The following is a 144,179-nucleotide window of genomic DNA, read 5'->3' as shown; positions in this document are numbered from 1 at the left end:
GTGCCCTGACCAATCCAGTTACTGGGAACTTAATGACCGACATGTGGAAAATTGCTTGCGGCCAGGGACACTACATTTTCTTCATGGCACACTAGGTGAACATTATGGAGGTTGTGACAGACTCTGACTTTGGGACGGCACATGTACTACCAGTGCTGAGGATTGCAGGCCCTAGTTCCATCAGGGTTTCTTCTACCTCCTACATTGGTTCCTGAAAAAAAACCCTATAGCAATTAGCGGGGTTTGCCATGGTCGCACAGGCATCATAAGACAATTTTTGTTACAAGGTGGTTAATAAAGAGTTAATGTTTTTGAATGTTTACAGGCGGTATGAGGTAATGCGAACAGCTGGTGCGAACTGGTTTATTCCAGCTGTTGCGCGCTCTTTTTCTGCAATTTGATAGGTTATTTGAAAATGTGTGCGGGAATAAAGAGTATTTAAGGCTGTCAGAGCAGTCAGCTGTCAGTCCAGCTGATGAAGACTGAAGAAACACCCACCCGCCCGCCCCTTTGTATGGTATTTTTCGTCGTGATGTTTTATTAGAGGGAAAAATCACCCAGGTCTTCTGGGTGGATTTGGTTGAAGTTTTTAGTTTGTTTTATAATGGACTATTATTATATGTGTCTGTTTAATGAATTTTTCTACAATTTGATTGGTATACTTGGAATTAATTATAATTTATTGGTAACTCTTAATAAACCATCACGGCCACTTTTCATCCACACACTGCCTATGTGTCATTATTTAATTTTGGGTAAATGTTTAGTTTTATGTATGCCTTGTGCTACCATGCATCCTCTCCTCCTCTATTTCTGAACTATCATCTTGGAGTATGTCGTACATACCAGTCACAAGCTGAAAGCATTGTAGCACAGCCCCGGTGAAGCAGCAAACGGCTCTGCTGAAACTAATTTCTTTAGGTGACAGACAGCACACCGCCACAGAGTTGTTGAAAGGTCTAACAAGGTCTAACAGCCCAGACAGATTTGTGGCTGCTGAACCTACAACCAGGCATGGTTGTGTGTGATAATAGTCGTAACCTGGTGGTGGCTCTGAAGCTTGGCAAGCTCGCACACATACTATGCCTTGCCAATGTGCTCAACTTAGTGGTTCAGTGCTTTCTAAAAACCTATCCAGATTTGCTGGAGCTACTTGTGAAGGTACACTGTATGTGTGCTTATTTCTGCAAGTCAACTACAGCTGCCACTGGTCTGGCAGTACTGCAGCAGCGCTTGCAAGTGCCAGCTCACTAACTGGTGTGCGACGTGACCATGTGTACTGCCCCGGGCTCGGCTGCAACCGAGCTGCTCGGATCCGGGCTTGCTGATGGGTGGCTCGAGCGTCTCCGGATCCGGGGGCCCAGTGGTCCACTTCGATCTGAAAGGGGGGCTGGCGCTTTTTAGGGGGACGTAGGTGTACGGCCGGAGCCGTGTTTGAGTTCGTGACGCCACCCACGGGATGTGGTGAAGGTAGGCACCACGGCTGCAGTTATAGGGCACCCAGGCGAGATGGTATCCAGCAAGTCGTTAACCCCTCCGTGGGCAGGGATGGTGGCCCCGGGACCCGTTGGGGAAGCTTTGGTGGTGCAGGGAGATGGGCGGCCGGAGGCCACTGGTGTACTCACTATTGGAATGAAACACTCGAGTTTCTGGTAAACCAAGATGATGGTGGTCGGTGCCTGCAGCCGGCTGCAGTCTGGTCCCACACCCGGTTGGTGGTCTCTGCCTTTTTCCTGCACCGTGTTGTGTATCTGTGGACTGCCTGCGCTTCAGCGACGGGTGTCCGCTCCCCGGCTTCGTGGATGTCGGAAGAGCCCTTTTGCCCGCAGACGCTGGCCCGTGGGATCTCTCTGCCTGTGCGGTGGCTTTCTATCCCCCTCGTTGGGCTGTTGTCTTCAGTCAGGACTTTGGGTGGGAAAGGACCTATAGTCCAGACCGCAATCAGTTAATTAACTCGGTCCAGTGGCTTCTGGACCTCGTGTCAGGGTCTGAGTACCCCCATTTTTGCTCCGGTTTCCGAGTCGGTTCCCCGGGTCGGTACCGGCAGGCCACTACCCTGTCCCGGTCCACCACGGTTCCACCAAGCCATCTTCCCGGCTCCTGCAGGCTGAGGCCACCACTTGCCTCCTAGCCAAAGGTGCCCGGGCTCCAACCCTGGCACCTGTCAGTCTGTCACAGGCCTGTCACACCGGCCTGACCTCCTCTACTGCACTCTCAAACTCCCAGACTAAACTGCTCTGTGTTTCCTGACTCAGGCTCCCTGAACTCCTTGGTGGGAGTGACCAACCGCCTGGCTCCACCCACTGGTGTGTCCATCAAGCACTGAGAGAGGTGACTAGGGTTTAATGGTTGGCTGATGACACCTTTTTAGGGGATTGGTGTTGTGCGGGGCACTATCTGTGTCTACCTGGCTAGTCCAGGGCATCACACTCCCCCTTGGTTAACTACAGACCGTCTGCGGGCTGTCCGACCACCACCGTTTATTTTTCTGAACTGCAAAAGATAAAAGAGAACATGTATACAAGTATACTAACATATTTACAATTACGAAAGCTTTTGTTTCATCCCTTGACGGGAGGCATTATACTTGAACGTTGTCAACATAAAACATTTTTAATAACCGGGAATGGGACCGGGTCCTTTAATTTTCACACATGCATTAGTGCCACATTACCCATGTTAGCAACGCTTTGTGAGCAGCTGCATTGAATACCAGCTACAACTTGCACGTTGCTATTCTGGTCAATGTGTACACGTAAGAACGAACAGATGTGCATGGATGTCTGACAACTTTGAGATTCTACAAACTTTGAGGAATCGACCAAGATGGAGAGTGGCTATGACACTATAATCAATGTAACTACCCCCCTTCTCTGTCTACTCAAATGCACGCTGCGCACAATTAATGAGGGAGCTTTGCATGTGGACCAGATGGCAGTCCGTTTTGCTTATATGAAAAGACCAATACTATTAAAGACTAGCAATAATCGGAGGCCCTGTTGAAGCTTTTACATTGGGGCCCATGATCATGATCAAGTTACGCGACTGTTTACCAAAGTCTATACCAGGTCTCCCATTGCTTGCATGATACAGTGGAACCTTGGTTAACGAGAACAATCCATTCTATGAGTGTGCTTGTTAACCAAGGCAGGAGCCGCTTGCCTCTGATTGGCCAGCGCGCTGCCTTTGAGTAGCGGCTGACAGGGGAAGGTCCACCCTCGTCGCGATGCTTGTGTGCCGCCCCCGTGCCGAGCTGCTCGGATACGGGTGCTTGGTGGCTCGAGGGTCTCCGGACCCGGGGATCGTGCTGCCACTAAAATGAAGGGGGGGTATTTACAAGGGAGATTATAGAGTTTGTAACGCCACCCGTGGTATGTGGTAATTAGGAGTACCACCGCTGCAGTTGGGAGTACCCGGGGATGATGGAATGGGGAAGCCAAGTGTTAAGTGTTATGACCCTACACGGGTAGGGGGATACCCCGGGGCTCGGTGATGGTGGGAGAGCGCCGTTCGGAGCAATGGGGTCACTTGCGTACTCACTCAGTCCATTAAGCTGACACTGACAACTGGATAAACCAAAGCCACAGGGATCCGACTTCCAAAGGGCATAAAGGAAAGCCTACAACGTACCTGTCAAAGAAACATTCCTCCTTGCTACCAGGCTGACTAGACCATGGTAACATCGGGACTGCAACCTGTTACCATTATAGGCAAAGGAAACTACCAGTCTGTGTCATCTGGGTACTGTCGGCGCCCTCAATCCTGCACCCCAATACACCACTACTCCTCTCATCATCCTCCCTGGGGCCCGCTCCACCAGTGGTGAGCGAAACCATCTTTGCTGCTACTACCATCCGCCTCGGAGGACAGCGTCAGCAGCGGCGGCTAATGCCTGGCCGCGTACTGCAGGTGGCGTCACAAATTCTTCACCTCCTATCCCCTTTTATTGTGGACACCTCGGGGCACGAAACCGGGCAGGCCACCTGTGACATCCCAGACCCTCCACACCGGCCCGGTGATGAGTAACAGGTACAAGAGCAGACCTGAACCCCCCTGCCCCCTGGATGCCACACACGTTGTAAAACAATCAGTGGCCGCTGATGGAGTACAACCCAGTACAGCAAACTACAAGGTTTCCATAACTTGGGAGTTATATGAATCACTGAACTGGGACAAACCCTGTAATGGTTTACTTTGAACTAAAAGTATATGCGTAATAGCATTGCCTCTTCCAATATGCAAATTGAGAAAATGTTCCTCAAGATTAAAAACATTTTGGAATGTATAGCTAAGCTAGCATGTAAAATATGGCAAAACCATAGGGGTTTTTTTTCCCAATCACACACAGCCTCAACAAAATCTATGGGAATGTGTGTTGCAAACAATGAAAGAGCTCACTGGAGCTTTGTAGCCACTTCTGCTAGCTGATCTATGTTCATCTATTACTGATATGGATAGAAATCAAGGTTGCAGACCTCTTTGGGTATTGTATGCCAAAAGGCCCCAAGTAAAATAAGTAGTCATTGGTAGGTAGTCCAAGACACTGATAGCCGGAGTTTTACAATGGTCAAAATCACTTCGTAGTACGTAAGCGGTGTGGAAATGGCACATAAAACATCTGACTTAGAGCTTATTCACATGAACATATTAAAACATCCATGTGTTGTCCATTAGCAAAACTTTAGCAAAACTGACACTTACACTTCTGGACCCCGAGAGTGTCGCGGGCGGAGGAGGGGACGCTGCGCTCTCCCACTGCTCGGGTCCGGCCGCTGCTGCTGCTGCTCGGTGGTGGCTCAAGCGGTGGGCCGGATCCCGGGGACTCGAGCGGCGCTCCTCGCCCGTGAGTGAAAAGGGGGATTTGACTGTGGGGGGGTTGATTGTTATTGTCCGTGACGCCACCCACGGTTGTGGTGATTTAGGTGACACCACCGCTGCTCTGTACGGGGATCCCGGGAGCGGTGACAGGGAGCAGCTGAGTTGTTAGTTCTCCCCTCCATGGGTAGGGGGCTGGTTGTCCCGGGGCCCGGTGATGGGGTAGGGATGGATAATGGCAGGCGGGTTGCGGGGCCTGGTGAGGTGCAGGGTCGCAGGGGCAGCGCTGTGCCGCACGGCACGGTGGTACTCACTCAGCCTGAGACGATGACACTGTGACGCCCTGGGCAAGCCAGGGGTCACAGGTCATCACACCACCACACCCTACACCCCAGTTAGGAACACCCAAGCTACCAAAATCCTTGTTGCCTTCCTCCAGGGGCTGATGTTCACACCAGGGGGTGGGCCAGGCGGTTGGCTCCGCCCACCGAGGAGTACACAGCCCTGGAGGCGGGAGGAACGAGGCAGATAGAGTTTGGAGGAGGAAGTGGAAGGAGTAAAGAGTGGAGTTCAAGTTAGAGTTGAAAGTAGAAGGAAGTAGTAGTGGAGCTAAAGAGAGAAGCTGAAGGGACAGTAGTAAAGCCTGAAGCTGGTCCGGGTGTGTGCCCCGGACTGAGAGACAGCAAGGTCAGCAGACGGCGGTGATAGTTTGCAGGGGTGACTGCTCGGAGGTTGCTGGAAGGACCGCGGACGGGTAGTGGCCCGGCAGTCTGAAGCAGTATACGAAGAACAGTCAGCACCAGGGCAGGGGCCTTTCGCATCCCGGCAAGACTAGGAGTCGCCATAATTTGCCAAATCCGTCAGTGAAGAGGACGTCTGTCTCCAAACAACCAAGTCCCGATTGAAGGCAACAGTCCAACCGTAACGGAGAGACACCGCCACCGCCAGGGCACCAGTTTCTCAGGGCCAGCGCCTGCGGGCAAAGTAGGACTCCTCCGGCCCATATCCAAGCCGGGGAGCGGGTTACCGGTGGGAACCCATCGCAACCATCATCAACTTAGGTGCAGGACAGAGGGACCGTCACCGTCACCTACTGGGGAAAGCAAGTGCACCCGTCTGTGGGAACCGTCTTTCCAGCCGTGTGTTTTACCGAAAACTGTGTCAACGTCTCAGGCTGAGTGAGTACCACAGTGCCGCAAGGCACAGCGCTGCCCCCGCGTCCCTGCGCCCACCAAGCCCTTCATCTCCCACCTCATCACTGGGCCCCGGGATCACCAACCCCTACCCACGGAGGGGCAAGACAACAACTGGCTGCTCCATACCATGCTTCCCGGGATCCCCATACAGAGCAGCGGTGGTGTCAACAAATCACCACAACCGTGGGTGGCGTCACGGACAATAACCAATCCCCACACCCAAAAATCCCCTTTCACTCATGGGCGAGGAGCGCCGCTAGAGTCCCCGGGATCCGGCCCAACGATCGAGCCACCGAGCAGCAGCAGGCCGCAGCAGCCGCGGCAGCCGGACCCGAGCAGTGGGAGAGCGCGGCGTCCCCTCCTCCGCCCGCGACAACTTGGCGTCACGAACAGGATCTTACTGCTCTGCCGTTGGGTAAAGGTGCGCCTTGTGACCGCCGGAGGTATCCGGCTGAAAAATTTCAGAAGTCGCCATCTTTGGCGCGAAAAGTTCCCGCTCGAGCGTCTTCTCGAGTAGCAGAGGCGCGAAGGCCAGAAACCCCGCCCCAAGAGAGGAGGGGCAGGAAAGAAGCTAAAGGGGACGCGATGGCGGCTGGCTGCATGTGAGCGCAGCTATAAAAGCAGGGACGCCAGGACTCTGCAGACATCTTGTTCCTGGGAAAAGCCGCCAGCAGCATGTGGATGCCGTCCCGCGACACCGTAGCCCCCACGCCTGTAACCGCGGCGTGGGTGGAGATCCGGACCGCGCAGCTCTACCAACGGCTGCAGGTCAGGATGCAGCTCCTCATGGAGGAGTGGGAGACCGACATGGCGGACGTTATAGCAGCCGTGCGGAGACGCGAGGAGGAGGCGGAGGAAGGGAGGGTGAGTGACCCACGCCCCGATGCCCTGGAAGGGCCGGTCATCGCGGCTGCGGGACCCGGTCCAAGCCCTCTCCCCCCGCTGCCTCCCTCGCCACCCGTCTCGAAAGCCGTGACCCCGCCACTAGGCCTGCTACCACCGCAACCGGTAGCACTACCCAGCATGCCCGCCCAGGCGGGCCGACCTGCAGCCGGAGTCCGTAGTCGACCGGAGGTGCTGCCTTGGAAGGCTCCGAAAACCGCACCGGAGGCGTCTCCAGAGAAAGTCCCCGAGCCGGAGCTGATGAACCGTTCCGAGCCGGAGGCCCAGCTGCGGAAAGCCCCTGTGCCCATCCCCCACACCTCGGCTGAGGTAGCTCTGGGTTGTCGCTGCAAGGCGGCGCCTAAGGCCAAGACGCCGCGGGACTTGCCGCCCAGATCTCTGACAGTGGGCAACGTCCAGAATGTCCCGCGGGGCCCGACCCATGCGCCGGAGCTCGCAGCAGCGCCGTATTGGGACAGGGAGCCGGTACCGCTGGGCCTGGAGATCGGTGAGAGAGAGAGGAAGAAGGCGGAGCTGGTGGCCCGAGCAATTAGAGAGAAAGAGAGCCTCCGTCAAGCAACGTTCCGTGTCCGGGGCCCGCTGTACGAAGGGCAGGTGAGGCGGTTTGATGTCCGCCGGGGCTATGGGTTTATATATGAACCGGGCCTGGAGGCCGAAGTGTTTGTAGCCCGGCGGGATGTGAATGCCCACCTGCCTGAGGAGCATCCCGGCCGTAACCTAATGCCGGGCGACATTGTGCAGTACACCCGGCACTGTGGGAAGAGGGGGTGGTTTGCGCTGGACGCTAAACTAAGGGGCAGCCAGGAGTCCCGAGTGAGCGCCGCGCCCCCTCCCTCAGGTGATGTTGAGGACTCGGAGTAAGGGCAGCGGATGCCCGCTGCAGCAGTCCCCGTTGGGACCACCAGTCAGCATGTTTACAAGTTTGTTTGGAAAAAGTTGGAAAATGATAAGAAAATGATTACCGAAACGTCATCTGATTCTACCGTGATTAAAAAAAAAACGGCCGTTGCCGGCACCGTTGTCCCCGTGGGGACCGTTTAAAAAAGTTATGCATAGGAACTCCTATGGACAAGCCCGTGAACTTGCAGGGCAACCACAGACGTTAGTGGCTTGTAAATAAGTTGTTTTACCGTTACCGTTTCCGCAGTTGCCGCCTCCGGAGAGGCAGGTTGGAGGGGGGACCCTCAGCAGAGCAGGCTGGGGCCCAGCCACCACAGGAACCGGTGGCTACCCTCTGGAGGGGAAGGACAGATCCCGCTCGGGTAACTTGTGCTGGACTTGGGTCAAGGGGTGCTGCCTGGGTTTTAGGGGCAGCATCAGGGCCAGGTTGCTTGGGTGGGAGAGAGCGGAGACCGTAACCGTAAACCGTTTGCAACGTTTAAGAAATGTGCCTCCCGTTGTGGGATGATGTTATAATTTGTATTATGTTACCATTTTACCTTTTTATATATTTTACAGAAAATAAAACCGGTGTTGGACGGGCAGCCCGCGGACGGTCTGCATTTTGCTAAGGGGGAATGTGACGCCCTGGGCAAGCCAGGGGTCACAGGTCATCACACCACCACACCCTACACCCCAGTTAGGAACACCCAAGCTACCAAAATCCTTGTTGCCTTCCTCCAGGGGCTGATGTTCACACCAGGGGGTGGGCCAGGCGGTTGGCTCCGCCCAACGAGGAGTACACAGCCCTGGAGGCGGGAGGAACCAGGAAGATAGAGTTTGGAGGAGGAAGTGGAAGGAGTAAAGAGTGGAGTTCAAGTTAGAGTTGAAAGTAGAAGGAAGTAGTAGTGGAGCTAAAGAGAGAAGCTGAAGTGACAGTAGTAAAGCCTGAAGCTGGTCCGGGTGTGTGCCCCGGACTGAGAGACAGCAAGGTCAGCAGACGGCGGTGATAGCCTGCGGGCAAAGTAGGACTCCTCCGGCCCATATCCAATCCGGGGAGCGGGTTACCGGTGGGAACCCATCGCAACCATCATCAACTTAGGTGCAGGACAGAGGGACCATCACCGTCACCTACTGGGGAAAGCAAGTGCAGCCGTCCGTGGGAACCGTCTTTCCAGCCGTGTGTTTTACCGAAAACTGTGTCAACGTCTCAGGCTGAGTGAGTACCACAGTGCCGCAAGGCACAGCGCTGCCCCCGCGTCCCTGCGCCCACCAAGCCCTGCATCTCCCACCTCATCACTGGGCCCCGGGATCACCAACCCCTACCCACGGAGGGGCAACACAACAACTGGCTGCTCCATACCATCCTTCCCGGGATCCCCATACAGAGCAGCGGTGGTGTCAACAAATCACCACAACCGTGGGTGGCGTCACGGACAATAACCAATCCCCACACCCAAAAATCCCCTTTCACTCACGGGCGAGGAGCGCCGCTAGAGTCCCCGGGATCCGGCCCATCGCACGAGCCACCGAGCAGCAGCAGGCCGCAGCCGGACCCGAGCAGTGGGAGAGCGCGGCGTCCCCTCCTCCGCCCGCGACAACACAGTTCTCGGTAAAACACACGGCTGAAAAGACGGGTCCCACGGACGGCTGCTGTTGCTTTTCCCCGGCAAGTCGACGGTGACTGCCTTTCCCTGCACCTATGTACTTCTGACGGTTCCAATGGGTTCCCACCGGTAACCCGCTCCACGGCTTGGATATGGGCCGGAGGAGCCCCTTTTGCCCGCAGGCGCTGGCCCTGAGAAACGGTTGCCTTGGCGGTAGCGGCGTCTCTCTCACTGGGTTGGACTGTTGCCTTCTGTCGGGACTTGACTGTTTGGAAACCCAGGAGGGCCCCCTCACTAACGGATTCGGCAAATTCACGGCGACTCCTAGCCTTGCCGGGGTCCGAAAAGCCCCTGCCAATGGTGCTGGCTTCTCCTTGTGTACCGGTCTGGTACCGCCGGGCCACCGCCCATCCACGGTCCTTACGGTAAACTCCGATAGGCCACTCCTGCAGACGGTCACCACCGTCTGCCAACCTTGCTGTCTCGCCCGGGCCACACACCCGGACGCTCTCAGTCAGTTGCTCTACTCCTACACTTTCCTCCTTCCACTTTCACTGTCAAAACTAATCTCAATGGAGAAATATAAAGGTAGATAGAGAAGTCGGGTTCAATACTGCGCTAAAACCATGAAGCCAGACGATATGATGGATTCTTTTCTTTATTTAGGACAGGTCAACGCGTTTCAAAGGCATGTCCGCCTTCTTCATCAGGACAAGAAAAAAACAGCATAATACATGTTGCTGCCTGGGGATACATATATATACTGCTGAAAGGGAGGCTCCACGTATACACAGATGACGTCAGCCGGTGAGTGACTGAACGTCACGTGGAAGAAAGCAGGAAGAAGTAGAAAAAAAGTTAGAAAAAAAGGGTAGAAAAAAAAGGAGAGAAAAATGAGAAAAAAGAAGAAGAAAAAGAAAAAGAAGAAGAAGAAGAGAAGAAAAAGAATGAGAAAAGGGTGAAAAAAATTGTGAAGGGGTTAAATTTTTACTCAACCCGAAATATTTTTCTCCATTAAATCAAGAAATCCTTAACCCCCTCCCCAGCTTTTTATCATAAGGTGGGGTCGCATTTGGTGTTTTATATATACCCCATTACTCGTTGGCTGTGGATATAATAATTAATTATTTTGTTACAGCGCGTTTCTTTTAAATCTTCATGAATTTTATTTTATATATTTGTTCGATATTGCTTTTATTATATTAATTGTATTTATTTCTTTATTTATATGTAATACCATCAGACACTGTTGTTTGCCCTTTGTTTCACGGGTATAAAATTTATCTCTACATATGATTAACTCCCTATATACTATCTCCTTCTTTTGTTTTCCTTATTTTTTCTTATATTGGATTAATTCTTTTTCACTCACTGAATTTTGTTTTTGCTCGGTTTCTAAACAGATATGAACTCCTTTCACCCCACTCTGACGGCTCCTTCAGGCGCACGCATGCGCAGAAATCTCTTTCCCACGCTTTGAACTTACTTCACCTCTTTTAGCACTTCTCATTACACAGTGGAGTTTCCCTGTGCACGCGCGTCCCATTTTCTCTTTCACATGCTTCGGATCTCACAAAATTTTTTTACCTTCTACTGCTGGATGATCTCCAGAGGTATTTCCTGCAGTTTTTTGCAGATTGTTTTTTTAGCGTCCTGACACTACATATTCATGTGGATTTAGACGGACATGCCTTTGAAACGCGTTGACCTGTCCTAAATAAAGAAAAGAATCCATCATATTGTCTGGCTTCATGGTTTTAGCGCAGTATTGAACCCGACTTCTCTATCTACCTTTATATTTCTCCATTGCATTATCGGGGCTGCTGCTTGACCAATTTCTACATTCTACTGTTGCCTTCATAGGAGTTGTGCCTGTCACAACTTCTACAGGTGAGCACCTGTCCTATTCTCTAAACCTGCATTGTTTATCAGATAAGACCCTATGTGCGCTTTTCTCTCCACAGCTTTTTGATTCCTATTACTGCTTTTTGGCCTGAGACCAAAAATCCTTTGAAGTGGAGTGCAGCTGCAGGGGCCTGGACGTATTTATTCATCATCAGTATGGATTACTTCGACAACCGCTTATCCTCCAGGGAGAGGCTCATCCAACGTACTGTTGGGCAGCAGGAAGATTTTGATATAGACGTGGACCCACCATTACCTTTTTCTGAGGAGGACTCAGCTAATATGAGAAAATTATTCCACTGCTTGGAAGATGCCCTTAAGGAGGAACTTCATTTCAGCCTCGATGTGAGATTCCTCTCCATTTACATGGATGAGAGACTTTGTCCTAGAGGCTTAAGGATCCAACATACCTCACCTTTCCCCCAGGACTTATCATTCACGACTGAATGGGATAAACTCCTAATGGACTGCATGCAAGGTATGCTCCTTTGTTTATACAAAAAAAGGGATAGCATAGCCACGGCATGCATTGATAAAATTTCTGCTTTGTATAAGGATTTAATCCGTTACAATTAACATCCAGAGTATAAGTACCTAAATTCTGGCGTAAATACTCGCCTATCCCAAATGGAGCATGATACCATCATTCGTAAATCCAAAAAGCTCCAGAGGGACAGGCAGGACCACGTCTCCAAGACCCCCACCAGTACTGTAACGAATTCCAACCCAATTAAAATACCCAAACCCAGGAGGCACAGTTCTACTAATAGTAGAAACTGTGTCAACAGTAAATTTCACAAATCCTTCAGATCAGACCCTCCCAAGGACCGTGATCCTGCTAATGCCGCAGTAAATTCATCAGTTACTATATTTTCATCCCTTCCTAAAAAAACTTATAAGAAAATTCCTGATACCATTGACCAGTTAGCGAGTGAAGTTTTTTTACGGGTGGGCACTGCACAAAATTCCAGTGCAGCTGTCAAACCCCTGGTCACTAAAGACACCAATGTTCCCTCTTTGGAACCCAGCCCCAGGGATCCAAACGAGATACGGGAACATTTAGCTAATATCAGGCTCCAGATTGATAAAATCAGAAAGGAGAGAGACCTTTCTGAGTCCCAAAGGTTAAAGATTTCAACATTCAATACTGAGAGTACACTGGATAATGATTTTATTGATTTGCTCAATCTATCCACTTATGAGGATTCCCCTCCATCGTCAGGGGTGCAGGCGATATCTGCTTCACAGCCTGCCGGTACATCTTCAATTGATAATTCCATGACCCATAAGGTCATAACAATTGACAATACACTTAAAGCCACCCCACTGGTTCCTTTTTTGCCCCCAGTCCGAGCCAACAAGGAAAATCTGATAACAGATTTCCTCATCCCAAGAGTTTCTATGAAAAAAAGAAAAAACACTTTAGAGGAGTCCGAGCAGGACGCCGGCTCCAACAAAAAAGAAATCAGACTAATTTAGATTTGAAACCTGCTAAGAACACCAAAAACATCTTTAACCTTTCCAGTTATAAGCTAGATAAATGGGAAATTTCAGTGCTCCATAAGGGCCTTTCTTTTTGTCCTTCATATCAATCAAAGGACTTTGATGTGTTTTTAGATGTTCAAAATTATGTTAGAAAATTGACTTTAAAGAGGCATTTTTTATTAAATAATAATACTCCCCCCACCAGTGACGCAAATGCCCCGGCCCTTCCAGCAGACCTCCCTTTCATCCACACTATGGTTAAACCTAAATCTAAATTTTACCCCACAGGGAGCAAAGGCCATCATGTCAAGACTTTTAGTGATTTAGTTCTGGCAGACCTCAAGGCATTTATGAACACTAAAAGAAATATGCAGCAAAATCTCTCATATAAAGAGAGATCAGCACTCAAAAACCTCAAAAATAATCGAGAAATCGTCATCAGATCTGCCAACAAGGGGGGCGGCATTGTTGTTCAGAACAGGGGCGATTATGTTAATGAGGCCCTAAGGATACTATCTGATCCCATATACTACCAGACAGTAGAATGGGGAATATATGATTCTGCTGTCATAGCCTACAAAGGTTTGATACAAAAAGCCGTTGATAATAATATTTTGAATCCATCTGAAAAGAAATTTTTACAGATTAATAATTTCAATGTAGCATTTTTTTATCATCTGCCTAAATTACATAAAAATCCGTTAAACCCCCCCAGGACGCCCCATCATCTCAGGCATCAATTCACTCACAGCAAATTTAGCGGCATATGTGGACCAACTGTTGCAACCTTATGTGATGGATCTAGGGAGCCACTTGAGAGATTCCTCCCATCTCATAGACATAATTAAGGATATTCCTTGGAAACAAACATATCTCTTTGTAACCATTGATGTTTCCGCGTTATATTCAAATATTGCTCATGATTTAGGTCTTTTTAGTCTATGGTATTTTCTCACTAAAGATAGCAGATTTCCTGCAGTCCAAAAGAAATTCCTCCTGGAAGCCATGAGCTTCATTTTACATAACAATTTCTTCACCTTCCTAGATAAACTTTACCATCAATGTCTTGGTACAGCGATGGGATCAAAAGCAGCTTGTTCATATGCTAATTTATTCATGGGACTATTCGAAAACCTCCATATACTTGATGGGAGTCATGCTAATAGTATTGTTGTCTATAAAAGATTTATAGATGATCTGTTTTTTGTATGGGATAACGAACAAAATAATATTGATTCCTTTCTTGCTTTGTTAAAAGATAACACCTGGGGTTTGGATTTCACACCAATCGTTCATGATAAGACAATTCATTTTTTAGATCTGACCCTCTATCATCAAAACAGCCGTATTTTTACTAAGACTTTTTTTAAACAGGTGGATACCAATAGCTATATAAATTTTAATAGCGAACACTATGGTAAATGGTTGCATAATATACCGGCAAATCAATATAAAAGGATAAGGAGAAATTGCACAACAGAGGAGGATTTCATTGATCAGGTTGCTATTTTGAAAGAGCGTTTCCTAGAGAAAAAATATCCCCGTAATTTAATTAAAAAAGCCTTTACTACCACAAGATCCCTTGAACAAAAGGATCTACTTGTTTCCAAAAAAGTTTGCCAACCCAGTAATAAGGTAGACGACGTGAGCTCGATGGCCAATAATTTTGCCCTCAATTTCATTACGACTTACAGCAGTGACAACCTCAGGATCAGAAAAATCTTTTCAAAACACTGGAATATACTTTTAAATGACCCCATTTTAATGGGTATTTTACCTTCTCAACCGGGCTTCACTTTTAGGAGAGCTCCTACCATTAAGAATATATTAGCCCCTAGTAGACTTAAAGAGACTAGGAAAACTAATACTACAACCCCTATAATGGGGTCGTTTAGATGTAATGTAAAAAATTGTCTCTGCTGCAAGATCATTTGCCACAATAAGACATCTTTTTGATCGTATGTGGGTGCTGAGATTTTTCCTATCAAAGAACATATGACTTGCCAGACAGACCATGTCGTCTACCTATTGGATTGCATCTGCGGCAAACAGTATGTGGGGAGGACTTGCCAGGCGTTGCACAATAGGTTAAATTCTCATAGACACAACGTTAAGATTGGATATATGTTACACAGTTTATCTAGACATTGTGCTTTGTTCCACAATAAAATAATGTCCTGCAAGATTACCCCCATTGAGCATATTCCACCAGACATACCAAATAGATTGGAATTATTAAGCAAGAAAGAGACTTTTTGGATTCATAAACTCAGCACTCTGAAACCCCATGGTCTCAATGAATTGACTGACCTTTTTTATTGATCCCTCCTCACCCTTGATTTTTGTCCATTTGTATTCCCATTCTTAAATCATGGTATTTTAGTAGAGTTTTTATATGTAATAAACCCCCAATTTGTATATTTTAAAAACATTTTTTCTATATCATCCAATGCGGTTTTTATTTATACCAATATGAAGTATTTATACACCCAGTTTTTATCCTATCGTAATAATGATATCATTTTTCTCCATTAAATTAAGAAATCCTTAACCCCCTCCCCCCCCCCTCCCCAGCTTTTTATCATAAGGTGGGGTCGCATTTGGTGTTTTATATATACCCCATTACTCGTTGGCTGTGGATATGATAATTAATTATTTTGTTACAGCGCGTTTCTTTTAAATCTTCATGAATTTTATTTTATATATTTGTTCGATATTGCTTTTATTATATTAATTGTATTTATTTCTTTATTTATATGTAATACCATCAGACACTGTTGTTTGCCCTTTGTTTCACGGGTATAAAATTTATCTCTACATATGATTAACTCCCTATATACTATCTCCTTCTTTTGTTTTCCTTATTTTTTCTTATATTGGATTAATTCTTTTTCACTCACTGAATTTTGTTTTTGCTCGGTTTCTAAACAGATATGAACTCCTTTCACCCCACTCTGACGGCTCCTTCAGGCGCACGCATGCGCAGAAATCTCTTTCCCACGCTTTGAACTTACTTCACCTCTTTTAGCACTTCTCATTACACAGTGGAGTTTCCCTGTGCACACGCGTCCCATTTTCTCTTTCACATGGTTCGGATCTCACAACATTTTTTTACCTTCTACTGCTGGATGATCTCCAGAGGTATTTCCTGCAGTTTTTTGCAGATTGTTTTTTTAGCGTCCAGACACTACATATTCATGTGGATTTAGACGCAAGTTTATTAAATAAAGCACGTTTTTTTCACATTTGTTTTATAAAAACAATTTTTTGCAATATATTTCCAAATTATTGTTTACACCCCCTCTTTTTTTCGGGTTGAGTAAAAATTTAACCCCTTCACAATTTTTTTCACCCTTTTCTCATTCTTTTTCTTCTCTTCTTCTTCTTTTTCTTTTTCTTCTTTTTTCTCATTTTTCTCTCCTTTTTTTCTAACTTTTTTTCTACTTCTTCCTGCTTTCTTCCACGTGACGTTCAGTCACTCACCGGCTGACGTCATCTGTGTATACGTGGAGCCTCCCTTTCAGCAGTATATATATGTATCCCCAGGCAGCAACATGTATTATGCTGTTTTTTTCTTGTCCTGATGAAGAAGGCGGACATGCCTTTGAAACGCGTTGACCTGTCCTAAATAAAGAAAAGAATCCATCATATCGTCTGGCTTCATGGTTTTAGCGCAGTATTGAACCCGACTTCTCTATCTACCTTTATATTTCTCCATTGCATTATCGGGGCTGCTGCTTGACCAATTTCTACATTCTATTGTTGCCATCATAGGAGTTGTGCCTGTCACAACTTCCACAGGTGAGCACCTGTCCTATTCTCTAAACCTGCATTGTTTATCAGATAAGACCCTATGTGCGCTTTTCTCTCCACAGCTTTTTGAAAACTAATCTCAACTGAGCTCTTTTCCCGCCTCCAGGACTGTGAACTCCTTGGTGGGCGGGACCAACTGTCTGGCCCACCCCCTGGTGTGATCATCAGCCCCTGGAGGAAGGCAACAAGGGTTTTGTGTCTGGCTTTGATGTGCCTAACCGGGGTGTAGGGTGTGGTGGTGTAATTACCTGTGGCCCCTGGCTTGTCCAGGGCGCCACATTCCCCCTTAGCAAAATGCAGACCGTCCGCGGGCTGCCCGTCCATCACCGGTTTTATTTTTCTTTTTAACCGTAAAAATAGAAAAACGGTAACACACAATACAATTATAATAACGTCTTCCCACATCGGGAGGTACTTTTACTTAAACGGTTTCAACGGTTACAGCTTCCGCTCTCTCCCACCCAAGCAACCTGGCCCTGATGCTGCCCCTAAGCAAATGGACAGCACCCCTTGACCCCAGTCCTGCACAAGTTGCCCGAGCGGGTTCTGTCCTTTTCAGGGGACCCACGTCCATGGGGAGCCCCTGAAACCCCCAGAGGATTGCCACCGGTTACGGTGGTGGCTGGACCCCAGCCTGCTCCACTGCGGGCCCTTCCTCCAATCTGCCTCTCCGGAGGCGGCAACGGTAGGAAGCTGTAACAAACATTATTTACATGCCACTAACGTTTGTGGTTGCCGTGCCAGTTCTCGGGCCTGTTCATAGTAGTTCCTATGTAAAGTGGTGAAGGGGGTCCCAACGGGGACCAGCTGCCGGCTACAACCGGTTCCAAATCACAGTGGACAATCAGGTGACTTCATCGGTTTCATTTACTTATCATTTTTGCAGAAAAACTTTCAACACTTTTCAACTTTAAAACACACAGTGCTGGTCCCAACGGGGACGGCGACAGTGGCATTCCGCTGTCCTCACCCTGATTCTTCAGCTGAGGCGGACCCATCCTCTGCCACCAGCATATCAAACATGCACTGACATGCCTGTTGTGACAGGGGTGCCCGGTATCCGTTCCCACCGGTGCGCGGGGTGTAGAAAACCACTGGGTCTCCTTCATAGCGGGGACGCTCACTTGCCGCCGTGCTTCCAGGGGTGGGTTCAGCACCGGAGCTAGAGTCACTGGAGTCGCTATCACTTGTCTCTGCGTCAGGCGGGTTGCCGCCAGCTGCCGCAGCCTCCTGGCCTCCAGCATCCAGCACATCAGATCCTTCTGCGGTAGCGTGGGGTAGTAGGTCAGGTTGGTTAACGCTGAGGCACCCCAAGAATAGTGGCAGGGATGATACAAGGGCCGAGACAGGGCCGGGCCCCCAGCCACAGTGACCGGTCCTGGTAGGACATGGGGACGTGGGCTACCCATTGGCTCCATCACATCTACTTCCTTCCCATACATTGGGGCGGTTGCTACCAGCGCTTCCACTTCATTGGTCCACTGCTCCATCATAAGGAAGATCTGACTTTGCTGGCGTCAGTGGAACTCCATCACTCGGGCCTTCATCCATGCCACGGTCCCGGGCTCGGGGTCCGGCGCAATCACTGCCGGGGCTTCTGGCATATCTTCATTAAGGGGCCATGGTCCCGGCGGCTCCCACAGGAGCGATTCAGGGGAGTCCTGAGCGTCTGCAGCCGGCTGATCCGCCGGGGCGGGTTGGCAGGGTATCGCTACCAGTTGCGGGGGTAGCGGGCCTAGTGGCGGGGCGGCAGCAGCTAACGCGGGTAGCGGGGAGGGAGGCAGGGTGAGCGGGTGCAGGCCGGGCTCCTCAGCCGCAGTGGTCGATCCCTCGGGAATACAGGGGCGTGGGTCCCTTACCCGCTCCTCCGAATCCTCTTCCACCTCGCGTCTCCGCATAGTGGCCACCACGTCCGTCATGTCGGTCTCCCACTCCTCCAAGAGGAGCTGCATGTGGGCCTGCAGACAGTTACTCAGCAGGACGGTCCTGTCCCTCAGCCACGTCGCCGTGCCGGGCGCGGGGGCCTCCTCATTCGGAGTTGGGCTATGCATCTCGGTAATGAGGCCTTCCAGGAACCCAATATCGCTGCAGAGTCCTGGCGTCTCTGCTCTTATAGCCGCGCTCACATGCGACCAGCCGCCATTTCGTCCCCCTTAGCCTCTTTTCCGGCTCCTCCTCTATCGGGGCGGGGTTTTGGCCTTCGCGCCTCCACTACTCGAGGAGACGCTCGAGCGGGAATTTTTCGCGCCAAAGATGGCGGCTTCTGAAATTTTTCGGCCGGACACCTCCGGCGGTAACAAGGCGCACCTCTACCAGGCGGCAGAGCGGTAAGATCCTGTTCATGACGCCAAGTTGTCGCGGGCGGAGGAGGGGACGCTGCGCTCTCCCACTGCTCGGGTCTGGCCGCTGCTGCTGCTGCTGCTGCTCAGTGGTGGCTCGAGCGGTGGGCCGGATCCCGGGGACTCGAGCGGCGCTCCTCGCCCGTGAGTGAAAAGGGGGATTTGATTGCGGGGGGGGTTGATTGTTATTGTCCGTGACGCCACCCACGGTTGTGGTGATTTAGGTGACACCACCGCTGCTCTGTACGGGGATCCCGGGAGCGGTGACAGGGAGCAGCTGAGTTGTTAGTTCTCCCTTCCGTGGGTAGGGGGCTGGTTGTCCCGGGGCCCGGTGATGGGGTAGGGATGGATGATGGCAGGCGGGTTGCGGGGCCTGGTGAGGTGCAGGGTCGCAGGGGCAGCGCTGTGCCACACGGCACGGTGGTACTCACTCAGCCTGAGACGATGACACAGTTCTCGGTAAAACACACGGCTGGAAAGACGGGTCCCACGGACGGCTGCTGTTGCTTTTCCCCGGCAAGTTGACGGTGACTGCCTTTCCCTGCACCTATGTACTTCTGACGGTTCCAATGGGTTCCCACCGGTAACCTGCTCCACGGCTTGGATATGGGCCAGAGGAGCCTCTTTTGCCCGCAAGGCGCTGGCCCTGAGAAACGGTTGCCTTGGCGGTGGCGGCGTCTCTCTCACTGGGTTGGACTGTTGCCTTCTGTCGGGACTTGACTGTTTGGAAACCCAGGAGGTCCCCTTCACTAACGGATTCGGCAAATTCACGGCGACTTCTAGCCTTGCCGGGGTCCGAAAGCCCCTGCCAATGGTGCTGGCTTCTCCTTGTGTACCGGTCCGGTACCGCCGGGCCACCGCCTGTCCACGGTCCTTACGGTAAACTCCGATAGGCCACTCCTGCAGACGGTCACCACCGTCTGCCAACCTTGCTGTCTCGCTCGGGCCTACTCCTACACTTTCCTCCTTCCACTTTCAATGTCAAAACTAATCTCAACTGAGCTCTTTTCCCGCCTCCAGGACTGTGAACTCCTCGGTGGGCGGGACCAACCGCCTGGCCTACCCCCTGGTGTGATCATCAGCCCCTGGAGGAAGGCAACAAGGGTTTTGTGTCTGGCTTTGATGTGCCTAACCGGGGTGTAGGGTGTGGTGGTGTAATTACCTGTGGCCCCTGGCTTGTCCAGGGCGCCACAAGAGCGTCATAGGCTATGTTTTGAGGGGAAATTTTAACCCCACGCTTTACAGTTATTCACCAAAAAACCTGCCTCCATTAAAGCGAATGGAGCTGGGAGACACAGTGCAGCCAGAACTTCAGAAGAATGCGCAGCCACGCCCTTATATGGAATGTTGCCGTGTCACAATGCAGCCAGGGAAAGAGACAGACAGGGAAAGAGGCAGACACAGACAGGGTAAGAAACAGGCATAGGGTAAGTGACAGACACAAAGAGACAGACACAGACAAAGAGACAGACTGTCAGGGAAAGAGACAGACAGGGAAAGAGAGGGAAAGAGAGAGACAGGTTAAGAGACAGACACAGATAGGTAAAGAGACAGACACAGACAGATAAAGAGACAGAGACAGACACAGGAAAACAGACAGACAGGGAAAGAGAGGGAAAGAGACAGACAGGGTAAGAGACAGACAAAGACAGGTAAAGAGACAGACACAGGGAAAGAGATAGAGGGAAAGAGGGAAAGAGACAGAGGGAAAGAAACAGGGAAAAAGGGAAAGAGACAGACAGGGAAAGAGACAGACAGGGAAAGTGACACAGATAGATAGACAGACAGGGAAAGAGATAGATAGACAGATAGGGAAAGAGATTGAGACAGAGACAGACAGGGAAAGAGACAGACAGACAAAGAGATAGAGAGACAGAGAGATATATACAGAGGGGGAGACAGAGAATGGGAGAGAAACAGAGACAGTTACTATCCCGGGCAGCGCCAGGTGCTATGTTGTGAGATGAAATTTTAACCCAGCGCGTTCCAATTTACCAATCAATTTTGCCCCTATCTACATAATGGGAAAAAAGTGAAACGAAAAGTGTTGGGGGCAAATTGACAGCTGCCAGATGTGAACAAGGAGGACTTAAAGAATGAGAGTGATGGTGCCAAAGAGTATATACCGTACAGTTGCTAAGGTGGGGCCCCGACATGGGATACTCACCACACTCTGGGATATGAACACATACACAAAATGCGCCACACACTACCACGTGCTTGAACACACATACCACCCTCAGCATAAAAATCTGATTAATAAGCAGCCAAACTACAAGAACAACAAATGTACCACATAGGAAATACGGCAGCTGTCAGTCACATGACCTGTCTAATATGTGTATGTGTGAGCTAATATATACTGTCGGGGGGGGCTTTCTGTTGCCTGGAGATTTATCAGGCTGCCATTAGCAACCAATCACAGCTTAGCTTCTATTTTGCTACAGTTAATTAATCTGAGCTCTGATTGGTTAATATAGGCAACAATTTAATAATTACATTTCTATCTGTTTTGTGTTTTTTGTGTAAATGGGGGGACGTAGATGTACGGGCTAGGCCGTAGTAAGTTTGTGACGCCACCCACGGTGTGTGGTGAGGTGGGACACCACCACTGCTGTTACGGGGCACCCGGGGGAGATGTTGTACAGAAAGTTGTTAACCCCTCTGTGGGTATGGATGGTGGCCCCGGGACCCAGTGGCTCGCTGCAGGGGATGGCGACCGCAGGGGGCGCTGGTGTACTCACGGTTAGTAAAACACACAAGTCTCTGGTAAACCAAGGTGATGGTGGCCGGTGCCGCTGCCGGTTGCGTTCGGGTCCCCCACTCAGCTGGTGGTCTCTATCCTTTTCCTGCACTGCTTTGTGTAAGGTAGACTTTCCTAGTGTGAAACTCAGGAGTCCGCTCTCGGCTGGATGTGGCCTAAAGAGCCGTGCCCGCAGACGCTGGCCCGTGGGATCTATGGGCCCTGGTGGTGACCTCTTATCCCTAATCGGTGGGCTGTTGTCTTCTATGAGGGACTTTGGGTGGGAAAGGACCTCTAGTCCTGGCCTCAATCAGTTAATTAACCAGTTCCACATGGTTCTGGTCCTGGCTTCAGGGTCCCTCTTTGGCTACGGTTTCCGGTCGGTTCCCCGTGTCAGTACCGGCGGGCTACAACCCTGTCCTGGTCCACCTCGGTTCCACCGAGCCATCTTCCCGTCTCCTGCTGACGGAGACCACCGTCTGCCTCCTATCCAGTGGCACCAGCGCTCCTACCCTGGTACGGTTCAACTTGAACTCTCCTGCTGGAGCTACCCTTAGCTCCAGCCCACACTCCTCTCCAAACTGAACTTCAAAGCTTAACTGCCTGTTTTCCCGCCCCGGCTGTCTAGACCACTGGGTGGGCGTGTCCCAACTGCCTGGTCACGCCCACTGGTGTGCCTATCTTTCCCTAAGGGGGGTGACTAGGTTTTCTGGTTGGCTGTATGTTTCCTACTAAGGGAACGGTGTAATGCAGGGGCCTAACTGTGACTATCTGGTTTTGCCAGGGCGTCACATTAGCACACCCACAGGGGCATACTAACATGTTAGGAGGGCCAACTAGCCAAGGGAAGAAACGCCCCTGGCCTCATTAGCATGAGAAAAAGTATTTCTAAAGATCATTTTTGATAAGATCCCTTTATCTATGCTACTATATGCTGGGACAATTAGGGTAAGTTCACACAGTACATTTTTCGCAGTGTTTTTGCGCGTTTTTCGGGTGCGTTTTTGCTCAGAAAACTGCATGACTTTGCTTCTGTGGCGCCCCTGTGGTTAGGCACTACAGGGGAATACAGCACCTTAACTGCAAGGTGCAGTGCTCTTTGGTCACAGGTGAGAGAAGAAATGCAGAGTCTTATATTAGATTGAGTAACATTGACTCAGCAGACCCTACCTTCATATTCCTGGGACTGTTTATATAGTAGGTCCATAGGGGGGTGGAGCCTAGCTGAGCGTGAGACGCGACGTGGTTGCCAGGACGACTGGGTGACAGTTAGTCAGTTAACAGTCAGTCAGTAAGGAGTGACAAGAAGAGACAAGAGTAAATTGATGACTGAAAGAAGGGCTAGAAATAACATAGGCCCGACGTCCTGAGCGAGGGTACCCCAAAAGAAAAGAAAGACACTGGAAAAGGGGTAACCCAGACGGAAAGGGGACGCTTTAGGTCTGGCGAGAACTGGCTGAAGAGTTCAGGTCGACACCGGTATAACGGGACCGAGGAGGTTTGTCAGGTTTATCCCCAAAACCATTGACAGTTAACCTGGGATCCTAAATAAGAGGAGTCCGGGTACCCATCAAGAGTCTGACTACTAACCCCAAGCCGAGTTCACGACGCTGTGGCGGGATAGATAAAGAAATCATGCAGCATCAGACCCCTGGGAATACCAGTGGCGAGACTAACGAGTGGGTTAAAGAGGGAGTCACAGAGCCCTCAGAGCAGAGACCAAGAAAGAGACAAAAAAAGGTTACCTCAGAGAAAAACTCTGTCATTAAATCTCCTCCGAAATTTGTGACCATTGGCCTTCTGGTAACCGAACTGTTTCTGCTGTGTACTGTGTAAAACAACCATATGCCAGTAAAAAGGACTTGTTTAAGCTGATGTGGACTTGGTGTGTCATCTCTCCGCCATTCAACAGGACCCTGCGACATCAGAGAAGAAGGCAGCCATCACCGCTCGGTCGCTTCCTTCCTGGTCAGCAACCCGCCGCCCTGAGGTAAAATAGCTCCACCTGTGGGGAGCTGAGAGATCTTAAGCTGCTGTCACCGTCGCCTCAGAGGTCGGCCGCGGGCAGCACTGGTGTATCCCGCTTACCAGACACCACAGGTGGCGTCACGTATATAGTTTCATAGTTTTTAAGGTTGAAGAGAGACCCTAAGTCCATCTAGTTCAACCCGTAGCCTAACATGTTGATCCAGAGGAAGGCAAAAAAAACCCCAATGTGTCAAATAAGCTCCAATGGGGAAAAAAATTCCTTCCTGACTCCACATACGGCAATCAGACTAGTTCCCTGGATCAACACCCTGTCATAAAATCTAATATACGGTACATAACTGGTAATATTATATTTTTCAAGAAAGGCATCCAGGCTCTGCTTAATTGTTAGTAGTTAATCACTCATTACAACATCATGCGGCAGAGAGTTCCATAGTCTCACTGCTCGTAGAGTAAAGAATCCTCGCCTGTGATTATGATTAAACCTTCTTTCCTCAAGACGTAGCGGATGCCCCCGTGTTCCAGTCGCAGGCCTAGGTGTAAAGAGATCTTTGGAAAGGTCTCTGTACTGTCCCCTCATATGTTTATACATTGTGATTAGATCCCCCCTAAGCCTTTGTTTTTCCAAACTAAATAACCCCAAGTTTAATAACCTGTCTTGGTGTTGCAGCCCACCCATTCCTCTAATAATCTTGGTCTCTCTTCTATCTACCTGTAAGATTATGCTATTTATAACCTTCTATACTTTTGCTATCAAGAAAAGCATCCATTCCTCTCTTAAATTCATTCAGTGAGTTGGCCATTACCACTTCCTCAGGAAGAGAGTTCCAGAGCCTCACTGCTCTTACCGTGAAGAACCCTCTTCTATGCTGATGTAGGAATTTTTTTTCCTCCAATCGAAGGGAATGCCCCCTTGTTCTTGTCATAGTCCTTGGTATAAACAGATCATGGGAGAGATCTCTGTATGGCCCTCTGATATATTTGTACATATTTATTAGGTCTCCCCTAAGTCTTCTCTTTTCTAGAGTAAATAGACCTAATTTTGATAACCTTTCCATGTATTGTAATGCACCCACTCCATTTATTATTTTACTAGCCCGCCTCTGAACCCTTTCAAGTTCAGTAATGTCTTTATTGAGCACTGGAGCCCAAAATTGCACACAATACTCCAAGTGTGGTCTGACGAGTGATTTTTACAGAGGGAGAATGATGTTTTCATCTCGTGCCCCCAGACCTCTTCTAATGCATCCCATCACCCTATTTGCTTTGGTGGCTGCTGCCTGACACTGGGCACTCCAATTTAGCTTCTTATTGACTAAGATGCCTAAGTCTTTTTCCATGTCTGATTTCCCCAGCAGTTTCCCATTTAGTAAGTAATCGTAGCATCTGTTTCTCCTTCCCATGTGCATAACCTTACACTTATCTGTGTTACACCTCAGCTGCCATTTTTCAGCCCAATTCTCCAATTTACTCAAATCCATCTGTAGTTGCAACTTTGTGTTAACTACCTTACATAGTTTTGTATCATCTGCAAATACTGATATTTTACTCTGTAAACCATCCACCAGATCATTAATAAATATATTAAATAGTAGGGGGCCCAATACAGACCCCTAGTGGCACCCCACTAGTAACCCTGGCCCAATCTGAGTATGAGCCATAAATAACCACTCTTTGTTTTCTACCACTAAGCCAGCTACCTACCCATCTACACACATTTTCCCCGAGCCCAAGCTTTCTCATTTTACTTAGCAGTCTTTTATGTGGGACAGTGTCAAATGCTTTACCGAAGTCGAGATAAATGACATCCAATGATTCTCCTCGGTCCATGTGAGAGCTTACATCCTCATAGAAGCTGATCAGGTTAGTTTGACAGGAGCGAACCTTCATAAATCCATGTTGATATGGAGTTAAACAATTATTAACATTGAGACATTCCATATTAGTATCCCTTAAAAACCCTTCAAACATTTTACCCACAACAGATGTTAAGCTTACCGGCCTATAGTTTCCAGGTTCCCTTTTACACCCTTTTTTGAATATTGGTACCACATTTGCTAGCCGCCAATCCAGTGGAACAGACCCAGTTTCTATAGAGTCTTTAAATATAGGGAATAGAGGCCTGTCTATCACATTACTTAACTCCCTTAATACCCGAGGGTGAATGCCATCAGGGCCTGGTGATTTGTCAATTTTAATGTTACTAAGTCGGTTCTGCACTTCTTCCTGGGTTAGGCAGGTCATACTTAATGAAGCGTTTACATTATCACTCTGCATTTCCCGTGGCATATGCTTTTCCTGTGTGAACACAGTTGAGAAAAAAGTATTTAAAACATTTGCTTTTCCCACATCGCTTTCTATGATTTTACCCTCATTGTTCTTTAAAGGGCCAACACCATCAATTTTAATCTTTTTTTCTGTTTATATAATTAAAGAATAGTTTGGGATTTGCTTTGCTTTCCTTAGCAATGAGTCTCTCAGTTTCTACTTTTGCTAAATGTATTTGTTTTTTACACATTTTATTTTTTTCTCTATATATTTTTAATGCTTCTTCACTGCCTTCTTGTTTTAGCTTTTTAAATGCCTTTTTCTTATTATTCATTGCCCCTTTTACATCCTTATTTAGCCACATTGGTTTTCTCCTGTTCCTACCCCTTTTATTTCCGTATGGTATGGCTAGCTCGCAGTGGGTGTTTAATACCGATTTAAACATTTCCCACTTATTTTCTGTGCTCCCATTTTTGAGGACATTGTCCCAATCAATTTGGCGAAGGTCTTCTCTAAGCTGATCAAACTTTGCTTTCCTGAAATTCAGCGTTTTTGTAACCCCCCTCCAAGGCACCTTACCGAAGGACAAGTGGAATTGTATTATATTGTGGTCACTATTCCCTAGGTGCCCTTCCACTCGTACGTCTGTTATTCGATCTGGCCTGTTGCTTAAAATTAAGTCCAGAAGGGCTGCCCCTCTAGTTGGGCCCGGCACAAGTTGGGACAGATAATTATTCTTAGTGACAGAAGCCGGTTTCCTTTCTGAGATACGCAGGTTTCAGTTTCCCAGTCTATATCGGGGTAGTTGAAGTCCCCCATAATAATCACCTCATTGTGATTTGCTGCTTTGTCTATTTGTTTCAATAATACATTTTCAGTAGTTTCTGTTATATTTGGTGGCTTATAACAAACCCCTATGAGGATTTTATTAGTTTTCCCTCCTTGTATCTCCACCCATAGAGATCCACCTCTTCATTTCCCTCTTGAATATCTTCTTTTAGTCTGGGCTTTAAACTGGACTCTATATATAGACAGACTCCACCCCCTTTCCTTTTTTTACGATCCCTCCTAAACAATTCATATCCTTGCAGGTTAGCCGCCCAGTCATAACTGTCATCTAACCATGTCTCAGTTATTCCTACTATGTCGTATTTGTCCTCATACATTACCAGCTCCAGTTCTTCCATCTTATTGGTCAGGCTTCTTGCATTGGTCAGCATGCAGGAAAGAAGTTTTGCTCCCCTTTTCTTAGCTTCCTTCTTAGTACCCTGTCTTGGGTCCTCTTTACAGCATCTAGTATCCTTGATTAGTTTGTCCTTCTGCTGCATGTTCTTGTCTGCTGTTTTTTCTCCCATCCCCTCTTCTTCTAGTTTAAAGCCCTCCTGATGAGTGTGGCAAGCCTTCTGGCGAACGTGTGTTTCCCAGGTTTTGTGAGGTGTATCCCGTCTCTTGCGAGAAGTCCATCGTAGAGATAATTCACTCCATGGTCCAAGAATCCAAATCCTTGCTGCCTGCACCATCGTCGTAGCCAGTTGTTCCAATCTAGTATCCTATTCCATCTTCTGACACCATGGCCATCGACTGGGAGGATTGATGAGAAAACAACCTGTACGTTCCGTTCCTTTATTTTCTTCCCCAGAATTTCAAAGTCTTCACAAATAGTTGGTAGATCATTTCTTGCCGTGTCGTTTGTTCCTACATGTATCAATAGGAACGGGTATTCGTCCTTGGATCCGAGGATAGTTGGTATCCTGTTGGCCACATCCTTGATTTTTGCTCCCGGGAGGCAGCATACTTCTCGTGCGGTTATGTCCGGCATGCAGATAGTTGCCTCCGTGCCTCTTAGTAGTGAGTCGCCCATAACTACCACTCTTCTTTTCTTTCTGGACGCACTGCTTGTTGCTCCTGAGTGTTTTTGAGTGTCTTTTGTTTCTGCTTTTGTTGACAAAGTAACTTATTTTGATGATACTGTGTCTTCTCCTGTAGCTATGGTATCATCCTGAGCTGTGCCATTTTCGTTCTCCAGCATGAGGGCTTCATATTGGTTGCTAAGCTGTGTGGGTGGTGACGACCACTTGATACGCTGGCTTCTTTTGGTCACATGTGTCCACTTTTCAGCCTCTGTATGTGTTCTGAAGCTTTTCTCACTTTCCATATCCTGAATGGTTGCTTCTGCCTCGTCCAAGAAGTGCTCACGTTCTTTAATTAGCTTCAAAGTTGCTATTCTTTCTTCCAGTCCTTGCACCTTTTCCTCTAAGAGGGCAACAAGTTATGCCCAAAATAATCCCTGTACCCCATTCCACAGCCGCAGAGTGAGCGCCCAGGGCACGAAGCCGGGACTGACCACCTGTGATAACCCCATCGAGAGTAAAGTATCATTAGTCCCGGCACCAGAGTACCCCCTACTGAAAACCCTGATGGTCGACTCAATTGGCGTCACGAACGGGATTTGAACCTGTGCGGGGACCCCAATTATCTATCAAAACCAGCAGAATATAGCATTGAACCCGTTGCCGCACTATAATTGGAAAGAAACCCAAGATAGTGATCCGGCAGTGAGCCTAGAGAAAAAGCTAGTAACCGAACCAAGCTGCAAACTTGACAAAGATTCCCCACTAGAAGCCAAGCAATTGTGGAAAGAAAGAAGCAGGTTATTTATCCATCAAGATAAACTGTGCAGAAGATATATTAATCCTAGTACACATGAGATGGCTTGGCAAATTGTGGTTCCAAAAAGAGACACCCAAATGGTGTTAGATATGTATCATAATCAATCAGGACATTTTGGATGGAAGAAGTTGGAGATCCTGTTACGTGAAAGATGTTACTGGATTGGCATGAGATCTACTATAGAGAAATGGTGTAAAGATTGTGGACCATGCTCATTACGAAGAAAAGACCGTAACAGTCAGAAGGCACCACTACAGGCCATCATTACCAAACAGCCATTAGAGCTGGTAGTCCTTGATCACGTCAAGCTCATACCCAGCAGATTCGGTTATACTTATGCTCTTACCATGGTGGACCACTATTCCAGGTTCCTAGTAGTAGCTCCAGTGAAGGACTTAACGGCTCGAACAGCGGCAAAACATTCCAAGCCTATTTCTGCAGACCACATGGATATCCAGAACGGGTATTAACAGATCAAAGCCCGACTTTTGAGTCTGAACTATTTCAAGAATTCTGTAAATTATACGGATGCAAGAAAATTTGTACTACGCCTTATCATCCTCAGGCTAATGGAATGTGTGAGAAAATGAATCACATTGTAATAGAGCTGCTAAAAACCCTGCCCTTGGAGAAGCGGAACAGATAGCCAGAGAAGTTACCAGATCTAGTTGACATGTATAACAACATTCCTGTAAGCTCAACAAATTGCACCCCTGCATACCTTATGAGAGGAAGACCAGGAAAATTGCTGGTGGATTTGGAGATGGACATAATAGTTCCTGAAGAAAATACCTCAGATGCAGATTGGGAAGTAAAAAGAAAGGAGCAATATCAGAAAATACAGGAATGTGTCGAGAGAAGCCTGGAAAAATCAAAAGGAAAAACAAGAAGCAAACTTTAACAAAAGTGCTCAAGGAACACCCTTACTACCAGGTGAGTTAGAGAAAAAGATGACTGCATAAGTTAGATGATCAATGGGAGGCAGAACCCTACACTGTACAACCATCAAACTTCAACAACTAGAAAACTTGTTTGATTAGCAAAGACAAAGGTGAAATAACAGCAATGGTGTCCAGGGATCATTTAAAGAAATACCCTCAACAGTTGCCACCAGTAGAGAGAATTCCTATTCAGAGAAAGAAAGAATAGTCAAGACAATTTTAGGAGAACTTCCTGCAGATTGGCCACAAGTAAATGGCATATACTTGATACCGATGGTGACTTTTCCACAACTCAGTGAAACGCCCAGAGCAGAAGAACCACCCGTTGTAATGGAATCAGAGATTTCTGCAGTCGGTGTACCTGCTATTTCATTTCCACTAGGAGAGTACGTAGACCCTCAAGTATACCAATTTTATGCAGGTCAACACGTATTAACTTTGGCTGTCCACCGCTTAGATACAGAGAATAAAATGTAGAAAGTGGAATATGTAAATAGTTGAATAGGTAGATAGTATTAATATATAAAAGGGGTAAAGGAAGTTTGCATAATGCTGTATAGGGGCCAGGAAGGTGACTCCAGGGCCAAGAGGCCTACAGTGATTATGACTGATATGGAACCTCACCACACTTAGAACTCGTAAACTAAAGCACTCGTAACTGTTGACATATTTTTTTGTGTGTTGATGCACTTTAAGCGAAGACCGAGCCACAGGACTGGGTGTGGCAAAAGTTTCTTTAACATCTTACGGCCAATGGACCAATTTTTGTAGTTTTCATTTTTAAGACTCTGTTAAAAAAAAAAAAAAGTAGAGTAAATATTACCAACATGTTATGGTTAAATTATAAGAAAATGTTTAGCTTAACCCAAACCTTGTTGCCACACTCGGGGACGAGTGTGATTAACTAAGGGGGTATGTGGCTGGCGCCCCTGTGGTTAGGCACTACAGGGGAATACAGCACCTTAACAGCAAGGTGCAGTGCTCTTTGGTCACAGGTGAGAGAAGAAATGCAGAGTCTTATATTAGATTGAGTAACATTGACTCAGCAGACCCTACCTTCATATTCCTGGGACTTTTTATATAGTAGGTCCATAGGGGGGTGGAGCCTAGCTGAGCGTGAGACGCAACGTGGTTGCCAGGACGACTGGGTGACAGTCAGTTAACAGTCAGTCAGTAAGGAGTGACAAGAAGAGACAAGAGTAAATTGATGACTGAAAGAAGGGCTAGAAATAACACATGCCCGACGTCCTGAGGGAGGGTACCCCAAAAGAAAAGAAAGACACTGGAAAAGGGGTAACCCAGACGGACAGGGGACGCTTTAGGTCTGGCGAGAGCCGGCTGAAGAGTTCAGGTCGACACCGGTATAACGGGACCGAGGAGGTTTGTCAGGTTTATCCCCAAAACCATTGACAGTTAACCTGGGATCCTAAATAAGAGGAGTCCCAGTACCCATCAAGAGTCTGACTACTAACCCAAAGACGAGTTCACGACGCTGTTGCGGGATAGATAAAGAAATCGTGCAGCATCAGACCCCTGGGAAAACCAGTGATGAGACTAACAAGTGGGTTAAAGAGGGAGTCGCAGAGACCAAGAAAGAGACGAAGAAAGGTTACCTCATAGAAAAACTGTCATTAAATCTCCTCCGAAATTTGTGACCATTGGCCTTCTGGTAACCGAACTGTTTCTGCTGTGTACTGTGCAAAACAAACCAGATGCCAGTAAAAAGGACTTGTTTAAGCTGATGTGGACTCGGTGTGTCCTCTCTCCGCCATTCAACAAGACCCTGCGACATCAGAGAAGAAGGCAGCCATCACCGCTCGGTCGCTTCCCTCCTGGTCAGCGACCCGCCGCCCTGAGGTAAAATAGCTCCACCTGTGGGGAGCTGAGAGATCTTAAGCTGCCGTTACCATCGCCTCAGAGGTCGGCCGCGGGCAGCACTGGTGTATCCCGCTTACCAGACACCACAGGTGGCGTCACGTATATCCCCAAAATCATCCCTGTACCCCATTCCACAGCCGCAGTGTGAGCGCCAAGGGCACGAAGCCGGGACTGACCACCTGTGATAACCCCATCGAGAGTAAAGTATCCGTAGTCCCGGCACCAGAGTACCCCCTACCGAAATCCCTGATGGTCGACTCACTTCCCCAGCAAAGTCTATGAGTTTTCATTTTTTCTGTCTGCACACAGCATTTTTTTTAGCTGCATTTTTGTGGTGCCCACAAAAACGCAGCATGTCAATTATTTTTGCGTTTTTCTCTGCGTTTTCCACCCATTGAGTTCAATGAGATGTTCAAAAACGCAATGAAAACAGCAAATTATAAATATAGCTGCGTATTTGTGCGTTTTTATTACTAAAAACACAGCTATAAACGCAAGGGGTGGGTAAAGTGACATTTACAGGAAGAGGATTCCTTCTGTCAGTAAACACAGAAGCGTGAATCCTCCAGGTACCGCTACCGCTGCTTCCATTTCCCGCCCAGTGCCATGTCCACTCCCGTGCGGGAGGTGGAAGCTGCTGCTAAATCAAAAGTGAACAGTAGAAAAATGTCATACTCACCTGTCTGCAGACTCCCGGTGCCATGTCCGCTCCCAGCTCCTCCCCCGGTCCCGCCACCCCCGCTCTGGCTGTGTGCCGGCTCCCAGCGTCCGATAGTTGCATGACCTGGCCGTGAGGACCTGGCGGTGATCACCTGATGTGGTCACCTGACGCATCAGCTGATCGTAAGTCTTGCGGTGATGCCGGATTTTACCACCGAGTGACTGATTCCCCGGCGCTTGCAGTCAGTTCATGACAGCTGCAGACAGGCCGGGGTGATCTCCGGAGTTCAGGTGAGAGCACCGGAGATTAGCCCAGGATGTCTGCAGCTGTCATGAACTGAATCGCAAGTGCCTGAGAATCAGTCACTTGGCGCTCGCTGTAAAGTCCAGGCTGCACGCCAGAGCTCAGATGAGAGCTCCGGAGTGCAGTGCAGGTACCTGAATCCAGGCCTGACATTACTGGAGATTCCTCCGGTAGCCAGTCCGACACTGCAAGGAAGTGTTTGGGTTTTTTTTTTTGCACTGTTGCATCAGCTGATTGTATAAAAGCCGTTTATACAATCAGCTGCTGTCTCATGTGATTGAGGCCTTGAACCTGACACATCTTCTGATCGCTTTGCCTTCCAGCAAACCGATCAGATGACGTTGGATCCGGATTGGACGGCGTGGGACCCTTGACCCAGGATTATTGCGGAGGGGGGTTCTTTATTTCAATAAAGATGGAGTCACTAATTGTGTTGTGTTTTATTTCTAATAAAAATATTTTTCTGTGTGGGTATTTTTTTTTATCTTTACTAGAAATTCATGGTGGCTATGTCTAATATTGGCGTGACAATTTCGGGCTTAGGGCCAGCTGATAATACACAGCTAGCCCTAACCCCATTATTACCCAGCGAGCCACCCGGCATCAGGGCAGCTGGAAGAGTTGGATACAGCGCCAGAAGATGGCGCTTATATGAAAGCGCCATTTTCTGGGGTGGCTGCAGACTGCAATTCGCAGCGGAGGTGCCCAGAAAGCTTGGGCACCCTGCATTACGGATTCCAATCCCCAGCTGCCTAGTTGTACCTGGCTGGACACAAAAATTAGGCAAAGCCCACGTCATTTTTTTTTTTTAAATTTTTTCATGAAATTCATGAAATTAAAAAAAAAAAAAGGGCTTCCCTATATTTTTGGTTCCCAGTCGGGTACAAATAGGCAGCTGGGGGTTGGGGGCAGCCCATACCTGCCTGCTGTACCAGGCTAGCATACAAAAATATGGCGAAGCCCACGTCATATTTTTTTTGTTTGGGGGGCAAAGAGATCCTGCATACAGTCCTGGAAGGAGGATGCTGAGCCTTGTAGTTCGACAGCTGCTGTCTGCTCTCCTGCATACACTATTGGATGGAGGATGCTGAGCCTTGTAGTTCTGCAGCTGCTGTCTTCTCTCCTGCATCCACTAGTGGATGGCGTATGCTGAGCCTTGTAGGTCTACTCCCTCTGACTCTCCCTCCAGCATACAGTCCTGGATGGAGCATGCAGAGCCTTGTAGTTCTGCAGCTGTCTGCTCTCCTGCATACACTAGTGGAGAATGAAGAACATATGGAAGAAGGAAATGACATCAGACCTTTTTTTTTTCTTTTTTTTTTCAACAATCTTTAATGGCAATGTTCACTGATAAAAAAAAACGCAGAAAAACGCAGTGAGCAAAAACGCAGCAAAACGCAGCCAAAAACGCACCAAAACGCGGTAAAAACACATGCGTTTTTAAAACGCTGCCTTTCTGTGCGTTTTTAGCGCTAAAAAGCGCACAAAAACACAGCGTCAAAAAAACGCAGTGTGTGCACATAGCCTTAGACATGTACAGCTCATTGATATCCATGGAAACTTTGCAGTACTTCATTGATCCTGCAGTGGCGCTGTAGTGGATTGAACACTTACCTGGATCCTATGGATTGTAGCAAGCGGTTGGGTTCTGAGCCTGCAGCCTTTTGCCATGTGCTCATCTGCAGATGTTATGTTATACAATTCAATACTTATAACATTTCCAAATGCAGTTTTTGTTTGTTTTTTTTTAAACGAAATTACATTTTTTTCTCAAGACATTTTTAACTGCACAAAACAATAGCTGAAAAGAATATGCCGAGTGTAGTGGGGCAAATTAGCACAAAATTTGAAACTTGTTAAAATGTCCATGCCCATTTTTCTCCATTGACAAATAACGTGGCATGTACCAAAAAAAAAAAAAAAAAAATCAATTTGGTGGGTGGGGGTTGTAGAGAAAAATCAGTCTAGAGAAAAAAAAAAGAAGGTAAAAATTCAATGATGAATCAGCACTTTTGGGGGTTTTTCCCTGTATTTCTAGGTGAGGATCATAAGCCCAAGAACCTGGTGTACTGGTATTTAGGATTGTACAGGATGTGAAAATCATTTCTAGGTTCTTCCCAGAACAGTGACACACTTGTCCACAGGTTGTGTGTGGTATTGCAGCTCAGCTTTACTGAAGAGACCTGAGAAGCAATACAAGACACAAGCCAACTGCAGATGTCACGATATTTTCCTCAAGTGGCCATTTTTTTCTAACCCTGTTTAGCTATCAATAGTCCTACGGGGGAGACGAGACGGCTAGTACAGATAATCAAATCTTTTGAAATTAAAATTCACCAACTTGTTCCTAAAAATTTGATTTGCCGCAAATTCCAATTTGTCCTAAAAAATCCCCAAACATTTCTAACAATGAAGTCTATCATGACTGGATGCAGTTTACTAAAAAAAAATTACTTTTATGATTTGTAGAATGATAAAAAGTCTTTAACACAAAAGAAAAGTGACCCCTACATATATGGCTATGGGTAAGCAGATGGTGACCACTCTTCACCTATGCTGACACACACAATTTATTCAGTTTTGTATAGTTTACTCTTCCTACCTATTGCTAATCCTCTCACTCTCTAGATTCACAACAGATTGACGGCTGCTGCATTCCCTGCCTCAGCTTTCATACAGGCTATGATAGTAGAGCACGGAAAATCATGAGGGACTAAGTGATGTGACAGCTACAAGAAATTATGGAGCAGTCTGCCCTGGAAAACATCAGAGGCAGACATGACAATGGTGCAACCTGAAAGGGGGCCCACTTCCACCTCCAAAGCAGCATATAGCTTCTACCAGTCACATTATTGGACTAATAGGGGCCCATATACTGTTCTTACAAAGTGGCCCTTTTTGGTCTCTGTCCTCCACTGCCTGAGGTCATGTCAGCTTTCTCTAGCAGATGCAATATTCTGCCATGTGTTTCTACTGGTATCCTCATGGGTTTAATCTTCTGAAATATGTTCCATGACTACAACGAGAAATCCAGTGCACCGGTCTTACATCCTTCCTGACACAACGGCACAAGTTATGTTACCAGACACACGAATCATATTCTTGTTAGTGATTGTTTCCTCCATCTCGGGTAGAACAATACTCGCTTTCACAACACGCAGGTCCCCGGCGGCCATATGGTCACATAACCTGTAACCACGAATATGAAGGTACCCGACGAGGAGAAATCTGGACAGCTACCAGATCTAAGCACTTTCCTTCCAAGCCGGGGACTTACACATTTAATATTCTCACGGTACATAAATCCTACTGGTGTGCAGAATTAATGTGCAGCATTGGGGTCTGCAGACAAGGCAAGTTCCTCTATAGTGGGAGCGTGCCAAATTCTACAGCTTGAAAGGTAATATCAGGACATTAAAGGTAGAAGGGATTTTATACAAGCAGGAAAAGGTATTTATTACAGACTGTCTGCTCCGAGGTTTAGGTCAGATCTAAGGGGGGAGGGAGCACTTGTCATCACCGAATAAAAGCCATGTGAGCTTCACCATTTATTACACAACTCCTCCCCTCATCACGAGTCAGAAACACAACACGGCAAAACTAAAACACCTTCACATATGAAAAGTTTGACAATCGGCCTTTGTCAGCCGGGGCAAAAGCTGGAGAGCCAGATACGAAAATCAGCAATTCTGGAATTTCAATTTCTCATTTGCTACATCGCTTACTGTACAGGTAAATTCATACACGAGACTTCTATGCAAATGGCAATATTTTTATTTTTTGGGAGGAGATTAAGAAATTTTACATGGGTTAATGGGGGGAAAAAAAAACCTCAAAAACGAAATAAATTTAGAAGTAGAAAAAGACTTAAACAGAAATAATAAAACTCCTAAAACTTGGAATTTATTCAGGTATACTTTAAAAAATGAGAAATAATCCCATAAAGAAGATGGGTTAGTGGTTTTTTCTTTAATAAAGTTGTGCTTAATTTGCAATTTTCATTCATTTTCAAAACCCACACATTCAGTTTGCAGCTTGGTCAGTTTCATATTGTATTTTTGTTGGGAGTGTCCCTCCCAGTAATACAGGCTGGATGTGAGACCTGTGTGCATCCTGGGCAGCGAGGTCTACACTAGCTGATACTGTATATCATCACAGGTTAAAGATCAGTGCGGTAGACCAACAAGCTTTGAGGAAAATCAATTTATAGCAGACATTTTAGGGCTAGGTTTCATCAATGATATAATCAGCTTCTGTGATAATATTTTACACCAAGGCCCAGGAGCCGACCTCTGTTCATCAGATAATGGAGATATGCCACATCTGTGTACATGGAGAAAATAGCACAGCATGAGGTGCCCATGCCAGACCAAACAGCAGGGACAGGGCCCCTTTCACACATCAGTTTTTTGTAATCAGTCGCAATCCGTCGTTTTGTGAAAAAAACGGATCCATGGCAAAATCGTGTGGCCTAACCATATGTTTAGGGAACAAGACAACGTGATGGTATGTGCACAGATCATATATCCACTATATCACATACAAAAAAATCTGCTGTGTATTCAGCACCCATCATTGTGAAGCCTAGAAAATGCAGCCTAAATTAACCGGTGGAGCAAATCCCAAATTACGGCCATGTTCCCATGTGCGAAAAAGCTGCGTTTTACCCCCACCACCCGTGTTTCTTCAGGCATACACACCAATACGCTGATTATTGCCTTTTCTGAGGATTTCATTCTTGCATGCAAGGAAAAATTAAGCTAAAAAAGGCCTGTAAGTTTAGGCTAGGCCTTTATTACATGTGGAGTATGATGCAATTTGTAACCTTTTGCCAACAATGAGGGGGGGGGGGGATATTTACTAAGCCAAAATATGTCCAAAATCTATACAGACACTTTAATAGCATCAGTGCCACCTACAGGCTGTAAGCTGGGATTGCAGGGTAACATTCCAAAATACAGTGGTGTTATTGGATAATGTGATACAATTCGGATTGTGTCAATTTCATGGCCCCAATTTCTTCAGTAATAAAGCAGGCACAGCCTAAAGGATAGGTAAATGCATGTACATGTCCAAATGTTTATTGTTTCACAGAATCCGAGGGTTTTTACAAGCACTGTACGCATCTTTGGTCCTTTGTAAACTTCTTTGACAAGAACAGCATTTTTCCATCTAATGGAAACTTTTACATTTCTTTCCAGTTAAAACAGAACATAAAATAGATAAACAGTAAACATTTACGTACCAACAAATCCAATACAAAACGGGTAAAGAAAAAAAAATAGACGTGAGAAAACAGAATATATAAAATAAAATGTCACATTGTCTTTCCTATATATTTCCATCTCTAGTAGTGCATGTGTAGGTCTCAGAAAGCCTTCATTTCATATCGTAGGGAGTCTGCCTGTCGCGAGTGGGAGGATGCATGGAAAGTCACTGACCTGGGATGGAAGAAAGGGTCAGGGGAGGTTTTTTTTTTTTGGTTTTTTTTTAAGCCATTCACTATCAAATTATTCTGAATCACCAGACCCAGCCAATACATAATAGTCGCACTGTATGGAAAGGGGAGGAAAAAAAAAAAAAAAAAAAAAAAAAAAAAAGAATTGACCCCTATTCATTACCCATATAGCCCTTTTAAAGAAGAGGACCAACCACCAGGATTTTCCTATATAAACTAAAGCCAGTGTTATACTGGTGCTATCATCCCGATTCTATACATACCTTTAGTTGTGAGATTGGAAGTATACTTTCTGAAATATAGACAAGTAAAGTTTGTGAAATGCACTGTTATTTGATTGATAGCAGCTACAGAATAGCCAATAGGTAGGTCAGGTTTTGCTAGTTAATCCCACCCCTGTCTGCCTGCCTGTCCTTCCTCCAACTGTCTCTGTTATTACAAGGGAAGGAGGACGGACAAGGGGAGGAAGGACAGGCAGGTAGACAGGGGCAGGAATAACTAGCAAAACCTGACCAACCTATTAGCTATTCTGTAGTTGCTATCAATCAAATAACAGTACATCTCCCAAACTTTACTTACCTGTATTTCAGAATCTATACAACCGATCTCACAACTAAAGGTATGTTTTGAATCCACATGATAGTGCCAGAATAGCACTGGCTTTAGGTTATATAAGAAAATCCTGGTGGTTGGTCCTCTTTAAGGTGTCTTAAAAAGGCATAGCAACATCACATGTGGGCGCTTTATGGAATTAGCCTTTGCAAGATGCGGTATTAGCACCCATTGGGTGCCCGATTGTGCCTTCAGAAATGGTTTCTGAACAAGAGACTTTAATAGGCTGTCAGAAAGGACAATTTCACAGTTACTTAATTATCGATGCCTGTGATGGCTCAAGAACTAGCCCTGAAAAGGGGTGTCTGGCCATTGATTATTGATGACCCATTTAGCGAATAGGAGCAGTTGTTCTGCAGCACTCGGCAATGGACAATACACAGCCGTGAATTCCCATATTCGGACAATGTATACATCGGCCGCCAGCAGAGAGCTAATGGGTGGAGGTGTGGTGGGTGTCAGACCCCCACTGATCTAATATTGATGACCTAATTATATATATATATGTATATATATACATAATCTTGGATTCCCGGACAGTCCATTTAACGCAACGTAAACTTAAAGGTGTTAAAAGGTAGTTTATATAATATATATGTATGTATATAAATAGAAGGTGAAGATAAAATGCCAATTATAAGCGAACCTGAGGATCAGATTCTCTGCACATGGAGAATGTTCATTTCATTATTTGCTAAAAATGTGAAGAAAATCTAGTACCAGTAAAGGTATAAAAAAAACAGTAATTAATCAAGAATCTAGATCCCGTGCCACCTGCTAGGTCTCCAAGCAGTAAAGTAGCAGGTGGTATTGCAGCAATAGGAGGATGCCGCAGAACCGCACACCCAGGACGACCGAGAAAACAACAAAATAACAAACGTAACTATATACTAAAAATTAAAAATAATCATCATTAATAAGGCAGGAATATGCAGCAGACTGATTGTCTGACTCAATGTGGAATGTGCAGCCCTGGCCTCCTGGAACATCAGGAGGGGGAGATTTATTTCGTTACTCTAAGGGGACTGGTTCCAGTATTTTCGGTGATTTACAGAAAGCACGTGGCTCCCGATGCACATGTCGCCCCCAATTTCTTCCATACGTGTCCTGACACAGGGCGTCTGATGTAACCACTTGTGCTTGTGTGACCACATCTTACAAGTCAGGTGCTTTGAGGAATAAAGAGCCTGGCTGCGTGCAAGGACAGAAGACACATTTGTACAATCGGACAGGCCAACATCTATGTTGGGGTGGCCGTAGAGTAAACAGACAGAGTAATAAAGTGCAGGACTTGGCATGACGGAAGTCGCTCCAAATCACCAGACCTCTGTCACGGTTACTGCATCTGAAGGGAATGGCTACTCTACAAGTCGTGAGCACAATAGAACTATGTTTTTACAATATTCTGCCCTGCATCATATACAAAGTGCAGCGGGAAACTGCAAATGGATCGAAAACATTGAAAAAAAAATTTAAAAAAAAAATCCACAAACATAAATATAAAAGTAAAAATTAGAATAAAAAAAAGGAAAAATAAAACTGTAGAAATATAGTGTCTTCTGGTGCGATTGCTGCGGCTTATTCCACGGTCACAGACTTAGCCAGGTTTCTAGGGCAATCCACCTACACGAAAAGAGGGAGGGGGTTGTAAAAGATTAATAATGTCACTCATTGTATATCAGATCTGTAAACGCCTTGTCCCAATAATACAAAAAAAAAAAATAATATATATTATTTATAAATATATACACACACATATATATATATATATATATATATATACACATATATACACACATACATACATAAATATATATACACATATATATATATATATATATATATATATATATATATATATATATATATAAAAACAAATGATATATATTATTTAGAAATATCTATATCTATCTATATATAGAGAGGGAAAGAGAGAGAGAAAGAAAGAGAAAGAAAGAGAGAAAGAGAGAAAGAGAAAGAGAGAAAGAGAGAAAGAGAAAGAAAAAGTAAGAGTAAGTAATCCAAATATGAATATACGGTATAATATATAAATCTGAATATATATATATATATATATATATATATATATATATATATAATAAATAGGAACAAATAGGAATATACATATATATAATATGAACATATAATATAATAAATATGAATAATATGTATATGTATAATATATATAAAAATATTTTACACGTAACTCACATCATATCCTCTGAGCACAGCCAAATGGAAGGCAAGGAGCTGCAAGGGGATCACACTCAGGATTCCTTGAAGACAGTCCACGGTGTGCGGCACCTTTATCGTACGCTTGATGGTGTTGATGGTTTCTGCGTCCTCCTTGTCACAGATCACCACTGGCCGCCCCTGGAAGGCAGAATGGTACAGTCATATAGAAATGTACATCTAATACACGTTGTTCTGCCTGCTTTTGGCTTTGGACCTACCTGTCTTGCCACCACTTGCTGCAGTGCATTTTGGCACTTGGTGTAGGCGTGATCTCGCATGATGATCATGATAACTGGCATCAGTTTATCGACCAGAGCCAGCGGCCCGTGCTTCAGCTCTCCGGCCAGGATCCCTTCTGAATGCATGTATGTGATTTCCTTAATTTTCTGCAGAAAAATAAAAATATATTACATACCCTTGTATGCCATCTACTAGACTGCCACTATAAGGCTCCAGCAACTACAGCAGGGGTACACAGATTTGGGTAATTTGCCAGGATCTTATTAAAAATTAGGTTTTAAAAAGGGAAGGTGCCACAATTGTAATTTTTTATTAATATTTACAGATTAAGGAATCTGTTTTTAATACAAAATTAAATTCATTGTTTCTATAGTTTGTATTTAATTTTATTGTTACTCAAACACTGGGCGCTGCCATCTTGGATTTTTCATGTGTAACAACAGTTACTCACCTCAAATACAGCAGCTCCTGTGCATAGACATAATAGTCGGCGTCCGACCCTATCTCCTGCACTGTGGCTGCTTCCTGCTGTGATCTGTGCATGCCCCCTGGGCAGTCCAGATCACAGCTCTGGGAGGAGACCACTGCCATTTCTGTGGAGCCCATAGCATCCACTGTGTGCTTCACTTTCCCCCTGAGCAAGGTTGTGATCTGCAGTTGAGCCTGGTATTGTACTATAGATGTCATGCTGTGATCACCGCTCACAGCAGTTTGTACTCACCTTGGACCTTCACTCCCGGCAGCTCCCGTCACCGCTCTGTGCGCCAACAGGAAGAATTGCCAAGACACCAGACTGACAGGAGAAGCTGCCGGGAGCAGAGGTCCGAGATGAGTATATACGGCTGGGATCGGTGATCGCAGCATGACATCTATAGTACAATACCAGTCTCCGGCTGCAGATCACCCCTCCTTGCCGCATGTCATCTCGGACCTCCGCTCCCAGTAGCATCTCCTGTCAGCCTGGTGTCTTGGCAGTTCCTCCTGTCAGTGCTCTTGTAATATGGGGGCACAGGAATATGGGGGCACAGTGGAGCACTATGCCAACTATCCTCAGTGACAGCTTACACATATTAGGATCACTTTTCAGTCACCAACAAAATGGCTCCGCTCTGTGATCCCAAATTGTCATCCTCTCTAATCCCTTGGCAAACACCCTGAAGGGGAGGGGAGGCTTTACACCAGACACATGACAGTAGATTCCACCCACTTTTAAATTGACTTGTAATGTGAGCTAGTTGTACACTAGGTTTTCAGCAGCTGCTTCCCCTAGTGTTTAAGAGTGGAAAATATGAAATTTTTAATTTTTTATATTTTGCTCAATTAAAAGCAAATCATAATATTTAAACAGTAAAACATTAATACTTTATATTTTTCAATAACAGAAAAAAAAGTATAAATTTTCTTTTTGTGGCAGCTTCCCTTTAAAGGATTGTTGCAAAAAGCTATTTTACCTAAAAGGGGCAGAGAAGATAACGAAAGCTCCAAACATTGCATAGTCCAAGTGAGGGAGCTAGCATATGATGTACCAGTACGTCACGTCGGTAAAGGGTTAAACTTTAAATAAAAAAAAAGTCTCCCAAAAGGTAGCCAAACCCCCTTTAAATATGTCCTCAATATTCATATCGCCAGCATACTAGCTGACAGATGTAAAGCCACCCCTGTAATGTCAAGTGCAACAACTCCACTCACCAGGGCTCCTTCCAAGCAGGTTGCATAATGATAACCACGACCCATAATGAGGACGGACTTCTGCTGGTAGAGCTCGGCCGCCAGCTTCTGGATCTCATCATCAAGGCTTAGCACATCTTTAATGTTACCTAAGCAAGAAAAAGAGGAGAAGTGCAGGTAAGCGAACAAAACTATTCCGTGTCATAAGCCGAGTTGCTCTAAGATGGCTGACATACACGAGGGTCTACCCTTACCTGGTAAAAGCTTCAGACCATGCAGAATTTGCTTACGTCTGTCCTGCATAGATATGCGGTCGTCACAAACCAGGAGGGCAAACATGACGAGTGCCACAAACTGACTAGTGTATGCCTAGAAAAGAGAACTGGCTTTACAATACAGGAAAAATGATGACATTATGTGGAGGATACAGATACCCCATACTCTGCACATGAGCAACAGCACGACAGACTCTGCCGGAGAGCAATCACATATTCATAGTGTTTAAGGTTGAAGGTAGGCTTAAGTCCATCGAGTTCAACCCATGACCTAACATGTTGATCCAGAGGAAGGAGAAAAAAAAAAAAAAAAAAACACACACACACACACACACACACATTTGACCGGTGTCACACTTGCAAGTATCTCGCGTGTATCTTGCGAGAGTCTCGCGCTGCATCACCCGGCACGGACACACACTCTCCTCAGAGGAGCAGGGTTGGTTGCATGCATCTCTATGCAACCGACCCGCTCCTGTGAGTAGAGTGTGAGTCCGTGCCGGGTGATGCAACGCGAGACACTCGCAAGTGTGACACCGGCCTTAGGAGAACAAAATTCCTTCCCAACTCCAGATACGGCAATCAAGACTAGTTCCTTGGATCAACACCAAATCATAGCCCCCAACTTAATCTCCAGGTCAGTGCTCACCTTTGTGCTGGCCACACCGATCTCAGGTCCGGCATTAATGTGAACCCCACAATCCGTCTCCCGTGAGATGGAACTGCCAACAGTGTTTGTGATCCCTACAGTCAGGGCACCGCGTTCTTTGCAGTAACGCAGAGCAAGTAAGGTATCTGCAGTCTCTCCTGTGGAAAAGCAGTGGTTTGTCAATCAAAAAAGGAATATATATCTATCTATCTTTATAGCTCAAGAATCTACGGGTCAACTAAGGGGTACTTTACATGCTGCGACATCGCTAGCGATTGCTAGCGATGTCGAGCGCGATAGATCTCGCCCCGTCGCTCGTGCGACATTTGGTGCTCGCTGCCGTAGCAAACATTATCGCTACGGCAGCGTTACACGCACATACCTTGTCAGCGACGTCGCTGTGACTGCCGAACAATCCCTCCTTCAAGGGGGAGGTGCGTTCGGCGTCATAGTGACGTCACTAAGCGGCCGGCCAATAGAAGCGGAGAGGCAGAGATGAGCGGGACATAACATCCCGCCCACCTCCTTCCTTCTGCATTGCCGGTGGACGCAGGTAAGAAGATGTTCGTCGCTCCCGTGGTGTCACACACAGCGATGTGTGCTGCCGCAGGAACGACGAACATCGTACCGGTGGCAGCAGCGATATTAAAGAAGAAGGGAATTTTGTTTACTTACCGTAAATTCCTTTTCTTCTAGCTCTAATTGGGAGACCCAGACAATTGGGTGTATAGCTACTGCCTCCGGAGGCCACACAAAGTATTACACTTAAAAGTGTAAGGCCCCTCCCCTTCTGCCTATACACCCCCCGTGGGATCACGGGCTCCTCAGTTTTAGTGCAAAAGCAAGAAGGAGGAAAGCCAATAAACTGGTTTAAGTAAATTCAATCCGAAGGAATATCGGAGAACTGAAACCATTCAACATGAACAACATGTGTATACAAAAAAACAGGGGCGGGTGCTGGGTCTCCCAATTGGACCTAGAAGAAAAGGAATTTACGGTAAGTAAACAAAATTCCCTTCTTCTTTGTCGCTCTATTGGGAGACCCAGACAATTGGGATGTCCAAAAGCAATCCCTGGGTGGGTAAAATAATACCTCGTAATAGAGCCGTAAAACGGCCCCTTTCTACAGGTGGGCAACCGCCGCCTGAAGGACTCGTCTGCCTATGCTGGCATCCGCCAAAGCATAGGTATGCACCTGACAGTGTTTCGTGAAAGTGTGGAGGCTGGACCAGGTAGCCGCCTGACACACAAGCTGAGCCGTAGCCTGGTGCCTCAAGCCCAGGACGCATCCACCGCTCTGGTAGAATGGACCTTCAGCCCTGAGGGAACCGTAAGCCCAGCAGCACGATAAGCTAGAGAATTGGTTCCTTGAACCACTGAGCTGGTCTTGATTTGGAAGCCTGCAACCCTTTACGCTGGCTAGCAACAAGGACAAGAGTGCTTCCGAGCGGCGCAGGGACGCCGTACGATCGATGAAGAGTCTGAGTGCTCTCACCAGATCTAATCAAGTGCAAATCCTTTTCACATTGGTGAACTGGATGAAGACAAACAAAGGGTACGGATACCCTGATTGAGATGAAAGGGGGGATTCCACCTTAGGGAGAAATTCCGGAACCGGACGCAGAACCCCTTGACCTGGTGAGACACCGGGAAGGGGAGTTTGCACGACAATGCTGCCCCGACAGACACTCTCCGAAGTGAAGTGACTGCCCCTAGGAAAACCACTTTCTGCGAAAGGCGTGAGAGAGAAAAATCCCTCATAGGCTCGAATGGTGGTTTCTGCAGAACCATCAGCACCCTGTTCAAATCACAGGGTTCTAACAGTCGTTTGTAAGGAAGGACTAAGCGGCAAACCCCCTGCAGGAACGTGCGTACTTGAGGTAGTCTTGCTAGGCGCTTCTGAAAAAAATACAGAGAGCGCTGAGATTTGTCCCTTAAGGGAACCGAGCGACAAACCTTTTTCCAACCGAATTGCAGGAAGGAAAGAAAGTAGGCAAGGCAATTGGCCAGGGAGAAACTCCCTGAGCAGAGGACCCAGATAAGAATATCTTCCACGTTCTGTGGTAGATCTTGGCAGATGTGTGTTTTCTGGCCTGTCTCATAGTGGTAATGACCCCTTGAGATAACCCTGCAGATGCTAGGATCCAGGACTCAATGGCCACACAGTCAGGTTGAGGGTCGCAGAATTCAGAAGGAAAAAACGACCCTTGAGACAGCAAGTCTGGTCGGTCTGATAGTTCCCCCGGTTGGCCTACCGTGAGATGCCACAGATCCGGGTACCACGACCTCGTTGGCCATTTTGGAGCGACGAGGATGGCGCGGCGGCAGTCGGACCTGATCTTGCGTAACACTCTGGGCAACAGTGCCAGAGGATGGAACGCATAAGGGAGTTGAAACTGCGACCAATCATGAACGAAGGCGTCTGCCGCCAGAGCTCTGTGATCGTGAGACCGCGCCATGAATGCCGGGACCTTGTTGTTGTGCTGAGACACCATTAGGTCGACGTCCGGCATCCCCCAGCGGCAACAGATCTCCTGAAACACGTCCGGGTGAAGGGACCATTCCCCTGCATCCATGCCCTGGCGACTGAGAAAGTCTGCTTCCCAGTTTTCTACGCTCGGGATGTGAACTGCGGATATGGTGGGTGCTGTGGCTTCCACCCACGGCAGAATCCACCGGACTTCCTGGAAGGCTTGGCGACTGCGTGTCCCACCTTGGTGGTTGATGTAAGCCACCGCTGTGGAGTTGTCCGACTGAATTCGGATCTGCCTGCCTTCCAGCCACTGCTGGAACGCTTTTAGGGCAAGATACACTGCCCTGATCTCCAGAACATTGATCTGAAGTGAGGACTCTTGCTGAGTCCACGTACCCTGAGCCCTGTGGTGGAGAAAGATCGCTCCCCACCCTGACAGACTCGCGTCCGTCGTGACCACCGCCCAGGACGGGGTTAGGCAAGATTTCCCTTTCGATAATGAGGTGGGAAGAAGACACCACCGAAGGGAAGCTTTGGTTGCTTGAGAGAGGGAGACGTTCCTGTCTAGGGACGTCGGCATCCTGTCCCACTTGCGTAGGATGTCCCATTGAAGAGGGCGCAGGTGAAACTGCGCGAAAGGGACTGCTTCCATTGCTGCCACCATCTTCCCCAGGAAGTGCATGAGGCGCCTCAAGGGGTGTGACCGACCTTGAAGGAGTGATTGTACCCCTGTCTGTAGTGAACGCTGTTTGTCCAGCAGAAGCTTCACTATCGCTGGAAGAGTAAGAAACTCCATGCCAAGATATGTCAGCGATTGGACCGGTGTCAGATTTGACTTTGGAAAATTGATGATCCACCTAAAACTCTGTAGAATCTCCAGAGTAACGTTGAGGCTGTGTTGGAATGCCTCTTGAGAGGGTGCCTTGACCAGCAGATTGTCTAAGTAGGGTATCACTGAGTGACCCTGAGAGTGGAGGACCGCAACTACTGTAGCCATGACCTTGGTGAAAACCCTTGGGGCTGTCGCCAGGCCGAACGGCAGTGCCGCGAACTGAAGGTGTTCGTCTCCTATGGCGAAGCGCAAGAAGCGCTGATGCTCAGGAGCAATTGGTACGTGGAGATAAGCATCCTGATATCGATCGATGCTAGGAAATCTCCTTGGGACATTGAGGCGATGACGGAGCGGAGGGATTCCATCCGGAACCGCCTGGTCCTTACGTGTTTGTTGAGCAGTTTTAGGTCCAACATAGGACAGAAGGACCTGTCCTTCTTTGGAACCACAAACAGGTTGGAGTAGAAACCGTGACCCTGTTGCTGAAGAGGAACCGGGACCACCACTCCTTCTGCCTTCAGAATGCCCACCGCCTGCAGCAGAGCCTTGGCTCGCTCGGGAGGCGGAGATGTTCTGAAGAATCGAGTCGGAGGACGAGAGCTGAACTCTATCCTGTAACCGTGAGACAAAATGTCTCTCACCCAACGGACTTTTACTTGTGGCAGCCAGGTGTCGCAAAAGCGGGAGAGCCTGCCACCGACCGAGGATGCGGTGTGAGGAGGCCGTAAGTCATGAGGAAGCCGCCTTGGTAGCGGCGCCTCCGGCGGTCTTTTTAGGGTGTGATTTAGACCGCTACGCGTCGGAGTTCCTCTGATCCTTCTGAGGCCTTTTGGACGAGGAGAATTGGACCTGCCTGCGCCCCGCAAGGACCGAAACCTCGACTGTCCCCTCCTCTGTTGGGGTATGATCGGTGTAGCCTGAGGAAAGGATGTATCCTTTCCCTTGGATTGTTTGATGATTTCATCCAGTCGCTCACCAAACAAGCGGTCGCCAGAGAATGGCAAACTGGTTAGGCACTTTTTTGGAAGCAGAATCTGCCTTCCATTCCCACAACCACAAGGCTCTGCGTATTACCACTGAATTGTCGGACGCAACCGCCTTCCGGCTCGCCGAGTCCAGGACAGCATTAATGGCGTATGACGCAAACGCTGACGTTTGAGACGTTAAAGACGCAGCCTGCGACGCAGACATACGTGTGACTGCCTCAATTTGCGCTTGAGCCGCTGAGACCGCTTGGAGCGCCCAGACGGCTGCGAAAGCTGGAGCAAAGACACGGCAATAGCTTCATAGATGGATTTCAACCAGAGCTCCATCTGTCTGTCAGTGGCATCTTTGAGTGAAGCCATATCTTCCACTGCAACTAAGGATTTAGCCGCTGGAGATAGGAGGTCCACATTGGAACACTGAACCCAGCCCTTGACAACGTCAAAAGGGAAGAGATAACGTGTATCCTTAAGGCGTTTTGAAAAAACGATATCTGGACAAGCCTGGTGGTTCTGGACTGCCTCCCTGAAGTCAGAGTGATCCATGAAACGGAACTTCTCCTGCTGAGAAGCTGACTCCTCAGGCGTAGGAGCTGAGGGAGAAATAACCAACATATGATTGATGGACGCCGTAAGATCGTTCACTACGGTGTCACAATCAGGTGTATCCAGGTAGAGAGCGTTCTCAGGATCAGAATCCTGATCAGATACCTCCGCCTTATCATAGAGAGAGTCCCTATGCTGAGACCCTGAAATGATGCGGTGACGTCGAGGGATGCTCCCAGCGAGGTCGCTTAGGGGGTCTGGGACTGCGGTCCGAGTCAGACCCCTCACCCTGGGATCCCTGAGATACTCCAGGAGCACCTTGTTGTACCAACTTGGGGGGGGGGGGACCAGGGGCAATGAATCAACAGCCAAAATACAAAAGTGCGACCGAACAGTGCAATGTATAGCGTACAAGCATATATCTAAATGTGCATTTCGGCACTAGTGGGGACAGCACCACAGGTGCTTCTTACCGCCCGGTCACAGCGGGTGTGTGACCACCAGAATCCCTGCCAGGGTCTTCCCAAACTTGTCTCTTTTCTCAGTCACAGAAAAAACTGACATGAATGGCTGCCGGCGTCCTGGTCTGACCTCCTTCGCACAAAGCATGAAAACTGAGGAGCCCGTGATCCCACGGGGGGTGTATAGGCAGAAGGGGAGGGGCCTTACACTTTTAAGTGTAATACTTTGTGTGGCCTCCGGAGGCAGTAGCTATACACCCAATTGTCTGGGTCTCCCAATAGAGCGACAAAGAAATGAACGACGTGTCAACGATCAAAGTTTTGGAACGATTTTGCGATCGTTGATCGTCGCTCATTAGTGTTACACGCTGCAATGTCGCTACAGGCGCAGGATGTGAGTCATTAACAATGTGACCCCGATGATATATCGGTAGCGATGTCGCAGCGTGTAAAGTACCACCTAAGGAGACCGACCAATGTGTATGCCATTATGATGGTCACAAATCTTACCCTCTCCTCCAGTGCAAGCCATTCAGGTAAATAATTTTCTTTACAGCAGGAAAATAAAAAAAGAATAACCAATCAGTGATCCACTTACCTGACTGACTAATAAAAAAGCACACATCATCTCTGAAGACTGGGGTGTTCCTGTCCAAAAAGTCACTGGCCAGTTCCACCATGACGGGCAATTCTGTCAGTTCTTCTAAAATCTGGCGAGTCTGTGGGAAGAGGAGACAGTCCGTCAGCTGACTATTCTCAACGGGCTCACAAATGGATTCTAAAAGTCAGTACGTCCACAATGCTGCACCCCATTTACCAGTTTAGCTCTCACGTTTGTGGTTGAGTTCACAACATGAGCCATATTGCGGCTGATATATGCCCATAGTGTGGCCTCCCCCCCAAAAAAATACAAAAAAAAGCCAAAAAGCTCAGGTTAGTGTGGTGTGTGAGTGACAGCAGCTACAACCACTCATTGTTAATTGCTGCTCAGTTATGGTGCAAAATTCTGCAAGTTGGCACGGCCGAAAGCTGCAGCATGGCCACTGGAGGTTCAACCCCATGTGCGGCCATCACTTTGGACTGCAAGAATCACCCATAATATAAAGCTATACTTATAATCAAAACTGAAAAAAATCCTTACACTAATTTGCGTCTGTAGCTTACCAGTCAGACCGCGCATAATGAGCCAACTCACACTCCCTGCAACTCAAGCTGTATAAAAATTGTGACTTCTTAAGCCAATCCTGGCAAACTTAGCTTAGAAAGAAGGGAATTTTGTTTACTTACCGTAAATTCCTTTTCTTCTAGCTCCAATTGGGAGACCCAGACAATTGGGTGTATAGCTTCTGCCTCCGGAGGCCACACAAAGTATTACACTTTAAAAAGTGTAAAGCCCCTCCCCTACTGCCTATACACCCCCCCGTGTATCACGGGCTCCTCAGTTTTGGTGCAAAAGCAGGAAGGAGGAAACTTATAATTTGGTCTAAAGTAATTCAATCCGAAGGAAGTTCGGAAAACTGAAAACCATTCAACATGAACAACATGTGTACACAAAGAACAACAGCCCGAAGGGAACAGGGGCGGGTGCTGGGTCTCCCAATTGGAGCTAGAAGAAAAGGAATTTACGGTAAGTAAACAAAATTCCCTTCTTCTTTGTCGCTCCATTGGGAGACCCAGACAATTGGGACGTCCAAAAGCAGTCCCTGGGTGGGTAAAATAATACCTCGTAATAGAGCCGTAAAACGGCCCCTTCCTACAGGTGGGCAACCGCCGCCTGAAGGATTCGCCTACCTAGGCTGGCATCTGCCGAAGCATAGGTATGCACCTGATAGTGTTTCGTGAAAGTGTGCAGGCTCGACCAGGTAGCCGCCTGACACACCTGCTGAGCCGTAGCCTGGTGCCGCAAAGCCAGGACGCACCCACGGCTCTGGTAGAATGGGCCTTCAGCCCTGAGGGAACCGGAAGCCCAGAGGAACGGTAGGCTTCGAGAATTGGTTCCTTGATCCACCGAGCCAGGGTTGATTTGGAAGCCTGTGACCCTTTACGCTGGCCAGCGACAAGGACAAAGAGTGCCTCCGAGCGGCGCAGGGGCGCCGTACGAGAAATGTAGAGTCTGAGTGCTCTCACCAGATCCAACAAGTGCAAATCCTTTTCACATTGGTGAACTGGATGTGGACAAAGAGAAGGTAAGGAGATATCCTGATTGAGATGAAAGGGGGATACCACCTTAGGGAGAAATTCCGGAACCGGATGCAGAACCACCTTGTCCTGGTGAAACACCAGGAAAGGAGCCTTGCATGACAGCGCTGCTAGTTCAGACACTCTCCGAAGTGATGTGACTGCTACTAGGAAGACCACTTTCTGCGAAAGGCGTGAAAGAGAAATATCCTTCATTGGCTCAAAAGGTGGTTTCTGAAGAGCCATCAGCACCCTGTTCAGATCCCAGGGTTCTAACGGACGCTTGTAAGGAGGAACTATGTGACAAACCCCCTGCAGGAACGTGCGCACCTTTGGAAGTCTGGCTAGGCGCTTCTGGAAAAACACAGAGAGCGCTGAGACTTGTCCCTTCAGAGAACCGAGCGACAAACCCTTTTCTAATCCAGATTGAAGGAAGGAAAGAAAAGTGGGCAAGGCAAATGGCCAGGGAGTAAAACCCTGATCAGCGCACCAGGATAAGAATATTCTCCACGTCCTGTGGTAGATCTTGGCGGACGTTGGTTTCCTGGCCTGTCTCATAGTGGCAATGACCTCTTGAGATAACCCTGAAGATGCTAGGATCCAGGACTCAATGGCCACACAGTCAGGTTGAGGGCCGCAGAATTCAGATGGAAAAACGGCCCTTGAGACAGCAAGTCTGGTCGGTCTGGTAGTGCCCACGGTTGACCCACCGTGAGATGCCACAGATCCGGGTACCACGACCTTCTCGGCCAGTCTGGAGCGACGAGGATGGCGCGGCGGCAGTCTGACCTGATCTTGCGTAACACTCTGGGCAACAGTGCCAGAGGGGGAAACACATAAGGCAGTTGAAACTGCGACCAATCCTGAACTAATGCGTCTGCCGCCAGAGCTCTGTGATCTTGAGACCGTGCCATGAATGCCGGGACCTTGTTGTTGTGCCGGGACGCCATTAGGTCGACGTCCGGTATCCCCCAGCGGCAACAGATCTCTTGAAATACGTCCGGGTGAAGGGACCATTCCCCTGCGTCCATGCCCTGGCGACTGAGAAAGTCTGCTTCCCAGTTTTCTACGCCCGGGATGTGAACTGCGGATATGGCGGATGCTGTGGCTTCCGCCCACAGCAGAATCCTGGAAGGCTTGCCGACTGCGTGTGCCGCCTTGGTGGTTGATGTATGCCACCGCTGTGGAGTTGTCCGACTGAATTCGGATCTGTTTGCCTTCCAGCCACGGCTGGAACGCTTTTAGGGCTAGATACACTGCCCTTATCTCCAGAACATTGATCTGCAGGGAGGACTCTGGCTGAGTCCAGGTACCCTGGGCCCTGTGGTGGAGAAAGACCGCTCCCCACCCTGACAGGCTCGCGTCCGTCGTGACCACCGCCCAGGATCGTGGTAGGAAGGATTTCCCCTTCGACAATGAAGTGGGAAGAAGCCACCACCGAAGAGAGGCTTTGGCTGCCTGAGAAAGGGAGACGTTCCTGTCGAGGGACGTCGACTTCCTGTCCCACTTGCGGAGAATGTCCCATTGAAGTGAACGCAGATGAAACTGCGCAAAAGGAACTGCCTCCATTGCTGCCACCATCTTCCCTAGGAAGTGCATGAGGCGCCTCAAGGGGTGTGACTGGCCTTGAAGGAGAGATTGCACCCCTGTCTGTAGTGAACGCTGTTTGTCCAGCGGAAGCTTCACTATCGCTGGAAGAGTATGAAACTCCATGCCAAGATATGTCAGTGATTGGGCCGGTGTCAGATTTGACTTTGTGAAATTGATGATCCACCCGAATCTCTGAAGAGTCTCCAGAGCAATGTCCAGGCTGTGTTGGCATGCCACTCGGGAGGGTGCCCTGACAAGCAGATCGTCTAAGTAAGGGATCACCGAGTGTCCCTGAGAGTGTAGGACTGCTACAACTGCTGCCATGACCTTGGTGAAGACCCGTGGTGCTGTCGCCAGGCCGAAAGGCAGTGCCACGAACTGAAGGTGTTCGTCCCCTATGGCGAAACGCAGGAAGCGCTGATGCTCTGGTGCAATCGGTACGTGGAGATAAGCATCTTTGATGTCGATTGATGCTAGGAAATCTCCTTGGGACATTGAGGCGATGACGGAGCGGAGCGATTCCATCCGGAACCGCCTGGTTTTCACGTGTTTGTTGAGCAGTTTTAGGTCCAGAACAGGACGGAAAGATCCGTCCTTTTTTGGCACCACAAACAAGTTGGAGTAAAAACCGTGACCCTGTTGCTGAAGAGGAACAGGGATCACCACTCCTTCTGCCTTCAGAGTGCACACCGCCTGAAGAAGAGCATCGGCTCGCTCGGGGGGCGGAGATGTTCTGAAGAAACGAGTCGGAGGACGAGAGCTGAGCTCTATCCTGTAACCGTGAGACAGAATGTCTCTCACCCAACGGTCTTGTAACTGTGGCAACCAGGCGTCGCAAAAGCGGGAGAGCCTGCCACCGACCGAGGATGCGGCGTGAAGAGGCCGAAAGTCATGAGGAGGCCGCTTTGGGAGCGGTTCCTCCGGCGGTCTTTTTAGGACGTGACTTAGACCGCCATGAATCGGAGTTCGTCTGACCCTTCTGTGGCCTGTTGGACGAGGAGAATTGAGACCTGCCCGCGGGCCGAAAGGACCGAAACCTCGATTGTACCTTCCGTTGTTGAGGTCTTTTTGGTTTGGACTGGGGTAAGGATGAGTCCTTTCCCTTGGATTGTTTAATGATTTCATCCAATCGCTCACCAAACAGGCGGTCACCAGAAAATGGCAACCCGGTTAAGAACTTTTTGGAAGCAGAGTCTGCCTTCCATTCACGTAGCCACATGGCCCTGCGGACTGCCACCGAATTGGTGGATGCTACCGCCGTACGGCTCGTAGAGTCCAGGACAGCATTAATGGCGTAGGACGCAAACGCCGAAGCCTGAGAGGTTAATGACACCACCTGCGGAGCAGAGGCACGTGTGATTGCATTAATCTGCGAGTGACAAGCTGAGATAGCTTGGAGCGCCCATACGGCTGCGAATGCCGGAGCAAAGGACGCGCCGATAGCCTCATAGATGGATTTCAACCAGAGCTCCATCTGTCTGTCAGTGGCATCTTTGAGTGAAGCCCCATCTTCCACTGCAACTATGGATCTAGCCGCCAGTCTGGAGACTGGAGGATCCACCTTGGGACACTGAGCCCAACCCTTGACAACGTCAGGGGGGAAGGGATAACGTGTGTCCTTAAGGCGCTTAGAAAAGCGCTTATCTGGACAAGCTCGGTGTTTCTGGACTGCCTCTCTGAAATCGGAGTGATCCAGGAACATACTCATTGTACGCTTGGGAAACCTAAAACGGAATTTCTCCTGCTGAGAAGCTGACTCCTCAATTGGAGGAGCTGGGGGAGAAAGATCCAACACCTGATTGATGGACGCTATAAGGTCGTTCACTATGGCGTCCCCTTCTGGTGTATCTAGGTTGAGAGCGGCTTCAGGATCAGAGTCCTGATCTGCCCCCTCCGCTTCATCCTCTAGAGAGTCCTCCTTCTGAGACCCTGAGCAGTGTGATGAAGTCGAGGGAAGCTCCCAGCGACCCCGCTTAGGTGGTCTGGGACTGCGGTCCGTGTCAGAGACCTCACCTTGAGACCTATGAGTCACCCCAGGAGCACTTTGCTGCTCCAACCGAGGGGGGCCTGGGGTCAATGATTCAACAGTGCCCGGGGCCTGTGTTACAGGTCTGGACTGCAAAGCTTCTAGTATCTTAGCAGACCATTTATCCATAGTCTCAGAAAGTTTGTCAGCGAATACTGCAAACTCCGTCCCTGTCACCTGGACAGTGGCAGCCGGTGTTTCTACCTGGGCCGAGGGTCCCACTAGTGGCTGAGGCTCCGGCTGAGTAAGTACCATAGGTGCCGAGCATTGCACACAATGAGGGTAGGTGGAACCTGCAGGTAGCATAGCCGCACATGAGGTACAGGTTGCAAAGTAAGCCTGTGCTTTGGCACCCTTGCTATTTGCAGACGACATGCTGTTGTCTCCTCTGAGTACAATCTGGGAGGGTATATAGCCAAAAACCAGTGCGACCGTACAGAGTAAATGTGTAGCATATAAACCTATATATATATATACACTTCGGCACCCAGGGGGGCCAGCACCTAGAAACAGGTGCGGCTTACCGACCGCCCAAAGCGGTTGTGTGACCACCAGATTCCCTGCCTGGATCTCCCAGAGCCGTTTGTCTCTCCTCTCTAGCTTCAGAAGTGCTGACAGGAATGGCTGCCAGCGTTCTGTGAGGAGGAGGGGGCCGTGGGCGTGCCCAAGAAAGTGCGGGAATCTGGTGTCCCACTGTGCTCAGTGAGGGGGGAGGAGGATACAAAGTATGCTCCAGCCCTCAGCGCTGACGTCCAGTGCAGTGTCCCTCCCTTCCCCTGACTGACAGGCCCGGGGGCGGGAATATGCAGTACTAGGCCGCAAAAGCCGAGGACTAAAGTTATAAGCGCGGCCGGCAAACAAGCGCGGTCAGCGCGGTAGTCCCGGCGCACTAACACACCCAGCAGTGCTGCAGCGTGTATGACACAAGCGCTCCATGCGCTGTCCCCAAGGGGACACAGAGTACCTCACAGTAGCAGGGCCTTGTCCCTGACGATACCCAGCTCCTGTCCAGCAGATTCCCCAGGGGCTGCGGAGGGAGCACGGTCCCAGTGTCTGGAGACCGATTAGGATCCCACTTCACCCAGAGCCCTGCAGGGATGGGGAAGGAAAACAGCATGTTGGCTCCTGCCTATGTACCCGCAATGGGTACCTCAACCTTAACCGCACCGCCGACCAGAGTGGGGTGAGAAGGGAGCATGCTGGGGGCCCTATATGGGCCCACTTTTCTTCCATCCGAAATAGTCAGCAGCTGCTGCTGACTAAATTGTGGAGCTATGCGTGCATGTGTGCCTCCTTCGCACAAAGCATAAAAACTGAGGAGCCCGTGATACACGGGGGGGTGTATAGGCAGTAGGGGAGGGGCTTTACACTTTTAAGTGTAATACTTTGTGTGGCCTCCGGAGGCAGAAGCTATACACCCAATTGTCTGGGTCTCCCAATGGAGCGACAAAGAAAGGTGGGCCGGGGTGTAGCCAAGAGCGGACGACAAATTCATCATAAATTTTGCCATACCAAGTGGCATAAATTAGGATAGAAATGTATCACTGCTTACATTTCTGGTGATGGCACAACATTTAAAAAAATGAGCCACATTTATTAAAGATGTGCAAGGCTCTCAACAAATTTGGCACAGCTTACTCCAGCTCTCTCCGCATTGACAGCTGTATAAAATCACTGAAACAAGTAAAAGGAGGAGAGCCAGCCGACAATTCATAAATTGTGGAAACTCACATGGCGGGGGGTGGGTAGAGTGGGGAGGCCAGGGGCCCCCCCAACCCCTGTATTCTGGTGCAAGGAATGCCCTCCAGGATAATCTTCAGTATGTGATGCTCACACTGCGGCCGTCCCATGAATGTGGTGTGAGGCATTCAGCTCTACATGCACGGTCAGGATGCCGGGTCGGCAGAAGAGTAACACAGCGGCGTACCGTTAACTACTTTTGCTGTGGGATTTTTTTTTTTTGTTTTATGTTGTCATTAAATACCTTTTTTCACTACACCCATTGAGATCCAAGGAGGTGATCCATCAATTCTGACGAGGGTTCCTTACACCAGGACACAGCGGTTGGGGGCCACCAACCTCCCCCGCAGGCCATACGAGTTTCCTCATTTTTACCATTTTTATTTTTTTTTATTTTAGTTTTTTTGCATTATCCATGCAGACATCCAGGTGAAAGCTGTGACCTGATTACAACACATTGAATTCTCAGTTGTGTTTGGGAACGTTTTTGTTTTTTTTTTATAACTGCTCACAGAATGTAAAGGACATTAAGGGCATGTGTACACAATCAGGATCCACTGTGCCATGAGTCTCCTCCGCAGGAGACCGCAGCTGCTCGTGATCACGATCCGGGCTCAGGCAGTTGCGGTCTCTCGCTGTGTTCCTCCTGAAGAAAACGCTTGCGTCTCCCCAGCAAAAAAAATTGACATGCTGCGGCTCGGTCAGTCTTCGCTGCAGGAAAAACCAAGCACATTGGGCATGGGCACGGGATTTCTAGAAATCCCATCAACTGTGCTTGTACTGTACAAGGCAGCGTTTTGGATGCAGCGAAAACACACTGCGTTCAAAACACTGAACCCTGATCAGGAGAATGCAGCGTAAGACACGCGGCATGAAAATAAAACCGAGTGGAGTGCGATAAAAACATTACATTCCACTCGGACCAATATTAGCCTATGTGCCAGCACCCATGAGCTATTTTCTCAGCCCTAATTGGACCGAGAAAACAATCGCAGCACGCTGTGGCTGTAGTGCAAGCCTCTTTCTCTCGCGCCAATTCAAGTCTATGGGACGAGAGAAAGATCGCACTGCACTCGCGGAACACCTGTGTTCTGCAAGTGCAGAGCAAGAATGGCAATAGCCGGCTACAGAGGAGAGAGATAAATTCCTCCCTCCCCTCCGCAGTGCCAGCCCTCCCCCCATGATCGGAACTCAGTCGCAGTGACACTGTGCTGCCAGCGTGAGCCGAGTGTCATGCGATGATCGCATTAGTCCCCGTGTGGCCCTGGCTGAAGAGTCTAAAAAGCCCAAGTGGCCAATGTGAAAAGTGCAATATCTAGCATTTGTATTTTTACTAAAGATTGTAATATGAAAAATAAATAAAAATATTATAAAAACACTTTTAAAACAGAAAAACGGAAATAAAAACAATTAGATAATTTTCCAATTAAACATTCCCTTTAAATTGGGATCAAAGTTTATTTGCACACAGAAACACGAGGAGATCTTAACACTCAGTATATAGACAATGAATGCTGTATCCAGTGCGAGACAAACACAGAGCGCTGAACTGGAAGCTTTAGTGCAGGAGGAAAGACCGCAAAATTCAACCGGTTGCCAATACAAAATACTGTCAGCAAATCAAACATTAACCTGTTTTTCTGTGCATTAGTGAATACGCATGAAGGCTAGTCCTTCTTCCGCCAGCAATTTTTTATTTATTTTAATTCTTGATTTAGTTGTGCATCTTTTTTATATCCTAAGGGGTACTTTGCACACTACGACATTGCTAGCCGATGCTTGCGATGCTGAGCGTGATAGTCACCACCCCCGTCGCACATACGATATTGTGTTATAGCTGCCGTAGCGAACATTATCGCTACGGCAGCTTCACACAGACTTCCCTGCCCTGCGACGTCGCTCTGGCCGGCGACCCACCTCCTTCCTAAGATGTGCGTCACTTTCGATTTGACCCCACCGACATCGCAGCTGCGATGTCGCCGTGTGCAAAGTACCCCTAAAAGTAGCTCCACCACAATGGACGACTTTCACCCATTCACAGGATGGCCGGGAAAATTTCTGCTGTCTGGGAGCCTCTTGAAACAGTGACTTAACTCACCACTCCATTCAGTTCTGACTATAGGGATTGGTGGGGTCCCTACACTGGTATCCACAGCAATCAGCCTTTTAAGACCTATCTGCATGTCATTTATGGGGAATCTCTAAGATCCAGGCATTATTTCATCTTCAATTTGTACACTTGAATACCCCCCATAAGCACAAAAGGGGGCACTAGCCTCTAAATTTATTCTGCAAGAGTAATTCGCTAACAGTGCATTGGGCATTTTGCAGCAAATGTAGCTGACACGCGACACCCAGATACTTCTGTACACTACGTGGTTTTCTGGTGTGGCACCGCCAGTATATAAAACCCATAACCTTACTAAACAGACAACAATATCTACTACACGGCACGTCTATGGGTCTAGAGAAGGCAGACAGCAAAGGTTTTATTTGCCATCTGTCTGTGTCCTGTAGAATAACCGTGGCAAAAGCAGAGTAAATAATTACGGCCGTCCTTGGCACCAATGGTAAAAACAAACAAACAAACAAAAACTTCCATTTATAATGATAGAAGAAGGGAATTTTGTTTACTTACCGTAAATTCCTTTTCTTCTAGCTCCAATTGGGAGACCCAGACAGTGGGTGTATAGCTACTGCCTCTGGAGGCCGCACAAAGAACTACACTTAAAAGTGTAAGGCCCCTCCCCTTCTGGCTATACACCCTCCCGTAGGAGTACGGATTCCTCAGTTTTAGTACCAAAGCAAGAAGGAGGAAAGCCAATAACAGTTTCAAAAACAAATTCAATCCGATAACAAGATCGGAGAACTTAAGAAACAACATGAACAACATGTGCACCCGAAAAAACGAAACCCTAAGAACAAATAGGGCGGGTGCTGGGTCTCCCAATTGGAGCTAGAAGAAAAGGAATTTACGGTAAGTAAACAAAATTCCCTTCTTCTTTTTCGCTCCTAATTGGGAGACCCAGACAGTGGGACGTCCAAAAGCAGTCCCTGGGTGGGTAAAAAGATACCACATGAACGGGCTGTCAGACAGCCTCTTCCTACAGGTGGGCCACCGCCGCCTGAAGGACCTGTCTACCTAGGCTGGCATCTGCCGAAGCGTAGGTATGCACTTGATAGTGTTTGGTAAACGTGTGCAGACTCGACCAGGTAGCCGCCTGGCACACTTGCTGAGCCGTAGCCTGATGCCGCAATGCCCAGGACGCACCCACGGCTCTGGTAGAATGGGCCTTCAGTCCAGATGGAATCGGAAGCCCAGCAGAACGGTATGTGTGAAGAATTGGTTCCTTGATCCACCGCGCCAGGGTGGATTTGGAAGCTTGCGATCCCTTATGCTGACCAGCGACTAGGACAAAGAGCGCATCAGAACGGCGTAGAGACGCCGTGCGAGAAATGTAAATCCTGAGTGCTCTCACCAGGTCCAACAGATGTAAACCCTTTTCAAATTGGTGAACTGGATGCGGACACAAAGATGGCAAAGTGATATCCTGATTGAGATGAAAGGAAGAAACCACCTTGGGAGAAAACTCTGGAATTGGACGCAGTACTACCTTGTCTTGGTGAAACACCAGGAAGGGAGATTTGCAAGATAACGCCGCTAGCTCGGACACTCTTCGAAGAGACGTGACCGCCACAAGAAAAACTACCTTGTGTGAAAGCCGAGAAAGGGGAACCTCTTTCAAAGGCTCGAAAGGCGGCTTCTGGAGAGCAATGAGAACCTTGTTCAGATCCCAGGGTTCCAATGGCCGTCTGTAAGGAGGAACGATATGACAAACTCCTTGGAGAAACGTGCGTACTTTAGAAAGCCGTGCCAAGCGCTTCTGAAAGAATACGGATAGCGCGGAGACTTGACCCTTAAGAGAGCTAAGCGACAAACCTTTTTCCAACCCAGACTGCAGGAAGGAAAGAAAAATTGGCAATGCAAATGGCCAGGGAGAAAACCCTTGAGCCAAGCACCACGCTAAGAATATCTTCCACGTCCTGTGATAGATCTTAGCTGAGGATGGTTTTCTAGCCTGTCTCATTGTGGCAACAACTTCATGAGATAAACCTGAGGCCGCTAGGATCCAGGACTCAATGGCCACACAGTCAGGTTCAGGGCCGCAGAATTCAGATGGAAAAACGGCCCTTGAGACAGCAAATCTGGACGGTCTGGTAGTGTCCACGGTTGGCCTACCGTGAGATGCCACAGATCCGGGTACCACGACCTTCTTGGCCAATCTGGAGCGACGAGTATGGCTCGATGGCAGTCGGACCTGATTTTCCGGAGAACTCTGGGTAACAATGCTAGAGGTGGGAACACATAGGGGAGTCGGAATTGCGACCAATCCTGAACCAAGGCGTCTGCCGCCAGTGCTCGGTGATCGTGAGACCGTGCCATGAAAACTGGGACCTTGTTGTTGTGCCGTGACGCCATCAGATCGACGTCCGGCGTCCCCCAGCGGCAACAGATCTGCTGAAACACGTCCGGGTGAAGGGACCATTCTCCTGCGTCCATGCCCTGGCGACTGAGAAAGTCTGCTTCCCAGTTTTCCACGCCTGGGATGTGAACTGCGGATATGGTGGACGCTCTGCTTTCCACCCACGTCAAAATCCGCTGGACTTCTTGAAAAGCTTGGCGACTGCGTGTTCCCCCTTGGTGGTTGATGTACGCCACCGCCGTGGAATTGTCCGACTGAATCCGAATCTGCTTGCCTTCCAGCCATTGTTGGAAGGCTCGCAGGGCAAGATAGATTGCTCTGATTTCCAGAACATTGATCTGCAGGGTGGACTCTTCCTGAGTCCACGTCCCCTGAGCCCTGTGGTGGAGAAACACCGCTCCCCACCCTGATAGGCTCGCATCCGTCGTGACCACTGCCCAGGACGGGGGAAGGAACGACTTTCCCTGTGACAATGAGGTGGGGAGAAGCCACCAACGCAGAGAGTCCTTGGCAGTCAGAGAGGGAGACAGTCCTGTCGAGGGACGTCGATTTCCCATCCCATTGGCGTAGAATGTCCCATTGTAGAGGGCGCAGATGAAACTGCGCGAACGGGACTGCCTCCATTGCTGCTACCATCTTTCCTAGGAAATGCATGAGGCGCCTCAGTGAGTGCGACTGGCTCTGAAGGAGAGATTGCACTCCAGTCCGTAGCGAGCACTGCTTGTCCAGTGGAAGCTTCACTATCGCTGAGAGAGTATGAAACTCCATGCCAAGATAAGTCAGAGATTGGGTCGGGGTTAGATGAGACTTTGGAAAGTTGATAATCCACCCGAAACTCTGGAGAGTGTCTAGTGCCACCTTCAGACTGTGCTGGCATGCCTCTTGAGAGGGTGCCTTTATAAGCAGGTCGCCTAGATACGGGATGACCGAGTGACCCTGCGAGTGCAGAACAGCTACTACTGCTGCCATGACTTTGGTGAAGACCCAGGGGGCTGTTGCCAGACCGAAAGGTAACGCTACGAACTGCAGGTGTTCGTCGTGTATGACGAAGCGTAGGAAACGCTGATGCTCTGGTGCAATCGGCACGTGGAGATACGCATCTTTGATATCTATTGATGCTAGAAAATCTCCTTGAGACATTGAGGCTATGACGGAGCGTAGGGATTCCATCCGGAACCTCCTGACTTTTACGTGTCTGTTGAGCAACTTTAGATCCAGGACGGGTCGATACGATCCGTCCTTTTTTGGGACCACAAACAGATTGGAGTAAAAACCGTGACCTTGTTCCTGAAGAGGGACGGAGGTCACCACTCCTTCCGCCTTTAGAGCGGCCACTGCCTGCAACAGAGCATCGGCTCGGTCTGGTGGAGGAGAAGTTCTGAAGAAACGAGTTGGCGGACGAGAACTGAACTCTATCCTGTACCCGTGAGACAGAATATCCCTCACCCAACGGTCTTTGACGCGTGACAGCCAAATGTCGCCAAAGTGGGAAAGCCTCCCACCGACCGCGGGTGTGGGAATCGGAGACTGCAAGTCAGGAGGACGCCGTCTTGGCAACGGTTCCTCCGGCTGTCCTTTTTGGGCGTGACTGAGACCTCCAAGAATCTGAGCGTCTGAGCACCCCGAAACACCGTGTCTGCAAATTGGGATTCTGATCTGGCTTATATATCCTGAGTCATATTGCAAAGGATTGTCAAAAATCCACTTGTGACTTTTAGGATCGCTACTTCCAATAGGTGGCGCTGTGCTAGAGTTTGTCTCCTTTACTGGAGAGACAATTTGAATATTTCCCAGAGGGGCATTGCAGCTATAAGTCCCCTTACCTGGCAGCCAGACTGGCTTGCAAAGCCTCCTTAAGGAGAATAGTGTTCCCCCGTGGAATTTTAGGGGCATTGCAGCTATAAGTCCCCTTACCTGGCAGCCAGACTGGCTTGCAAAGTCTCCTTAAGGAGAATAGTGTTCCCCCGTGGTCCCCACATAGCTTTCTCATGAGCCAGATCAGACACCCCCATACTTTGCACTGACGAGGGGCAAGCACCCCGAAACACCGTGTCTGCAAATTGGGATTCTGATCTGGCTTATATATCCTGAGTCATATTGCAAAGGATTGTCAAAAATCCACTTGTGACTTTTAGGATCGCTACTTCCAATAGGTGGCGCTGTGCTAGAGTTTGTCTCCTTTACTGGAGAGACAATTTGAATATTTCCCAGAGGGGCATTGCAGCTATAAGTCCCCTTACCTGGCAGCCAGACTGGCTTGCAAAGTCTCCTTAAGGAGAATAGTGTTCCCCCGTGGAATTTTAGGGGCATTGCAGCTATAAGTCCCCTTACCTGGCAGCCAGACTGGCTTGCAAAGTCTCCTTAAGGAGAATAGTGTTCCCCCGTGGTCCCCACATAGCTTTCTCATGAGCCAGATCAGACACCCCCATACTTTGCACTGACGAGGGGCAAGCACCCCGAAACACCGTGTCTGCAAATTGGGATTCTGATCTGGCTTATATATCCTGAGTCATATTGCAAAGGATTGTCAAAAATCCACTTGTGACTTTTAGGATCGCTACTTCCAATAGGTGGCGCTGTGCTAGAGTTTGTCTCCTTTACTGGAGAGACAATTTGAATATTTCCCAGAGGGGCATTGCAGCTATAAGTCCCCTTACCTGGCAGCCAGACTGGCTTGCAAAGTCTCCTTAAGGAGAATAGTGTTCCCCCGTGGAATTTTAGGGGCATTGCAGCTATAAGTCCCCTTACCTGGCAGCCAGACTGGCTTGCAAAGTCTCCTTAAGGAGAATAGTGTTCCCCCGTGGTCCCCACATAGCTTTCTCATGAGCCAGATCAGACACCCCCATACTTTGCACTGACGAGGGGCAAGCACCCCGAAACACCGTGTCTGCAAATTGGGATTCTGATCTGGCTTATATATCCTGAGTCATATTGCAAAGGATTGTCAAAAATCCACTTGTGACTTTTAGGATCGCTACTTCCAATAGGTGGCGCTGTGCTAGAGTTTGTCTCCTTTACTGGAGAGACAATTTGAATATTTCCCAGAGGGGCATTGCAGCTATAAGTCCCCTTACCTGGCAGCCAGACTGGCTTGCAAAGTCTCCTTAAGGAGAATAGTGTTCCCCCGTGGAATTTTAGGGGCATTGCAGCTATAAGTCCCCTTACCTGGCAGCCAGACTGGCTTGCAAAGTCTCCTTAAGGAGAATAGTGTTCCCCCGTGGTCCCCACATAGCTTTCTCATGAGCCAGATCAGACACCCCCATACTTTGCACTGACGAGGGGCAAGCACCCCGAAACACCGTGTCTGCAAATTGGGATTCTGATCTGGCTTATATATCCTGAGTCATATTGCAAAGGATTGTCAAAAATCCACTTGTGACTTTTAGGATCGCTACTTCCAATAGGTGGCGCTGTGCTAGAGTTTGTCTCCTTTACTGGAGAGACAATTTGAATATTTCCCAGAGGGGCATTGCAGCTATAAGTCCCCTTACCTGGCAGCCAGACTGGCTTGCAAAGTCTCCTTAAGGAGAATAGTGTTCCCCCGTGGAATTTTAGGGGCATTGCAGCTATAAGTCCCCTTACCTGGCAGCCAGACTGGCTTGCAAAGTCTCCTTAAGGAGAATAGTGTTCCCCCGTGGTCCCCACATAGCTTTCTCATGAGCCAGATCAGACACCCCCATACTTTGCACTGACGAGGGGCAAGCACCCCGAAACACCGTGTCTGCAAATTGGGATTCTGATCTGGCTTATATATCCTGAGTCATATTGCAAAGGATTGTCAAAAATCCACTTGTGACTTTTAGGATCGCTACTTCCAATAGGTGGCGCTGTGCTAGAGTTTGTCTCCTTTACTGGAGAGACAATTTGAATATTTCCCAGAGGGGCATTGCAGCTATAAGTCCCCTTACCTGGCAGCCAGACTGGCTTGCAAAGTCTCCTTAAGGAGAATAGTGTTCCCCCGTGGAATTTTAGGGGCATTGCAGCTATAAGTCCCCTTACCTGGCAGCCAGACTGGCTTGCAAAGTCTCCTTAAGGAGAATAGTGTTCCCCCGTGGTCCCCACATAGCTTTCTCATGAGCCAGATCAGACACCCCCATACTTTGCACTGACGAGGGGCAAGCACCCCGAAACACCGTGTCTGCAAATTGGGATTCTGATCTGGCTTATATATCCTGAGTCATATTGCAAAGGATTGTCAAAAATCCACTTGTGACTTTTAGGATCGCTACTTCCAATAGGTGGCGCTGTGCTAGAGTTTGTCTCCTTTACTGGAGAGACAATTTGGTCTTTTTGAGTCTTTTTTGACGAGGCGAATTGGGACCTGCCCGGTCCTCGAAAGGACCGATAACCAGACTGACCCTTCCTCTGTTGGGGTTTGTTTTGTCTGTGTTGCGGTAAGGATGAGTCCTTACCCTTGGAGTGTTTGATGATTTCATCCAAACGCTCTCCAAACAATCGGTCACGAGAAAAAGGCAAATTGGTTAAGCACTTCTTGGAATGAGAATCTGCTTTCCAATGTCTCAACCACAGGGCCCTACGCAAAACAACGGAGTTGGCTGACGCCACTGCCGTGCGGCTTGTAGCGTCAAGAACAGCATTAATCGCGTACGACGCGAATGCCGCCATTTGCGAGGTCAATGGTGCTACCTGCGGGGCAAATGCACGTGTGACTAAGTCGACTTGCGCAAGCCCGGCTGAGATAGCTTGGAGTGCCCATACGGCCGCAAAAGATGGCGCTAATGACGCTCCAATCGCTTCATAGATGGATTTCAGCCAGAGCTCCATCTGCCTGTCAGTGGCATCTTTAAGTGCCGCTCCATCTTCAACTGCAACCAAGGATCTAGCTGCAAGCCTGGAAATTGGAGGATCCACTTTTGGACACTGGGTCCAACCCTTGACCACCTCAGGGGGAAAAGGATAGCGTGTATCTTTAAGCCGTTTAGAAAAACGCCTTTCAGGATAAGCGTGGGGTTTCTGGATTGCGTCTCTAAAGTCAGCGTGGTCCAGAAAAGTGCTTAATGTACGCTTAGGGTATCTGAAATGGATTCTCTCGTGCTGCGAAGCTGACTCCTCCACAAGAGGAGCTGGTGGGGAAATATTTAACATCTTATTGATGTTAAATATAAGATCATTAACTATGGCGTCACCATCTGGTGTATCTAGATTGAGAGCGGTCCCAGGATCAGAATCCTGATCAGTTACGTCCGCCTCATCACCCATAGATTCATCTCGCTGGGATCCTGACCATTGAGATGAATGTGAAGGCCCGTCATAGCGAGCCCGCTTAGGCTGCCCGGGGCCATCGTCCGAGTCAGAGTCTTCACCCTGAGGTGTATGTGCCCGTCCCGGAGCTTGGAGGTAACTCAGCTGAGGGGGACCAGGGGGCAATGATTGCACAGTGTCCGTGGCCTGAAGTACAGGCCTAGCTCGCAATGTGTCAAGAATTTGTGACATAGTGAGAGACATTCTGTCAGCAAAAGCTGCAAACTCAGTTCCTGTCACCTGGACAGCATTCACAGGTGGTACACCCTGGGTCACGTCCAGCAGAGGTCCCGACTGTGCAAGCGCCGCAGGGGCCGAGCACTGCCCACAATGGGGGTCCGTGGAGCCTGCCGGTAGAAAAGTCCCACATGCGGTGCAGGAAGCATATAATGTCTGTGCCTTGGCACCCTTGCGTTTTACGGACGACATGCTGCTGGCTCTCTGCAATGTGAGAGAGTCTATAGCCAAAGGGCGACCAGCGCTATGCAATACAAAGTATTTGTAGAAACAAAATACTAAGAATACTACTGGCACAAGAGGGGGTGAGCCCTGAGGGCTGCTTACCGCCCGCTGAATAGCGGGTAAGAGGCGCAGATTCCTTGTCTGGGTCTCCCCGGCTCCCCTCTGCAGCTCAGCGTGTCAGCAGGAATGGCTGCCGGCGTCTGTGGAGAGGGGCGGTCCGTGGGAGTTCCTAAACAAAAGTGCGGGAAACAGTGTCCCCTCTGTGCCGATTGTGAGGGCTGGAGTATGTAAAAACGACTCCAGCCCTCGGCGCTGATGCACTGACCAGCGTCCCGCCCCTCTCCTGACTGGCAGGTCTGGGGGCGGGAACGAACGGAAGCAGGCCGCAAAAGCCGGGGACTCGAGTTATCAGCGCGGCCGCCGTAAAAGTGCGGCCCGCGCTGAAGTCCCCGGCGCACCACAAGTGCCAGCCGCGCCGCAGTCCCAGCGGCCGGCGCGACCGATTCCCAGAAGTGTGCCTGCTTCAGCGAAGCTGAATGAGGCCATGGCACAAGCGCCGCAGCGCTGATGTCCCCGGCGCACTACAACACCCAGCATGCTGCGGTGTGAGCGCCAAATGCACGGGGACACAGAGTACCTTGAGGAAGCAGGGCCATGTCCCTGATGTACTCCGCTCCATCCAGCATCTTCTCCAGGGGCTGTAGATGGAGCACGGTCTCAGTGCCTGGAGACCAGTAAATCCCACTTCACCCAGAGCCCTGTAAAAAGGGATGGGGAAGGAATCAGCATGTGGGCTCCTGCCGCCGTACCCGCAATGGGTACCTCAACCTTACAAACACCTCCGACATACAGTGGGGTGAGAAGGGAGCATGCTGGGAGCCCTGTATGGGCCCTCTTTTCTTCCATCCGACATAGTCAGCAGCTGCTGCTGACTAAAAACAATGGAGCTATGCGTGCGTGTCTGACCTCCTGCGCACAAAGCTAAAACTGAGGAATCCGTACTCCTACGGGAGGGTGTATAGCCAGAAGGGGAGGGGCCTTACACTTTTAAGTGTAGTTCTTTGTGCGGCCTCCAGAGGCAGTAGCTATACACCCACTGTCTGGGTCTCCCAATTAGGAGCGAAAAAGAAATTATATAGACATAATCATAATGGCAATAATACTCACAGCCACTCCAGCATGGAAACTTGTCCCACAACCGATGAGGATTAGTCTCCGACATCTCTGGATTTCTTTAATGTGATCCTTCAAACCTCCCAAATTTACTGTAAAAACAGAATAATCATTGTAAATGGGTTTCTAGCAGAATACTGAGTATATACCCCTAATAAGCAGGGCAGAGTACCAACAGTTCACAATAGCCAATCTGTCAAAGTCAGGAGGTCACCAAGATTAGGATAAAGGCTCAAGCCATACCACCCCCTTCCCCACGAGTATTAGACTAACATTGACAGAAACAACCGATATTAAAGAGGGTTGGTCCACAGTTTGGAGAAGACGGATGGGGGTAGTTCCTTTCCCAACTGTCCCATGCTAGTTTCCAGGGTAGACAAGGACCTGGCATGTCTGATTTTGGATGTTTTAAGCACTTTGAAGCAGATGACCGCACTGTTTGACAGCCAGAAGGAAATAGGTGGATTTACTGCGCTGTTGAAGAAGATCCCAAAGAATTCCCAGGAGAGGAGATGGATTATGTCATCTGACTTCATCAGGACAAACCACATGCTAGGATCTCCTACAGAAGAGCCAAAAGTCCACCTATTTTCTACTGGCATCTGTTTATTTTAACCCATGGACTGCAGCAGCTGATAATTACTCTTTATTCTTTGTCATGTGGTACAAAACGTAACCAGTTGAGCATCTCCCTGAACCTTTATGTCCCTCTCCACTGGATAAAACCCTATTGCACTTTTTGTTCCCCAGCATATTTCTGACTTGTTTAGCAGCGGCTTTCTCCTCTCTGCCTGTTGAGAACACATGAACGCTCATCCTGACCTAATGCTCCTGTACATAAAGCTGTCCGGAGAAAGAGCTGTCTGATAGTTGGATGAATTTGTATGGCTTAAAGAGGTATTCTCAAGTGGTGTCCTGAGCAGCTCACAGTTCTGCAGTCTCCTCACTTCCTGGTTGCTCCTACAGTGACAGTTGTGGTCAGTTTCCTTCTTCTGCGGTCATTGTTCTGATGTCTACACTCTATCATTATATTTACATTCTGAGATAAAGGAGAATTGTTCTGGAAACTTCTGGGGTGGGAGTATTGTAAGGGCGGCACGGTGGCTCACTGGTTAGCACTGCAGCCTTGCAGCGCTGGGGTCCTGGGTTCAATTCCCACCAAGGACAACATCTGCAAGGAGTTTGTATATTCTCTCGTGTTTGCGTGGGTAACTTCCGAGTTCTCTGGTTTACTGATGGGGAATTTACATTGTGAGCCACAATGGGGACAGTGTTGCCAATGTATGTAAAGCGCTGTGGAATTAATAGCGCCATATAAATGAATAAATATTAATATTATTGTAATAATGCAAGAAGGAGTGAAGGAAGCAGCAAACTGCTGTATAGAAATCAATGGGCTGGGATGTTAAGAGTTAACTCCTTCTGGAATGTAGTGCACACACAAGCTGTACACCAAGATAATGGAATGTAGTGCACACACAAGCTGTACACCAAGATAATGGAATGTAGTGCACACACAAGCTGTACACCAAGATAAAAGTTCTCATTGTTGGAGAAGAACAATTAAAACAGCATGAAAATGAGCACCTCTGCTATGGGTTTGCATTTTTATCTAACTATACAAATGTCATAAAATGAGAATAGCGCATTACGAAAACAGTAAACTTGTTTTACCCGTCAGGTCGTCAAAATTCACTCGTCCTCTCATGGTGTTGACGACAGACTCCGGCTGCTCAAATATTTCTTTCTGCATGAAGGAGCTGAAGTTGCCTGTAAATCATACAAAAATAAATAAAATCTGTGAGTAGTCATTATCCTGCAAACAAGCCTTCTTGCAATGCTTCCCATTCCATATAGTAGAAACTAGATTCATTCATTCATACGTCCTAAACTCACTTCCTAATTCAAGAATTACTGCTCCAAACTTATGGCCTGACACCTGCACGTCTGTCCTCCACTAAATAACCACGGCTATTCTCCTCTCATTTTATAGCCGTTGACATCACACCCCATTGTGCTGCACCTCTTTCCTGCATCTCACTACCACGCCCTACCCAGTAGGGTACAATGGTTCCCTTTAAGGTACACCCATTTTGATGGGGACTCATCCCTGACCTTTTCGTCTTCTACTTGTGTCATCAGACAATTCTAATGTAGCATCTAATAGTTCATGGGTTGTTTTTTTTTTTTTAACCCTTAAAAGCTTAACAAGAATGGTTATTTCATCCAGTATAGAAGCACTTACTAAAGTGTCAGGAAAATCAAAAAAAGCCTCCAAAGACTTGAGAACATGACTTTGAGGAGTAGGATTGTGAAGTTTTTCTCAGTATAGTCGTAGATTTATGGAGTTGATACACACGGCACTTCTGGGGGGGTGCACAAGTAGGGTCCAAAACCACCTCAAGGAGATGTAGAAACTTGGCACTCAAGATCAATGTGAACAGTGTTTTTTTATTGTGAAGAATTTGTAGGACCAGCACAAGCACAGACGTTTCAGTCTAAAGACCTTCATCAAGGTGCTTGCAGAGGGTCCTCAGAAAGTATAGTAGCGTGGCGAGCGGTGTAGCTGGGTATGACGTGGTGTCCACTGCTGTCTATGTGGCACTCAGACAGCGGTGGACACCACGCCATACCCAGCTGCAATGATCACCATGTTACTATACTTTCTGAGGACCCTTTGCGCACACACTGATTAAGGTCTTTTGACCGAAACGTCTGTGCTTGTTCTGGTCCTACAAGTTATTCACAATAAAAACCACCATCCACATTGATATTGAGTGCAAAGTTTCTACATCTACTTGAGTCGTAGATGGAATGGCAAGTCGACGTTATGTACCCTTAGTTGTACCAAGCAATATGAGCCGTACACTTACCCTTCATGATCTGCTGCAGCTCCATCTGTAGAGTCTGAATGGCGCGTGCTGGGTGATCTCCGGCACTTCTCTTAATGCGGTGAATGGAGAGACGACCGTCCACGACAGCAGCCACATCATCGTCTTCAAGGTAGATAACTCTGTTGGTGTGCTCAATGACAGCACTGCAACATAAAGCATTGTGTGGGTTTATTGTGCCTTATGCTATTGGATATATCAGTAGGGCCCATAGTTACAGTATATCACAAAAGTGAGTACACCCCCCCACATTTTTGTAAAAATGTTATTGCTTCTGTTCATGGGACAACACTGAAGATCTGACACTTTCATACAATGTACAGTAGTCAGTGTACAGATTGTGTAATAGCGTACATTTGGTGCCCTCTAAATAACAACATACAGCCATTAATATCTAAACACTTGCAACAAAAGTAAGTACACCCCAAGTGAAAATGACCAAATTGTGCCCGATTAGCCATATTCCCTCTGGGGTCATGTGACTTATTAGTGTTACAAGGTCTCAGGTGTGAATAGGGAGCAGGTGTGTTACATTTGGTGTGATCGCTCACACCCCCTCTCATACTGGTCACTGGAATTCAACATGGCCCCTCATGGCAACGAAGTCTGAGGATCAGGAAAAAAAAGAATTGTTGCTCTACATAAAGATGGTTTAGGCTATAAGAAGACTGCGAACACCCTGAAACGGAGCTGCAGCATGGTGGGCAAGACCATATAGTGGTTTAACAAGACAGGTTCCACTTAGAACAGGCCTCACCATGGACGACCAAAGAAGTTGAGTGCATATACTCAAGAGTCATATCCAGAGGTTGTCTTATGAAAATAGACGTTTGAGGGTTGTCAGCATTGATGCAAAGAGTCAACCTGTCAGCGCTCAACCCATATACCGCATGCTTCATAGCATTGGTCTGCATGGCTGTGGTCCCAGAAGGAAGCCCCTCTTAACGATGATGCACAAGAAAGCCTGAAAACAGTTTGCTGAAGACAAGTAGACTAAGAACATGTATTACTGGAAGCATGTCATGTGGTCTAATGAGACCAAGATAAATATATTTGGTTCAGATGGTGTCAAGTGAAGGCAGCAAACCAGATAATGAATGCAAAGAAAAGTCTGTCTTGCCTACAGTCAAGAATGGTGGTGGGAGTGTTATGGTCTGGGCCTGCATGACTGCTGCTGGCTGTGGGGAGATACAGTTCATTGAGGGAACCATGATTGCCAACATGTACTGTGACATACTGAAGCAGAGCATGATACCCTCCCTTTGGAAACTGGGCCGCGGGGCAGTATTCCAACATGATAACGACCCCAAACACCTCCAAGACGACAACTGTATTGCTAAAGAGGATAAAGGTACTGGACTGGCCAAGCATGTCTCCAGACCTAAACTCTCTTGAGCATCTATGGGGCATCCTCAAATGGAAGGTGGAGGAGCGCAAGGTCTCAAACATCCACTAGCTATGCAATGCGGTCATGGAGGATGGAAGAGGATCCAGTAGCTCCTGTGAAGTGTACCGCCCCGCGGACTCGGCTGCGACCACCGAGCCGCTCGGATCCGTGCTTATACTGCGGGTGGTAGTTCGAGCTTCTCACGGACCCGGGGGTCATGTCGCTCTGCAAGGGAGTTGGCGCTACACGCGGGGATTTGGAATGACAGTTCGTGATGCCACCCACGGATTGTGGTGATTGTGGACACCACCGCTGCGGTGAAGGTGCGGGGATCCCGGGAGCGGTGTAATGGCGCAGCTAGGTGTTGACCCCTTCGTGGGTAGGGGTGGTTGGTCCCGGGGCCCGGTAGGAGAGGGCCGGGGTGCAGGGTGAAGTGTCGTGGTGCGGTGCCTGATGGCACTGGTGTACTCACTCTGACACAAGACACTGGAGTCTCTGGTAAACCAAACAGAGTGATGAACCGGCTGCAGCTTCTTCCAGACTAGGTTGGTGGTTTCCACCTTTCTCCTGCACCTCTGTGTAAATGTTTTGACTCCTGTGCATAGACACCAGTAGTCCGCTCCCCGACTGGTATATGCCGCAGGAGCCCGTTTGCCCTCAGACGCTGGCCCTTTGGGTCTCTATGCCTTGGCGGTGGCGTTACCCGGTATGGTTGGGCTGTTGTCTTCTAAAGGGACTTGTGTGGGTTAGGTCCTTAAGTCCAGCCTCAGTCCAGCAATCAGTTGATTCGACTCGGCCCTGTCGATTCAGGGCTTTGTGCTGGGTCTGAGTACCCTGCCTGGTGCTCCGGTATCCAGTTGGCTCCCCGGTTCGGTTCCGGTGGGTCACTACCCTGTCCCGGTCCCTTACGGTTCCACCGGTCGTATTCCCGGTCTCCTGCAGGCGGCCCCCACCGTCTGCCTCCTTGCCAATGTTGACTGGGGCTCCGACCCAGTCACCAGCTAGTCTCTTCTCAGGGCACGAACACAGAACTGCCCGTGACCTCGACTGCTCTCCACTTGCACTTGAACTAGGCTCGACTAACTGTTTTCCCGCCTCCAGGCCTGTGAACTCCTCGGTGGGTGGAGCCAACCGTCTGGCTCGACCCCCCCCTGGTGTGGACATCAAACCTGGAGGGTGGTGACAAGGGTTTTGAGTTTGGCTGGTGTTACCTAACCGGGAAGGGGGTGTGGTGTGGTTATGTGTCTACGTGGGACGACCTGGATAGTCCAGGGTGTCACAGAAGCTCTAGTGAACTCCATGCTCATGAGTGTTAAGCCAGTGCTTGAAAATAAATGGTGGCCACACACCATTGACACTTAGGGTGTACTCACTTTTGTGGCAAGTGGTTTAGACATTAATGGCTAGGTGGCTCAGTGGTTAGCACTGCAGTCTTGCAGCGCTGGGGTCCTGGGTTCAAATCCCACCAAGGACAACATCTGCAAGGAGTTTGTATGTTCTCCCAGTGTTTGTGTGGGTTTCCTCCGGGTACTCCGGTTTTCTCCCACATTCCAAAGACATACAGATAGGGACTCTAGATTGTGAGCCCCAATGGGGACAGTGTTGCCAATGTATGTAAAGCGCTGTGGAATTAATAGCGCTATATAAATTAATAAAATTAATTATTATTATTATTATTATTATTATTATGTGTTGCGATATTTAGAGGGCACCAGATTTAGGCCCTGTGCGCACTGGAAAACGGAATTTTCTTAAGAAAATTCCACAGGGTCTGAAAGATTACCGCACCCGCTGTAAAAAACCGCGGCAAACCGCACCCGAAAACCGCATGCGGTTTGCCACAGTTTTGCCGCATGCGGGTTGGTACATGTGTTTTATTGCATTCAATGCAATAAAGCACATTGAAAAAAAAAAAAATTCCTTCTGAGATAAGATAGTAGATAGATAAATAGACAAATAGATAGAAGAATAGATAGAGGACAGATCGCTGCATTTCTCCCGAGCGGTAATGTGTGTTCACATTATTGGCTGTGGGAAATGCCCTGTGGTTACCTCTGCTGTCTCGCTGCGAGGCTGCATTTAGCAGTGTGTCAGTCGCGGCTGGATGCAAAAATCGCAGGACGTGGATTATGCCGGAGTTGTGTGTTTCGGGGGGTTAATAAAACACAAATAAGCCACCTCCATAAAGGATTTTTTGGTGTGTGTTTTTTCACTTTACTTACGGGTTGATCATGTCAGTTGTCTCAGACACTGCCATGATCAAGCCTGGATTTAGTGGTGGCGATCTGCCGCCATTAACTCCTTATTACCCTGTCTGCCACCGCATCACGGCAACAGGAAGAGCCGGGGACACTCCGCTACTGCCGCATAATGTATGCGACACTCCCGGGGCAGCTGTGGGCTGATATTCTCGGCTGCTGGAGGGGGGGGCATTAACCCTGTCCCTCGCCCTCCCCAGCCTGAGAATAGCGGGCCGCCGCTGTGTGTTTACCGCAGCTGGACGGTAAAAATACAGCGGAGCCCACGTGTTTTTTTTCTATATTTCCGTTTCATTTGTATGTGTATGCTATATTTCTGTGTGTGAGTGATGTGTGTTTACCATGTTTGTGTCTGTGATCTCTGTGTGTTTACTCTGCTCTGCTTCCTTTTCCTGTCATAATGACATCACTTCCCTGCAAACCGCAGGCAGCGATGAACATTAGCGCAGGTAAACCGCAAAATACCGGAGCGAATAACGCAGGAAAACGCAATGAACCGCACAGAATTTGCTGCCTGCGTTATTCCACGATTACATTGCAGTTAATGGAGTGAAATCCCGCAGCGACGTGCGGAAAAGAAGTGACATGCAATTGTTTTTGCTGCGGGAATCCCGCAGCAAAACATGCAGCTGTCAAATTCCGCATAGTGCGCACAGCATTTTTTTTCCCCCATATGTTTTGCTGGTGATTCACTGCAGAGATGTTATGAACATAACATGCAGCAAAACCGCAGGAAATCCGTGGGAAAAAAACGGCAAGTGCGCACAGGGCCTTACACTGTTATACAAGCTGTACACTGACTACTTAATATTGTGTCAAAGTGTTATATTTTCAGTGTTGTCACATGAAAAGATATAATCAAATATTTACAAAAATGTGAGGGATGTTCTCACTTCTGTAACATCAAACTTTGTACACAAAGCACCCAAAGGGCATAAGATCTATATATGAAAGGATAGACGTGTTTATCGCATTTGATCATGGAGTCTGTTGAATCCTTGAATTGTCCGATAGACGTGTGTCCCAATTCTTTTTATACTTTCAGTCTATCACTGAATTCTGGTTTCTCATCGAGTCCCATTACAACAGGTATATAAAATCCAGCCCCTCATCCTGCCATCTGCCTTAACCATCGTGTGAAAAAAAAAATGGTTCGTCACCTATGTAACCAGTCAGATCATTAAATTACCGTATTTTTTTGGATTATAAGATGCACTTTTCCTCCCAAAAATTTGTCTTAAAATCCGAATATAGCTTACCGGGAGGTGGAGAATTTGCGGGGGGCTCTCTTTGCCAGCTGCCGCTCTGTGCTGGCGCCCGGCTGTGCGGACTGCGGTGATTGTGTGGCGAATGTCCCAGATGGTCTGTCCGAGGTCCGGGCTTCCAATTATGGCGCCCGGAGTCGGCGCATGCGCAGATGGAGCTCTTGAATAAGAGCTCCATCTGGTGCCGACAGAGCATCTGGGACATTCACCGCACCAGCCTGCTCCACCACACAACCATCGCAGCTTCCGCTGCTAGCACTGACCCACCACCACTGCCAGCACAGCCTCTGCCTCCTGTGACCCCGCTCCACCACCACTGCCACCCCCCTCCGGTAAAAAAACATCGGAGTATAAAATGAACCCCATATTTTTATTTTACCTTTTTTCTTCTCTAAATTTGGGATGCGTCTTATAATCCGATGTGGCTTATAAAACGAAAAATACGGTAGTTTCTTCCCAAATATTCCCCCACATCACCTATCAATGGTATTATTGAAAAGTGGAAGTGTGACGCCCTGGGCAAGCCAGGGGTCACAGGTCATAACACCACCACACCCTACACCCCGGATAGGTACACCGAAGCTACCCAAAAATCCTTGTTGCCTTCCTCCAGGGGCTGATGTCCACACCAGGGGGTGGGCCAGGCGGTTGGCTCCGCCCACCGAGAAGTTCACAGCCCTGGAGGCGGGAAAACCAGGCAGATGAGTTTTAGTGTGAGTTGGAGAAGGAAGTGGTAGAGGAGCAAGAGAGAGGAGTTAAGGTGGAAGAGAAAGTGACAGTTGAGAAAGCCTGAAGTTGGTCCGGGTGTGTGCCCCGGACTGAGACAGCAAGGTCAGCAGACGGCGGTGACCGTCTGCAGGAGAGGCTGATCGGAGGTTGCCGAAAGGACCGTGGACGGGTGGTGGCCCGGCGGTACCGGAGTGGTATACGAAGAGAAGCCAGAACCATTGGCAGGGGCCTTTCGGATCCCGGCAAGGCTAGGAGTCGCCGTGAATTTGCCAAATCCGTTAGTTGTTTGGAGACCCGGAGGTCCCCTTCACTAAGTCCCGATTGAAGGCAACAGTCCAACCGTGAAGGGGAGACACCGCCACCGCCAAGGCACCAGTTTCCCAGGGTCAGCGCCTGCGGGCAAAGAGGGGCTCCTCCGGCCCATATCCAAGCCGGGGAGCGGGTTACCGGTGGGAACCCATCACTACCAACATAGACTTAGGTGCAGGAAAAGGGACCGTCACCGTCAACTACCGGGGAAAAGCAACAGCAGCCGTCCGTGGGAACAGTCTTTCCAGCCGTGTGTTTTACCGAGAACTGTGTCATCATCTCAGGCTGAGTGAGTACCACAGTGCCGTAAGGCACAGCGCTGCCCCCGCGTCCCTGCACCCCACCAAGCCCTGCACCGGCCCCCGCCATCCCTCATCCCCCACCTCATCACCGGGCCCCGGGACAACCACCCCCCTACCCACAGAGGGGAGAACCAACAACTTTGCTGCTCCCTGTCATCGCTCCCGGGATCCCCATACAGAGCAGCGGTGGTGTCCACACAATCACCACAACCGTGGGTGACGCCACGGACAATAAACTATCCCAGAAACCAATCCCCTTTCACTCACGGGCGAGGAGCGCCGCTCGAGTCCCCGGGATCCGGCCCATCGCTCGAGCCACCGAGCAGCAGCAGGCCGCAGCAGCCGCGGCAGCCGGACCCGAGCAGTGGGAGAGCGCAGCGTCCCCTCCTCCGCCAGCGACAACTTGGCGTCACGAACAGGATCTTACCGCTCTGCCGTTGGGTAGAGGTGCGCCTTGTGACCGCCGGAGGTGTCCGGCCGAAAAATTTCGGAAATCGCCATCTTTGGCGCGAAAAGTTCCCGCTCGAGCATCTTCTCGAGTAGTGGAGGCGCGAAGGCCAAAACCCCGCCCCGATAGAGGAGGGGCCGGAAAGAGGCTAAGGGGGACGGAAACAAGATGTCTGCGCCCGACGGGGCCGCTGGAGGAGCGGTGGTCGCAGCCGCAGTGGCACCCGTGGATGGGAATGGGCTTGCCCAGATCCCGGCCGTGCTGGCAGGAGGTGCCGCGGCCCCCGCTCTCGCTCAAGTGATGCCGTTCTCCTTGCCCTATGTGCCCGGAGCTACCTGGCTACCGCAGTATGACGGGAAACCTGATGCTTTACAGGTCTTCCGAAAAAAATTTAATCCGCTTCTGGAATTGTACCCCCTGACCGATAAGCAACGTGCAGCGGTAGTGCTGGGCCAGCTAACCGGCGCGGCTGAGCAGGAGGCGGAGACCTGGGCCGAGGGGGACTGGTTCTCTGTAGCCACCATCTTTGAGAAGCTACAGACTGCCTTTGAGACCCGTACCGAAGCTGAGCTGAGGATGCAGTTTTACCAGTGCCGGCAACGGTCTGTGGATAGCATTCGGGACTACGCTTTACGTCTGCAAACTGCCCTCCGCACACTAAAGCGGGTGGACCCTATCAATGCGGCGGACAGCAACAAGACGTCAGTAGAGCAATTTGTGCAGGGGATGAGGTCCTCTGAGGATCGCAAACAACTCCGGCTGTGGGCCCTGGAACACCCTGATGTGGACTTTGCTGTGTTAAAGGAACGGGCCATTAAAGCACTGCAACCCCCAGCTTCAGAAATCTTGGAGCCAGCCCCGTGGCCAATTGAGACGGCCCCCGTCGTGGTGGCCCCTGCCCTACCAGCCTCTCCAATACCTACAGCACCAAGCAGCACGATGGAAGAACTGGCAGCCCAGGTCCACCGCATGGACGGAGACCTCGCCAAGATTCTCGCTGCACTCCAAACTTTGACCAGATCCCAGCCTCCAACCAAGATACAGCTCGCCGACAGCCCTGAGGATGTTCCCTGGATGCAGCGGAGAAGTGCTAACAACTCGCGGAACAGACCTCCAACCTGCTACAAGTGCAGCAAGCCTGGCCATTACTTCCGACAGTGCCCGTTAAACGAGCAACCCCTGGGGCCACGGGCCAATCCTCAGGAGTAGAACCCCGTGGCCCCCCAGACTGGCGGGACCGGTATATCGGGGCCCGGCCCATCATCCCCGTGGCTGTGGACGGCATACCGGTGATGGCTCTCTTGGACACTGGATCACAGGTAACCACCATACCATACACATTATACCAACGGTATTGGGGGACAGACAAGCTGGCTCCCCCAGATACTAGTATAACACTGATTGCTGCTGATGGACTCCCATTGACCCAAGTGGGGTATAAACAAGTGGCTATGACGGTGGGGCGAGCTGAACTGCAACACCAGGGTATGATTGTGATCATGAATGAACCCAGTGATCATAACCCGAAGATAGTGCTAGGAACCAATGTGATGGAGCACTCTATGGGTGATGTGTTGGCCCTACTGCAGCAGCTGGCCGCCACGGCGGCGGGGAGCCGACAGAGAGCTGTGCAGCGTGAGATCCGAGCCTTGATGTACCGCCAGCATGTAAACTCAACAGGAGGAGAGATTAGTGAAGTGAGAGTGATGGATGCTGCTCCGTTGATTGTGCCCCCTAGGAGTGAGATGATGATTTGGTGTAGAGCAGCAGTAGGGCCTCAGGGGCGTGACTACCCTGCCATGATAGATCCCATGCCCTCCGAGCACTGGCCCACCGTAATGGCCGCCCGAGGGGTGGTAGATGTAAAGAAGGGGAGAGTGCCCGTGAGGGTGCTGAACTGTGGGGAGGAAGAAGTCAGGCTTCCCTGGTATGCCACCCTTGCCAAGTTGCTCACCCTGGATCCCCACACCATCCACGAGGCAGCTCCCCCCGTTTCCCCACCCGCCCCAAGGGAAGTTAAATGAGTGGCACCAACAGCTACACATGGGCACTGACGATACCCCTACACATCACAAAGAAGGGGTATACAGGGTGGTGCGGGAGTATGAGCAAGTTTTCAGCAAACATCCACTAGACTTTGGGCAGATCAAAGGGGTCCAACACCACATCCCCACCGGTGAGCACCCCCCTATCAAAGAGAGGTACAGGCCTATTCCCCCTGCGCATTACCAATGTGCCAAAGATATGTTGAGGAACATGAAAGAGGCAGGGGTTATTCAGGACAGCTGTAGTCCCTGGGCCGCCCCGTTGGTACTGGTCAAGAAGAAGGATGGCAACATGCGGATGTGTGTGGACTACCGGAAGATTAACCAGATAACGCATAAAGATGCTTACCCACTGCCCCGTATTGAAGAGTCTTTGGCCGCACTGAGAACTGCAAATTACTTCTCTACCCTTGACCTCACCAGTGGGTACTGGCAAGTGGCAGTGGCACCGGAGGACCGGGAGAAAACCGCCTTCACCACCCCAATGGGGCTCTGTGAATTCAATAGTATGCCGTTTGGGCTGTGCAACGCCCCTGGAACCTTCCAAAGGCTGATGGAGTGCTGTCTGGGACATCTAAACTTCGAGACCATCCTGTTATACCTGGATGATGTGATTGTGTACTCTCAGACGTATGAAGCCCATCTGGAGCACCTGGCCGAGGTGTTCGCGTCCCTTGCCAAATACGGGATGAAGTTGAAGCCCTCTAAGTATCATCTACTGAAACCCAGAGTGCAGTACCTGGGGCATGTAGTGAGTGCAGGGTGTCGCCCCCGACCCCGAGAAGATTACTGCCATCCAAGACTGGCCGAGACCAACCACAGTGAGAGAAGTAAGGCAGTTTCTGGGTCTGGTGGGGTACTACCGACGCTTCATCAAGGGGTACACGAAGATGGCTGCCCCCATGCAAGACCTCCTCGTGGGACAGACCAAAGGTGGTAGACCCATCGGAGCCCCACTGGTGTGGGAAGAAAGGCATGAGGAATCCCTCCGCCAGCTGAAAACGGCCTTGACCGGAGAGGAGGTCCTAGCGTACCCTGACTACAGCTGCCCATTCATCCTCTACACAGATGCCAGCAATGTGGGTTTGGGGGCAGTCCTATCCCAGGTCCAGGACGGGAAGGAAAAAGTGATTGCTTATGCTAGCCGAAAGCTCCGGCCGACTGGAAGGAATCCTGAGAACTACAGCTCCTTCAAGCTCGAGCTCCTGGCACTGGTATGGGCTATCACCGAGCGGTTCCGCCACTACTTGGCCGCAGCAAAATTCACCGCTTTCACGGATAACAATCCGTTGACTCACCTGGACACGGCCAAGTTGGGCGCGTTGGAGCAGCGGTGGGTGGCCAGGCTAGCCAACTATGACTTCACAATCAAATACAGGGCCGGTCGTGTCAACATTAATGCTGATGCACTCTCTCGGATGCCCCACTTGTCAGAAGAAGGGTGCGAGGATGACGACCTCGAAGAGATCGAGTTGCCTGCATTTCACCAGCCACCAACTGAGAAGGTACATGTCCACCAACAACGGGTGAACCTGGATCCACTGCCCAGTCAGGAGTGGCAGGAAGCTCAAAACCAGGCGCCCGCTGTCCGCCTAGTCAAGACCCTGGTGGAGCAAGGCGCTGCTGGGATGGACCCTGCCGCCCCAGCTGAAGCCCAACGCTTGTGGAAGGAACGGACCCGGCTGTATCTACATCAAGGGAAGTTGTACCGTGAGCTGATCAACTCGAAGACTCATGAGAAAATCCGCCAGTTGGTTATTCCCCAAGCTGATGTGCCCATTGTTCTGCAGGCATACCATGATGGTGCTGGACACTTCGGATGGAAGAAGCTGGAGATGCTGTTGAGAGAGCGGTTCTATTGGAGTGGGATGTGGGAGTCTGTAGAGGCCTGGTGCCGAGAGTGCGGTCCTTGCACGCTGAGGAGGAAGGACGAGGCCAGCCAGAAGGCGCCCCCACACCCGATCATTACACATCAGCCGCTGGAGCTGGTCGCCCTGGACCATGTCAAGCTCACCCCCAGCCGAAGTGGGTACACCTACGCGTTGACCATAGTAGACCACTATTCGAGGTTCATGGTGGTTGTCCCAGTCAAGGACCTAACTGGTCGTACTGCCGCTAGAGCGTTCCAGGCTTATTTCTGCCGACCACATGGATACCCAGAGAAAGTGCTTACTGACCAAGGCCCAGCCTTTGAAGCGGAGGTGTTCCATGAGTTCTGCCAGTTGTACGGCTGCAAGAAGATCCGGACCACCCCTTACCATGCCCAGACCAATGGCATGTGTGAGAAGATGAACCACTTGGTCCTGGGACTCCTCAAGACATTACCGCTGGAAGAGCGGAACCTGTGGCCAGAGAAGCTACCCGACTTGGTCGATATGTACAACAATATCCCTTCCAGTTCGACGAAGTGCACCCCAGCCTACCTGATGAGGGCTCGGCCCGGTCGGCTACCGGTGGATCTGGACATGGGATTGGAGGCCCCAGAAGCACTCCCTTCGACAGCCGAATGGGAAACTCGGCGGAGGGTACAATACCGGCAGATTCAAGAATATGTCGAGAAGAACTTGAGTCGCAGTCGGGAACAGCAGGAGCAGCGCTTCAATCAAAAGGCGTCTGCTGGCCCTTTTCAGCCCGGAGATGTAGTGCTGAAGCGGAAGAGGAGAACCCACAAGCTGGATGATCAATGGGAACAAACCCCATACGTCATACAGCCCACAGGATGGGAAGATGGGAAGGCCTACCAAATCAGTGGTGACCAAGGGGGCACTTTGGCCACGGTTTCCCGGGACCATCTGAAAAGGTGCCCACCAGCATTGAGGGCAACGGCTGAAGTACCGGTTCCTCCACCAGCAGAGGAGGCAAAAGAGGTGATCCACACTGTGATGGGTGACTTCCCAGCAGACAGGCCTACACAGAACGGCGCTGTGATTCTTCCAGTGATACTGTTCCCACAACCCGTGGATGAAGAAGTGATGGAGGCGGTCAACCGCGAGTCAGTGCCAGTGCCCAGGGATGAACCTGTACCCAGCTCCCCTATGCCTCCGCCTGCCCCACACGATAGCAGGGAGGAGGAACTGATTGTTCCCTCTGCCCCACTGCCTAGCCCCACTTACACCGGACCCCGGAGGTCCACCCGTCCCAACCTAGGTAGGCCCCCACTTAGGTACAGGGAAACCGTTCTTTAAAAGAGGGGGGAGGAAGTGTGTGTGTTTAAAAGTTGAAAGTTTTTGAAAATGAGAATAATTACCGAAGCCTCACCTGATTGAACCGTGATTTGGGAACCGGCCGTTGCCGGCATTGTTGTCCCCATGGGGACCGCTTAAAAAGTTGCATAGGGAACTCTCTATGAACAAGCCCGTGAACTTGCAGGGCAACCACAAATGTTAGTGGCTTGTAAATAAGTTTTGTTGCAGCACCGTTACCGCCTCCGGAGAGGCAGGTTGGAGGGAGGGCCCGCAGTGGAGCAGGCTGGGGCCCAGCCACCACCGGAACCGGTGGCTACCCTCTGGAGAGGAAGGACAGATCCCGCTCGGGTAACCTGGTTCAGGACTGGGGTCAAGGGGTGCTGCCTGTTTCTTAGGGGCAGCATCAGGGCCAGGTTACTTGGGTGGGAGAGAGAGGCAGCCGCAACCGTTTGAAACCGTTTAGTAACGTTTAAGAAAGTGCCTCCCGATGTGGGATGAAGTTATTCTATTTGTATTATGTGTTTTTATATCTTTTCAGAAAAATAAAACCGGTGTTGGACGGGCAGCCCGCGGACGGTCTGCATTTTGCTAAGGGGGAATGTGACGCCCTGGGCAAGCCAGGGGTCACAGGTCATAACACCACCACACCCTACACCCCGGATAGGTACACCGAAGCTACCCACAAATCCTTATTGCCTTCCTCCAGGGGCTGATGTCCACACCAGGGGGTGGGCCAGGCGGTTGGCTCCGCCCACCGAGAAGTTCACAGCCCTGGAGGCGGGAAAACCAGGCAGTTGAGTCTTAGTGTGAGTTGGAGAAGGAAGTGGTAGAGGAGCAAGAGAGAGGAGTTAAGGTGGAAGAGAAAGTGACAGTTGAGAAAGCCTGAAGTTGGTCCGGGTGTGTGCCCCGGACTGAGACAGCAAGGTCAGCAGACGGCGGTGACCGTCTGCAGGAGAGGCTGATCTGAGGTTGCCGAAAGGACCGTGGACGGGTGGTGGCCCGGCGGTACCGGAGCGGTATACGAAGAGAAGCCAGCACCATTGGCAGGGGCCTTTCGGATCCCGGCAAGGCTAGGAGTCGCCGTGAATTTGCCAAATCCGTTAGTTGTTTGGAGACCCGGAGGTCCCCTTCACTAAGTCCCGATTGAAGGCAACAGTCCAACCGTGAAGGGGAGACACCGCCACGGCACCAGTTTCCCAGGGCCAGCGCCTGCGGGCAAAGAGGGGCTCCTCTGGCCCATATCCAAGCCGGGGAGTGGGTTACCGGTGGGAACCCATCACTACCAACATAGACTTAGGTGCAGGAAAAGGGACCGTCACCGTCAACTACCGGGGAAAAGCAACCGCAGCCGTCCGTGGGAACAGTCTTTCCAGTCGTGTGTTTTACCGAGAATTGTGTCATCGTCTCAGGCTGAGTGAGTACCACAGTGCCGTGAGGCACAGCGCTGCCCCCGCGTCCCTGCACCCCACCAAGCCCTGCAACGGCCCCGCAATCCCTCATCCCCCACCTCATCACCGGGCCCCGGGACAACCACCCCCCTACCCACGGAGGGGAGAACCAACAACTTTGCTGCTCCCTGTCATCGCTCCCGGGATCCCCATACAGAGCAGCAGTGGTGTCCACACAATCACCACAACCGTGGGTGGCGTCACGGACAATAAATTATCCCAAAAACCAATTCCCTTTCACTCACGGGCGAGGAGCGCCGCTCGAGTCCCCGGGATCCGGCCCATCGCTCGAGCCACCGAGCAGCAGCAGGCCGCAGCAGCCGGACCCGAACAGTGGGAGAGCGCAGAGTCCCCTCCTCCGCCCGCGACAGAAGGAGCCGCAGTAACTCACCCATGAAGTGCCGCAGTAACTCACCCATGAAGTGGAGACCACGTAAAGTTACAGAGAGGGGTCACAGAGTGCAGAGGAGCAATAAAGTCTTGAAGCGCTCTGCTGACTCCATAAGTGCACACACTACATCTCTGGTATTAACATCAGCACATAACTGTGCACATGGCCGTCACACGGTGTTTGGTTCTAAACTCACAGAGTTACAGGTCCCTAGACAGTATTCGTTACAGTAGGAGCTGCATTTACTAAAGATCCTGGGTCTTCCAGTCATCAACAGGGTTATGTAATGTAAACATGGGAATCCTATCATATTTGTGCAGGAAGGTCCTCGAGCATACAGCATGTAACACGCTCTGAATGGAGGACCCCTTTTCAGAGCTCCAACCACTATAAACATTCCTTAAAGACTCCTCGGGAGAGAGGTGATGAGTCAATGGCAAAAATCTGGAAAGGCCTAGATAAGTTGTTCACCCTTAACCCGGAGCTTTAGCTACACCAGTCCGTGTGCTGTTATATCCCAGTCCTGCTGGCGATTGTACTGCTTTGTGCGTAGAGTTGTTCTCTCGTCATCTCGTTGTTTCCTCCTCTTATTTTTCTCCTTAAATCGCTTGTTGTCTAATACCTCTGTGATTGAATTTTGGTTTCCTCCATTTGTCCTCATCTTTGGCTTTTACCATTCCTGTCTTGGCACTTCCCTGGGGTGGGGGAGGGGGGTATGAGATCATGGCTGGCCTGGAGCAGGGCAAGCAAGGCGGCCCAGATATTGTCACCTTCAGTCATATCTCAGGGACAGCTAGGGCGCCCTTAAGGCCACGTCTCACTAAGCAACATCGCTAGCAACATCGCTGCTGAGGCACGACTTTTGTGACGCAACAGCGATGTTGCTAGCGATATTGCTAATGATGTTGGTGTGTGTGACATCCAGCAACAACCTGGCCCCTGCTGTGAGGTCGCTGGTTGTTGCTGAATGTCCTGGACCATTTTTTAGTTGTTGCTCTCCCGCTGTGAAGCACACATCGCTGTGTGTGACAGCGACAGAGCAACAACTAAATGTGCAGGCAGCCGGCTTCTGCGGAGGCTGGTAACCAATGTAAATATCGGGTAACCAAGAAGCCCTTTCCTTACCCGATATTTACCTTAGTTACCAGCGTCCGCCGCTCTCACGCTGTCAGTGCCGGCTCCCTGCTCCCTGCACACATAGCCAGACTACACATCGGGTAATTACCCGATGTGTACGCTGGCTAGGAGTGCAGGGAGCCAGCGCTAAGCGGTGTGCACTGGTAACCAAGGTAAATATCGGGTTGGTTACCCGATATTTACCTTAGTTACCAAGCGCAGCATCGCTTCCACGTGTCGCTGCTGGCTGGGGGCTGGTCACTGGTTGCTGGTGAGATCGGTCTGTTTGACAGCTCACCAGCAACCCGTGTAGCGACGCTCCAGCGATCCCTGCCAGGTCAGGTTGCTGGTGGGATCGCTGGAGTGTCGCTTAGTGTGACGGTACCTTTAGCCTGAGGGGCAATTTAGGAGCCTTGGTCATTGATTATCCAATCACACCCCATGATAATGACTAAGCAGTTGTATGCAAGCCTTACATCACAAAGCACAATGCAAAACATTGGATAAAGTGCTGTAAAGCCACCACTAGACTCTGGGGCAATAGAAATGTGTTATGAAGACTGATGAATCAAACTTCTCTATGGTATCCGATGTAGGAGTCTGGTTTTAGTGAATGCCAGGAGAACGTTACTTGCCTGATAGTATTGTGTCCGCTATACAGTTTGGTGGAGAAGGGGGTTATAGTATGTGGCTGTTTTTCCAGGGGTCAGACTTGACCCCTTAGTTCCAGAGAGGGGAAATTTTAATTATTGCCCATGACTGTGCCCTAGTGCACAAATTCTATAAATACATGGTTGGGGGAGTAGAAGACCACCACTGCCCATACAGAACCAAGACCTCAATCCCACCCAACATCTTTGAGATAAACTAAATGAAAATTGTAAACCCAGCCTCTCCTACAACATCAGAGTCTGACCTCACAAATAGTTTCATAGTGTTTAAGTTTGACAGTAGATGCAAATCCATCAGGTTCAACCCACAGCCTAACATGGAAGGAGATTCAGATTAGACATTAGGAAAAACTTTGACAAGTCAGAGAGTGGCACAGGCTACCACGGGAGGTGGTGAGCTCTCCATCAATGGAAATCTTCAAGCGGAAACTGGTTAAACATATAGCTGGGATGATTTAGGAAAGCCTGCACTCGCAGGGGGTTGGACCCGATGGCCCTTGAGGTCCCTTCCAACTCTACCATTCTATGATTCTATAATTCTATGTTGATCCACAAGAGGGCAAATAAAAAACCCATGGGGCAGACAGCAAGGTCTACGTCATGGGGAAAAAAAATTCCTTCCCGGCTCCACATACGGCAGATTAGTTTGACAGGACTGATCCTTCATAAACCCAAATGTTCTCCTGGATGAATTGTCAAGGACACTTCCATTCTTCTGGGAAGGATTTCCACAAGTTTTTGGAAGAAGCTCCATATAATGTATATGGATTTATAGTGAGATAGTATAATGTGGACATATCCCCCATACGTCTGTCCATATGTATATGGAACAACTGCAGTATCCTGGTGCTGTGGATATACAGATATATACAGGCTGCCACCAGAATTAGTAATATGATGGCATCCGATGTACGCTCCACTAACCTGGCGTCTGAAGCAAAGTAATATTCCACGGCTTTCTCGTCCACAGGGAACAAGCAGGTTGTGCTGTCTACTCGGGTCAGGGAGCAGCTGCCTTTCTTTTCCAGACCTGCAATAATTGAAAATGACAAAGTTTTTTGGGCTGTTCGTGTTTGTAGATGACGAGAGTAACAGAAGGCCAAGAAGAGTCCTTAGTCTGAAATTTCAGCCCAACTGGAGGAAATGCAGCTTGAAGCAGGAAGAAAAAAAAAAAGCAAGAGTGTTATGGAAAGCATTCGAGCATTGAAGTTATGTCATGGTAAAGGCTTCTACCCGAGACTGGTACAATGTGGGCCTTGGCATTTGGACCTGCAATGATCCTCTACTTGTGAATTAGTCTAAGTACATGAACAGGGGTGGTAGGCTCCCAGATTAGGTAGCCTCTAGACCATTTTGTCAACATTAAAACATCATGATCGGACTGGGCACCATTCGGTGGGTGAAGGGCCCGTATAAGAAAGCGTAAGATTATACCCACAATGTACCAGCTGGATACCAAGCGATCGAGTGTGAATGCCTAGCCAATGCCACAACATAAATGGCGGAGGTTATAAAGCTTGTAGTTGGCAGCTTTGTGATTAGTTCCCCATAACATAGGTCTTCCGTTAATTTAGCGAATGCAAAATCCCCTGAAATATAAGAAATGAAGAAGGAAAACAACATGACCTGATTTTACATGCCCCGAGAGGGATAGAAAAAGGTAAGGAACATTGGTTTGTTGGTTCTGTCTTGTTCTGGTACGGTTTCCAGTAATACGAGGGCAGAATCTAGACGTGTCATGTGTCCAAACTCCTCGAAGAAATCTCAGCAGTGTGCCACCAACCTGAATGCACTGAAACGCTCAATGCCTCCAGTGCATGCACATTTTAAAGGATATTTCTCTGTAAGTATTTTGGAAAAACTGGGATCGGCACACAGATGGGGGGGAATTTTGGTACTCAACAGTAATTTCCAAAAGTTTTTACCAGCTGTGTAATAGAACTCGATTTATGGGTAAACAGCGCCACCTAGTGTCTAAAACGTAAATTGCCCAAAGCATGAATAGGATTGTACTCCGCTAAAGGCATCAGTCGTCATCATGGCACATCTGCTTTTTATATCAATAGGATATGATATCACTCTGATTCTTCATTGAAAAGGCAGAGTTTGATCAATGATGGCTATATTGGGTATAGTGCGGTGTTGTTTATTATGGGATGGCACACAGATTGATCTCCATGGAGAACAGTACCAGAAACCAGTGATGTGAATATAGTCCCTTTCTAAGAGAAGGTATATATATATATATATATATAACGTAATACGAGGCTGGTAAGACGGGCACCTGCATTCATTACAATGGGCGGTCCCTCTAGAGGATAATCGTTGCTTTGGGACACTGAAAATGACAATGAGAAATGCGACAGCACCAATCAGACAACACATCAAAGACTCGGGCATACTATGCATTGCAGCCATCTGGAATGCATATGTCACATACGTCGGCCAGGGGCACTTGGGTATGCACAGCCATCTAAACATGAAAAAAAGCAGACTGACAGAGGGCGGTAATATTACAACGACACAACGGTGATTGTAACTGGATTGGAGTTTATAGAAAATCAATTGTGCAAATTAGCGATAATTCATATAGAGATTATACCATTAACCCCCCCTCCCCCGCCCATGCCCAGCACAATACAATACAATACGTCAATAGGAAGCAATATCTGGACGTGCTTAGCCGGAGGCAGGTCTTCTAGTTACATCAAAAAGAAAGATATCCCCAAATAACAATCCGGACAACGGTGTCTCTTAAATTCCTGCCACATGTGGTTAGTGCCAAGGCCGCATAGTTTCTAACTAAAGTGAGTAAAGCCAAGGCCGTGCAAGGGTCCCCGACTAGCCTGGCACTGGTCCGGCGATGGATAATTACCTGAGCGGTACAGGATCGGGATGTGATCTGTAGATAGCTTGTGCTCGCTCTGTACGCCCATCAGAAGTGGGCTACCCCTCCTAGAAAGCAATTACAGCATTAAAATGTGACAAGCACATGACATATGCACCTTTTACTCCATTATCCTCCATTAAAAAAAAGGCTACCTGGTCCCAACAGCCTGGCCAGGGTAATGCACGCTCTTAAAGACCAAAGCGAAGGCACCTTCCTGCGAGATAAAGGAATACGCAGATGGTTACAAATGCACAGATTATGGACATCAGGTCATTAAAAACTGATTTAAGACACTTCGATATTTGGGTCTACATGGGTGATGGCTGGAGGCCAAAATGGTAAATGCTACTATGATGGAGTTGAGGACATATTGCTAGATTTTGCGCTTGCGGTTTTTTTTTTTCGCCATTCTTCTTCCGAGAGACGAAACTTTTTTTATTTTTCAGTCAATATGGTCATATGAGGGCTTGTTTTTTGCATAACGAGTTGTACTTTTAAATTAAACCAAGAGTTTTACCATATAGTGTACTGTAAAAAATGGCCAAATGCGGAAAAATTGCAAAAAAAAAGTGTGACTGCACTATTGTTTGAGATATTTTATTCACAGTATTCACTATATGGTAAAACTGATGAGTCAGTGTGGGTGCGAGTTCGTAGACACCAAACATGCACTAGTTTACTTTTATCTAAGGGGTTAAAATAAAATCAAAGGTTTGTCCAAAATAAGTGGCACACATTTTGTGCCATTTTCCGCGACTTGTGGCGTTCTCATTTTTTGGGATCTATGGCTCAGTGACTGCTTATGTTTTGCGTCTTGAGCCGACATTTTTAACAGTACCATATTTGCGCAGATGATATGTTTTGATCGCCTGTTATTGCATTTTGCATAAAATTTGTGGTGACCAAAATAATGTAATTTTGCTGTTTGGAATTTTTTTTGCCGCTACACTGTTTACTGATCAGATTAATTGATTTTATATTTTGTTAGATAGGGCATGTCTGAACGCGGCGATACCAAATGTGTGTGTATTTTTATTTTTTTAACCTTTTAATTTTCAATGGAGCGAAAGGGAGGTTATTTGAACTTTCAGGTTTTTTTATTTTTCAAATTTATTTATTTATTTTTTTAATTTAACTAGGTTTCCAGGGAGCTATAACAATCAGCAGTCTGATCGCTAATTAATTTCTCCTGATCAGAGCACCATCGCTCAGACCGGGAGAAATGATCATCTCTTGTAACAGCCAGTACTCGGCTGTTTGTTTACAGGACCTTAGTCATGTGAACACAGGAGTCATCACACGACCCTGTGCTACCGTGACAAATACTGGATCCACGTGATCACATCACGTGACTTCCGGTATCGGCCTGTAAGTAAAGTTTCAGCACGATCGCAGTTATAATGGCACGGTCACTTATTGACAGCGCCATTTAAGGGGTTAAAAAGCATGGGCGGATAACGATTCCACTCGGCACACGTCAGCTGTATAAATCAGCTGAGATAACTAGCAAAACCCGACCCATCTATTAGGTATTCTGTAGCTATCAATCAAATAACAGTGCATCTCACAAACTTTACTTGCCTATATTTCAGAAAGTATACATCCGATCTCACAACTAAAGGTATGTATAGAATCAGCATGATAGCGCCAGTATAACACTGGCTTTAGTTTATATAGGGAAATCCTGGTGGTTGGTCCTCTTTAAGGAGAAGAGAAAACTGGGCAACCGCCACTGTGGTAGTTATAATGGCAGCCGTAATGGTGGTCACATAGCATTATTTACAACATCTGATTAATGAAAAAGCTGAGCACACAGACGGGACAGGCAGCAGCCATGGGGTCGGCTAGTGAGAAAGGTTTGAGCAGATTTAAACCCAACATGCCCCTCAAAACAGATCAAAATTGACCAACTCCGGTGACTTTCTTCGCTCCTGTTTATCAGCTATAGGGAAAATGCACTAAAAATAATAGTTAAAATACAATAAGATGGAGGCAATACTCACCAGTTGCTGGATGACGCGCTCTACTAGGGTGGCAAAGCTGATACCATCGTTCTCCCGATTGTCGTACATGTATTTGGCCAATTTGGCAATCGTCTCGGTGTCGGTTTCAGATTCAAACTCGTAGCCTTTGCTCTCCTGCAAAACAACAATATATCATGTACAGCCTTCGCCAACACAATAGGGTATGCAAAAAGATAAACAGAAAGCCTAAATAAACCTTTTCCAAGTGGGAGTGTCCATAGGAAAACAGGAAGGTAGGAAAGAATTCACACATTCCCTATTTGCATATATCGGTGCCAGGGTAGCAGAACGAATATTCATCCTTCAGGAGATCTGTCATGCAATGAATCCGGTGGAACTCAAAAATATCTCCAGGATTTTTGCATTCCTTAACCAATAATCAGCAAAAACACTAGCGCATCTAGCCTTCACACTAGCCCTACCATCTCCCACCACGACTACTGCAACCTCCTGCTCTGTGGCGTCCCTTCTAACACTCTTGCACCCCTCCAATCTATCCTAAACTCTGCGGCCCGCTTAATCCACTTCTTACCTCACTATTCCCTGACCTCGCCACTCTGAGCAATGGGAAGCCAGTGAAGGGATTGGCAAAGACTCCAGTTCAAAACACTCACCATGACATACAAAGCCTGTCTCCTCCATAAATCTGTGACCTATTCTCCCCGGTACCTACCTACATGCAACCTCTGTTCTTCACAAGATCTCCTTCTCTCCAATTCCCATAATAGCATACAACATTTCCCCCGTGCCTCCCCAATACTCTGGAGTACTCTACCACAACATATCAGACTCTCATCTACCAAGTAAACCTTCAAAAAGGAACCTGAAGACACATCTCTTCCAACAAGCCTACCCTCAGACCAGAAGACCACTGCGCACCCAGCTTTGCCCTTACCTACTGTATCCTCACCCATCCCCTGTAGACTGAGCCCTCATGGGCAGGGTCCTCTCATCCTGTACCAGTCTGTTTTTGTATGGTTTATGATTATTGTACTTGTTTTTTTAGGTATACTTTTTCACATGTAAAGCGCCATTGAATAAATGGTGCTATAATAATATATAATAATCTATTTGGTGTCTAAAACGCACAAGGCAGATGGGACCAACTAGGAGGTCAAAAATTAAAGTTTAAGGCTATGTGCGCACGTGTGCGTAATTCATGCAGTTACGCTGCGCTTTGTAGCGCAGCGTAACTCCATGCGTCCTGTGTCCCCTGCACAGTCTATGGAGATTATGCAGGGGCCGTGCGCACGTGGCATATTAGAACGCAGCGCTTCGGCTGCTGCCCGAATCGCTGCATTCTAAGTAGTGACATGTCACTTCTTCCGTGCGCTTTGCCGGCAGTCCCTGCTCTGTCTATGGCAGGAGCTGCATGCAGAGCGCACGTTCTCGCCGGCACCATGCGCTTCAGAACGCAGCTTTTCAGCTGCGCTCTGAAGCGCACCTTTTCGGTGCCGTGCAGAGCGCACACGTGCGCACATAGCCAAAACTATCATTTTTTATACATTATAGTGCGGCTATGTGCTGCTAATCGGAGGCGTCTCAGATACCAAGATCCCCCCAATCACTAAAAAACATTGCTCGGAACTGCGCAGCTTCTGCAGAGAGCTCTGCACTGGCTCAATGGTATATCTATGGGTCTGTACGTCACGCTTTATTACAAAGTGTTGTAAGAACCATAGACAATTGAGCTCGTACTCCACCGTGTGTATACTCATACCAGAGACGAGCTTTGGCGGATCGATGGGGGGGTCTCAGGATCCAAACACTCACTGATCAGAAGCGCATACTTGCTGGATAGTTTCCTAGGGAAGGAGAGCAGTGCTTGCAAACTCTTTTCTGTAGAGCTTGTAAGTGCTGCTCTGATGTTGCCTGGATGCGACCATTCTTAGGGTCCCAAAGAGAGTGCACAGGTTTGGACCAGCTATATGAGAAAGCCACTAGTCTAAAGTTAAAGTGTGAATCTTCAGGATCACACCACCCACAGGCAATCGGGAAACTGGGAGGCAGGAGCGGTTTACTCCTGAAGACTGTTGATGAGAATATCCCTTTACGATGGACCCTGCTGCTATGTGAATATGAAAACAGAACAATGTATGGTGCTAGGAATATTGGGACCCAGCGAGGCTGTGAACAGATCACTCACCAGAAACTTCTTCAGGTCCTTGTAGTTTGTGATGATTCCATTGTGGATAACAATGAATTCTAAAAGGAAGAGGGGAGAAAAATCACGTCATTTCCTGTCGATAGCAAAAAGAAAAACAAAAACACAGTGATGAACGATCAGAAGCAGAATCTGGAGGCCACATGTGAGGAACGTAACTGTATATTTATGTTATCCCAAAACATTGCCGCTTGTTTCATGTTCGAGAGCCATAAATCCTGTGTGTGCGCAGCGAGGAAAGTCCTGATGCTACAAACGGAGCACTTCTGCACATCTGTGAACCCCTACAGGGAGGCATGTCATGTAATTAATGCCAGGAAACACGGGAGAGGGAAAGTAGCATGACTGGAAGAAATAAATCCACAAATGTTATTAGCCCAGATTTGGAATAAACTACTTGCACCATGGAAGTCTATAAATTAGACCTTTTCTACACTAATCCGCAAGACTTTACAGATGAAGCCTGTAAATGCAATGCGGAGCAGCATTTATAATTCTGCTGTCTTCAGAACTGAAATCCTGAAGGAATGAATGAATGAATGAATGAATGAATGAATGAATGAATGAATGAATGAATGAATGAATGAAGACAGATTTTACTCTGGAAGTGTAGTGACTGTACAGCAATGTAATAAGGGAAAACAATTACTTTAGAGAAGCTCGGCTAAGTACCATATTTTTCGGATTATAAGACGCACATTACTTCCCAAAAAGTTGGGAGGAAAATGAGGAATGCATCTTATAATATAAATATAGACTACCGGAAGGTGGTGGGAGGCAGGGAAGTGCTGTGCTGCGGGTGCTGCCCTCTGCAGCGCTGCTTGTGCGACTGGTGGTCATGCTGTGCAGGGGGCGATCAGCAAGGCACAGGCCATTCTGAAGATGTCAGCGGTAAGTCCTTCAAATAATGGCGCCCAAAGTCGGCGCATGCGCAGATGGAGCTCTCGGTTCAAGCTCTATTCTGCACACATGCCGACTCTGGACGCCATTTCTTTGAAGCCCGCACCATCGACATCTTCAGATTGGCCAGTGCCTCGCCACCCGCAGCAAGCCCCAGCACAGAGCAATGCATATCTAGGTCCCCTCTGCACCATCGCCGTACTCCAGCACTGCCCCTGCCTCCTGTGACCCCCCCCCCCCCCGCTCCACCACTGCTGCCACCCCCCTACGGTAAGACACCACTGGTTTATAAAACAGACTTTTTTTTTTTTTAATAAACCTTTTATCATCTCTATGGGGTGTGTCTTATAATCTGGTGCGTCTTATAAAACGAAAAATACGGTATGTAGGATGGGCAGAGGGTCTGTGTCTCTGTGTGACTGGTGTGGTAGTACACGTGTGACCACAACCTCGACAGTAATTATTGAACAAAATGAACTGTGGGTCTGGGGAGAAATCAGATCCCCAGCGATCATACTTTTAGGTTGGTGGGAAGTCACTTTTAATATACAACCCTTTAGGAGCACCAAGGTTAACGTGAAGCTTGTGGCCTTCAATAGAAAATCTCCCAACAGGGCCACCAACCATCATGGGTCTTTGATAGGAAGACTTTTAATATGGGCCATGTCACAAACCACCGGGGGGTCACTCAGAAATCCCCCGCGCTGGCTACCAGTACGTCACAATCGGGGGGTAACAAGTGGGGGTCACCCCTACTTTATACCTCCCGACCGACAGACAGAGCACGTGACGCGCTCTCTAGCGCCCCTCTTATAGTCAGGCCAATTATGGAATTGCCCGACAATAAGCAAGGAGGCCGCTATACTACTTATGCCGATTATTGAAGGGCCCCCGGCGAGAGAAGGGTATATATTCCCCCGACCTCCGCGGGCGGAATATATAAAATCTCCCCGAATCTCACTGGCCTCCCCACAATAATCCTTGGCACAAACTCGCTGCCACCAACCGCTTCACGGTAACTATTAGCCGAACACACAGACGTGGGATTCAAGATCGAGATAACAGAACAGCCCAAGATTAATTATATAATTTAATCGCCTAAAGCACACTAGAACTACAATATATACAATAGGGAATCTACAGAATATACATAGGTCAGAGTACAGTTACAGATAAAGCATGGGTTACAAACAGGTATACAATTACATCAGTTACCTTGTGTGTCTGGCCACAGGGGGGCGCTGTAGACCAGGTTTCTAGGATTCTTCCTCACAGGTCTTTCCCAACCAGGCCCCCGAGCAGAAGAACGCTGGAAAATGGCCGAAGTAGGGTTATCAACCTGGGCAGATCCAGGTCCCCTCCTACCTTAGTGACCTCACAGGGAAGCACTGCCACTCCCCCTGCATGGATCAGAATTATCCAGCCAAGGGGATATTGGCCATAACTTTGCCTGGGAGCGTCGTAGGCGGACGCCAATGCTCTCATTGTGACAGTTATGAATTTAGCTACAGAACGAGGGGACTCATGACCTGTCTGCCAGTTCCCCATTGGCTGATATCACGCCTGGGGCATTTCCCAATGTCCTGCTCCCATAAAAAGGGTGTGCCGGCATCGTCCACATGCGGAGACACCATTTTTATGGTTGCCATATTTATCGGAAATATGGCTTGCGAGATATGAACCATTTTTTACTGGAGTCGTTCTGTCTGGCTATTTCCATAGCCTTGCTAACTAGCTAGCAGCCCCCACTACAGGGTGACGGCAGGGAGTCATCCTGTGTCCATTGTCCCTAAGCCACCTCATTTCCATATCACAGGACATGGCCATGGATTTGTTGCTAAACCAGTTGTGTGAAGGGAAGGGGGGGGGGTGACACCAGGAGAGGGCTTCCTGACATGACTTGAATGTCATGATTTATCGTCATATCTCCGGATTTACCTCACACCTCCCCCCTTTTGAGGGCGCTAGGGGGCAGCACACTCCGGTGTTCCCTCGTGCGCCCGTCCGCGACCTCTCCTTGTCGGGACAGCCCGTCTGCGTTACCGTGGTCACGGCCCCTTTTGTGGCGAATGGTGAAGTTGTATTGCTGGAGCGCAAGGCTCCATCGCAACAATCGCCCATTCGTCCCAGAGACGGTGTGCAACCAGCTGAGGGGATTGTGGTCCGTCTCCACGATGAAGTGGCGCCCGTATAGATAGGGTTGCAGACGCTGCAGGGCCCACACTATGGCCAGGCACTCCTTCTCCATCGTGGAATAGGCAACTTCCCTTGGTAACAGCTTCCTGCTCAGGTACAAGACTGGGTGCTCTTGGCTCGCAGAGTCCACCTGGCTGAGCACCGCACCGAGGCCGAAGTCACTGGCGTCGGTCTGTACTACAAACGGCCGCGTGAAGTCGGCTGCCTGTAGCACGGGCGGGCTGGACAGGGCGTCCTTTAGGGCCCGGAAGGCTGTCTCGCAGTCCATTGTCCAATCGACTGCAGAGGGCAGCTTCTTCTTGGTGAGGTCCGTCAAGGGCTTTGCCAGGCTACTATAGCATGGAACAAACCTCCTATAGTACCCAGCGGTCCCCAAGAAGGACATCACCTGCTTCTTGGTCCTGGGGGTGGGCCAGGATGCGATGGCTTCCACTTTCTCAGGCTCGGGCTTCAGTGTTCCCCCGCCTACCCGGTGACCGAGGTACTGGACCTCGCTCATGGCCAGCTGACACTTTCCCGGCTTGATGGTCAAACCTGCCCGGTGGATCCGCCTGAGCACCTGTGCTAGATGCTCTAGGTGGTCCTCCCAGGTGGGACTGAAGACGGCAATGTCATCCAGGTACGCGGCCGCGTACCCTTCAAGTCCCTTGAGCAGGGTGTTGACCATCCGCTGGAAAGTGGCAGGGGCATTCCTCATCCCGAATGGCATCACCGTGGACTCGTACAGTCCAAATGGGGTAATAAAGGCAGAGCGTTCCCTGGCCTTGCGAGTCAGGGGGATCTGCCAATATCCCCGGCTCAGATCCATGATGGTCAGGTACTGAGCCCCGGCCAACTGATCGAGCAGGTCATCGATGCGTGGCATTGGGTACGCATCGGCGACCGTGACCGCATTGAGCCCCCTGTAGTCCACGCAGAACCGAGTGGTTCGGTCCTTCTTAGGGACGAGGACTACAGGCGAGGCCCAAGCGCTGTTGGATGCCTGGATCACCCCCAGCTTCAGCATCTCGTCAATCTCCTGGCGCATGTGTTGCTGCACCTCCAGGGAGACCCGATATGCTGAACGCCGGATCGGGGGGTGATCCCCAGTGTCCACGTGATGGACAGCCAAGTCAGTCCTTCCGGGCTGGTTGGTAAACAACCCCCGGAAGGGGTGTAGGGTGGCCCACAGCTGGGACCGTTGGTCCTCCAAGAGCTGGTGGCCAACCTCCACATCCTCAATGGATCCGCCTGCCCTAACCTGGGCTAGCATATCCAAGAGGGTTTCCGCTTCTCCCTCCTCGGGCAGGTTGCACACGGGGAGCGCACATGCCTCCCGCTCATGATGTGCCTTCATCATGTTCACATGGAAGGGCTTTCGCCTTCCACGGGCAGGGTCCAGGGTGACCAGGTACGTCACAGGGTTGAGCTGCTGGTACACGAGGTATGGGCCTTCCCAGGCTGCCTGAAGCTTGTCCTGTGGTACGGGGACCAGTACCCACACCTCTTGACCCACTTGGTAGGTCCTCTCACAAGCGTTCTGGTCGTACCAACGCTTCTGATCAGCCTGGGCTTGAGCCATATTGTCGTGTACCAGTTGCGTCAAGGCCTGCATTTTGTCCCGGAAGCGCATGACATACTCGATAACCGACACTCCAGGGGTGGCCAAATCCCCTTCCCAAGCCTCTTTCACCAGAGCCAGGGGGCCCCGCACACGTCGCCCGTACAGGAGCTCAAACGGTGAGAATCCTGTTGAGGCCTGTGGAACCTCCCGGTAAGCAAATAACAGGTGTGGGAGATACCGCTCCCAGTCACGCCCGTGGGAGTCGACCAACATCTTAAGCATCTGCTTTAAGGTGCCATTGAACCGCTCGCACAGGCCATTAGTCTGTGGATGGTACGGGCTGGCCACCAGATGTCGCACCTGGACTTGCTTACAGAGGGCCTCCATCAGCTGGGACATGAATTGGGTCCCCCGGTCAGTGAGCATTTCCTGGGGAAAACCCACTCGGGAGAAAATCTCCAGCAATGCGGTGGCCACCTTGTCAGCCCGAATGGACGACAAGGCCACTGCTTCTGGGTACCGGGTGGCATAGTCCACTACCGTCAGTATGAAGCGTTTCCCGGAGCTGCTGGGGATGGCCAGCGGGCCGACCAGATCCACAGCCACCCTCCTGAAAGGCTCATCGATGATTGGCAGAGATACCAGTGGGGCTTTGGGGCGTGGCCCCGCCTTCCCCACTCTCTGACAGGTTTCACACGAACGGCAGTAGGCAGCCACATCGGCCCCTATTTTTGGCCAGTAGAAATGCTGGTTTAACCTGGCCTTGGTCTTAGCGATCCCTAGGTGTCCGGCCATCGGAATCTCATGTGCGATCCGCAACAACTCCGTCCGGAACGGATAGGGTACCACCAACTGTCGGTCCCTGGGCCACGCCTCCGGTGAACCCTGCTGGACCGTGGCCCGGTACAGCCGTCCTTGGTCCCAGACCACTCGCTCCGGGTCCGAGTCCGAGGGAGGCTGTGCCGCCTGCTCCTTTAGAGCTTTCAGGCTGTCGTCAGCTTCTAACGCTGCCTGAAACTCCTGACTAGATGTGGCCAGAATCGACGAGACTGTCACATCTTCAGTCAGTACCCCGGGACCTGTGTCCTGGCCTCCACCTGACTCGGCTGCCACTTGGTCAGAAGGGGAAGAGCTATCGGACCTCCGGGAGGCCCCTTGGCTTCCAGCACTCCCACTGCGGGTGACAGCGGCCACAGCCGCTGCGACCGTGGGTCGTGCCTGCTCCTCCTCCGTTCCTGACCAAGTCGCCGGTTCAGGCAGACCTACCTGGCTTCCTGACACCCCGGTTGTGGGGGAACCCTGCACCGAGATCTTACCTGGGAGCACTTCCGCTCCTGGACCGGCCCCAATCTCACCTGCCTGTTCCCCCCCTGCAGCAACAGAACCCCGCTGTGAAATCTCTGGGGACCCCACATTTGCTGTGGTAGCCCCCACCCCACACACTGGTCCTCCCCCTGCAGCACCCTGCTCTCTGCTTATCCCTGCAGAGGGCAACAGATCCCAGCTCACAGGCTGATTACTTGTAGAGGCATTGTCACACCTTTCTCTGACCCCCTCCCCTGTCACAGCTGCAGCTGTGTGTGTGTCTATGGTGTCTGTGCAAGCAGAAATATCAGAGTTCACTCCCTCCTCCCTTACATCATTCATAGATAACACATTAACATTGTCAGGAGTCATGTCAGCACTGGCTGAAGGTTCAGCCTTTGGGGCGGGGCCAAACTGGGAGGTTATTTGCCCCAAATCTGTCCCAAGTAGCACGTTTGCAGGGATCCGATCAGTTACCCCCACCTCCCTCACCCCTCGCCCTGCGCCCCAGTCCACATAAATGTCAGCAACAGGCAGCGCCGGGTCAATGCCTCCAATCCCGGAGACAGCGAGGGTTTTTCCAGGGATCAAGTCTTGGGGGGACACCATCTCAGGCCGCACCAGAGTCACCTCCGAGGCGCTGTCTCGCAGTCCTATGGTCACAGACTGGCCGACGGTGACAGGTTGGAAGCTGTCCAGGGACCTACCACCACCCCCACCCACACAATACACCTTGGGCGGCCCTTGGGACGGGGACGGAGCCGGGGCCTTGGGACGCTGAGGGCACATGGCCTTGAAGTGTCCAGGTAGGTTGCACTGGTGGCACCGTCTTGGTTCTGCCACGGGCCTGGAGAGGGGAGTTGAGGGGGACACCCCCTGCAGTCTAGGGGCAGGTGGGGCAGTCGCAGAGTTCATCTTACCCCCTCTCCAGGTGCTGCTGGTGGCTGCTCTCCTGGCTTCAGGAGCCCGATTGTTGGTGTAGTCATCTGCCAGGGCAGCTGTAGCCGTGGATCCCTTTGGCTTCTGGTCTCGGATGAACTGGCGGAGATCCTCAGGGCAGTTCCACAAGAGTTGCTCCGTGATGAACAAGTCCAGGATCTCCGGTCCGGTGGAAAGCTGCAGGCCTTGGGTCCAGTGGTCGGCAGCTCGGGCAAGTGCCCGCCGGTGGTCAGCCCAGGAGTCCTTTGGTCCCTTCTGCAGCGTCCGGAACTTCTTGCGGTAGGACTCCGGGGTGAGGTTGTACTGTTGGATCAGGGCCCGCTTGATGGTGTCGTAGCCCTGATCCGCCTCAGCAGGCAAGTCCCCAAGGATATCCAGGGCCTTACCCCTTAAACGGGGGGTCAGGTATTTGGCCCACTGGTCCTTGTTCAGATGATGCTGCAAGCAAGTCCGTTCAAAAGCAGTCAAGAAAGAGTCCAAGTCTCCATCCTTCTCCAGCACTGGGAAGTCCTCAACACGGACCTTTGGAAGTTTGGTGTCTGGAAGGTCACGGGTGGCTGATGAGGGCCGGAGCTGAGCTAGCTGCAGCTGGTAGTTACGCTCTGCCTGGCGCTCTTCACGCGCTGCTTGCCGCTCACGCTCGGCCATGAGTTCCTTGTAGCCCTCCCGGTCTCCAGCCTGGCGTAGGGCCATAGCCATTTGAAGAAGGCTATCCGAGCCTCCCAGGCTCGGTGGAATGGCACGTGGTGATCTGCGGCCCGCTGCGGAGCCTGGTGATTCACTGTCCATTGCAGAGCGGAGGGCTGGCATCTGGCTCGTTGAGGACCCTTGGGCGAGCTGCTCCTCATCTTGTCCAGCAGTGCCCGGTTGTGCAATGTCCTCTGCAGAGCTGTTTTCTGGCGTCGAGCTCCTGGAGGACTCGTGGGCAACCTCCTCATTGCTGTCCACAGCACCGTCCTCCCTCTCTTCGGCTCCTGCTTTAGCATTGGCCAGTTGCATAGCTCTGCTCCTGGTGCCATCAGCCATTCTTGCAGACTTTTGGTCACTGACACAGAACTGACACCTGATGCCTCCACACACCTTACAGTATCTGCACTCTGACACTCTAGTGTTGAGCTAGTCTGAAGACCCCAGCAGCCACAGCTGCTGCAGGCAGTCTTTAGTGTCTGGGAGTATGGGTCTCACACTCACACACACTATTATCTCGATCCCACCGCTTGCCACCAATATGTCACAAACCACCGGGGGGGTCACTCAGAAATCCCCCGCGCTGGCTACCAGTACGTCACAATCGGGGGGTAACAAGTGGGGGTCACCCCTACTTTATACCTCCCGACCGACAGACAGAGCACGTGACGCGCTCTCTAGCGCCCCTCTTATAGTCAGGCCAATTATGGAATTGCCCGACAATAAGCAAGGAGGCCGCTATACTACTTATGCCGATTATTGAAGGGCCCCCGGCGAGAGAAGGGTATATATTCCCCCGACCTCCGCGGGCGGAATATATAAAATCTCCCCGAATCTCACTGGCCTCCCCACAATAATCCTTGGCACAAACTCGCTGCCACCAACCGCTTCACGGTAACTATTAGCCGAACACACAGACGTGGGATTCAAGATCGAGATAACAGAACAGCCCAAGATTAATTATATAATTTAATCGCCTAAAGCACACTAGAACTACAATATATACAATAGGGAATCTACAGAATATACATAGGTCAGAGTACAGTTACAGATAAAGCATGGGTTACAAACAGGTATACAATTACATCAGTTACCTTGTGTGTCTGGCCACAGGGGGGCGCTGTAGACCAGGTTTCTAGGATTCTTCCTCACAGGTCTTTCCCAACCAGGCCCCCGAGCAGAAGAACGCTGGAAAATGGCCGAAGTAGGGTTATCAACCTGGGCAGATCCAGGTCCCCTCCTACCTTAGTGACCTCACAGGGAAGCACTGCCACTCCCCCTGCATGGATCAGAATTATCCAGCCAAGGGGATATTGGCCATAACTTTGCCTGGGAGCGTCGTAGGCGGACGCCAATGCTCTCATTGTGACAGTTATGAATTTAGCTACAGAACGAGGGGACTCATGACCTGTCTGCCAGTTCCCCATTGGCTGATATCACGCCTGGGGCATTTCCCAATGTCCTGCTCCCATAAAAAGGGTGTGCCGGCATCGTCCACATGCGGAGACACCATTTTTATGGTTGCCATATTTATCGGAAATATGGCTTGCGAGATATGAACCATTTTTTACTGGAGTCGTTCTGTCTGGCTATTTCCATAGCCTTGCTAACTAGCTAGCAGCCCCCACTACAGGGTGACGGCAGGGAGTCATCCTGTGTCCATTGTCCCTAAGCCACCTCATTTCCATATCACAGGACATGGCCATGGATTTGTTGCTAAACCAGTTGTGTGAAGGGAAGGGGGGGGGGGTGACACCAGGAGAGGGCTTCCTGACATGACTTGAATGTCATGATTTATCGTCATATCTCCGGATTTACCTCACAGGCCATAAGGACCTTTTGGATCCCCCTAGCCTTCAAGGCCTGGATGCAATTGCATCCATTATAGTTACCCCCCTACAGAGTACACAACATACCATTGCTTTTATCAGAGCGCTGTGGGTGACTGTTTGTAGGGCTGGGCTCTCCATGGGTCGCCCAACGGGTGTGTGCAATTCCCAAGTGAACCTCAAATTTGACATCCAGATCAAGATCTTCTTGCTCTGTGGAGAGAGAAATAAGTAAAGAAAACAAAAAAAAAAATATCATTTTTATATATATTATATAATTATTCGCAAAAATGGGCAGACTATACAGCTGCAGCACAGCCTATACCCACACAAAGAAATGTATAATCCATCTATATTTTTTGCCAGAAAAAAAAAAAAAAAAATTCTATAATAATTAGTAATTGGATCATCCTAATGTAGGTTGGCGGTTTTATTACTATGGGGATTAGATCAAAACTTTTCATTCACATATGGGATTGCTTTTTAGGCAATTCCCTGGTTGGTTCTCTTATACTTATTTTCTCCGCTGAGGTCTTTGACGTGGAGAACTGTGAATGGTTTTCATTTAACAAACCAAAATGATCTATTACCGTTCTCATCTCCCCCGAGTCAGGGGGGTAGAGGAGAACAAAAGACAAGAAAGGAGGGCACGGTACAGGTTAGCGTTACAGCGCGGGGAATCCGGCATGTGTTAACATTTTCTATTTTGGAGGAATTTCGCTGCCCGCTCTGGGGGGTATTCTTGATTTGCTATGTTTTTAGGGAGAATGTGAGGAAGGAAAAGCCGTCCATCTACAATAGCCACATCTAAGGTTGGTAATTAGTTCCAATCAGGAGCATTCATTTGCAGATTTAGGAAATGAGCCATGTTGTGGTGCCTTATACCAGCTGATTATTAGGCTCGGTTCACTTATGCACCATGGCTTCTGTTTACATAGAGGCTCTGGATCGATTTGATTCTCCAGAGTTGGATTTAAACCCGATTCCATTGTGAAATCCTCTGCAGATCCTAACCCTTAGCGGGGGGCTGAAGTAATCGGAGAGCTGAAGGGGGAATGTAATGTGAATAAATTACTTTTTTCTCCTGTTTTTGTTGGAATACAAGTATCTGGCACAAGCCTTAGGCCCAGCAAAAAGCTGACAACGTGTTAAGTTTCACGTCAATAAAAGACTCCACAGAAACCCTGGAACCGTACGTCCATAAAGGCTCCACGTCTGCAGAAAAAAAAAAAAAAAAAACTCAGAGGAGCGGGATCTGTAACCCTCTACCAACTGCAGGGATCCTACCCTTTTTTAATTTCCATGGGGCAGCTACCCTCCCACTAGAGATTTATGGACTCATGGGGAATGAAAAATAAAAAATTAGCAACTCATAAGAAATCTTAAGGCTGCTCTGAACTCTGGAATCCTTGAGAGAGTTGTCCAGCTCCATGCACTCCCACATCAGGAGCCGAGCAGCGCTGATGTCAAATTTGCACCTACCGTGTTTTCTTGAAAACTATATCTACCCCGAAAATTAGCCCCAACAGCAATTTTTCAATTTTTGGCCTTTTTGGAGTATGCTTAAAATCCCCCCCAAAAAAAAAAAAAAAAAAAAAAAGAAGAAGAATCGTACTCACCAAATAACAAACAACTACAGCTGGCAAGTGCCGACGGTGGATGGGCTCTACCACAGAGATCTGCGTCTCATGTCTGGCTCATCGCCATACCACACACTCCACTCCACTCACTCTACTCTGCGAGAGCGATACTGCTTCTGGCCAGCAGGGGGAACGCCCCCAGTGGAATGCAGGGGGACCTGACAGTGACGCAGAGGTCTGGGGTCTGGTAAGTACAATTCTCCTGGGGGAATCTGCCTTTTTTTGAGGGGTAAACTTAGTTGTGTTTCCCCAAAAGTAAGACCTACCATGAAAATAATCCGTAGTGCATTTATAGGGGCAAAAAAAAAAAAAATACAAAACAGGGTGTTATTTTTGGGGAAACACGGTGCCTGCAATGAGGATTGCATAATTGACAGGTATTATGCAACTGTCCTGTTCTCTGTATTGAGAAGAGACATCATCAGAACCGATCACTTCCCGATGAGGAATTGAGTAACGCCTGACAACCACTTTAAACAGATAAAGTATGTGGCAGAGGAGTGTCACCACCCCGAACCACATCTCCAATTAAGACTGGATTCAGAGCAGTGCAGATTTTATTTTATTTTTGCAGGAGGTTAGTAGGGATCTTTGCCCCCCCCTCTAACTTATTTGTCTTTGTCTGTAGATGGCCACATGACCAGGGTTACAGGACCAGGGTTACAGGACCTCGGCCCTCCGGCCAGCACCCACACAGCATGTGACATACTGTCAATCTCTTCATCCAAAGCCTTCACTTTCCCCTTCTTCTTTATGAGCTGGATCTGGTTAGCATTGTTCTCCCAGTTCTTTTCATTACCGCCATCAATTCCGACACCTACAACAGACAAAACTATGTATTAAGATCTCATCCTGCATGGAAGAAACAAGCTAAAAATTACTCCATAGCTCCAGTCACAACACTGTATTATGTAAAGAATAATGGGGTCAGTCCATTCTATTCATGCAGTAGTGGAAATTAGATCTCCATGTGCAGACTTACTAAGGAGCTTGCAATGGTGCACAGTGTGGAATCTGAATGAAAAAAATGCAGTGTAAAGTATGAGGGGTATTGAAATTGCAGAATATATAGTATGTGGCACAATCTCAGAGGAGATTGTATAAATGCTGCCATGACGCTAAACTAAGATCATTGAATATAGCCGGCCCTTATGATCCAGCAGGTAGGTTTGCACTCCGTTATGTGATGGGAAGAGCCTAGTTTTTAGAAGGGAAGAGAAAGGAAAAGAAAAGAAAGAGGAAGGAAAAGAAAAGAAAGAGGAAGGAAAAGAAAAGAAAGAGGAAGAAAAAGAAAAGAAAGAGGAAGGAAAAGAAAGAGGAAGGAAAAGAAAGAGGAAGGAAAAGAGAGGAAGGAAAAGAAAGAGAAGAGAAAGGAAAAGAAAGAGAAGAGAAAGGAAAAGAAAGAGAAGAGAAAGGAAAAGAAAGAGAAGAGAAAGGAAAAGAAAAGAAAGCGGAAGGAAAAGAAAAGAAAGGAAGGAAAAGAAAGAGGAAGGAAATATTTTTTTTAACACATGAGATATAAAGACAAATCAGTATTTATATCAGCAGCTGCTGCAGGAACCATGATCAGTATGAAGAAACAGCCATTTTCAATGGATCACGATACATGAATACAAGCAGACAGCATTAAATATGGAAGGGATGATCCCCATAAATAGAATGGAGTCATAACCATTCATGTGGCATGGTGCCCGCCCTTACCGGGCACAGTATAAGGGACTCGATAAGTTAGGACGGTCACACACAGCACAAGTGACTGCCTTGCCTTTACAATTACTCCACATATCTTATAATATAGCGTTCGCTGCGGCAGATGAACCCATTATAATAACCATAAAGGGGCCGAGCACACAATTTAGCATGCAGCCCATGCCACCTACCTGCAGAGTCATATCCTCTGTACTCCAGTCTTTGAAGACCTTTGATGAGTCTCTCCAGGATCTCCCGCCTGGTGCGAGGCACATGGTAGTTGAGGTATGCGAATATTCCTATAAAATAAAAATATACCGTTACTATATGACCACATAAATGAAGAAAACTACCATAAGCTTTAACTAAAAATGAATACTAAAAAGGAGCTTCAAGGAAAATCTATATAAATTTATCTCCCTTTAATAAGCTAATGATACCCTCCCTTGGCGATCCCCTGCCCTGCCGTTCTGAGGCTCTCGACATCCTCAATATTAGGCCCTTCCTAGTATTTGCCCAGAACACATTGGAACTGACAGAAAATGCAGCGGTTGCAGCAGTGAGCCACTTTAGTCAAAGAGCGGCCATTCTCGGAGCGTCCTGTATGGGACTAAGAAGCACAGACCCAGTAAGACGCAGAACGGAAGCTGTGGGGATCAATGAGGAAAACCACTTGTCCCTGAAAAATTGCTTAAAAAAGACCTGTCACCAGATCAAAAGAGTCCAGTTTTGGAGCCCATTTTATGCCCACTGCTCCCGAGTTTTATGTTTTGTATTTATTTTAATCTGTCATATGGTCTTTATATTTATTGCTGATTTTTTAAAGTGTTTTGTTTGTTGTTTTATTTGGGGGGGGGGGGTTGTTTTTTTTTTTGTTTTTTTTTTAAACAAGGCGGTCATGTCTGTAGGCTGTTCTGCAATAATGACCTGAAAGTACTGCCCTCTTGGAAAAAAAAAAAACAAAATAAAAAATAAAAAAAAGTCACCCTAAAAAAAGTGCCTGGAACTGTATGGTGGATTCAACAAAATAAAAAAATACTCAGTGGAGCAACAGGAATAATGATGGTGATGGGCACTGGTGGACACAGACAGAAAAGAGCCCATGTGTAAGAACAATATATGGGCCCTTTGCAGCCCCAAAACTCATCAAAATGCACAATTCCACCTGCTTTGGAGGTAGAAATAGGCCCCCTGACCACCTCGGCCCCTGTGCAAGAACACAGATTACACCAATGATATGTCCGCCCCTGCTTATGGGTCTTCTTTGATGGGAACCTACATAAGAAAGTTACCTATTGCATAAATCAGGTTTTTCTGTTATGCACTTAGAAAACTAAACAAAATAGGTAATCTTGCAATTTTCACATCGGCCACTAGTGCATTTTTAGACGTTTTTTCAAGAAGTGTTTTCAGAAAGTGTCTTATCACCAGAGGCTGGAATGAAAAGATTAAATATTAATGAGGGATCCCCCAATGTAAGGTTTAAGCGGACCCCGTCCCCCCACTGTGATCATAATAAGGCTATGTGATATATCCGCAGGTACGACCACAGGTTTCCCGCAGCTGCTCGCTGGAATCTGCAGTTATTTTTAGCTGCGGTAGTACAGCGAAATAGCTGCGGAAAACCTGCGGACATTCCTGCGGAAGTCCCAGCCTCTATCTCTATAGTGGAGGGTCGGGAATTCCGCAGGTATTTCCGCAGAAAGAATTGACATGCAATTACGTGCGGCTGCGGGAGATCCGCAGCATATTCTGCAGCTGCACGTATCCGCAGCATGGACACAGCACTCCACATGTCCCATATGATAACATGGGGAGTGTCTGTACATGCTGAAACCTGCGGATTTATCTGGAAAATCCAGAAAATCTGCGGATTTTCCGCAGATAAATCCGCAAGTTTAATCTCTTGTGGGCACATAGCCTTAGGCTGGACTCACATTAGCGTATGGCATCAGATGGGAGAGCTCATGTGGCGCCCTGGACAAGCCAGGGGCCAAAAGAGAACAACACAACACACCCCATACTCCCGGTCAGGCACACCAAAGTCAGACACAAAACCCTTGTTGCCTTCCTCCAGGGGCTGATGTCCACACCAGGGCATGGGCCAGGCGGTTGGTCCCGCCCACCGAGGAGTTCACAGTCCTGGAGGCGGGAAACTGTAGTCAGTTTAGCTCAGACACAGCTGGAGTGCGGAGCAGAGTTAAGTGCAGAGAGTAAAAGCGTGCTGAGCCACTGCAGGTGCCCGGGTTGGAGCCCGGGTACGTCCAGCAAGGTTGGCAGACGGTGGTGAGTCTGCAGGAGTGGCCTACCAGAGTTTACCGTAAGGACCGTGGACGGGCGGTGGCCCGGCGGTACCGGACCGGTACACAAGGAGAAGCCAGCACCATCTGGCAGGGGCTTACGGACCCCGGCAAGGCTAGGAGTCGCCGTGAATTTGCCAAATTCGTTAGTGAAGGGAACCTCCTGGGTTTCCCAACAGCCAAGTCCCGATAGAAGGCAACCGTCCAACCAAGGATGGGAGACACCGCCACCGCCAAGGCAACCGTTTCCCAGGGCCAGAGCCTGCGGGCAAAAGGGGCTCCTCTGGCCCACATCCAAGCCGGGGAGTGGGTTACCGGTGGGAACCCATTGGAACCGTTTACCGTACATAGGTGCAGGGAAAGGCAGTCACCATCAACCTGCCGGGAGAAAACAACACCGCAGCCGTCTGTGGGACCTGTACATCCAGCCGTGTGTTTTACTGAGAACTGTGTCTTCATCATTGGGCTGAGGGAGTACCACCGTGCCGTGCGGCACAGCGCTGTCCCCGCACATCGCCAGGCCCCGTAACCCGCCTGCTAACCATCCCTACACCATCACCGGGCCCCGGGACAACCAACCCCCTACCCACAGAGGGGAGAACTAACAACAAAGCTGCTCCCTGTCACCTTTCCCGGGATCCCCGTCCAGAGCAGCGGTAGTGTCCCCAATATCACCACAACCGTGGGTGGCGTCACTGACAATAATCAAAACCCCCACAATCAAATTCCCCTTTTCACTCACGGGCGCGGAGCGCTGCTCGAGTCCCCGGGATCCGGCCCACCGCTCGAGCCACCACTGAGCAGCTGCAGCAGCAGCCGGACCCGAGCAGTGGGAGAGCGCAGCATCCCCTCCTCCGCCCGCGACACTCAGGCTTTGCTGCGAGCGTGAGCCGAGTGTCATGCGACTGAGGCTGAGTGCGGGCGCTGCGGAGGAGAGGGAGGGGTTAATCCCCCCATCTCCTCCATTGTCAGCCTGTGCATATGTTGCACTGGGATAACATCAGCATGCAGTCCGATGTTTGTCTCGCACCCAATCACTTGAATGGGTGCGAGGGATACGGCTCTCGCAGAAAATCGCAGCATGTTGTTGCTTTTCTCGCATCCAGAATCTGTATACGAGAAAAGCTGACCACCTGCTCTCCCTCATTGACTAACATGGGTCCGAGTGCAATGCTAGATTTTCTCGTGTGAGCGTGCCCTTATAGATGATTACAAGACACATCAGTGATAAACCTATGTACATGTGTTGTCTCCTCAAAGAAGAAGGCTAAGAAAAAAAAAAAAAAAAGCCTTAAGGCTACTTTACACACTGCGATATTGGTCCCGATATCGCTAGTGTGGGTACCCGCCCCCATCTGTTGCGTGACACGGGCATATCGCTGCCCGTGCCGCACAACATCGCCCAGAGCCGTCACACATACTTACCTGTCCGGCGACGTCGCTGTGACCGGCGAACCGCCTCCTTTCTAAAGGGGCGGTCCGTGTGGCGTCACAGCGACATCACTGAAGCGTCACTGAACTGCCGCCCAATAGCAGCGGAGGGGCGGAGATGAGCGGGACGTAACATCCCGCCCACCTCCTTCCTTCTGCATAGCAGCTGGGAGGCAGGTAAGGGGAGCTTCCTCGTTCCTGCGGTGTCACATGGAGCGATGTGTGCGGCCGCAGGAACGAGGAACAACTTCGTTACTGCTGCAGTAACGATTTTTAAGAATGGACCCCCATGTCGCCGATTAGCGATTTTGCACGTTTTTTGCAACGATGCAAAATCGCTTATCGGTGTCACACGCAACGGCATCGCTAATGCGGCCGGATGTGCGTCACCAATTCCGTGACCCCAACGACTCCGCATTAGCAATGTCGCAGCGTGTAAAGCCCCCTTTAGTGGCTATTGTGAAAATTGATATAAAATACATAAAGATGTATAAAAACACAAAAATTGCAAAAAATACATGTGAAAGAAAAGCCTGATTTAACACTAGAACTACTGGACTCGTGACACCTATATAGAAATACATGGTGCAAAGTAGTCAAAATGACTACCTCAGTAGTTCTAGTGTTAAACAGTAGGTTATTTTCTGATAACAGCCGCCCTTTACATAGGATCATACACGGGCGTCTCCACATTCACGTTGTCGCTCACTGACAGCCTGTAATTAAGCTCACATCACGTCACCATCCTGCAGCTATAGCTCCTCGGTATAAATAGCAATTCCACTTTGTAAATAGGCTGAGGACCAATATTAGCGAGCAGAGCGGCGAAACCCACAATTGTTTAGAATATGCCCCATGCACACAGCGAGCGGACACTGGCAGCAATATCATCATTCCAGGACGTTTGCCTGCACCCAGTGAGCACAATACAGGTTTTGCAGGTGATTTATGAGCTCCGTTCATTTACATGGAGCTATTATGTGATCACTGATTTCACTTGTCTGACTGGTTTGGCAAATGACTGCAGAAGTTGCCGAGAAGCATTTTACATTCCACATCTACGGCTTCCCGTCAGGTCACAGATTAGTAATGCACTCCATCACCACTAGGGGTGCTACATCATCATACAAAAAAAAGGGACAGTATACATCAGTCTGCGAGGTAGAATGATTCATTGATAGTTTTCTGATGTTTTTGCCCAGTTTACAAGGCTATTCCAGTTGCAAGCAATAAAAGGTTATTATTACTTCCAGAAGAAAAAAAAAAAATTATACAATTTTGTAAAATAAAGTGTTGATTCTTCACAATTCTGCTCCTGTTTACTGGCTCCAGAGATTATTCTAAATAGAAGTGGGATTGACCAGTGTGATGTGATCTCCTCTGCTCTCCTGACCTCACTGTGTGATTATAACTGACATCTGCAGGGTCCTCTCAGCTTCAGCCTCTATCTCACAGGTAGATAGTCCTGCAATATTGTTGCTATACAGCAGAGCTGTGAGAGCTGCAGCAAGAAGACAAGCTTCAATTCTCCTGTTCTTTGTTACTTGTCTCACACTGGTAACGTCTCTATTTATAATAATCTCTGGGGGCGGAGTTATCTTCCAGGCTCCACCCCATAGCCTGGAAGAGCTCATTTGCATAAAGTGATAAAAGATTATATTTGAACAACAAAGCATTTGATAGGACACATAAAGGTAGGACTTTTTCAGCATTCTATAACCTGCATGCCCATATTAAAAAGGGAAGGTGCCATAGAAAAGAAAAAATAATTTCCAATAACTGAAAAAAATGTAAAGTATTCATGTTCTGTTTAAATATCAAAATGTAAAATAATACATTTAAAAAATGTTGATATTTTCCACTCTGCACTTTCATCTGCCGTGCAGGACCTCACTGTCGGCTAGTGTAGATGTAGAACGCATCATGCACCCAGTCTTCAGAAGGCGAACAAAGATGGCCAAAAGAGGAGGCGCCGGACCCAGAGAACGGAGACACCCAACCAACCAGTCTGCTCCGCACCGACCGTTAGGCAAGTATTATAAACATTTTGTGACAGGTTCCCTTTAAAGAGGACATATTTATAAGGGCAGAAATAGCCATTGCATCTAAGGTCTTGAAGCTTAAAGCTCCACTCCACAGATTTGCTTTTTCCCAGCTCCAGAGTGACATTTTAAATCTAAGCCCCCTGCCCTCATTCTTATACTCGCCTTCTGGCATTTTCATACTTCGCTACGGTCCCGTGGCACCAACTTGTGACTAACTTCTGATTGGTCAGAAGTCAGACGTTACGTCACAAGCTCGTAATGCAAGTCTATGAGAGCCAAAACAAGGCTCTCGTAGACCCATCTTTAGTTGTGACCTCCTGCACGCTCCATGAAACACTGGAGCTGACGGCAGGTCAAGAATCACAGGAGGCCAACCAGAGCGAAGGTAATAGAAGATGAAGACAGTGGAGGGAGAGTATAGGATAGGGGACTTATATTGACACAACGCTGGGAGTGGTACTTTAAAGAGACTTAAAACCCCTGTGGCCATTAGCATATAGGCGTATTATAAATGTTGCACGGTACCTGGTGGGCTGTGGGAGCATTGTATGCAGAAATACCTGATGTTGCAGGAGTACCACCACTCACTATACAGAGTCCACAATGCCACAGGCTACACAAACTGCAACATGCAGCATATTTTCTTTAGGTGTGGAAATACCTAGTAATTTACTGGTCTATTAAAAAGAAAAATATTTCAAATATGAGGCCGGGTCAGAGATTATGTTAAAATTAACCCATATAATTGCGACGCAGCTGTCCAATATGTCCAGCAAATTTGCTGTGAAAGCTTAAAAAAAAAAAAAATCACTGTAAAAATGTACTACCACGACTTCCATAAAGAAAAATCAGAATGTGCTACGTGCAAAAAAGCGAACTCTAGATGCTGGAGTCCATGTCGCCTGCAGGCCTCATGGCACAACCCAGGTAGTCATTCTCCAGACACGAGGACGCTCTATGGACTGTTGTCTGGGGGGAGCTGTGGTTTTTAAGAACTGAAAAGTAATCTTCATAGCGAGCGTGGCTGGCTGCCAGGCCGAGGCCATTCACTTCACATCCCAAACTAAAACGCCATTCACTAGAGGCCGGGAGGCTGAGAACACAGGCCGCCTTATACCGGGGAAGAGCCCATAGCTTCTCCAACTCCGACAAACCTGTCTTGTACCACACGAAATGCTAAATGCTGGATATAGTGTGTAATCTAATGATAATATTATTTATCTGGTTTTTCTAAATTCGCAGCACTTCCTAATACAATGAAAACAAAAGTATCCCCTGCATAACCCCATTGCAACGTCAGGGTTTTCTTTTTTTTTTTAATAAACCATGCACCCTTATATAGTTAGGGTTACGGTTTCTCTGTGGAGCAAAAGAGAGAGACCTGGGAGTGAAGCAACGCTACTTTACAAAACAATTTCACATACACAGATAGTGGGCACATATTTTTCAGTATATTTCAATTGTACATGGCATATTAAGGCCGGGGTCACACTGGCATTGGCGTATATCCTCTCATCAGAGACGATATGCCAATCAGCTCTGGCTCTGCTGCGAGCGTGAACCAAATGTCATCTACTGTGATCGGATCACAGGTGAGAAGGGGAGATTAATTTCTCCATCTTCTCCACTACCTGTCTGTGCATATTGCACTGCACTCAGATGTCAAACTATGTTTACCACGCACCCCAAGACTTGTATGGGTGCGAGTGATGCGAGACTCACAGCATGTGGTGTGACTCCAGCCTAAGAAACAGTCTCAGTTTCCACTTCGTTGTTTCTAATCTTACTGGTCCTGTGAGTCCCAGTTTAAAAATACAGTCCAACTCGTGATGGTCACCTTCCCTTCCAGCCACTCCACGTCCAGTCTCCTCGTAGAGAAGAGGGTCAGGAGTTCTGTCACTAAAGTCAAGCCTTATGCTCCCAGATATTTCCATATCCACATCTCTTCTTGTCGTAGAAGAGGGGGTAGAGGATAGCCACTAAGGTCTTGTGTTCTCAGACACTTGCTGCCCAGGAAATTCAACTCTGCTCACGTCTTTCCGACCCATTACCTTTTCAGCTTGGGGACTAGTCACTAAAGTCCCAATCACCCCATAAGAAGGCCAGTCTCCAGCCTCAGCGCTCTCTAGCGTTCCATGTCGTCGGTCAATACCCAAAGATCACACAATCTCAACTCCGGTCTCCTTTCTTCTCTTGCTACCACAAAAGTCATCCACTGCATGCGACCTTCACGATCTACAAACTATCCGTCAATATCTATCGCACATTAGGACTTCACTAACTTTTCTAGAACTAAACGTTTCTTACTCCATCAGGTAACGCCTCCCATAGGGGGCTAATCCCAACACTTTACTTCTTTCATAACCACATATACAAGTGCCATGCCATATACACGTATACATTATAATATCTACAAAAGGTGCATGACAGTTTACATTACAATACAGTAACGCAATTGGTGCCTTCAAGGAAAGGAACATGACAGCTCCTAGTCCACTTCCTTGCAGTAATACATGAAGACATACACATTAGTACACAGAACAGTACACAGACCCCAGGCCAGCTGTAACAGGATGATATCACCCAAAAGCCCCCAGATGTGGCCGCTCGGGGATATATTTAAATTCCAAAGAGCATGAAATCAGAGTCAGGTGTCATGCTGGGAGCGTCTACGAGGGATATGGAGTCCGTAGCGGAATAAGAATGTTGGGCAGTTGTAGTTTCACAAAAGATGGGAGTGCCGAGGTGGGAGTACTAGAGGACACCTTTACCTCTGTGTGCAAACATGGAGCGCTAAATATGTCATTGGGCTTCATGAACATGGCAGCACGTAATCCAATGATGGCGGAAGCAAATAAAAATTGGAAGTTGTTAATGGCTCCAAAAAAAGTCGTTTTTTGTGCCGGAGTACAGCCACGACATACTGATGTACTAATAGATTGGTTGCAAACATTTCTGCTCCTGAATGCTCCATACTTGTAAAGGGGGGGTTGTGCAGTAAGTACATAGATTTCTGAAAGACCCATTCAGATAAATGAAGCAGCTACAGAAATTCATACAACAAATCTGCGATATGAGCGGGCCCTTCATATACTACTGATTCATTTAAAAATCCACATGATCATACTGAGATGGTAAAAAGGAGGAGAAAAAAAAAAACCCCACACACAACACTAGTTTTTCTAGAGGAATCCAATTCTAGAAGCAATACCCCCCCCCCCCCCACTTCCAGGTTTCTTTAGTTCACAAGTATTTTCGTAGCATTTTAACATTGTTTTACAGTTTGGAGTAAACAGGTAGCCTGACTAAAGGGGATGTCACACACAGCGACAACGACATTGCTGCTAAGTCGCCATTTTCTGTGACGTAGCAACGACCTCAACAGCGACGTCGCTGTGTGTGACACATAACAACGATCAGACCCCTGCTGCGAGATCGCTGCTCGCTCTTGAATATTCCAGGTCTTTTTGTGATTGCTGCTATCCCGCTGCGCCACATGCATCCTTGTGTTTGACACCGCAGCAGCGACGACTTTGAAGGCAGTGACGTAGGACAAGGGCGTGTTTTTGCGGTGTATTTTACAACGCCCCCACGACTCCGTTTGGTGGTCATAACAGCGTTCCGATTGGGTAACTTGCCGAAAGCGTTACAGTGATTTCATTCTTTAAGTTCCATTCTTTGTTCCACGTAGTAGAGTCTCTGTCTGGGGTCGCTAGTGTGTCGTTCTTTTTTGTGTCTTCCTTTGTTTGGCACGGTCACCCAATCAGGCGCCGCTGTAGTGATCACCAATCGGAACAGAGGGGCGTGAAAAGAGGCAACGCAAAACATGTCTAGGGGTAAACACCACGCCTCTATCAAGGTCTGAGTCGTCGCACAGCGACGCGTGTGACACGTCCCAACGACCGCCGAGGTTCTGCTCCGTCGCTGCTTAAAATTACATGTTTGACAGCTAACTAGCGATCATGTAAGGTCGCTGTTACGTCACAGGAAATGGTGACGTAACAGCGACGTCGTTGTCGTTGTGTGTGAACCCAGCTTAAGGGGAGAGTACACAAAGAATATTTGAAGTGGGTTTTTGTTTGTTTTTTTGTTTTGTTTTTAGGAAACATTTCAGAGATCTGCTTCAAAAACCTTCTTAAAAAGCTGTGAACCCAGCCTAAGGCCTCCTTCACACGTCCGTGTCTCCGGTACGTGCTTGATCCGTTTCCTCAAGTGCCTGAGACACGGGCACAGGTAGACCCATTAAAATCAATGGGTCTGCACTCACGTGCGTGTTTTGCCATGGACCGTGTGTCCGTGTGGAACGCACCAGAGACAACACACGTGTCTGTGAATTTAAAGGAATTTCTATACTCATCTTCTCCAGCACTGCTGTGTCTGCCGCTACTGTCACTCGCTTCCAACCCCCGTTCATTATGCTCATTGCATATTCACTCCACTGCGGACCGGAAACTGCAGCAGGGTGTAGTGGGCAGGGCCGGAGACCGAAGATCAGCACCACGGACAGCAACGCCAGGGACAGGTGAGCAGAAAGTTCCCATTCTCCGTGTGTTATCACGGATAGCACACGGAGAACACACGTGTGCCATAAATACGGCACATGGAGGGCAATACGCACCTGTGACTCGTCCGTGAAAAACGTGAGTGATTTTCACGGACGTGTGAAAGAGGCCTTAGGATGATGCACACAGCACCTTTTTCAGGGGCATAAAATGAGTTCTGTGCACAGCAATGTAAAAACGATTGCTGTGTACAAGTTCCCTCTTATGTCACCTGTTTTATGGCTTCTGGGTTGGAAAACCCTAAGGGGCACTTTGCACACTACAACAACGCAAGCCGATGCTGCGATGCAGAGCGCGATAGTCCCCGCCCCCGTCGCTGCTGTGAAATCATGGTGATAGCTGGTGTAGCGAACATTGCTTCACATGCACTCACCTGCCGTGCGACGTTGCTCAGGCCGGCGAACTGCCTCCTTTTTAAGGGGGCGGGTCGTGCGGCGTCATAGTGACGTCACACGGCAGGCGGCCAATAGAAGCGGAGGGGTGGAGATGAGCAGGGCGTAAACATCCCGCCCACCTCCTCCCTTCCGCATAGCTGGCCGGGACGCAGGTAGGAGATGTTCCTCGCTCCTGCGGCTTCACACACAGCGATGTGTGCTGCTGCAGGAACGAGGAACAACATCGTAACATCGGTCTTTCCCAATTCATGGAAATGACCAACGCTACACCGATCATACGATTACGACGCTTTTGCGCTCGTTAATCGTATAAAAAATGCTTTGCACACTACGATGTCGAGAGCGACGCCGGATGTGCGTCACTTTCGATTTGACCCCAGCGACATCGCACCTGCAATGTCGTAGTGTGCAAAGTGCCCCTTAGGCTCTGTTCACAGTAGAAAAAGGATTTTTCTGAAAGATTAGCGCACTTGCAGTAAAAAAAAAAAAAAAAATCCGCTGAAAACGCATGCGTTTTTTACCGCGTTTTTGGTTCATTTTTTCCGCAGGTTGGTCCCTGCGTTTTTTTACCATTATCTATTGCAAAAAAAACACAGGTACCTGCAGAAAAGAAGTGACATGCTCATTTTTTTTCTCAAGAAATTCTGCAGAAAAATGTTCTTGGGGAAAAAAAAAAAAAAAAAAAAAAAAAAAAAAAAATGCAGTGTGCGCTCAGCTATTTTTTTTTCCATAGGTTTTGCTGGGGAATGTCTGCAGAAAGGTTACAACCATTTTCTCAAGAAATTTCTGCAGCAAAACTGCAAAAAAAAAAAAAAAAAGCGGGTAAAAACGCAGTGCGTGAACAAGGCTTAAAGCAGTTAAACAAGGCGACATGCCCATTCTTCCTAGCATCAAGTATAAGGTATTAGATGTCAGCAGTAGAACCACAGCAAAAATCACAGCAAAACCGCCAGCAGTCATTTTAAGAAAATGACCACCAGCTTTATTTTAATTTTTATTATTTTCAAATTTATTTTTTTACACGCAACAAGCATTTTTAATTACGCCTTATCTTTAGGTCCTATAGAGAAACCGATGAGTAAAATCATCAGCTACAGAGTTATGAGAAAGTTTCCAGCACAAGTGATCACTAAACTCCCCCGAGAAAGGCCCAACTCACAAATCACTCACACTGTGGCCTCTTATCAAAATAATGACTTCACTTTCTCCAGGAGGACGCCGGGGTAATCTGTGCATTAGAGACGTCAGGCGACAACTCCAATGAGTATGTGAGCTTTAATAAGTAACCACATAAGAAGAACATGTTGGTACACCGCCCCACAATAAGGAGGTCTAATCAATTCTGGGCCAATTTTTCATTGGCGTTATTCTCTTTACCTGAAAGGGGCAATTTAGTTTAATCCCCCCTCCCCCCCAAAAAAAACAATTTAGACCAATTCCACCGATTGGGGTTTTTGGTTTTTTTTTTTTGCAAAAAGTGAAGATAGATATGATAGCCAATACTGTTACAGCTAAAGGGTTATTTCGGATATTCGGAAGCTATTCTCCATCCATGGGTTAGGGTATGACTTTCCGATTGCTGGAAGTCTTGACCGTAAGGACCCCCACAGATCCCGAGAACAATGGCGATGAAGAAGCCCATGGTTGATGTGCATTACTGCTCCAGTGCGCAAGATCAGCAGAGAGGAGCGCACGGCAATCGCCAATGGTCTACTGAATGAACAATGGTGGTGTTGCAGGACACTTGATCGACCACTACACCATTCACACAGGGTTCGGCAGGATCGGTGGGGATCCTGGGAGTAAGACAGCAAGTGATTTGGAATTTCTCCTTTATCTTACCAAAAGGGTATAACTTACCAACTTGAGAATACCCCTGTAAATAAACAGTATTTAGATGCCCACAGGACAGACCTCTAACGAATCACGTTGTCGTAGGCCATCAAAGCCTACACCAGGACACTTTCCCATTATATATGTGGCGCCCCTGACCTGGTCAGGCACCACTGAGTACTGCACCCATGCTGGGGACAGTACAATACAGGTAATCCAGAAGGCTGACCGAGGTGTGACTACACAGGCGCATAGTGATCAGGTCTCACACATGTACCTTTGGGAGGACCCCTGGGGATCCCAGGAGGGGGAAAAGCCTTCACCTCCACTGGAATAGTGGAGGGGGCCAAAAGCCTCCATCTCCACTCAAGGGGTGTGGTAAGAGAGCCTGGTTGCTAGGTGGCGTAGGCAAGAACAGGAGAGGAGGAGCAGTGAGCCGGTTCAGTGCAGAGTCCAGGGAGCTCCGAGAGGAGCAGACCCCTACCCCTGGGGCTGTTGCAGTCTGACAGCGCCCGCGCAGTGGCTACCGACGGGGGAGAACGGTCACCTAGGAGTGCTACCCGAAACCCATCTCCAGCTAAAGAGAGAGCACGGCGTGGGAAGTAAGGAGACTGCTAGGGAGTACCAGGCCCAAACGGGCGGCAGATCCCGGAGCGGGGATAGATCCACCTTTCCTTGCTAAACCTGCCGGTGTGGGGCCCTCAAAGCCCACACCACAACACCACAAAAGCCGCAGCCACGTAGCCACAGTTAGGGCCCATAGTTCACAGGAGGCAAGCAGCTGGAGTGATCTGGTCCAGGCGACAAGCAAACGAAGGGGAGAGAGGCTTCAGCAACTTCCCTGGGTGACCCCCATAGGGACTAAAAGTCGGGGTTACCCCAAACCACTAAGGGCTAAGGAAGGCGAGTCGGTAGTCACCATCATAAGTCAGCCTGAAGGATACCTGGTTCCAGCCTGGTTCATCCCAGCTACGCCAGGGTTACTCACCCTGCCATCTGAAGTGAGTAAAACCCCTGAAAGACATCCTGCTTGTGTGGAGTTATTCTGCGCCTTGTGGTTCTACACACCTACACCGGGCCCTGGGGCTTGCCTTACTCTCAGGAGGCTATCCCAACTGACTGCACACACCATCAGCCCCAGGCGACCCTCAACCTGCAGTGGCGGTCCCCACTGACCGCAATTCTGAGAGTGGCGTCACGGCAAATAGAAGATTTCCTACCTGTGACAGGATCCAGCCGAGTGGAGTCCCTTAAGGTAATGCACCGACACAGCACTTGTGGGGCTTCACATATACACCGGCCAAATGCATATTCTCATTCCCAAACCCATACTTCCTAATAAAAGGCGACATCATTAAATAAATAAAACTACAAATAGCACTTGTGAAAATAGCAAAAATATGTCCTTCTGCCTCCACCATAGTGCATACAATTGTGCTTGGGGAAAAAAAAAAAATCCCTGTGTAAAGTATGTGTACACCTGTCACAAAAAAAGTTTAGTCGCAAAACATGAAGTGAGGCTGCCCGGGGACAAAACCAGGTGTGTCCCTGCCGTCCCAGCCCAGACTCCACATTCCTCTCCTATAGTGCGTTAAATAATTGTGACGCCCTGGCCGGGCCAGGTAGTCACAAATAGGGCCCCGCATTACACCTGTCCCTCATAGGTAACATATAGCCAAACACTAAAACCCTAGTCACCCCCTCAGGGCTTGATGGACACACCAGGAGGCGGGACCAGGCGGTTGGAAGACGCCCACCGAGGAGTCTCAGACAGCCTGGGGAGGGAAAGTAGCGGAGAAATGTTGGAGAGTTCAAGTTGGAGAGGAGTGTGGGCTGGAGCTGTGTGCGGCTCCAGCAGAGGAGAGAAACCAATTTGAGCAGGTGCCGGGGTAGGAGCCCTGGTACCTTTGGCTAGGAGGCAGACGGCGGTCTCTGTCTGCAGGAGCCGGGAAGACGGCTCGGTGGAACCGAGGTGGACCGGGACAGGGTTGTAGCCCGCCGATACCGACCCAGGGAACCAACTCAGAAACCGGAGCACAAAGGGGGTACTCAGACCCTGAAGCTAGGTCCAGAAGCGACTGGGGGGCTAGCTAATTAACCGATTGAGGCCAGGACTAGAGGTCCGGTCCCACCCAAAGTCCCGACTGAAGGCAACAGCCCAACGAGGCCACCGCCACGGCTTAGAGATCCCACGAGCCAGCGTCTGCAGGCAAAGGGCTCCTTAGGCGACCACAAGCCGAGAGTGGACTCCTGAAGTTGCAAGCACAGGCAGTCCACCATCTTACACAGGTGCAGGAGAAAGACAGACCACCAGCTGGGTGGGGGACCAGACTGCAGCCGGCTGCGGGCACCGACCATCATCTCCTTGGTTTACCAGAGACTCGTTTGTTTACTAATAGTGAGTACATCAGCACCCTCTGGTCGCCATTCTCCCTGCACCGCTAAACACCCCCAACGGGTCCTGGGGCCACCATCCCTGCCCACGGAGGGGTTAACAACTTGCTGCGCAACATCTCACCCGGGTGCCCCGTAACTGCAGCGGTGGTGTCCACCTTCACCACATCCCGTGGGTGACGTCACAAACTTAACACGGCTCCGGCCGTTCAGCTACGTCCCCAAACCACAACCCCCTTTTTAGTCGAAGTGACCGCGAGACCCCCGGGTCTGGAGACCCTCGAGCCACCCGCTGAAGGTTCGGATCCGAGCGGCTCGGCTGCCAAGCACGGGGCGGTACATAATAGCCACCTGATAATGGTGACAATCATCACTAGGATACTATACTAGACTTGGGTTTTTCTTCCAAAAACAGCACCACATCTGCCCACAGGTTATACATGGTATTGCGATTCAGCCTTATTCACATCAGTAGAGATACACTGCCAGATACAACCCCTAGACACGTGGCACAGCTTCTCAGATTTCCCTAATCCTCCACAAATATTGTATAGCGTATTTAGCGCCTTTAAATCATTTGGAAAACTTGTGTGTTCATTAGCGATACTGTAAAACTTATCCAGAAAGACAAACAAGAACATGTACAACCATTTCTTTCAATGCAAATACACATTTCCCTAATAGGGCTGAGGTTACAGAGCAACTTTGGCCATGATAAAGGTCACCTGGCCATAGACCACATTATGCAGGGTGAATGTGGCCGCATTTCCACCACAGGCACCGGGTCGTGCAAGTCAGAAACAGTAGGAATCAAGTTCAATTGATATATTTTTTTTTCAACTTGCAGGGTGCCGTACATGACCGGTTACAAGGCGACCACATTTATATGGCAATCTTTGGCCGGGCGACCTGTGTCAGGGCCATTGTTTCTGTGTAGCCCCTACATAAGGCCTCATTCACACGTCCGTGTTAAAAAAGGGTGGCGATATCATCAATATTTTCCATCAGTCTGTCATCCATATGTCTGTTTTTACCATCAGTGTCATCACTGGATAGATAACAAAATAATTAAATGACAAAGCTTCTCCTATACTGTTCTGTGGTAAATACGTGCAGCACACGCACTGTGCACTGTTGTCATCCGTGTGCTGTCCGATTTTCACTGACCCATTTACTTGTACTCGCCTTTTTCATGCACAATACTTAAAAACAAAACAATTGACATTTGAATAGCACAGTGGGTATATGTGGTATCCATGGAAAAAAGGTAAATAACACATACGTCTGAGGCCTAAGGCCGGTTTCACACATCCGGCTTTTTGCCGGATCCGGCGCTCTCCCATACAGTGACTACAGTACAGTGACAGCGCAACAAGCGCCGGTCACGTGCTGTCATGTGACCGGCGCATGTGACCCGGAAGTTACAGCGCTGTCACTGTACTGTATTGTCTGTACGGGAGAGCGCCGGATCCAGCAAACCGGCGAATAGCCGGATGTGTGAAACCGGCCTAAGCGATACCACTCTGACACGTTAGAAGATTGTGATTGCCACATACAGGGCAACTCTCAATGAGATGTGGTAACCGCTAAGGGGTACTTTACACGCTGCAACATCGCTGCCGATATATCGTCGGGGTCACGTCGTTAGTGACGCACATCCAGCGCCGGTAGCGACATCGCAGCGTGTAATACTAATGAGCGACGATAAACGAGAGCAAAAACGTGCAAAATCGTTGCTCGTTGACACGTCGTTCATTTCCATATCATCGGGGCGGCTGCAGGTACGATGTTGTTTGTTGTTCCTGCGGCAGCACACATGCCACGTGTGACTATACCCATACCATATCCGTGGCATCATACGGCTGGGGCACCACAGGTGCCAACCATAAGATTTGTATGTAGGGGGAGCAAATTTAATTGATTTTAAGCCATTATCATAAAATACGACTGCAATTTTTGTGTGTGGTCACATTATCAGGCAATGCAGAAAGCATTCCATACAAGTCACCGGTGTACAGAATCCTTGACCTGACAGATCTAATGTGAAAATTTTAAGTTCTCAAAATTGTACAATTCCTCCACTATCAATCAAAAAAAAAAAAAATCATGGAGGATAGAGAATTTACTTTCCCCCCTTAGCAGGGTACAATGAGGTCCCTGTATCAATGCGAAGCTTAATGGTCTGAAGAAAAAGAATGTACGTTCCTCTATAATGAAAGGCAGAAACGCAGAAACAAAGTTGAATGGAGCTGACTGATGTGGCCGGCGGAGAAGAGTCAGATTACATAGGGCGACATTGGGAGGTAGCCATAGTATTCCCTCCACCGTATGACGGAAATGTGTAAAAAAAAAAAAAATAAATAAAATAAAAAAATCTCCATACCTGCTCTTCCTGCTTTCAGATGTGTGCGGAGCGAGAATAATTGAACACACCTAGTACTGTTCAGCCCCACTCAGGATCAAAGTTCATGAGAGACCCGGAAGGACTAAAGTAATGGAGACTCGTTGCAGATGGGCAATAATTAGGTCCATTCAACCAGTCTATGTCTAATGGTTGGTCACTGGTCAATTATTGCTATTATTGGAGCATTTAAAGGGGCTCTCCAGGATTTAATGAGCCAATTAAGTGCTTAGTGAAATCCTGTAAATAGTAATTCAATGGGAAGCTATCAGGAAATTACCTATGGTCCGAATCGCATTTTTGCTTTACATGTATTGTTAATTTTTTGCCTTTTATTCTTATATCACCATCTTTATTAAAATAGTTACCTTGCAATTCACACTAGCTACTGTGGCTTTTTCAGATTCTTTCTTCCTGTCCTTTCAGGAAGAATTTTCAGCAGGCTCCTTATCATCAGAGGCAGGAAAACAATGACCAATAGAACCTCAGTGGTTAGCGCTACAGTCTTGCAGCGCTGGGTTCAAAATCCCACCATGGATAACATCTGCAAGGTGTTTGTATGTTCTCCCCATGTTTGTGTGGGTTCTCGTCTACACTCCAAAGACATACTGATAGGGAGTTTAGATTATGATCCCCGATGGGGAGTGATGATCATATATGTAAAGTGCTGTGGAATTAGCGCTATACAAGTGAGAAAAATAAATCTTTATATACAGGACCCATCAATTACAAATTAATGTTGCACTCTCACTGCCTCAGTTTATAAAAGGCTAGCATGAAGGTTCCATAGCTGCCGCTGATAATGTGATGTGAGACCTTCAGCTTATGTAACAATGTATGGTGCTGATACTGGAGGGGAGTAAATATCGATTATATAAAGCTGACTATGTCCCCAGCTGGTCAGCCTGCATTCTCTTCGGCCCTTTCACACGTCTGTGTTTCCTGTACATGTGATGTCCGTTTCCACACATACCGGAGACACAGACAAGTAGACCCATTCAATTCAATAGGTTTGAGCACATATCTGTATTTTTACATAGCCCGTGTGTTCCACATGGCGACATGTCTGTGTACTGCCGGTAGCATAGGTGTCACACGGACCGCATTATGATGTGATTAATGTGACATGTACCAGAGAAGACACAGGTCACATAAAAATAAAGAACTTTTATACTTACCTGTCTACTGACCCTGCTGTTGCTTCTGGGCCCGCTCATTATGCTCATGCATATTCACTGCACTCAGGACCTAGAAGTAACAGCAGTACTGGGCACAAGTAAGTATACCAGTTTATGCTGTGTGTGCTATCCGGATGTCACACACATAGCACAGGGACCGCACACGTAGAACACACACAGACACACATATGTACCTTCACCATGGACTATGAAACGTGCGTTTCACGCGCATGTGTGAAAGAGGCCTTCCCAGGCACCACTAATTGGTTGAGGTGGTGAGGTTTCATCAAAGCTGGAAAAGATAAGTCTTCTTGCCCGTTCTTCAAACTTAGGTCACAACGTCACCACTGGAGCCATCACTTACTTGATTGGTTGGGGTTTTCCAATGTTAAGACCACCATGTGCTCATTTATACAAAAATATATAGTAGTAGAGAACCAATTTAAAACACAGTATTGTTCGAGTGCATCAAGTGTGCTCTGGTAGGGAGATTCCTTGGCCTTAACTCATTAATCATGCTCCCAATCCCTAGGGTCGTCAGCCGAGAACATCCCGCTTAGGGCTACGTAAACATTCATGATAAAGATATCAGTACAATCAGAAGAGAGCACATCTCTCATTTCAGGCAGCCATAATTTGCAACTTCTACAATGATCCAAGTTTGACACTGGAGTATTGCTCGTGACCAAACATTTGTGTCTGACAGATGTAAAATCATCCAATACCCAAGACTTGTTCTAGTTTAATAATTCTGGGAAATCTGCCCATAAGAATAAGAAATCTGGGCGCTTAAATGCAAATCTATCTGAAGTCCTCCACCCATATAATGAAGCATCCAAGTATCTCAAATCTAATATTTCGACATTGGACATAACTCAACACAAACCAAACACTTTGGAAATTCAATGGTGGCACAAGTTAAAATGACTGCAGCTGGTATACAAATAGCTTCTTCACAGAGGAGGGGAACTATAGTGCCCCCAATTGGAAGTAGCCATCCTAAAAGTCAATATTGACCTTTTAAAAGGCCTTAAGACACGAGTTAGGCCTAAGACACACGGCATGAAAATCGGTGCAAGTGGAATGCGATAAAACATCGCATTCCACTCAGACCAATATTACTATATGTGCCAGCACCCATGAGCGATTATTTTCTCAGCCCTAATCGGACAGAGAAAACAGTCGCAGCATGCTGTGAGTTTAATGCGAGACTCTTTTTCTCGCACCCATTCAAGTCTATGGAGCGAGAGAAAAATCGCACTGCACTCCGCAGTACACCGGTGTACTGCGAATGCAGGGCAAGATTGGCAATATATATTATTTCATTTATGTAGTGCTGTTAATTCCACAGCGTTTTACATACAATGGCAACACTGTCCCCATTGGGGCTCACAATCTAGGTTCCCTAAGAGTATGTTTTTGGAATGTGGAAACTGGAGTACCCTGAGGAAACCCATGCAAATAGCAATAGCCGGCAATGGAGGAGGAGAGGGAGAGAAACCCCCTCCCTCCCCTCCGCAGCGCTGGCCTGCCCCTCCTCAGAGCCGCAACCCCCCTCCTTACCCCCCCCCGCAGCTGTGGGCCGATCGCATGGACCTCAGTCGCAGTGACACTTGCATGACACTCGGCTCCTGCTGTGCTGCAGCGTGAGCCGTGTCATGCAAGGATCGCAGTAGTCCTCCATGTGGTGCCGGCCTTAGGATAAGAAGCACGGTGGCTCAGTGGTTAGTACTGCAGCTTTGCAGCGCTGGGGTCCTGGGTTCAAATCCCACCAAGGACACCATCTGCAAGGAGTTTGTATGTTCTCCCCGTGTTTGCGTGGGTTTCCTCCGGGTTCTCCGGTTTCCTCCCACACTCTAAAGACCTACAGATAGGGACTCTAGATTGTGAGCCCCAATGGGGACAGTGTTGCCAGTGTATGTAAAGCACTGTGGAATTAATAGCGCTATATAAATGAATAAAATTATTAATTATTATTATTATTAAGCAAGCTCAATTTGCAGACATGCTTCAAATTATTTGCCCCTCATCAGTGCAAAGCAGGAGATCTGGCTTCTAGTTTGATTGGGTGAGAGACTGATAGGTGGTTGATGGATTAAAGTTGCTCCTGCAGATAGAAGTCATTTAAGGCTGGTCATAAACTAAATAAATCATAAAGTAAGTGGCTGTCCCAGTACATCCACAGACCAGAAGTCCTTCAAAAGTTCAGCCAAGCCACCTAACCAACCATATTCCAAAATACAAAATATTCCAAAAAACTAACCTGTCAAATTCATGAATTAATTTAGATGAGCATCACATTTACAAGTAACAATATGTCCATTTCAATGACATTAGTGAGGAGAAGTCAAAACAAACATCAAAACACAATAGTAAACAAAGCAGACCCATGGCCACCACCTACCGGGCCCTCACACCAAACAGACAATTCCAACATTCTAATTTGCATCATTATCAACAAATTTGCACTTAAAACACCAAATAGCTGTTTGAAGTGCAAAAAGGCCTAAATAAACAACTTGGGAGAAAGCTAATTATACAAACAAAAAAAATCCAGCACTGATACAATTAAAACTTGTTGCCTTCAAACAAGTCCTTGAGACTTTACTTTGGTGGACAGAGGGACGTCTGTGCCTAGTTAATCATCATTAACCCCACATCCTGGGGAACAGGATCTAGGAGAACCACGTCTCTGCCTCCAGAACACTTGGGGACTCAGTACACGTATGGATGTTTTCTTACTGTGACCTCACTGTCCACGGCTGGCTGTAAATGCTCTCGTATATTCTGGTTGAGTACCACATGCGTAGATGATGGGGATGTGGGTGATGCACATAGAAAACTAATAACTACTCTAAACAGAATACCTCTAATATTGGACTACACACCGATAAAGTATAAGAAAGCTTGTAACATGCCACCACCTCCATATAAAAATGTATCATTTCCAAATTTGTTAGCTCCCTGACCTGTGCATATATACAAGATCACAAGCAGCAGTCCAAACAATGTATATTTATAAAGACACGATGAGGTGCAATGGATGCAATGTTACCACCTCTGTCAAGTGCCTAAGGCGGCAAAATGTGACTTCATCAATAATCCAGACTTGTAACATTTTTGTCCATAGGTCACAAAGCTGCAGATGACCTTGTCATCATAGACAAACCATAAGTAACATGCAAACTGGGGTTAATTTTTAATTTTTGGGGTATAAAAACAGCACAACATAAAGTCGCACAATTACATAGGTTGAAAAAAGACCTAAGTCCATCTAGTTCAACCTTCCTCCACCAGTTCTACATTTGGTCACTTAGTCATTTATAACCAACAATGTTTGTGTACTGAGGAAATCATCCAGCCCTTTTGTAAAAGCTGTTATAGTATCTGCCTTTACTACCTCTTGTGGTCGGCATTCCACAGTCTGACTGCTCTAACTGTAAAGAACCCTTTCCTATTAAGGCTGCTTTCACACCTCCGGTTTTAGCAGAGCCGGCTAATCCGGCTCTAAAACCTATGCAACGGATGCGGCGACAAAACCGCATCCTTTGCATAAGTTTTTAATATGCGGCCCGTACGGTTTTTGCCGCTTGCGGCAGGCTACTGATCATGCGCAGTGGGGAAAAAAACGCATGCAGCGTCCATAGGCATGCATTGCAAATCGCGCTGCATCCGGCGATGCAGTTTTTTTGCCGGACAAAAAAAAAAAAACGTGCCAAGCAATGTTCCATCCGGCCGCCGCATCGGCTAAATCTGCCACATGCGGCAAAAACCGGATGGAACGCAAGCCCATGCGGCACAATACGGCACTAATGTAAGTCTATGCAAAAAAAAAAAAAAAACGCAATCGGCGGCAAAAAAAAACCGGTTGCGTTTTTTCTGCAAAAGCGCCGGATTGTGCCGCACAGGGAAAACCGGATGCGTGAAAGCAGCCTTAGCTGCCGGAAATGCTTTTCTTCCACTCGCAGTGAGTGCCCCCTGGTCCTTAGTATTGTCTTTAGAAGGACTAATCACTCCAATGTCATTGTCCAGCATATAACTGTATCCCTGTACAATACCGTACAGTACAAGACAATCACACACTGCTATTATACTAATAGGCATAATTATGGTACACGATTCCCAAGGGAAAACAAAACCGCACATTGTGCTCAGCAATAAGACATCCATCTAGCAGACACAGGTAAGGACCCTACAGATTAGGCTCAGAAACTCCAGGAACGTCTTAGGCTCAAGTTCACACCTTCAGGATTTCCAATAGAATATTATTTACTTAATGGGGGTTTTCAAAATCCACCCACTATCAGAAAAAAAAAAAAATCCACCCAAGAATGAGCGCACGGTTTGGATTTCAAATCTGAGCTCATTCTTCTGCAGATTTCGCGCTGTTCGAGGCTATGTAATAATGTGGGGTGATATCTGATGGCGGATCCTGGTTTGTGACCAAATCTGCAGCAGAAATTTTCTGCAGTGTGAACATGGCCTAACAAAATAAAAAAAGTCAGCTGCTCCAAACCACAGAGGATCCCTAGAAAAAGTGCAAGACTCAAAGTAGCAATAATGCAACTATCAGGGACCCTAAAGACATAATGTAGCAGGGGTCATAAACACATAATGGGGGCTGTTTGGGGGGGATAAGCCCAAAAGACTACAGGGGCCGAGAGGTATCACAGCAGAGCCTATAGGAAAGGAGCGGGGTAGGAATAATCAATAGGAAGAGATTGGGAAATAAAGAAGCGATGGCTCAGCCCAATATATGCCATTATTCGCCCCTATCAGAACAAATAAAACCAAATGTTTACAAATAGAATAAAGCAGCGATGAGCAGAACATGAGAAGAGCCGGTAACCGGGAATTACCGGGGACAAACGCACAAACCCCAGAGAGAAGCAGTGTGGGGAGGATGGCACGGAATGTCACTCACAGCGGAGGCTGCCGGGCACACCGGGGAGGCACGCTATACTCACCACACATGCTGGCTCCGCCGCTCTGTCACTATCACACACTGTCTGCGGATACAGCAGCCTCGCCGACCCTACATAAGGACCACAAACCGTGCAGTGCCGTCACCAGAACAACCTGATTCTTCCTATTGGTCGCCTCCCCGTCCGTCAATCCCGGTGAGCGTCGCTATTGGGCACTCCCCTCATGTTAATTCCTCTGATTGGTGAAAGTGAGAGGAAGGCGTGGCTTGCTGCTGGCAGGAGTGACGTGGCCGGATCCAACTCTGAGAAGCCACCGATAGAGAGGTGACTCCGCATAGTGGGCGGGGCCGAGGGAACAGGACGGGCGGAGCTTGTACGTCACGGATGGGGAGTGGCGCGCGTTAACCCTTTCCTTGTGGACAGAGATTTGCGCACCGAACATAGTAGAGTGGCGTTTGGCGTCTACAGTGTGTGCTGGGGACCCCGAATACGAGAGACATCTCCACCAAGAACCCCGAATATAAGAGGGGATCGCCAACAGGACCCCGAGTATAAGGGTGATCTCCAACAGGACCCCGAGTATAAGGGTGAGCCCCAACAGGACCCCGAGTATAAGGGTGATCTCCAACAGGACCCCGAGTATAAGGGTGAGCCCCAACAGGACCCCGAGTATAAGGGTGATCTCCAACAGGACCCTGAGTATAAGGGTGATCCTCAACAGGACCCCGAGTATAAGGGTGGGCCCCAACAGGACCCCGAGTATAAGGGTGATCTCCAACAGGACCCCGAGTATAAGGGTGAGCCCCAACAGGACCCCGAGTATAAGGGTGATCCCCAACAGGACCCCGAGTATAAGGGTGAGCCCCAACAGGACCCCGAGTATAAGGGTGATCTCCAACAGGACCCCGAGTATAAGGGTGAGCCCCAACAGGACCCCGAGTATAAGGGTGATCCCCAACAGGACCCCGAGTATAAGGGTGGGCCCCAACAGGACCCCGAGTATAAGGGTGATCCCCAACAGGACCCCGAGTATAAGGGTGATCCCCAACAGGACCCCGAGTATAAGGGTGATCTCCAACAGGACCCCGAGTATAAGGGTGATCTCCAACAGGACCCCGAGTATAAGGGTGATCCCCAACAGGACCCCGAGTATAAGGGTGATCCCCAACAGGACCCCGAGTATAAGGGTGATCCCCAACAGGACCCCGAGTATAAGGGTGATCCCCAACAGGACCCCGAGTATAAGGGTGGGCCCCAACAGGACCCCGAGTATAAGGGTGATCTCCAACAGGACCCTGAGTATAAGGGTGATCTCCAACAGGACCCCGAGTATAAGGGTGATCTCCAACAGGACCCCGAATATAAGGGTGATCCCCAACAGGACCCCGAGTATAAGGGTGATCTCCAACAGGACCCCGAGTATAAGGGTGATCCCCAACAGGACCCCGAGTATAAGGGTGATCCCCAACAGGACCCCGAGTATAAGGGTGAGCCCCAACAGGACCCCGAGTATAAGGGTGATCCCCAACAGGACCCCGAGTATAAGGGTGATCCCCAACAGGACCCCGAGTATAGGGGTGAGCCCCAACAGGACCCCGAGTATAAGGGTGATCCCCAACAGGACCCCGAGTATAAGGGTGATCCTCAACAGGACCCCGAGTATAAGGGTGATCCCCAACAGGACCCCGAGTATAAGGGTGATCCCCAACAGGACCCCGAGTATAAGGGTGATCCTCAACAGGATCCCGAGTATAAGGGTGAGCCCCAACAGGACCCCGAGTATAAGGGTGATCCCCAACAGGACCCCGAGTATAAGGGTGATCCTCAACAGGACCCCGAGTATAAGGGTGATCTCCAACAGGACCCCGAGTATAAGGGTGAGTCCCAACAGGACCCCGAGTATAAGGGTGATCCCCAACAGGACCCTGAGTATAAGGGTGAGCCCCAACAGGACCCCGAGTATAAGGGTGATCCCCAACAGGACCCCGAGTATAAGGGTGATCTCCAACAGGACCCCGAGTATAAGGGTGATCCCCAACAGGACCCCGAGTATAAGGGTGGGCCCCAACAGGACCCCGAGTATAAGGGTGATCCCCAACAGGACCCCGAGTATAAGGGTGATCCCCAACAGGACCCCGAGTATAAGGGTGATCTCCAACAGGACCCCGAGTATAAGGGTGATCTCCAACAGGACCCCGAGTATAAGGGTGATCTCCAACAGGACCCCGAGTATAAGGGTGATCCCCAACAGGACCCCGAGTATAAGGGTGATCCCCAACAGGACCCCGAGTATAAGGGTGATCCCCAACAGGACCCCGAGTATAAGGGTGATCCCCAACAGGACCCCGAGTATAAGGGTGGGCCCCAACAGGACCCCGAGTATAAGGGTGATCTCCAACAGGACCCTGAGTATAAGGGTGATCTCCAACAGGACCCCGAGTATAAGGGTGATCTCCAACAGGACCCCGAATATAAGGGTGATCCCCAACAGGACCCCGAGTATAAGGGTGATCTCCAACAGGACCCCGAGTATAAGGGTGATCCCCAACAGGACCCCGAGTATAAGGGTGATCCCCAACAGGACCCCGAGTATAAGGGTGAGCCCCAACAGGACCCCGAGTATAAGGGTGATCCCCAACAGGACCCCGAGTATAAGGGTGATCCCCAACAGGACCCCGAGTATAGGGGTGAGCCCCAACAGGACCCCGAGTATAAGGGTGATCCCCAACAGGACCCCGAGTATAAGGGTGATCCTCAACAGGACCCCGAGTATAAGGGTGATCCCCAACAGGACCCCGAGTATAAGGGTGATCCCCAACAGGACCCCGAGTATAAGGGTGATCCTCAACAGGATCCCGAGTATAAGGGTGAGCCCCAACAGGACCCCGAGTATAAGGGTGATCCCCAACAGGACCCCGAGTATAAGGGTGATCCTCAACAGGACCCCGAGTATAAGGGTGATCTCCAACAGGACCCCGAGTATAAGGGTGAGTCCCAACAGGACCCCGAGTATAAGGGTGATCCCCAACAGGACCCTGAGTATAAGGGTGAGCCCCAACAGGACCCCGAGTATAAGGGTGATCCCCAACAGGACCCCGAGTATAAGGGTGAGCCCCAACAGGACCCCGAGTATAAGGGTGAGCCCCAACAGGATCCCGAGTATAAGGGTGATCCTGAACAGGACCCCGAGTATAAGGGTGATCCCCAACAGGACCCCAGAGTATAAGGGTGATCCCCAACAGGACCCCGAGTATAAGGGTGATCCCCAACAGGACCCCGAGTATAAGGGTGATCCCCAACAGGATCCCGAGTATAAGGGTGATCCTGAACAGGACCCCGAGTATAAGGGTGATCCCCAACAGGACCCAGAGTATAAGGGTGATCCCCAACAGGACCCCGAGTATAAGGGTGAGCCCCAACAGGACCCCGAGTATAAGGGTGATCCCCAACAGGACCCCGAGTATAAGGGTGATCCCCAACAGGACCCCGAGTATAAGGGTGATCCCCAACAGGACCCCGAGTATAAGGGTGAGCCCCAACAGGACCCCGAGTATAAGGGTGATCTCCAACAGGACCCCGAGTATAAGGGTGATCTCCAACAGGACCCCGAGTATAAGGGTGAGCCCCAACAGGACCCCGAGTATAAGGGTGAGCCCCAACAGGACCCCGAGTATAAGGGTGAGCCCCAACAGGACCCCGAGTATAAGGGTGATCCCCAACAGGACCCAGAGTATAAGGGTGAGTCCCAACAGGACCCCGAGTATAAGGGGGATCCCCCAACAAGACCCCTAGTATAAGAGGGCTCTCCAACAGGACTCCGGAGTATAAGGGTACCTCCCACAGCACCCCCGAGTTAGACGGATCTCCAACAAGACCCCAAGTATAAAGGATGATCTTCAACAGGACCCCTGAGTATAAGGGTGATCTCCGACAGGACCAAGAGTTTTTAGGGTGACCTCCAACCACCGAGTTTAAGGGTGGACTGTCTCCAATAGGACCCCCGAATATACTGTAAGTGTGATCTCCAACAGGACCCCCGAGTATAAGGGGTGATCGTTAACCCCTTCATGCCCATTTTTTGTGTTTATGTTTTTTGCTCCATTCTTCCAAAAGCCACAACTTGTTTGATTCCTCCATCTCCATAGACTTGTGGACTTCCATCCTCATAGAACTAGTTTTTTGCAGAATAATTTGTAGTGTTGAATGACACCATTCATTCTATCATATAATGGACAAAAAAAAACCATCCGAGTGCAGTAAAAAAAAAAAAAAAAAAACATTCACAGCTTTTTGGGTTTTTTTTAATTTTTTTTAGTGCTTAAAAAAATTCTGAAATTTGTAAAAAAAAAACAAAAACAAAAATTTTTTTTTTCCATATTGTGAGCTTGTATTTTATTTTTCAGTGGACGGAGCTGGGTGAGGGCTTGTTTTTTTGTGGGCCGAGCTCTAGTTTTTATGGATACCGTTTTGGGCTATATATGTCTTAATGTCTTTTTATAACATTTTATGGGGCAAATTATAAAAATGAGCATCTGCGTTTTCCTTCGCCTAGGAAAATCGGTGGATCCTTCAGCACTTAAGTGTGCACACCGCCTTAGAGGAGGAGTTTGGAGAGGATGAGGCTATATGAGCACCACTCAGGGTTGCCAACTTAACTTTTTATTTTTCCTGGACGTCTTATCAAAAAATTTCGGACCCTTTGAAAAAAGTGCCCTATTTTTACACTGTCCTGGGGTCATCTCAGATGAACCCGATGAACGTTTCAAGCAGAAGACGCTTCAGAAAACGTTGGTGTTTTCTTCCCTGAAGCGCTTTGGTGTTGCTGTTTTTTGTCATTTCCTGAATATTTTTCCCTCAATTTTGGCTACTAGCGTTTTTTTCTAGGTTTTCCCATGGTTTTTATTTACTTCTTTTTTTACTGTCGTTTTCCGTTCATTTTTTTCCTCTCCATTGTAAAATGAAGGAACTGATGGTGTTTTCTTTTAAAGCAAGAACGATGGCAAAACGATCCAAAAAAAACGTACACCGCGATCACTATACAGTTGATGGGACACTTCTGTGCAGCTCGGAAACTGAATAGTTCCATCTCGCGGCAGCAGCGGGAACCGCCCCCCAATCAGACATGACCTACGGAAGTTATGACTTATCCAAAGAATCGTGCAGACGGGGATAGATTCTCTTATGAAAGATAATAGGGCAGATTATGTACATGACACTCTGATCAGAGTTTGATCAGATGGTCAGCTTAGTGTGATCCAATTTTCTTGGATGAGAGAATCAGAGCACAGTGTGAGGGAAAGATAGAAAACAACATTTCTCCATCTTCTCCATTGTGTCAGTGCACAGAAATCGGACTGTACTCAGATGTCATCCGACTGTAGTCCGTTGATTTCAACGTACTCATGGATTTGGATTGACAAGTGTGATCTGAATTTTGGCTTAAACTGCAGTGTCTGTCCGAGGAGAAAATCTGAAATGTGTACAGCCCGTAGACTAACATTGGTCCAAGCGAGATCCGATGCTTTGTCGGATCGCTCTTAAGCTGGTGTCACACACAGCGACAACGACAACGACGTCGCTGCTACGTCACCATTTTCTGTGACGTTGCAGCGACGTCCCGTCGCTGTCGCTGTGTGTGACATCCAGCAACGACCTGGCCCCTGCTGTGAGGTCGCCGGTTGTTGCTGAATGTCCAGCTTCATTTTTTGGTCGTCGCTCTCCCGCTGTGACACACAGATCGCTGTGTGTGACAGCGAGAGAGCGACGAAATGAAGCGAGCAGGAGCCGGCACTGGCAGCTGCGGTAAGCTGTAACCAGCGTAAACATCGGGTAACCAAGGGAAGACCTTTCCCTGGTTACCCGATGTTTACGCTGGTTACCAGCCTCCGCTCTTGCTCAGTGCCGGCTCCTGCTCTGTGCACATGTGGCTGCAGTACACATTGGGTAATTAACCCGATGTATACTGTAGCAAGGAGAGCAAGGAGCCAGCGCTAAGCAGTGCGCGCGGCTCCCTGCTCTCTGAACTGTGACATGTAGCTGCAGCACACATCGGGTTAATTAACCCGATGTGTACTGTAGGAGAGCAAGGAGCCAGCGCTAAGCGCAGCTCCCTGCTCTCTGCACATGTAGCAAAGCGACGTTATGATCGCTGCTTCTGCTGTGTTTGACAGCTAAGCAGCGATCATAACAGCGACTTACAAGGTCGCTGTTACGTCACCGAAAATGGTGACGTAACAGCGACGTCGTTGTCGCTGTCGTTTAGTGTGAACCCAGCTTTAGACTGAAAATATGGCCATCTGCACCACCTACCATGAGGATAGGTCATCAATATCAAATCCGAGATAACCCCTGTAACTATAACGTCTCCTTAGCATTGGTAGAAACTGTTACTCATACAAGAACACTCCCACATCTGTGACTCTAGGTGTTGTGCAATCATCGGTGATAGAAGATAATGGATCTCAATCTTATTTAATTCCATGTAAATAGACGGAGAATCACCAATGTCTTCAGCACAGAAACAGTGACTATGAAGCTAAATCCAAGTCTGGGAGTAGAGGTGAATGTCTATTGGGCGGATTCTCAAGAATTTTTCCTATTGCAGAAGCCACCAAATGAGAGGCGCTTTATATAACAGATGAATTCCAGCAGTAGAAAATTGAGTTTCTATCATACGCACTCAGCGAGAATGCTCAGAACCTCATTATTTTCTCACATTGACTTATTTATTTGCTTTACACCTCAGAAGAGTTTGGTTCAAAGTAAAAAACAAGCTAGTTTTAGCACCTTTAAAGGGAACCTGTCATGTGTAATATGCACACAGAACCACGAGCAGTTCTGGGTGTATACTGCTAATCCCTGCCTAACCGTTCCTGTATCTAGTAGCATAAATAAAGGGATCTTTAGAAAAAGTATTTCCAAAGATCTTTCATCTTATGCTAATGAGCGCGGGGACTAGTCCCCTTGCATTAGTTCCCCTTGCTAGTCGCCCCCATTATCATGTTAGTACACCCCTGTGGGCATACGTACATGCTCATGAATACGCAATGTCAGAGGATGATCTCACTCACCTCTCCGCTGCCATCGCCGACCAACACTGGATTTCAGCCCAGTGCGCATGACCCAAACTCCGGGGTCATGCGCACTGGGCCGAAATCCAGAGTTTGGGTCATGCGCACTATGAAGCCGGGTGTACATGTCCTGGCTTCAAACTGAAGTAGTGTGTATGACCAAAAGTCCAGGATCATGCGCACTGACCTGAAATCCAGCATCGGGCTGTGATGGCAGCAGAGAGGTGAGTGAGATCATCCACTGACGCTGCGTATTCATTAGCATGTACGTACGCCCACAGGGGTGTACTAACATGCTAATGGGGCAGACTAGCAAGGGGAACTAACGCAAGGGGACTAGTCTCTGCGCTCATTAGCATACAGTAAAAGATCGTTAGAAATACTTTTTCTAAAGATCGCTATCTATGCTAGTGTATACAGGGACGGTTAGGCAGGGATTACAAATATACACTCAGAACTGCTCGTGGTTCTGGGTGAATATTGGACCTGACAGGTTCCTTTTAATATGTAATAATTTAGTGCTTGTTTTTGATTTACTTTTTGAAACTACTAAAGAAGCCAATTTTAGAAAAGTTCAAGCTCTTCGTATTCTAATAATGCCAGCTGATAGCGCCTGGTAGAACCTCATTTTTCTGCCTGACCCAGAGTTGCACTGTCGCGGGCGGAGGAGGGGACGCCGCGCTCTCCCACTGCTCGGGTCCGGCTGCCGCTGCTACCGCGGCCGCTGCTGCTCGGTGGCTCGAGCGATGAGCCGGATCCCGGGGACTCGAGCGGCGCTCCTCGCCCGTGAGTGAAAAGGGGATTTGGATTTTGGGGATTTATTGTCCGTGACGCCACCCACGGCTGTGGTGATTGAGTGGACACCACCGCTGCTCTGTATGGGGATCCCAGGAGTGGTGGTATGGAGCAGCTAGATGTTGGCTCTCCCCTCCGTGGGTAGGGGGTTGGTGGTCCCGGGGCCCGATGATGGGGAGTTAGGATGGTTGACAGGCGGGTTATGGGGCCTGTGGAGGTGCAGGGACGCAGGGGCAGCGCTGTACCGCACGGCACGGAGGTACTCACTCAGCCCAAGGATGATGACACAGTTCACGGTTAACAAACGGCTGGTTGGACGGGTCCCTCGGACGGCTGCGGTGTTGATGTTCCCTGCAGGTTAGCGGTGACTGTCTCTTCCCTGCACCTAGATACGGTTGTTGGTAGCGATGGATTCCCACCGGTAACCCGCTCCCCAGCTTGGATATGAGCCGGAGGAGCCCCTCTTTTGTCCGCAGGCGCTGGCCCTGAGAAACTGGTGCCTTGGCGGTGGCGGTGTCTCTCCAATCTGGTTGGACGGTTGCCTTCAATCGGGACTTTGGCTGTTGGGAGACCCGGAGGTCCCCTTCACTGACGGATTTGGCAAATTGTACGGCGACTCCAAGCCTTGCCGGGATCCGAAAGGCCCCTGCCAATGGTGCTGGCTTCTCTTTGTGTACCGGTCCGGTACCGCCGGGCCACCACCCGTCCACGGTCCTTACGGTAGACTCCAATAGGCCACTCCTGCAGACGGTCACCGCCGTCTGCCAACCCTGCTGTCTCAGTCCGGGGCACACACCCGGACCAACTTCAGGCTCTGTTGCTGTCACTTTCTCCTTCACTTCAACTCCTCTCACTTGCTCCTCTACCACTTCCCTCTCACTTCCTTCAACTCTCCAACTAATCTGCCCGGTTTTCCCGGCTCCAGGACTGTGAACTCCTCGGTGGGCGGAGCCAACCACCTGGCCCACCCCCTGGTGTGGACATCAGCCCCTGGAGGAGGGCAACAAGGATTTGTGTTCTGACCTTGGTGTGCCTGCAGGGAATGTGAGGTGTGTGGTGGTGTCATGACCTGTGACCCCTGGCTTGCCCAGGGCGTCACATTCCCCCTTAGCAAAACGCAGACCGTCCTCGGGCTGCCCGTCCAACACCGGTTTTATTTTCCTTTTTTTTTTTCTGAAAAGATAAAAACAAGACATACAAGCAAAATAACATCATCCCACAACAGGAGGCACTTTTCTTAAACGTTACGGTAACATTTCAAACGGTTGCTGCTGCCGCTCTCTCCCACCCAAGTAACCTGGCCCTGATGCTGCCCCTAAGAACAGGCAGCACCCCTTGACCCCAGTCCTGAACCAAGTTACCCGAGCGGGATCTGTCCTTCCCCTCCAGAGGGTAGCCACCGGTTCCTGTGGTGACTGGGCCCCAGCCTGCTACACTGCGGGCCCTCCCTCCAATCTGCCTCTCCGGAGGCGGTACGGTGGCAGCGGTAACAAAACATTTTATTTACAAGCCACTAACGTTTGTGGTTGCCCTGCAAGTTCACGGGCTTGTCCGTAAGGAGTCCCTTATGCAACTTTGAGCGGTCCCCACGGGGACAACGGTGCCGGCAACGGCCGGTTGCAAATCACGGTTGTAGACAATCAGGTTACTGTTCGGTAATCATTCATTTTCATTTTCTCATAACTTTTAAACTTTTCAAAACACATTCACTTTTAAAGGACAGTTTCCCTGTACCTAAGTGGGGGTCTACCTAGGTTGGGACGAGTGGACCTCCGGGGCCCGGCGTCAGTGGTGACAGGCAGCGGGGGAGAGGGAACAATCAGTTCCTCTTCCCTACTAATGTGTGGGGCAGGCGGGGGCATAGGGGAGTTGGGCACAGGTTCATCCCTGGGCACTGGCACTGGCTCTGGCTCACGGTTGACCACTTCCATCACTTCTTCATCCACGGGTTGTGGGAACAGTATCACTGGAAGAATCACCGCGCCGTTCTGTGTGGGCCAGTCCGCTGGGAAGTCACCCATCACGGTGTGGATTACCTCTTTTGCCTTCTCTGCTGGTGGAGGAACCGGTTCTTCGGCCATTGCCCTCAATGCTGGTGGGCACCTTTTCAGATGGTCCCGGGAAACCGTGGCTAAAGTGCCCCCTTGGTCACGACTGATTTGGTAAGCCTTCCCATCTTCCCATCCTGTGGGCTGTACGATGTATGGGATTTGTTCCCATTGATCATCCAGTTTGTGGGTTCTCCTCTTCCGTTTCAGCACTACATCTCCAGGCTGGAAAGGGCCAGCAGACGCCTTCTGATTGAAGTGCCGCTCCTGTTGTTCTCGACTCTGACTTAAGTTTTTCTCCACATATTCTTGAATCTGTCGGTACTGAACCCTCCGCCGGGTGTCCCATTCAGCCGTCGAGGGGAGTGTCTCTGGGGCTTCCAGTCCCATTTCCAGATCCACCGGCAGTCGGCCGGGGCGAGCCCTCATCAGATATGCTGGGGTGCACTTCGTTGAGCTGGATGGGATATTGTTGTACATATCGACCAAGTCAGGCAGCTTCTCTGGCCACAGGTTCCGCTCTTCTAGCGGCAACGTCTTGAGGAGGCCAAGGACCAAATGGTTCATCTTCTCACACATACCGTTGGTTTGGGCATGGTAAGGCGTGGTCCGGATCTTCTTGCAGCCGTACAGCTGACAGAACTCATGGAACACCTCTGCCTCAAAGGCTGGGCCTTGGTCAGTGAGCACCTTCTCAGGGTATCCATGTGGTCGACAGAAGTAAGCTTGGAACGCTCTAGCGGCGGTACGGCCGGTTAGGTCCTTGACCGGGACAACCACTATGAATCTTGAATAATGATCCACTATGGTGAGAGCGTAAGTGTACCCACCTCGGCTGGGGGTGAGCTTCACATGGTCCAGGGCGACCAGCTCCAGCGGTTGATGTGTAACGATCGGGTGCAGGGGTGCCTTCTGGCTGGCCTCGTCCTTCCTTCTCAGCGTACACGGGCCACACTCTCGGCACCAGGCCTCCACAGACTCCCGCATCCCACTCCAATAGAACCGCTCCCTCAACAGCATTTCCAATTTCTTCCATCCAAAGTGTCCGGCACCATCATGGTACGCTTGTAGAATGGTGGACACATTAGCTTGGGGAATCACCAACTGGCGGATTTTCTCATGAGTCTTTGGGTTGATCAGCTCGCGGTACAACTTCCCTTGGTGTAGACACAGCCGGGTCCGCTCTTTCCACAGGCGTTGGGCTTCAGCTGGGGCGGCAGGGTCTATTCCAGCAGCGCCTTGCTCCACCAAAATCTTGACTAGGCGGACAGCGGGCGCCTGGTTTTGAGCTTCCTGCCACTCCTGGCTGGGCAGTGGATCCAGGTTCACCCGTTGTTGGTGGACATGTACCTTCTCAGTTGGTGGCTGGTGAAATGCAGGCAACTCAATCTCTTCGAGGTCATCATCCTCGCACCCTTCTTCTGACAAGTGGGGCATCCGAGAGAGTGCATCAGCATTAACGTTGGCACGACCAGCCCTGTATTTAATTGTGAAGTCGTAGTTGGCTAACCTGGCCACCCACCGCTGTTCCAATGCACCAATTTGGCCGTGTCTAGATGGGTCAACGGATTATTATCCGTGAAAGCGGTGAATTTTGCTGCGGCCAAGTAATGGCGGAACCGCTCGGTGATAGCCCACACCAGCGCCAGGAGCTCCAGCTTGAAAGAGCTGTAATTTTCAGGGTTCCTTTCAGTCGGTCGAAGTTTTCGGCTAGCATAGGCAATCACTTTTTCCTTCCCATCCTGGACCTGGGACAAGACGGCCCCTAAGCCCACATTGCTGGCATCGGTGTAGAGGATGAATGGGTGGCTATAATCAGGGTAAGCCAGGATCTCTTTCCCGGTCAAGGCCGCTTTCAGCTGACGGAAAGATTCCTCATGCCTCTCCTCCCACACCAGTGGGGCTCCGATGGGTCTACCACCCTTGGTCTGTCCCACGAGGAGGTCTTGCATGGGGGCAGCCATCTTCATGTATCCCTTGATGAAGCGACGGTAGTACCCCACCAGACCCAGGAACTGCCTTACTTCCCTCACGGTGGTTGGCCTCGGCCAGTCTTGGATGGCAGTGACCTTCTCGGGGTCGGGGGCGACACCTTCCACTCCCACCACATGCCCCAGATACTGCACTCTGGGTTTCAGCAGATGACACTTGGAGGGCTTCAACTTCATCCCATACTTGGCAAGGGACGCAAACACCTCGGCTAGGTGTTCCAGATGGGCTTCATATGTCTGTGAATACACAATTACATCATCCAGATACAACAGGACGGTTTCAAAATTCAAGTGCCCCAAACAGCACTCCATCAGCCGTTGGAAGGTACCCGGGGGATTGCACAGCCCAAACGGCATACTGTTGAATTCACAGAGTCCCATAGGGGTGGTAATGGCAGTTTTCTCTCGGTCTTCGGGCGCTACGGCCACCTGCCAGTACCCACTGGTGAGGTCAAGGGTGGAGAAGTAGTTGGCGGTTCTCAGCGCGGACAAGGACTCCTCAATACGGGGCAGAGGGTAGGCATCCTTATGTGTTATCTGGTTAATCTTTCGGTAATCCACACACATCCGCATGGTGCCGTCTTTCTTCTTAACCAGTACCAACGGGGCGGCCCAGGGACTACAGCTGTCCCTGATAACCCCTGCCTCCCTCATATTCCTCAACATGTCTTTGGCGCACTGGTAGTGTGCAGGGGGGATGGGCCTGTACCTCTCCTTGATAGGGGGGGTTTTCACCGGTAGGGATATGATGTTGGACCCCTTTAATCCGACCAAAGTCTAGGGGATGTTTGCTAAAAACTTGCTCATACTCCCGTACCACCCTGTATACCCCTTCTTTGTGATGCGTAGGGGTCTCGTCAGTGCCCACGTGTAGCTGTTGGTGCCACCCCTCTAACTCCCCTTGGGGCGGGTGAGTGTTGGCAGTGGGTAGTGAGACTGGAGGAGCTGCGTCATGGATGGTGTGGGGATCTAGGGTGAGCAACTTGGCAAGTGTAGCATACCGGGGAAGCCTGACTTCTTCCTCCCCACAGTTCAGCACCCTCACGGGCACTCTCCCCTTTTTTACATCTACCACCCCTCGGGCGGCCATTACTGTGGGCCAGTGTTCAGAGGGCATGGGCTCTATCATGGCAGGGTAGTCACGCCCCTGAGGCCCTACTGCTGCCCTACACCAAATCATCATCTCACTCCTGGGGGGCACAGTCAACGGGGCGGCATCCATCACTCTCACTCCACCAATCTCCCCTCCTGTTGAGTTTACATGCTGGCGGTACATCAAGGCTCGGATCTCACGCTGCACAGCTCTCTGTCGGCTCCCCGCCGCCGTAGCGGCCAGCTGCTGCAGTAGGGCCAATACATCACTCATACAGTGTTCCATCACATTGGTTCCCAGCACTATCTTCGGGTTATGATCACTGGGTTCATTCATGATCACAATCATACCCTGGTGTTGCAGTTCAGCTTGCCCCACTGTCATGGCCACTTGTTTATACCCCACTTGGGTCAATGGGAGTCCATTAGCAGCAATTAGTTTTATACTAGTATCTGGGGGAGCAAACTCGTCTGTCCCCCAATACCGTTGGTACAATGTGTATGGTATGGTGGTTACCTGTGATCCCGTGTCCAAGAGAGCCATCACCGGTACGCCGTCCACAGCTACGGGGATGATGAGCCGGGCCCCGATATACCGGTCCCGCCAGTCTGGGGGGCCACGAGGTTCTACTCCTGAGGATTGGCCCGTGGCCCCAGGGGTTCCTCGTTTAACAGGCACTGTCGGAAGTAATGGCCAGGCTTGCTGCACTTGTAGCAGGTTGGAGATCGGTTCCGCGAGTTGTTAGCACCTCTCCGCTGCATCCAGAGAACATCCTCAGGACTGTCGGCGAGCTGTATCTTGGCTGGAGGCTGGGATCTGGTCAGAGGTTGGAGTGCGGCGAGAATCTTGGCGAGGTCTCCATCCATGCAGCGGACCTGGGCAGGCAATTCTTCCATTGTGCTGCTTGGAGCTGAAGGTACTGGAGAGGCTGGTAGGGGAGGGTCCACCACGACGGGGGCCGTCTCAACTGGCCACGGGGCTGATTCCAAGACTTCTGAAGCTGGGGGTTGCAGAGCTTTAATGGCCCGGTCTTTTAACACTGCAAAGTCCACGTCAGGGTGTTCTAGGGCCCACAGCCGGAGTTGTTTGCGGTCCTCAGAGGATCTCATCCCCTGCACAAATTGCTCTACTAGCATTTTGTTGCTGTCCACCTCATTGATGGTGTCCACCCGCTTCAGCGTGCGGAGAGCGGTTTGCAGACGTAAAGCGTAGTCCCGAATGCTGTCCACGGACCGTTGCCGGCATTGGTAAAACTGCATCCTCAGCTCAGCTCCGGTACGGGTCTCAAAGGCAGCCTGTAGTTTCTCAAAGATGGTGGCTACAGAGAACCGGTCCCCCTCGGCCCAGGTCTTCACCTCCTGCTCAGCCGCGCCGGTTAGCTGGCCCAGCACTACCGCTGCACGTTGCTTATCAGTCAGGGGGTACAATTCCAGGAGCGGGTTAAGCTTTTTCCGGAAAACCTGTAACGCATCAGGCTTCCCATCGTATTGCGGTAGCCAGGTAGCTCCGGGCACATAGGGCAAGGAGAAAGGCATTACCTGAGCGAGAGCTGGGGCCGCGGCACCCCCGCAAGCGCGGCCGGGACCTGGGCAGGCACATTCCCATCCACGGGTGCCACTGCGGCTGCGACCGCCGTTCCCCCAGCAGCTCCGTCGGGCGCAGACATCTTGTTTCCGTCCCCCTTAGCCTTTTTCCGGCTCCTCCTCTATCGGGGCGGGGTTTTTG

General features: G+C 49.1%; 1 protein-coding gene across 1 annotated transcript; it reads right to left on the bottom strand.

Annotated features, from left to right (window-relative positions):
* Positions 1 to 38,460: 38,460 nt before the first annotated feature.
* On the bottom strand, positions 38,461 to 129,617 carry GFPT1 (glutamine--fructose-6-phosphate transaminase 1). The gene is made up of 19 exons (XM_075346170.1): positions 129,500 to 129,617; positions 106,185 to 106,292; positions 105,014 to 105,121; positions 102,752 to 102,877; positions 93,248 to 93,306; positions 91,081 to 91,215; positions 89,230 to 89,291; positions 89,063 to 89,142; positions 87,112 to 87,217; positions 70,616 to 70,779; positions 69,417 to 69,512; positions 67,737 to 67,834; positions 49,426 to 49,546; positions 43,533 to 43,690; positions 42,863 to 42,977; positions 42,630 to 42,757; positions 40,919 to 41,086; positions 40,677 to 40,838; positions 38,461 to 40,088 (listed from the first exon to the last, which is right to left on the bottom strand). Exons 1-19 carry the CDS (start codon positions 129,504 to 129,506, stop codon positions 40,044 to 40,046), a joined length of 2,046 nt encoding a protein of 681 aa, XP_075202285.1. The 5' UTR covers positions 129,507 to 129,617; the 3' UTR covers positions 38,461 to 40,043.
* Between the last annotated feature and the right edge of the window lie 14,562 nt (positions 129,618 to 144,179).

Source organism: Anomaloglossus baeobatrachus, chromosome 4 (assembly GCF_048569485.1).
Source record: "Anomaloglossus baeobatrachus isolate aAnoBae1 chromosome 4, aAnoBae1.hap1, whole genome shotgun sequence".
NCBI classification, from domain to species: Eukaryota; Metazoa; Chordata; class Amphibia; order Anura; family Aromobatidae; genus Anomaloglossus; species Anomaloglossus baeobatrachus.
The sequence above is the reverse complement of the archived record's forward strand: the minus strand, read 5'-3'. Positions and strand labels throughout refer to the sequence as shown.

Coding starts and splice junctions, on each gene's coding strand:
- GFPT1 (XM_075346170.1), bottom strand. Junction 69,513..70,615: donor GCTGCAGCAGATCATGAAGG/GTAAGTGTACGG, acceptor TATGATTTACAG/GCAACTTCAGCTCCTTCATG. Junction 40,089..40,676: donor CTGTGCTCAGAGGATATGAT/GTGAGTTACGTG, acceptor CTTTTCGTGTAG/GTGGATTGCCCTAGAAACCT.